The 119,680-nt window shown below is 52.2% G+C and overlaps 8 protein-coding genes and 1 long non-coding RNA gene across 29 annotated transcripts; 4 read left to right on the top strand and 5 right to left on the bottom strand.

Annotated features, from left to right (window-relative positions):
- The first annotated feature begins 10,312 nt into the window (after positions 1-10,312).
- Positions 10,313-11,720, top strand: LOC105489545 (myomixer, myoblast fusion factor). Its single transcript, XM_024795341.2, has 2 exons — positions 10,313-10,460; positions 10,941-11,720. The coding sequence occupies exon 2, from the start codon at positions 10,963-10,965 to the stop codon at positions 11,215-11,217; it is 255 nt and encodes an 84-aa protein (XP_024651109.1). The 5' UTR covers positions 10,313-10,460; positions 10,941-10,962; the 3' UTR covers positions 11,218-11,720.
- A 1,385-nt stretch (positions 11,721-13,105) lies between these two features.
- LOC105489543 (solute carrier family 29 member 1 (Augustine blood group)) lies at positions 13,106-28,645 on the top strand. Of its 12 annotated transcripts, none has more exons than XM_011754389.3 (14): positions 13,106-13,263; positions 20,133-20,239; positions 21,332-21,414; positions 23,443-23,524; positions 23,642-23,844; positions 23,960-24,099; positions 24,400-24,534; positions 24,621-24,718; positions 24,850-24,928; positions 25,411-25,508; positions 26,056-26,164; positions 26,401-26,486; positions 26,863-27,062; positions 27,474-28,645. In XM_011754389.3, the coding sequence occupies exons 3-14, from the start codon at positions 21,386-21,388 to the stop codon at positions 27,583-27,585; spliced, it is 1,371 nt and encodes a 456-aa protein (XP_011752691.1). In that variant the 5' UTR covers positions 13,106-13,263; positions 20,133-20,239; positions 21,332-21,385; the 3' UTR covers positions 27,586-28,645. The 12 variants fall into 12 exon arrangements, with proteins under 12 accessions (XP_011752691.1, XP_011752690.1, XP_011752689.1 ...); XM_011754393.3 differs by lacking the exon at positions 13,106-13,263 and adding an exon at positions 14,944-15,235; XM_071096986.1 differs by lacking the exon at positions 13,106-13,263 and adding an exon at positions 17,461-17,690 and having other exon boundaries at positions 21,335-21,414.
- Positions 25,981-26,808, bottom strand: LOC139363399 (uncharacterized). Its single transcript, XR_011623694.1, has 2 exons — positions 26,669-26,808; positions 25,981-26,216 (listed from the first exon to the last, which is right to left on the bottom strand). It is a non-coding gene; the product is annotated as an uncharacterized lncRNA (long non-coding RNA).
- Positions 28,646-41,684: 13,039 nt separating the features above from the next.
- Positions 41,685-49,067, top strand: LOC105489542 (heat shock protein 90 alpha family class B member 1). 3 transcript variants are annotated; one of them, XM_011754383.2, is made up of 12 exons: positions 41,685-41,835; positions 44,093-44,239; positions 44,852-45,058; positions 45,162-45,321; positions 45,505-45,638; positions 45,772-46,080; positions 46,528-46,693; positions 46,897-47,087; positions 47,210-47,357; positions 47,473-47,741; positions 48,231-48,564; positions 48,675-49,067. In XM_011754383.2, exons 2-12 carry the CDS (start codon positions 44,093-44,095, stop codon positions 48,782-48,784), a joined length of 2,175 nt encoding a protein of 724 aa, XP_011752685.2. In that variant the 5' UTR covers positions 41,685-41,835; the 3' UTR covers positions 48,785-49,067. The 3 variants fall into 3 exon arrangements, with proteins under 3 accessions (XP_011752685.2, XP_011752683.2, XP_011752686.2); XM_011754381.3 differs by lacking the exon at positions 41,685-41,835 and adding an exon at positions 42,538-42,693; XM_011754384.2 differs by lacking the exon at positions 41,685-41,835 and adding an exon at positions 43,423-43,565.
- A 224-nt stretch (positions 49,068-49,291) lies between these two features.
- LOC105489541 (solute carrier family 35 member B2) lies at positions 49,292-52,752 on the bottom strand. The gene is made up of 4 exons (XM_011754379.3): positions 52,607-52,752; positions 51,837-52,030; positions 51,497-51,651; positions 49,292-50,818 (listed from the first exon to the last, which is right to left on the bottom strand). The coding sequence occupies exons 1-4, from the start codon at positions 52,615-52,617 to the stop codon at positions 49,880-49,882; spliced, it is 1,299 nt and encodes a 432-aa protein (XP_011752681.1). The 5' UTR covers positions 52,618-52,752; the 3' UTR covers positions 49,292-49,879.
- Positions 52,753-53,883: 1,131 nt separating this feature from the next.
- LOC105489540 (NFKB inhibitor epsilon) lies at positions 53,884-61,398 on the bottom strand. 2 transcript variants are annotated; one of them, XM_071096984.1, is made up of 7 exons: positions 59,973-60,773; positions 59,490-59,616; positions 58,357-58,459; positions 57,427-57,649; positions 55,666-55,754; positions 55,259-55,498; positions 53,884-54,498 (listed from the first exon to the last, which is right to left on the bottom strand). In XM_071096984.1, exons 1-7 carry the CDS (start codon positions 60,034-60,036, stop codon positions 54,433-54,435), a joined length of 912 nt encoding a protein of 303 aa, XP_070953085.1. In that variant the 5' UTR covers positions 60,037-60,773; the 3' UTR covers positions 53,884-54,432. The 2 variants fall into 2 exon arrangements, with proteins under 2 accessions (XP_070953085.1, XP_070953084.1); XM_071096983.1 differs by lacking the exons at positions 59,490-59,616; positions 59,973-60,773 and adding an exon at positions 60,784-61,398.
- Positions 61,399-66,229: 4,831 nt separating this feature from the next.
- Positions 66,230-74,857, top strand: LOC105489536 (transmembrane protein 151B). Of its 2 annotated transcripts, XM_071096981.1 has the most exons (3): positions 66,230-66,659; positions 68,832-69,272; positions 70,838-74,857. In XM_071096981.1, the coding sequence occupies exons 1-3, from the start codon at positions 66,525-66,527 to the stop codon at positions 71,960-71,962; spliced, it is 1,701 nt and encodes a 566-aa protein (XP_070953082.1). In that variant the 5' UTR covers positions 66,230-66,524; the 3' UTR covers positions 71,963-74,857. The 2 variants fall into 2 exon arrangements, with proteins under 2 accessions (XP_070953082.1, XP_011752673.1); XM_011754371.3 differs by lacking the exon at positions 66,230-66,659 and having other exon boundaries at positions 66,930-69,272.
- A 719-nt stretch (positions 74,858-75,576) lies between these two features.
- On the bottom strand, positions 75,577-93,749 carry LOC105489537 (t-complex-associated-testis-expressed 1). 5 transcript variants are annotated; one of them, XM_011754376.3, is made up of 6 exons: positions 92,300-92,624; positions 91,478-91,710; positions 83,265-83,634; positions 81,678-82,246; positions 77,515-77,964; positions 75,577-75,802 (listed from the first exon to the last, which is right to left on the bottom strand). In XM_011754376.3, the coding sequence occupies exons 3-6, from the start codon at positions 83,539-83,541 to the stop codon at positions 75,593-75,595; spliced, it is 1,506 nt and encodes a 501-aa protein (XP_011752678.1). In that variant the 5' UTR covers positions 83,542-83,634; positions 91,478-91,710; positions 92,300-92,624; the 3' UTR covers positions 75,577-75,592. The 5 variants fall into 5 exon arrangements, with proteins under 5 accessions (XP_011752678.1, XP_011752675.1, XP_070953083.1 ...); XM_011754373.3 differs by lacking the exons at positions 91,478-91,710; positions 92,300-92,624 and adding an exon at positions 92,817-93,749; XM_071096982.1 differs by lacking the exons at positions 91,478-91,710; positions 92,300-92,624 and adding an exon at positions 92,754-92,877 and having other exon boundaries at positions 77,776-77,964.
- Positions 93,750-93,900: 151 nt separating this feature from the next.
- LOC105489538 (alanyl-tRNA synthetase 2, mitochondrial) lies at positions 93,901-109,193 on the bottom strand. 2 transcript variants are annotated; one of them, XM_011754377.2, is made up of 22 exons: positions 108,926-109,193; positions 107,896-108,087; positions 107,215-107,360; positions 106,819-106,986; positions 106,121-106,265; positions 102,756-102,901; positions 102,428-102,536; positions 101,690-101,728; positions 101,476-101,587; positions 100,850-100,983; positions 100,262-100,406; positions 99,859-100,031; positions 99,634-99,747; positions 99,396-99,536; positions 98,487-98,624; positions 98,267-98,376; positions 98,001-98,109; positions 97,585-97,707; positions 97,244-97,354; positions 96,554-96,637; positions 96,329-96,439; positions 93,901-95,880 (listed from the first exon to the last, which is right to left on the bottom strand). In XM_011754377.2, the coding sequence occupies exons 1-22, from the start codon at positions 109,166-109,168 to the stop codon at positions 95,716-95,718; spliced, it is 2,958 nt and encodes a 985-aa protein (XP_011752679.1). In that variant the 5' UTR covers positions 109,169-109,193; the 3' UTR covers positions 93,901-95,715. The 2 variants fall into 2 exon arrangements, with proteins under 2 accessions (XP_011752679.1, XP_070953081.1); XM_071096980.1 differs by lacking the exons at positions 102,756-102,901; positions 106,121-106,265 and having other exon boundaries at positions 108,926-109,186.
- Positions 109,194-119,680: the final 10,487 nt, after the last annotated feature.

Raw genomic sequence — 119,680 nt, 5'->3', positions numbered from 1 at the left:
TACAGTGAGCTGAGATCACGCCACTGTACTCCAGCCTGGGTGACAGAGCGAGACTCCGTCTCAAAAAAAAAAAAAAAAAAAAAGAGATACAGAGTCTCGCTTTATTGCCCAGGCTGGAGTGCAGTGGTGCAATCTCGGTTCGCTGCAACCTCCGCCTCCCAGGTTCAAGTGATTCTCCTGTCTCAGCCTCCCCAGTAGCTGGGACTACAGGCACCCGCCACCACACCCGGCTAATGTTTGTATTTTTAGTAGAGACGGGGTTTCGCCATGTTGGCCAGGCTGGTCTCGAACTCCTGACCTCAGGTAATCCACACGCCTCAGCCTCCCAAAGTTCTGGGATTACAGGCATGAGCCACTGCGCCCGACTGGGAGAGACAAACTTTCAAATCCGACCTGCCTTTGGACAAAACTGGGGCTTTTATGACTAAGGTGGATTGTGGGCGGTGAGATTCCCCAGTGATCAAAGCTGCTAACAGCCCTAGGTCGATCAAACTTTCTGGATGCCATCAAGGAGGTCTGCATGACCTAGAGACCATTGTTCTTTGAAGAAAAAAAAAAAAATTCATTAGCCTTGTGGGCAACCCCCCAGGGTCAGGGTATGAAGTTAATCAATTATTAGTGACTAACCTCTACCAAAATGACTATGTATAAGCAATTATCCATTGGAAGAGGAAGAGGACACAGAAAAAGGCAAATAGCAGTGGTTCATAGCTATAATCCCAGCACTTTGGGAGGCTGAGGCTGGTGGATCGCTTGAACCGAAGAGTTTGAGACCAGCCTGGGCAACATGGAGAAACCCTATCTCTACCAAATAAATAAATAAATAAATTGGTGGCTGGGCGTGGTGGTTCATGCCTGTAATCACAGCACTTTGAGAGGCCAAGGTGGGCAGATCACGAGGTTAGGACTTCAAGACCAACATGGTGAAATCCCATCTCTACTAAAAATACAGAAATTAGCTGGGCATGGTGGCGAGCGCCAATAATCCCAGCTACTCGGGAGGCTGAGGCAGGAGAATTGCTTAAACCCAGGAGGCGGAGGTTGCAGTGAGCCGAGATCATGCCACTGCACTCCAGCCTGGGCAACAGAGCAAGACTTCTTCTCAAAGAAAAAAAAGAAAAGAAAAAATTTAGCCAGGTGTACTGGTGCATTCCTGTAGTCTCAGCTACTTGGGAGGTTGAGGTGGGAGGATCACTTGAGCCTGGGAGGCAGAGGTTGCAATGAGCTAAGATCACACCACTGCACTCCAGCCTGAGAGACAGAGCCTCTCAAAAAAAAAAAAAAAGAATACCTCGTTTGTTGTTGTTGTTGTTGTTTCTTTTTTAGTAATATAGGCTCTGTTACAAAGGGACCTTACTGTCTGGGACCTGCTAGCTCCAATACTCCACAATGTAGGATTCCAGGTAAGATTCTTAGCATGTTAGGCTCCTAGATCTCTGCCTGCAGGATATGGTCAAAGTGAGAATGGTAAATGTCGCTTTGGTTTTGTTTCTTCTCTTTATTTATTTATGTTATATTTTATTTTATTTTTTGAGATCGAGTCTCACTGTGTCGCCCAGGCTAAAGTGCAGTGGCACGATCTTGGCTCACTGCAACCGCCACCTCCTGGGTTCAGGTGATTCTCATGTCTCAGCCTCAGGTAGCTGGGATTACAGGTGCCCGCCACAACATCCGGCTAATTTTTTTAGTAGAGACGGGGTTTTGCCATGTTGGCCAGGCTGGTCTAAAACTCCTGGCCTCAAATGATCCGCCTGCCTCAGCCTCCCAAAGTGTTGGGGTTATAGGCGTGAGCCACTGCGCCTGGCCTGTTTTTCCCCTTTCTGAATTTAGATTAGCAAGATAAAACATTTGTTTGTTCTTGTGTGGCACACTAGGGTCTGGGGTTTTTTGTTTTGTTTATTGGTCTAGTGCTTGTTTCTGATCCCTTCCCTCCCAGGGATAGTCATTTTTTGTTTGTTTTTTGCCTCTATCTTTTGTGTCCTTTGTCATAAGGAGGAGAATCATGGAATGAGGGTCTCCTTTTGTCTTGTTTCGTGTCTTGATGGCTTTTGTGACAGTGAGGTATTCTCTCTGGTCTCTGCCAGCCAGGGGTGCAAGTGCTGGCTTGCATCAGGCAGGCAGTCTAACAGGCTGGGAGCCCGAGACATGAAGTGACGAGCAGCATTCCCTCCGTGTGGCCTTGCCAGCTCTCGAGGTGTTTGTCTTAATAAGAGGTCCCAGTCTATAAGGGGTCTATGACTTCTCAACCTCCATTGCTTGGTTAGTGCTGGGAAAGTCCCCTCCAATTAATGCCTGCCCAGAGAGAGGACAACTGCTGTCACAGATGAGCAGATTAGCAGGTTTATGACTAGATGACTAGAGCTGTCCCACATTCCTTGGCAAACCAAGATTTCATTTTCACAAACACTATGCTTAACTGCCTGTGACAGGGAAGGTCTTTGCTTTCTTTTTTTTTTTTTTTGAGACGGAGTCTCGCTCTGCCGCCCAGGCTGGAGTGCAGTGGCCAGATCTCGGCTCACTGCAAGCTCTGCCTCCCGGGTTCACGCCATTCTCCTGCCTCAGCCTCCTGAGTAGCTGGGACTACAGGCGCCCACCACCTCGCCCGGCTAGTTTTTTTTTTGTATTTTTTTAGTAGAGACGGGGTTTCACCGTGTCAGCCAGGATGGTCTCGATCTCCTGACCTCGTGATCCGCCCGTCTCGGCCTCCCAAAGTGCTGGGATTACAGGCTTGAGCCACCGCGCCCGGCCGGTCTTTGCTTTCTTAGGCTGTCTCTGGGAGTGAACTTTTTGGATTATGGGGCTACAACTTCTGCATCCACATTGGGAATGCCATTTGCACCCACAGCAAAGATTTTTTTTTTTTTTTTTGAGGAGTTTCGCTCTTGTTGCCCAGGCTGGAGTGCAATAGCACGATCTCGGCTTACTGTAACCTCCACCTCCCGGGTTCAAGCGATTCTCCTGCTTCAGCCCCCTGAGTACCTGGGATTACAGGCATGCACCACCACGCCCAGCTAATTTTGTATTTTTAGTAGAGATGAGGTTTCTCCATGTTGGTCAGGCTGGTCTCGAACTCCCGACCTCAGGTGATCTGCCCACCTCGGCCTCTCAAAGTGCTGGGATTACAGGCATGAGCCACTGCACCAGGCCAGTAAAGATTTATTCCAAGCCTGGAACGTTTCCTCCGGGGCTTTAAATGAAAAAGCTTATTGGTTTGAGTCACTTCTGGAATAAACAAATTGGTACTATTGAGAAAAATAAAACTGATCAAGCGCAGTGGCTCACACCTGTAATCCCAGCACTTTGGGAGGCTGAGGTAGGAGGATCGCTTGAGCCTGGGAGAATCGCTGGAGCCCAGGAGGTCGAGGCTGCAGTGAGCTTTGATCACACCACTGCATGTCAGCTTGGGCGACAGAGTGAGATCTTGTCTCAAAAAAAAGAAAAGAAAAAGAAAAAAAATTTACAGCTCTCCTCCTAAACAACTTATTAATTCCCATGGGAAGATCAAATTGAAAAGTGGTATAAAGGTTAACCTTGGGGACTCCCTTAATGAGATCATAAAACAAGAACACAGAAATCAGTTAGAACAAAATTGAAATCCAAATCCACCATAAATCCCCTTCTCTAGCTTCTAATACTCCTGTTTACCCCCAACTCCCTGGCCCTGGCCCTCCAGAAGATCTCTTGGATCTCTAGACCCCCTAAACTGCCCTCCTCAAAATCTGGCCTCACTTCCTCAGCAAATTCCTTAAACTCCCCAAGCTCCTCCAGCTTCCTCAGAAAATCCCTTAAACACTAGATGCCTGTTTTAACTTCTCTTTACCTGAAAGAATTACAGAGAGCACTGGTCTCCAGGCCTGGGACATATAGGTTGAGTTACTTTGGCAGAAGCACCTAGGATGGGTGGCAAGGATCACTTTGGTGTTCCTTCAGGCTCCCATTGCCAGGGCTCTGCAGTCAAGCTCTGCCTGCTTCAGAGGGCTCCCCACTCACCTTTATGCTCCCCACTCTGTGTCTGCCCTTTCACAAGTTCAGAAGACACAGTACCCTCTACACAGTGGCAGATCACCTAGGAATAGGCCCTATGAACTAATCCCTCTTCCCACTCAGTCACTAAACTTTAGGCTCTACTGCTCTCTCTCACTCTCTTTCTTTGAGACAGGGTCTCACTCTGTCGCCCAGGCAGGAGTGCAGTGGCATGATCTCAGCTCACTGCAACTTCCACCTCCAGGGCTCAGGTGATCCTCCTGTCTCAGCCTCCTGAGTAGTTGGGACTATAAGCGTATGCCGCCACACCCAGCTAATTTTTGTATTTTTGGTAGAGAGAGGGTTTGGTTATGTTGCTCAGGCTGGTCTTGAACTCCTGAGCTCAAGCCATCTTCCTGCCTCAGCCTCCCAAAGTGCTGGGATTATAGGTGTGAGCCACCGTGCCCGGCTTCCTGCTCTTAAGGGACTCAGGGACCTCCAGATAAGATTGATCCCTGATGACAGGCAAATAGTCCCCAGATTGATTTTCAGAGCCATGGATAGCTATTGATCCACTCGCCTCAGCCTCCCAAAGTGCTGGGATTACAGGCACCGCGCCCAGCCAAAATCCCATGTATTTAACTTGCAGGTTTTCGCTTTCATGATATTTGCTCAACATTCATGTGCCATAAAACAGTTATCAGGGAAATAACTTGATAATGGCTAGCTTTGTCTAATGTTTCATAAGATTTTCATGCATAATTGTTGCCCAAGCATAATTGTTAAGAACAAGTGACTTAAATATATGTAAATAGGATAAAAGTTTTAAAATATACCTTTTGGCAGGCTGAGGTGGCTCACGCCTGTAATCCCATCACTTTGGGAGGCCAAGGCAGGCGGATCACGAGGTCAAGAGATTGAGACCATCCTGGCCAACATGGTGAAACCCCGTCTCTACTAAAAATACAAAAACTAGCTTGGTGTGGTGGCAGGTGCCTGTAATCCCAGCTACTCAGGAGGCTGAGGCAGGAGAATTGCTTGAACCCGGGAGGTGGAGGGTGCAGTGAGCCAAGATCGTGCCATTGCACTCCAGCCTGGGTGACAGAGCAAGACTCTGTGTCAAAAAAAAAAAAGAAAATGTGTATATATATATATATATATATATATATATATTTTTTTTTTTTTTTTTTTTTTTTTGAGACAGAGTGTTGCTCTGTCGCCCAGGCTGGAGTGCAGTGGCGTGATCTCGGCTCACTGCAGGCTCCCCCTCCTGGGTTCATGCCATTCTCCTCACTCAGCCTCCTGAGCAGCTGGGACTACAGGCACCAGCCACCATGCTCGGCTAATTTTTTGTATTTTTAGTAGAGGCAGAGTTTCACCGTGTTAGCCAGGATGGTCTCGATCTCCTGACCTTGTGATCTGCCCACCTCGGCCTCCCGAAGGGCTGGGATTACAGGCGTGAGCTGCCATGTCCAGCAGATATATATACCTTTTAACAGTAATCATGTTTTGTTTTGTTTCATTTTGGAGACAGGATCTCCTCTAGCACCCACGCTGCAGTGCAGTGGCTTAATCATTGCTCACTGCAGTCTCGAACTTCCAGGCTGAAGCGATCCTCCTGTCTCAGCCTCCTGAGTAACAGATGTGCACCACCACTCCCGGCTGATGGTTTTATATTTATATTTATTTTTGTAGAGAGAGTCTCCCTATGTTGCCCAGGGTGGTCTCCAACTGCGGGCCTCAAGGGATCTTCCTACCTTGGCCTCCCAAAATGCTGGAATTACAGGTAAGCCACCATGCCTGGCCAATAATTACGTTTTATAATATGTCTGTTTAAAAACTGATTCCCAAATCTCTTCAGTAACTTACTCTCCTAAAGTTATACTACATTAAATTAAGTGATGGCTATTCATTGTATATCTAGATCATTTCCCAACAAGATAAAATACTGAAACATATAATTGCTGAACATAAGTTTACCTACTTTTGTCTTCTTATTACAAAGGAACTATAGATATCTGGGTCTGTTAGTAAATACATCCTTTGCCACTTCAAAATTGTACTCTGGGGCAGGGTACAGTGGCTCAGGCCTGCAATCCCAGCACTTTGGGAGACTGTAGCAGGAAGATCACTTGAGGCCAGGAGTTTGAGGCTCCAGTAAGCTATAATCATGTCACTGCACTCCAGCCTGGGTGACAGAGCAAGACCCCGTAGTATTGAGAGATGACAATGTGCTAGTAGCCCTCATTCTCAGCGCCTCCTCGGCCTCCGGCCTCAGCGTCCACTGTGGTGGCACTTGAGGAGCCCTTCAGCCCGCCACGGCACCGTGGGAGCCCCTCTCTGGGCTGGCTGAGGCCGGAGCCTCCTCTCTCTGCTTGCAGGGAGGTGTGGAGGGAGAGGCGCGGGCAGGAACCGGGACTGCGCTCGCGGGCCGGTGTGAGTTCCGGCAGGCGCGGGCTCGGGGAGCCCGGCACACGGAGCAGCCTGCCAGCACCGCCGGCCCAGGGCAGTGAGGGGCTTAGCACCCGGGCCAGCAGCTGCGAGGTAGAGCCGGGTCCCCCAGCAGTGCCAGGCCGCCGGCGCCGCACTCAAATTCTCGTAGGGCCTTAGCTGCCTCCCCGCGGGGCAGGGCTAGGACCTGCAGCCTGCCATGTCTGAGCTCCTCTCCCTGCGGTGGATTCCCGCGCGTGGCCTGAGCCTCCCCGACGGGCGCCGGCCCCTGCTCCGTGGCGCCCGGTCCCCTCGACAGCCCAAGGGCTGAGAAGTGCAGGCGCGGCTCGTGACTAGCAGGCAGCTCCGCCTGCAGCCCTAGTGCAGGATCACCACTGGGTGAAGCCAGTTGGACTCCTGAACTGGATGGGGACTTGGAGAACTTTTATATCTAGCCAGAGGATGGTATGTGCACCAATCAGCACTCTGTATCTAGCTAACCCAGTGGGGACTTGGAGAACTTTTCCGTCTAGCGCTCTGTGTCTAGCTCAAGGATTGTAAACGCACCAATCAGCACTCTGTGTCTACCTCAGGGTTTGTAAATACACCAATCAGTACTATGTGTTTAGCTCAAGGTTTGTAAATACACCAACTGGCATGCTGTATCTAGCTAACCTAGTGGAGACTTGGAGGGCTAGCTAGCACTCTGTGACTCTGTGTCTAGCTCAAGGAGCTAGATGTAAATGCACCAATCAGCACTCTGTGTCTAGCTCAGGGTTTGTGAATACACCAATTGGTACTCTGTATCTAGCTAACTCTGCATCTAGCTAACTAGCACTCTGTGACTCTGTGTCTAGCTCAAGGATTGTAAATGCACCAATCAGCACTCTGTCAAAACAGACCAATCAACTCTCTGTAAAGTGAACCAATGAGCTCTCGGTAAAATGGGCCAATCAGCAGGATGTGGGTGGGGCCAGGTAAGGGAATAAAAGCAGGTTACCCGCGCTAGCCTGCGGCAATGTGGTGGGATCTTTGTAGACGCCTTAGATTTCCACTTTTTACAGCAGATGTTGTTGGTCACTCTGGGTTCACACTGCGTTTATGAGCTGTAACGCTATCAAGGTTTCCAGCTTCACTTTTAAAGCCAACCACACCACCAACCCATTGGGAAGAATGAACAAACAACTCCAGTGGTTGGGTCTTTAAGAGCTATAACACTCACCACGAAGGTCTGCAGTTTTACTCCTGGTGAGAGCAGGCATCTGCCACGTCGAAGAAGCTCCAGACACATTTGAACGTCTGAAGGAACAAACTTGGGACACACCATCTTTAAGAACTTAACACTCACCAGGAGGGTCCACGGCTTCATTCTTGAAGTCAGTGAGACCAAGAACCCACCATTTCCAGACACAGTAGTACTAGTTACTGATGAGGTCAAGGTGGGGAGGATCACTTGGGCCTAGGAGTTTGAGATTGCAGTGAGCTATGATGGCTCCACTGGGCAGTACACCAAGACCCTGTCCAAATAAAATTACTGTGAGAAAGCACATATTTTCAGAAATAAAATGATGCATTTATAGATTTGTCAATCTGCAGAATGCTGCTGTAACAGTTTGTGACTGCTTACTTCCCATTTTTACTAGAAATTAAGGTTACTAAGGGTTAAGAATTTTAAGTATATGTAGTTAAAACTAGAAATTGTAAGAGAAACTTTGCATGCAAAATACAAAAGAAAAGTAACGCATACTTTTGGTTAAGAAACTTATAAAGTATAAGAATTTTTGGGGGGTAAAGGAAGATACTAATTTTGTCTAGTTTGGAGGTTATTTAAGGTTGCTTCAGAATGAAAGAAGGAAATGGGAGGTGCAAGAGGAAAGGGAAGGCATTGCTCAGTGAGAGCAAAGCTATACCTAGATAGGAGAAATAAGTTCTGGTGTTCTGCACATCAAGGTGACTATAGTTAATACAATGTATTATATATTTCAAGACAACTAAAAAACGCTTTTTTTTTTTTTGGACATGAAGTCTCACTCTGTTGACCAGGCTAGAGTGCAGTGGTGTGATCTGTGCTCACTGCAACTTCTGCCTCCCAGGTTCAAGCAATTTTTGTGTCTAAGCCTCCTGCATAGCTGGGATTTCAGGCACACGCCACCATGTCCAGGGAGGTAGGGGGGTGTGTGTGTGTGTGTGTGTGTGTGTGTGTGTGTAGTAGAGAAGGGGTTTTGCCATGTTAGCCAGACTGGTCTTGAACTCCTGACCTCAAGTGATCCAGCCCACCTCCTCCTCCCAAAGTACTGGGATTACCCATGCGAGCCATCGTGCCTACTCTAGAATTTCTTTTTAGAGACAGGGTTTTGCTATGTTGGTCGGGCTAGATTTGAACTTCTGGGTTTAGGCAATCCTCCTGCCTCAGTTTCCCAGGTAACTGAGACTATAGGCATGTAGCACTATTCCTGGCTAGAAGAGAGGATTTGAAATATCTACTGGGTATGGTGGATCATGCCTGTAATTCCAGCACTTTGAGAGGCCGAGGCGGGAGGATCACTTGGGCTCAGGAGTTCAAGACCAGCCTGGGTAACATGACCAAACATGTCTCTACTGAAAATACAAAAATTAGCTGGCGTAGTGGCATGCATCTGTAGTGGCTACTGGGGAGGCTGAGGTGGAAGGATCAGCTGAACCCAGGAGGCTGAGGCTGTAGTGAGCCATGATCATGCCACTGCACTCCAGCCTGGGTGACAGAGTGAGACCGTGTCTCAATAAATAAATAAATAAAAATTTTAAAAAGTAAATACTGTCACTACAAAAAAATAAATATTTGAGGAGATATATAAGCCAATTATTCTGATCCGATTATTCCATAATGTATACATGTTTTGAAGTATTACTTTGTATCCCATAAATATAAACAATTATCAATGAAAATTAAAAAACCTGAATGGATATAGAACATTGGGAGAAAGAATTTTGTATAGTCAAATTGACTAAAATTGAATGAATTTATTTAAAAGGTTTTACAAATTAGCCTTAATGTAAAAAAATACACTTATGCAAAACTAGAATTTGGGTTTGGTGGCTCATGCCTGTAATCTCATCCATTTGGGAAGCTGAGGCAGGAGGATCAACTGAGGCCAGAAGTTCCAGACCAGCCCTGAGCAACATAGTGAGAACTTGTCTCTACAAAAAAAAAAAAAAAAAAAAAATTGACTGGGCATGCATGCACCTGTAGTTCCAGCTACTGGGGAGACTGAAATGGGAGGATGGCTTGGGTCCTAGTCTCCCTGTCCCGGCCACTCTGAGCATGCCTGGTGTTCAGGTGTGTGTGTGGGCTGTAGACTTACTGCTTCTGAGGTTTAGGCAAGCGGGTCTCTCATATTGTCCTGTTCCAGTTACTCCTTCCAGTTACTCCCACTTACTGAGGCTACAGCGGAGAGGACTGGAGCACAAAAGAGTCAACATTCTTAAGGAAACACAATTAGAAAGTGCAGCCTGGGCTGGGCGTGGTGGCTCAGGCCTATAATCCCAGCACTTTGAGAGATCGAAGCAGGTGGATCACTTGAGCTCGGGTGTTCGAGACCAGCCTGACCAACATGGTGAAACTCCGTCTCTACTAAAAATACAAAAAAATTAGCCTGGCATGATGGCACACTCCTATAATCCCAGCTACTTGGGAGGCTGAGGTAGGAGAATGGCTTGAACCCAGGGGGCAGAGGTTGCAGTGAGCCGAGATCCCGCCATTGCACTCTAGCCTGAGCAAAAAGAGCAAAACTCCATCTCAAAAAAAAAAAAAAAAAGTGCAATCTGGGTTCCAACTCCGCAGGAAATCCTGCATATGTTCCCTGCCCTTTCCTCCCCCTAGACTGGAAGTGGGGGCCAGCCCAGCTGCCCGCTCCCCTCAATATACCAGGTGCTAGAACACAGCTGTTTCTTCCTCGTTCCCCAACCCAGGCAGGCTGTAATTGGTGGGGCAGAGCAGGGCGGGGCTACCCCCGTGTTGAATCCACTGGGGCTATCTCCACTCCAGGCAAATCCAGCCAGAGACTGATTCTGAGCAGCAGTTCTGCCTGGTGAGAGCTGCCATGGATTGGTGGGGATAGGGGACTGGGAGGTCAGGAAGTGTCAGGTCCGGGTGGATCAGGAGCCCCAAAAGAAAAATTAGAATTGCCTGGAGAAGAACTCCTGCTAGACTGAGGGAAAAGGGTTAGGGAATTCCAGGGGCATGGAGGCTGTGGAAGAGGAGGGGGTGACTAGAGGAAGGGAGAGGCCAGGGAGCAATAGGAATGCCTGGAGCTGGAAATGGCAAGCTGTACGTCTTGGTTTACTCTTTCCTTGGTGCAGTCTCCCTGTCTGTGCTATGGTGAGAACTTTCCTGCCTTTGCTGCCTTGCCAAGAGAAAGGGCTTCATGAAAGCAAAAACGACCTGCAAATTGAGGTCAGGAGCAGGAAGGTGTAAACTGAAGGGAGAGGGACCTCCTGCCCACCCCATGTCCTTGCCAGGTGAGGTGGAAGCAGGACATGCAAGCCTAAAGTCTGTGTTGTCTTCCCAGGCACTGATTCACTGGCCCTGCCATGCCCGCGCCACTGTTCCCACTGCTGCTTCGGTTGCTGCTGTCCCGTCTGCTGCTGCCTGTCGCCCGCCTGGCCCGCCAGTACCTCCTGCCCCTGCTGCGCCGATTGGCCCGCCGCCTGGGCTCCCAGGACATGCGAGAGGCTTTGCTGGGCTGTCTACTGTTCATTCTCAGCCAGCGACACTCGCCAGACGCTGGGGAGGCCTCAAGAGTGGACCGCCTGGAGAGGAGGGAGAGGTTAGGCCCCCAGAAGTGAGGCCACGAGTCCTGGCAGCAGCTGAATCCACAAAATGCTTTCTTCTGGAGTAGGATAATCCTGGCACCAGCACTGACCGAAGCCTGCCCAGTGGACAGAAGATATAGTGAGGGTTGTGCATGAGATGGATCTGCCACAGACATGCCTCTCCACTCCCAACAGAAATGTCTTTCTGGAAGAATGCCTTGCATCTAGCATGAAATCGATCATTGCCCCTCTGTCCTCCAGGAGTTCCTCCCAAAGACCACTCCTAATCACCTCTAGCCTCAGGTGGGAGGGGAACTAACACCCACCCACCCCTGCCGTCCCTGCAAATGAGAACATCAAGGTTCCCAATGCTTAACTGAGGGACAAGTGACAATTTAGCAGAGAGGAAAGATTTGAATCCAGACTGTCTTCCAGACTCAGGACCTACCTTAAAATAATATCTGAGTTCCTTATGGAGGCAGACCTGCCTGCACAGCCCAGCACTCAGCAAGTGCTCAATAAATATTTGATTTGAATTATTTCCATGCCTTTGAAAGTCTAATCACCCAGACTGTTGCCCTGCAAAACAGTTTAACCTGGCCTGGCAGCTGGTGGGGGTGGGGGAGAGGAGGGATGGACAATTGTACAAGGGTTTATTTTGCTACCTATTCCATTGTGGTTTCAGTCCTCACAGCCTGGACGTTGTTTCCCCCTGCTTAGTTTCGGTCAGTATGTCACACTGTGACCCAGAAATGGCTTGAGTCTAGGAGGAAGTTTGCTTGGCTAGCGAACAGTAGGGAGGAAAATGTCCTCCAACGAGTTTGAGGACTTCTCAGCTAGTGGTGGTGAGAAGAGGGGTGATACGTTTGCTAAGAGACTGGGTGGGAGGCCACCCAGGGAGGCAGTGCAGAAATCCATCCCCTTGAGGGTCATCCCACCCTTGAAGAGACTAGGGGTGGGTGACTGGCCTTAAGAACTGACTTCATCATTTCCTTCTCCCTAGTGGGAGGCCCCTGAGGGGTCAAATAAGAGTTAGACCCAGAAGAGTCAATCAACATGCTTAAGGAAACAGAAAGTACAGTCTGGGCTGGGCGCTGTGGCTCACGCCTGTAATCCCAGCACTTTGGGAGGCCTAGGCAGGCAGATCACCTGAGGTTGGGAGTTCGAGACCTGCCTGACCACCATGGAGAAACCCCGTCTCTAGTAAAAATACAAAATTAGCTGGGCGTAGTGGCGTATGCCTGTAATCCCAGCTCCTCCAGAGGCTGAGGCAGGAGAATCGCTTGAGTCTGGGAGGCGGAGGTTGCAGTGAGCCGAGATCGCCCCATTGCACTCCAGCCTGGACAAGAGCGAAACTCCGTCTTAAGGAAAAAAAAAAAAAAAAGATACATTTGCATCCCAGCCTCCGGATAATTTGTTTATTGTTTCCAGGCAATAATCCTCTCTCTGGGTGAATGTTGGGCTCTATCTAGGTTCAGAGGATAGTGAGGAGTACAGGACCCTGTCGGGATTCCAGTCGCCTCTCCACACCAGTCAGAAGGCTTGGTTGGGGAAGAAGTGAGCCCTGAGCTGTGTGCCCCACTCCCAGCCCTGCGGGGCTTTCTGCCAGCCGCACGCCGTCCCTCCCCACCACCCCATCGGCTTCCTTCGGGAGTCTTCAAAGCCAGTGCACGTGCTCCCAGGTCTCAGGGAGGCGACCTAGGGGGAGGGGTAGAGAGAAGGGAGTCCGAGACCCTGGGCCCCTAACCCCGTCCCTTTCCGAAGCCTCAGGTGCCCAAAGGCGCCGGCCGCCAGTCAGGCCCGACGGGCCCCTCCCACTGAGTCGGCTCTGCTTTCCCCGCCCCCGAGCCGTGAGGACTGGACAGAGCCGGCTGCGGAGCTCTGGGCGGGCGCTGGGGTCGCCTGTTGCAGCCTCTCTTCCGCCCGGCGGCCCGCACCGGTCAAGCCCGGCGCGGGCTGCGCTCTCCAGCCGTGGCTATGGCCCCAGCCCCGAGGTGAGGAGGGAGAGAACTAGGGGCCCGCAGGCCTGGGAATTTCCGTCCTCCGCAAGTCCGGATGCCCGCTCCACAGTCTCAGCAGGTGCGCTGGGCGGGGCCGGGGGATCTGGGGGTGGGAGCGAGGTCTGCGCTGTTCCCACGCTGCCCGGTGGGACAGGGGGCCAGTAGGGGAACCTGCTGGGCTACAGCGTCTTAGGGGAGTCTGAATATTTGGTTTCTGGATGCGGGGCCACTTTCTGGGACTTCAAAGGCCGTTATTAGATGACTGCCTCCCCAAACTCCCCAACCACTTACAGATGCCCCAGGAACATAGGGTAGGGGGAAGAGGTGTGGAAAATTAGGCTAGAAGACCAGCCCAGACCTAGCTGAACAAAGAATTAAGTCTTCTTGAACCCCGAGCCAGTACCCACACCTGTCTTTACTTAAAAATTTTTGATGTTTTATTCACCATGGAGTCTTTAAAAACAAAACAAAAACAAAAACCGAGTCTCGCTCTGTTGTTCAGGCTGGAGGGCAGTGGTGTGATCACAGCTTACTGCAGCCTCGACCTCATGGACTCAAGTCATCCTCCAGACATCCTCCCACCTCAGCCTCCCAAAGTGCGGGGACCACAGGCATGTGTCAACATGCTTGGCTAGTTTGTTTGTTTGTTTGTTTTTTTAAAGAGATAGAGTCTCCCTACTATGCCCAGGCTGGTCTTGAACTCCTAAGCTCAAGTGATTCTTCTACCTTGGCCTCCCAAAGTGCTGGGATGACAGTGTGAGCCACTGCACTTGGCATCATGGAATCTTGATTTGTAGACATTGCATTAAAACTTATTTTGGGGCCGGGCGCGGTGGCTCAAGCCTGTAATCCCAGCACTTTGGGAGGCCGAGGCCGGCGGATCACAAGGTCAGGAGATCGAGACCACAGTGAAACCCCGTCTCTACTAAAAATACAAAAAATTAGCCGGGCGCGGTGGCGGGCGCCTGTAGTCCCAGCTACTCAGGAGGCTGAGGCAGGAGAATGGCGGGAACCCGGGAGGCGGAGCTTGCAGTGAGCCGAGATCGCGCCACTGCACTCCAGCCTGGGCAACAGCGTGAGACTCTGTCTCAAAAAAAAAAAAACAAAAAAAAAACAAACTTATTTTGGTAAGGGCCGGGCGTGGTGGCTCATGCCTGTAATCCCAGTGCTTTGGGAGGCTGAGGCGGGCGGATCACAAGGTCAGGAGTTCGAGACCAGCCTGATCAATGTGGTGAAACCCTGTCTCTACTTAAAAAAAAAAAAAACAAACAATTAGCTGGGCATGGTGGCACACGCCTGTAATCCCAGCTACTCAGGAGGCTGAGGCAGGAGAATCTTTTGAACCCAGGAGGTGGAGGTTGCAGTGAGCTGAGATCACACCACTGCACTCCAGCCTGGGTGACAGAGTGAGACTCTGTCTCAAAGGAAAAAAACAAAAAAAAACAACAAAAAAACTTATTTTGGTTACATTAAAATTTATCTTTTTTTTTTTTTTTTTTTTTGACAAGGTCTTGCTCTGTTGCCCAGGCTGGAGTGCAATGGCAGGATGATGGCTCACTGCAGCCTCGATCTCCTGGGCTCTAGTGAACCTCCCGCCTCAGCCTCTGGAGTAGCTGGAACCACAGGCTCGAGCCACCATGCCTGGCTAATTTATTTTAATTTTTTTGTAGAGATGGGGTCTCACTGTGTTGCCCAGGCTGGTCTTGAACTCCTGGGCTCAAATGATCCACCTCGGCCTCCCAGAGTGCTGAGATTTCAGGCATGAGCCACTGCTCTTGGCCTAAAATTTATCTTGATTAATGAGGTTTTTGGCTCCCCCTTACATTTTACACCCCTGGCAAGTGCCTTACTGGCCTCTCCCTAGTCCCAGCCCTGTCACAAGGCCATGGAGATATAGTCACAAACACAACTGAGAACATAGACAGTCATGAGACATGTGCTGGTTACCAACCCCCAGGCCAAACAAACACACTTTCAGCAAACACAGATGACTTGTTGGTGACAGCTGAGAGGACACAGGCCTGGGGAGAGAGAGGACTGTGTGTGAGGTGGTAAGTCATGCTTGGGGCCTGCCAAGTGGGAGAGGGAGTCTGGGGCAAGCCACCGTCCCATATAGGGTGGTGGATAAGGTGGAGAGTAGGGGTGCAGCAGGACCAACCCTTCCCACCCCACCCCTTCAACAGAGACCTGAGGGAGCTCAGGGAGGGAGAGAGGCCAGAAGACCAGGCAGAGACTGAAGAGAGCTGGCAAGGTTTGGCTAGAAAAACTCCAGGCAAGGCCTGTGTGAGTTGGGGCTCCCCAGGCTGTCCAGCAGGGGGCCCTGGCACCCAGCAACCTCCTCTGCTTGGGAGGTGGCTACAGAGGGGTGTGGGTGCTGGCTAGGGGCCCAGCAGGATGGATGCCAGATGGACTTCTCTCCAACAATAACAGCACTGGCTGTTGCCGTCCGCCTAGCCAGCAGGGCCCCAGCGCGGGTGGGGAGAGGAACCAGCCTTCCCCAGTCTGGCCTGAGACCCTCACCACTTCCCTCCAGTTTTCTTCCACCTCCAGTCCCCTTTGTACACAATTGCAGCCACTGGCCACCAGCCTTGCCATGCCTGGCAGATCTTCTGACCACTAGCCCTGCCACCCCCACAGACCCAGAGACCAGGAAAGGAGGGTGGGGAGCGAGGAAGGGGGCCAAGGCAGAGGGGAGAGGAGGGCTAGGAGAGGAAGAGAGAGAGACTGGACAAACATGAGGGTGGGAATTAGGGGGTTGTGGACAGACATGAAGCCACTCTCAAGTCACGGAGCAGTGCCTAGAAAAACACCACCCAAACCCATCTTCCTGCCCTCTGGTTAGGGCTGGCGGGGATGTGGGGGATGGGTGGGGTGGGTGAGGGTTGGGAAGGGATATGTGTGTCATCTCTGTGGGGCATGGAAACACAAGGCTGGGGACACCCATTCTGGAGTAGCTTGGGGAGAGCCACTGACCCTAAGTAGAAAAGCCACCTCTCTCCTTAGGGCTCTGTTTCTCTGGGGACAGGATAGGACTACCTTATCCCTATGATGTGAGGTACTGCCAATTGTTAATCAGTGTCTGTGGCTTCTCTAGGGGACAAGCCCTTCGGGTCAGTGGGCATGGGGTGAGCAGCGTGGGTTGGATTTTCTCCTCAGGACCTTTCCAGCCTTAGGATCACGCTCTAGCACTGAGTGCTGCTGGAAGGGCAGGGAGTGCACCCCACCCCACCCCATTTATTGCTCAACCAAAGAGAGGGCCTCCCTCCCCCTCCCTTGGAGGGACTTGCTGGACCACCCCTCAGCACGCCCACACCTTCCTCCTCAGCTAGTGGAGGACGTGATCAGCAAGGCTTCCGCCTCTCAGGACGGCTGGGACAATAGGATTCACTCAGGATGTCAGGCTGTTCCTGGCTTTTTCTCTTCCCATTCCCAGCTGTGCCTCAGTTTTCCAAAGTGCTGGATTTAGAAAGGGTGAATTATGAGGGAGTTGGAGGGTTGTGCCCCTGTCCCCCTCCGCGCGCACACACAAGCACAGGCAGAGGCACATACCCCCTCCAAGTCAAAGTTGTGGGTGGTGTGGTGTTTGCGTGTCTGTGGCTGGGACTGGATGTGTCAGGGATGGGGAAACCATCATGCTGGTCACAGAAAATGGGAGGTGGGGACAGAAGCAGTTTTGAAGGAAAATAAGAGGGGGACTGAAAGAAAGAAGGGGGCGTTGAAAGGGAGGGCGCTGGGAGGAAAAAGGTGCAGTGTGGAGGAAGCGCGGCGTGGGCGGGGCTGGGGAAGAGATAACGGAACATCTGAGGTGGAGTGGGCCGTAGGGCGTCGGGGCCGTTCTGAGTAGCGGGTGTGTAAATGGAACAGTCCCGAGATAGATTTTATGGGAGTCTGCTCAGGTCCTTAATGTGTGGCTGTACCCTCCAGCCCCATGTGCCCCACACGAAGGACAACCTTGGTGTGGCAGGGCCCAAAGAGTTCCTGTCTACCGAAATAACACCACCAGGCGGCCCTGGGGGCGCAGGGGCTTGGTGTGGGGACCGCAGAGCGCGCGGAGTCGCCGTGGGGTGGCGGGGCGGGCCGGGGGCGGGGCCGCGGGCTCGCGGGTGTAGGGAGGGAGGTGGCAGTGGGCTCAGGGCGGGGCGGGCCCAGCGGAGGGCGGGTTTGAATGTGCCCCGGCGGGCGCGGGAAGCTGCAGGAAGAGCGCGCGGTTCTCAGCGCGGTAGCACTGCTTCTCAGGCAGGTGCTGCCCGGGGCCGGGGACTGGGGACCGCCAGGGCAGAAGACGCCGCTGCCCGCTTGCCACGGAGGGCAGGGAGGCCGGGTCTGAAGGCTCCGCAACCCGGAGAAGGATCGCCGGGTGGGGCCCCAGTGCGGAGCGTGCGGAGACGCGCAGCACGTGGCGCGCACGGGCCAGGGAGCCAGAGGATCCTGCCGGGACCGGGACCCGAGCTGGGCTGGACAGCTTGTCTCCCGGGCCTGAAACAGACTGCGGTCACGTTGACCTCCGTAAGGGGCAGGCGAGTGGACGGGTGATCCCGATCGATCTGGTCGGTAACAGGGAGGGGCCGTGCCGCCGACTGCGCTGGCGGAGGGGAATGGGGATGGGGATGGAGGCTCGCGAGCGGAGGTGCGGGGCTGTCTCTTTAACCTGGGTCTTTTACTGGCTAAAGTCGTATCCCTGGCGTCTCCTTCCAGCGCACGTCCTCATTTACTGCTTTACTGTCAGAGTGTATGAGAGGGCGAAGACACACACTCCTCGGCTTTGCTTACCAGGAGAGAGCAGTCGTAGGTCAAGGCTGGCTCCAACCCTGCTCTCACACCTCTAGGGGTCTCTCTCCAGCCCCGTTGTCGTCCTTTTGCCTACTCCTCTCGGTGGCCTCCAGACCCTTCAACTTTCCTCCTGCTTGTGTTAGCTCCCCATGCCAGGATGTGTGTGATGGGGCGGGGCTGAGGTGCCTGACACTCAAGTCAGGCTGGGAATGATCTTGGTCTCCACCTCATTTTTCCCTTTAGTTGGATCAGAGTTCCCCCCCACCTCCCAGTCTACAGGGCTAGCTGAGAAGCAGCTTTTATACCTCTCTCCATTCCAAAAGGAGCTTGAACATTTAATTTGGATTCTAGCTCCTCCACTCACCAGCTCTGTGACCTCAGGCAAGTTACTCAACCTCTCTGAACTTCAGCTGGCCCAATCTATTCAGTGCTAGTACTAGCTTATGGGTGGTTGTGAGGAAAAGACGAGAGATCTGCAGATAGTGGCTGGCCGCATATGAGATCCTGGGAGTGGAGAATTGCAGGAGAGGTGTTGGGAGTCTGGAGGCAGGGAGGTACTCAATTTGGTGGCTGCTTTCAGGGGCCCACCTCAGCAGGCCAAGGCATAGTTGGAGGGACACCGGATGCTCTGAGCTGGTATCAGATCCCTGTTTGCTGCTGGGCAAAGGCAGACGAGCAAAACACGAAGGCTGGCCAGCTGAATGTTAGGATATGGGCAGGAGGAGAGGGCTGCCCGTGGTGGAGTTGAATTGTGCCCAAGACTGGAATGGGAACTCCTGAGAACAGAGAGAGCAGGGGTGTAGCTGGGGGATAGGGAAGAAATAAATACTTCTTCTCTAAGCCCAAGCCAGTTTTACCCAGGAGAACAGGAGCTATTCTCCCCACCCCAGGCCTCCATCTGCTTTGAAGTTGCACCTGCCCTTTACTTCCAGGAATCTTGCCTGTGGGGTGGAGTACAGGGTATGCGGGTATGAGGTAAGAACCTAAAGGAAGAGTCCTTACTACCGAATAGAAAACCTGAGACCTAGGCAGGGTGCGGTGGCTCATGCCTGTAATCCCAGCCACTTTGGGAAGCCAAGGTGGGTGAATCACCTGAGGTCGGGAGTTCCAAACCAGCCTGGTCAACATAGTGAAACCCCGTCTCTACTAAAAATACAGAAATCAGCCAGGCGTGGTGGCAGGAGCCTGTATTCCCAGCTACTCAGGAGGCTGAGGCAGGAGAATCACTTGAACCTGGGAGGCAGAATTTGCAGTGAGCCAAGATTGTGCCATTGCACTCCAACCTGGGCAACAGGAGCAAAAACTCCATCTCAAAAAAAGGAAAAAGAAAACCTGAGACCTGAGCCTTTCCCCCACCCCCACCCCCACCCCAGTAATGCCCTCTTGCCTTCATCTCCCTAGAAAATGTATTTTTTTTTTTTTTTTTTTGAGACAGAGTCTCGCTGTGTCTCCCAGGCTGGAGTGCAGTGGGTGATCTCGGCTCACTGCAAGCTCCGCCTCCCGGGTTCACGCCATTCTCCCGCCTCAGCCTCCCAAGTAGCTGAGACTACAGGCGCCCGCCACCACGCCCGGCTAGTTTTTTGTATTTTTAGTAGAGACGGGGTTTCACCATGTTAGCCAGGATAGTCTCGATCTCCTGACCTCGTGATCCACCCGCCTCGGCCTCCCAAAGTGCTGGGATTACAGGCTTGAGCCACCGCGCCCGGCCCCTAGAAAATGTAAATATGGTTATTCACCACTCTGGTGCCTAGGACAGTGCCTGGCTAGCATGCAGAGGTCCTCAGTAAATATTTGTTGAAGGGGTGATTGCAGGAATCCTTCTGCCTCCATCTGGAGGTGTGGGCTGAGGGGCCGAGGAGGACCTCGGAGAGCTTGGAGTTTCCCCAGCGAGGGTTGAGAGGAGCTACAGGGAACTGGGAGAGCCCATAGAATGTCTCATGGTGCCCAGCTGCTACTGTTTGTCTGAGTGGGCCCTGGAGCAATGCTGCACCTGTGAGAGCTCCCCTGCTGAGACTCCCTGTTCTCTTATCTCCCAAGCGACAGGGGTGGCTTTTTATCTCCTGGGTGTGCTTCTGCTTCTTTGCTTGCAAGCCTTCTCAGAATGGGGCCCCAGGAAGCCTGAGGGACTCTCTCCTGATATGCCCTGTGCCACCTTTTTCATTCTGGATCCGCACCCAGGAGCCCGTGGACAAGGCCCATTGCCTGAGCCTGAACTAGGAGCACCTCCTAGGGACTGCCCAGGCTCGCTCTGCTCTGACCCTTCCGCTGGCCAGTCTGGGCACCTGGTAAGTGCCCAGAAAGGGAGGGAGGGGAAGCTGTCCTTTCACCCCAAACAGCAAGGCCTGGGCCCAGCTAGGCCTGAGTGTGGGGGATGTGTCAGTGCACATCTGCCTGGCTTAACATGCCATCCAATGGGAAAAGTGTTGAATCGGGTGGTGCCGGGGGTCTTCCCCTACACAAATAGGGAGCAGGAGAGGGACGCTGAGGCAGAAGGATAGGAGCTTTGGGATCCACACCTCCAATCTTCTTTACAAGGTCACTCTCAGAAAGGGGAAGAGGACAGGAGCCTGTGACAGAGGAACTAAGGGAGGACTAGGTGACCCTAGGGTCAGGAGGTGGGAGGAGGAAGGGCTGTACCCCCACATCCATTATGAAATATTTTCCTGGAAAACCAGCCAGCAACTAGGAAGCTCCTGGGCAGTGGCTGGAAAGAAAGGTTAAGGTGCCAACAGCAGAGAAGCTGGAATCTGGGGTGCCTCCAGGAGAGGACAGCCCCACTCTGGCCATGAATCCAGGGGCTTCCCAGGGAGGGTGGAGAGACCAGACTTGTGGAGAGGGGCCTGGGGAGCCTCTGGTTTGGCCTCAGCCATCATCGCCGTTGTCTCAGCTGCTGCAGATCTGCCTGCTCTGTGTCCTTCCTCCTCCTCCTCCCCCGACCTCTTTGCTGTGTCTCCTCCATTTGTCTCCCTCCTTCCCTTGTCATCACTGTCCCTGACCCCTCTCGTCCTCTTCCCTGCCTTCTTTGACTGTCTTTCCCTCCCTCCCATCATCTTTCCTCCTCCTTCCCTCCTGCTCTCCACCCTCCTGTTTCCCAGCTTATAAACTGCTTCGGCTGCTGGATAAAAATAGCGGTGGCAGCGGCCAGGCCGGGAGCCAGGTAGAGTCTGAGCAGGCAGGGGGGCCGTGCAGGACTGGCCTGCTGGGCCAGGGGGCTGGGTGGGGGTCAAGTTGAGTGGTCCTGAGGGCAGGGTACAGAGGGGGTCTTAGTGGACCTCCTCGACTGGCCTGTTTTGTCAGCCCTGCCCCCTCTCCCCCTAAGAGCCTGAGGAGGCCTGTGGCAGGGCCAAGACAGGGCCTTACACTGTTCCTGCCCCCAGCAGGCCCCTGAGGGAGGGAGCTGTCAGCCAGGCAAAACCGAGAACATCATCGCCATGACAACCAGTCACCAGCCTCAGGACAGGTAAGGAGTAGGGGGCTGGGCTGTGGATCCAGGGAATGGGTTTTCAGGGATCTGGGTGCGGTGTCCTTTGGAATTGGGGGTTGCCACTGCTGGCTGGCCTTCTAGCCAGGTAGCTATGAGTCAGGTCTGCATCAGGGGCGGAGACCCCTTGTGCCTTGGCTGGGTGCTGGCTGGGGGGTCTGCGGGAAGGGCAGGGTGCGTGGGCAGCAGTCCCTCCCTGGCGTGTCTGTATTTCCACTGTTGCTTTCCAGTCAGCGGCTTCTGGCTCCTCCCGCCACCACTGTGGGGAGATACTTGCCTCACCCCTCCTTCCAATGCACATCTGGCAGAACTGCCCTTGGGCCTCTGCCTTAGATGACCTGGCCCACCCTGATTCTTGATCTGATCTTCTCAATTCCCCGCCTCTGGAGCCTGTGAATTCCCAATCAAGTTAGACTTGCAGTTATGACTGTGAATATGTATTTTGGAAGAAGAGGCTGTAGCTTAATTCAATTTCTTAAAGGGATCTGGGACCCAAGAAGGCTGAGGAAGTGATGCCTGAGATCCAAAGCTCCTTCAAAGCATCAGGCTCTGTCCTTCCCTCCAGCTGAGGCCCCAGAAACCCATCACGTCTGCCCTACCCATCTCATCTCCCTCCTGTGCCAAAGGCTATGAAACTAGGCCACTTGTGCCTGTGGGAGCTTTGAGCATGTAGCTTAATGTCTCTGGGACTGTTTTCCAACCTGTAAAATAGAACTAAAAGTATCTACTTCCCAGGAAGTGGATCTAGAAGTAAGGGAATTTAAGGAGGCATGGCAGTAAGTCCAGGCCCCAGGGTGCTTCCCTGCCTCCTGTGTTTCATTCCCAGGCTGCCTGCCCAGTCTATCCCCACCTCTGCTCTCCTGTGGGCAGTTCCCTGAAGCCCTCGCTGTCTCCATTTGCCTCATTGCACAGCTCAGTCATTTCACAGCGCCCCCTGCCCCGATCCTCTCTCCTTTGTGACTTCGGGAGTTTTTCCTTCCACTCTGGGCCTCCGAACCAAGCCTTTAGCTTCTCCAAGGGAAGCGTGTATATGAGGGGGTTGGGGGACTGCAGTTGCATTAACTTAGACGTGCTCACGTGGGGCACTCACCACTCCATCCCTGTGTGAGGCCTGCCAGCCGTCCAGGCTCCTGCACTCTGGCCAGGCCTGTCTTCTCACTGCCTTGGGCTTTATCCCTGCCATCTCTGAACAGAGCTGGTGTTGGCTCTGGGGAGGGTGTGCAGACCCAACGGGAGATCTGCATGGGCTGGGCTGGGGTTACTCAGCTTTCAGGCAAGGCCTACCTGGGAGAAGCTAGCCTGACCCGGAAGGGCCTTGAAGTATAGGGCCTGGGGCATTTCCCTGGCCAAAGGAGGGCAGCCCTTATTTATACCCTGAGGCCCAGATGATCTCCAGTGGCCCCATACCTCCTGGCCTGCCCTGGGTGGTATGAACTACAAAGTTCTGTTTGGCCAGGAAGAAAACAGCTCTAAGGCCCTCTCTTCACAGCGGCCCTGAGGCACCCCGCCCGCCTGCCCCTGTAGGTTCAGAATAGTATGGGAGTTTCTCAACCTCAGAATCCTCTCTGGGGAGCAACACAGTCCCTGACCAGACAGCATAATTACTTCCAGCCTGCCTGGTGGGGGTGGAAGACACTTGCTGCTTGCTTTCTCACTCATCCACCCGCCCTCAGCCCTTCGGCAGGATTTCTAAAACCATCTCCGGATGTGTGGGTCACACTGGTTCCCAGCCTGCAGAGTCCCCCAGGCCTTCCAGGACTGATAACTATGGTCCTGTCAGCCATGCCATTCAGTCCTATGACCCTGACCCCCTCCCCACCCCGAATTCCAACAAGCCGTGTACCCTTTTCTCCCCCCACACCCGTAAGAGGACACATGCAAATGGACACAAACACAGATGCCCTGGGACCTAGAGAGACTGAGGATGGACAGGGGCTTCCCTGGGGCTCATCGTGGAATGGGGCAGGATGGTGCGTCACTTGGCCCCTCTTTCCTCCTCCATTGCAGATACAAAGCTGTCTGGCTTATCTTCTTCATGCTGGGTCTGGGAACGCTGCTCCCATGGAATTTTTTCATGACGGCCACTCAGGTGAGGCCAGAGGGACTGGGCTCCATGGGGCATTGCCCACTGTGCCTGCAGGATGTGACTCTGTGCTGGTAGGCACAGGGAGAGAGATTTCAACACTCCTCTCTGCAACTTCTGCAGTATTTCACAAACCGCCTGGACATGTCCCAGAATGTGTCCTTGGTCACTGCTGAACTGAGCAAGGACGCCCAGGCGTCAGCCGCCCCTGCAGCACCCTTGCCTGAGCGGAACTCTCTCAGTGTCATCTTCAACAATGTCATGACCCTATGTGCCATGCTGCCCCTGCTGTTATTCACCTACCTCAACTCCTTCCTGCATCAGAGGTGAGTGCCCACCCCCTCCCCAGCCCCCAGCCTGACCCTCACTGTGTCTTGCACCCCCTTGGCTGAGCCCCAGCTTTGCCCACTTGTTTCTGCCACCCTTGGCCTCTCCCGGCAGGATCCCTCAGTCCATACGGATCCTGGGCAGCCTGGTGGCCATCCTGCTGGTGTTTCTGATCACTGCCATCCTGGTGAAGGTGCAGCTGGATGCTCTGCCCTTCTTTGTCATCACCATGATCAAGATCGTACTCATTAACTGTAAGCTGGGCCAGGAGGGGGCCTGTGGGAGGAGGCGTGCCCAACTACTCCCACTCTTTTTTCAGACCCACTGTTAGCCAGAGAGAAGCCCAGCCTCTGCCTGAAGGGAGTGGATGCTGTGAGCAGTTGGGATTCAGAGGCCTGAGTGGGCCTGGACCAGGGCTGGGAGGGGGCAGAGAGAAGGGCAGCTCAGCCTCAAGGCCCACCGAGAGTAAAGTAGGAATCACAGGGACCTGTCTTCTTGGGCACCCCCAACCGCCAACCCTAGCTCCCCTGCTCATGCCCACCCTGTTTCCCCAGCGTTTGGTGCCATCCTGCAGGGCAGCCTGTTTGGTCTGGCTGGCCTCCTGCCTGCCAGCTACACGGCCCCCATCATGAGTGGCCAGGGCCTAGCAGGCTTCTTTGCCTCCGTGGCCATGATCTGCGCTATTGCCAGTAAGTCCGGCTGTCTACCTGCCCAGTGCCCTGGTGTGGTGGGGAGAAGGGATGGGGCCTATCTCTGATCACTGACACCACCCCAGGTGGCTCGGAGCTATCAGAAAGTGCCTTTGGCTACTTTATCACGGCCTGTGCTGTTATCATTTTGACCATCATCTGTTACCTGGGCCTGCCCCGCCTGGTGAGTAAATGGAGGGAGCTGGGGTTTGGGGTATACAGGTCTGGGGTGTTCTAAGGACAAAACCTGAAGGAGGCTGGGATTCTGGAGATTCTGCCTGTGAATCCACCTCCCCCGTCTCCCTTACTTGATAGGAATTCTACCGCTACTACCAGCAGCTCAAGCTCGAAGGACCCGGGGAGCAGGAGACCAAGTTGGACCTCATTAGCAAAGGTCTGAAGAGCCTGAGGAAGCTGGGGTGGAGGATGGTATACCAGGCGGGGGAGAGCACGAGCAAAGAGAACAAAGATGAGTGCTGTGTTAGCTAGCAGCCCTGAGCCAGAGGAGGACCGAAGGACTGGGGTGGGGAGAGGAAGACAATAGGAAATAAGGGCCGGCAATGATAAAATGGGGGCAGATCCTGGATGACCTTGAACGCCTGAGGTGTTTGGACTAAAGGCAGTGGGAAGCAATTTCAGATTCCTCAGTGAGGAATAACATGACCTGAGGCTCCTGGGAGAGGCCAGGCCCCCGGGACTTGAGCTGTAGGGATTTGGAGGCGAGGTCTGGTTTAGGGTTAGGGTGCGGCTGGGACTGGTTTGGGACTGGTTAAGGAGGCGTCTACTTTCTAGTGATCCCAGCCCTTTTGGGGAATGTTTGTGTTGTCTTCTGTTGCTCTGTCCTCCCCACAACTTGGAGATTCTTCCACCCCGCAGGAGAGGAGCCAAGAGCAGGCAAAGAGGAGTCTGGAGTTTCAGTTTCCAACTCTCAGCCCACCAACGAAAGCCACTCTATCAAAGCCATCCTGAAAAATGTATGTAGGGAAGGTTATCCTACCTTCTACCTCTTGTCCTCTCTCTCCTCCTTTTGCTCCCTCCCTCTGCCACCCATCTCCTCCCTTTCTGACCTGAGAGTGGTCACTCCTGGATTCTTTTGTGTGTGCGTGTGTGCCCCCCATGTGTGCATGCCAGGGGTGGGGTTCGTGGTTCCTTTTTTTTTTTTTTTTTCTGAGACAGAGTTTCATTCTTGTTGCCCAGGCAGGAGTGCAATGGCACAATCTCCACTCACTGTAACCTCTATCTCCCGAGTTCAAGTGATTCTCCTGCCTCAGCCTCCCAAGTTGCTGAGATTACAGGCATATGCCACCATACGCAGCTAATTTTTTGTATTTAGTAGAGACGGGGTTTCACCAGGTCAAGCTGGTGTCAAACTCCTGACCTCAGGTGATCTACCCACCTTGGCCTCCCGAAGTGCTGGGATTACAGGCGTGAGCCACCGTGTCCGGCCTGGATCCGTGGTTCTTTAATGCACAGCCACCATGAAGACACAGGCACCTGGGTGACTCTACCCCTTCTATCTAGATCTCAGTCCTGGCTTTCTCTGTCTGCTTCATCTTCACTATCACCATTGGGATGTTTCCAGCCGTGACTGTTGAGGTCAAGTCCAGCATTGCAGGCAGCAGCACCTGGGGTGAGGAGGCCACAGGTTCCCAGGATGGGAACAGACAGGATCTTGAGCTGGGCTGGAAGTAGGGAAGAGAGGGAGCCTGGGTCACCTTCTCCCCATTTCCTGGGTCCATTTGCCCTTCCCTGGGCTGGAAGCATCTTCTCCATTTTACTGTTGGGGAAGCTGAGGCCCAGTGAAGGTTAGGCTTGCTATACCTGCCTCTGTGAGCCTGATAACCACCCATTCGTCTCCTCTTCCAGAACGTTACTTCATTCCTGTGTCCTGTTTCTTGACTTTCAATATCTTTGACTGGTTGGGCCGGAGCCTCACAGCTGTATTCATGTGGGTAAGTGGAGGAAGAGGGCCCCAGGCCCCTGTGGGAAGTAAGAGTCCAGCCTGGACCCAGAGAGGGAACCCAAGAAAGTATGGTAGTAAGGGGACCATTTGTTTTAAAGTCGAGGCATAATTTATGTATAGTTAAGTACAAGTCTTAAGTGTACAACTTAATGAATATATATATATGCATACCTGCCCAGATCGAGATATAGAATATTTCCAGCATTCCAGAAGGTTCCACCATGCCCCTTTCAAGAGTAACCCCCTAAGGCGAACCAGGCTTTGAGGTTTCAGTTCAGGTCCTGAGAGGCCCCAGATGGATCCTTGGGGGCCTGGTTGTGCCCTGGGGTGGTGGCCTGGGCTGAGGCCCTGCCTGGTGCCTACAGCCCGGGAAGGACAGCCGCTGGCTGCCAAGCCTGGTGCTGGCCCGGCTGGTGTTTGTGCCGCTGCTGCTGCTGTGCAACATCAAGCCCCGCCACTACCTGACTGTGGTCTTCGAGCACGATGCCTGGTTCATCTTCTTCATGGCCGCCTTTGCCTTCTCCAACGGCTACCTCGCCAGCCTCTGCATGTGCTTCGGGCCCAAGTGAGTAGGGCTGGCAGGGAACTTGCTGGCATCAGACAGGATCTAGAGTTCCAGTAGGGGACACTCAGTAGAGGGAGGGCAAAAGGAGAGTCCCTGCTCCCAGAGCTGAAAGGAGAGATGGCTCAGGAGGGGCTCCTAGGCTGAGGGGATAGTGACTGTAGTGGAGGTGGGTGTCCAGGCTTACTTGGGTGTAGGTGGAGACGGGCTCGCAGGAAAGAGTGAAAGACAACCCCACCATACACATTCCCTCAAGGAGGAGAAGCCAGGTTGGGGTTAGGCAGCTAGGATGGGTTGATCAGCAGAATGAGGTTCGACAGTCATGTCACCCCACCCCACCCCTCCTTCCAGCCAGAGGCTCTGGGCTGGGGTACAGCCATTATGAGGTAGCCGTGCCCTTCCTTCCCCACTTAGGAAAGTGAAGCCGGCTGAGGCGGAGACCGCAGGAGCCATCATGGCCTTCTTCCTGTGTCTGGGTCTGGCACTGGGGGCTGTTTTCTCCTTCCTGTTCCGGGCGATTGTGTGACAAAGGATGGATGGACAGAAGGACTGCCTGCCTCCCTCCCTGTCTGCCTTCTGCCCTTCCTTCTGCCAGGCGTGAGCCTCACTGGTCTGGAGGTTTTTCTTCTAACTGACTTCTGCTTTCCACGGCGTGTGCTGGGCCCAGATCTCCAGGCCCTGGAGAGGGAGCCTTTGGACAGACAGTGGGGACATTGTGGGCTTGGGGCTCAGAGTGGAGGGACGGGGTGTAGCCTCGGCATCTGCTTGAGTTTCTCCACTCTTGGCTCTGACTGATCCCTGCTCGTGCAGGCCAGCGGAGGCTCTTGGGCTTGGAGAACACGTGTGTGTCTGTGTGTGTGTCTGTGTGTCTGTGTGTCTGTGTGTGTGTCTGTGTGTGTGTCTGTGTGTGTCTCTGTGTGTGTCTCTGTGTGTGTGTCTGTGTGTCTGTGTGTGTGTCTGTGTGTGTGTCTGTGTGTGTGTCTCTGTGTGTGTGTCTGTGTGTGTCTCTGTGTGTGTGTCTGTGTGTGTCTCTGTGTGTGTCTCTGTGTGTGTGTCTGTGTGTGTCTGTGTGTCTGTGTGTGTGTCTGTGTGTGTGTCTGTGTGTGTGTCTGTGTGTGTCTCTGTGTGTGTGTCTGTGTGTGTCTCTGTGTGTGTCTCTGTGTGTGTGTCTGTGTGTGTCTCTGTGTGTGTCTCTGTGTGTGTGTCTGTGTGTGTGTCTGTGTGTCTGTGTGTGTGTCTGTGTGTGTGTCTGTGTGTGTCTCTGTGTGTGTGTCTGTGTGTGTGTCTGTGTGTGTGTCTGTGTGTCTGTGTCAGTGTCTGCCAGACTGTCCGCCTGTCCCGGGGTGGCTAGGAGCTGGGTCTGACCGTTGTATGGTTTGACCTGATATACCCCCTCCCTCCGTTCTCCCCTGCGCCGCCTCCTCTGTGTTCTCTCCATGTCCCCCTCCCAGCTCCCCATGCCCAGTTCCTACCCATCATGTACCCTGTACAGTTGCCACGTTACTGCCTTTTTTTAAAATATATTTGACAGAAACCAGGTGCCTTCAGAGGCTCTCTGATTCAAATAAAGCTTTCTTGTTTTTTTCTCCTTGGCTCCCTGTGTCCTCCAGCCGTGGCTTCATGCCCTGGAGTGGGTAGAGGGCTGGCAGCCTGAGTCCGGGAGATGAGCATGACCCAGCTGGGCCCTGGCCAGGACTGGACCTGGGTCCAAGGGCCCGAGGGTGGGGAGGGGGGGTGGGTAGTCCTCCTGGCCTCAGAGGGGCTGCAATGCCCCCTGCTGGGGCCATAGGGGAGGGACAGGCCTAGAACCAGAACACCAAGACTATTAGCCAAGACAGAGAGAACAGGTTTTTCTTTGCTTCATAGGACAGAGGATGGAGATAGCTCCCCATCTTTCCTTTGTCTTCACTGCCACCCCCTCCACTCTGTCCCCAGCCCCAGCAATGAACTCTACAAAACTGGCCAGCTCCTGGCCGCACTCCCACACCACCAGGCAGGAAGAGGCTGAGGCCTGAGGGTTCTCCCCTACCTGGCAACCAGCCCTGACATCAAAGCTCAGCCTGCCAGACTTCCTGGGGAACAAGGGGCCTGTGTGTCCACACAGTGAAACCAACCCTCCCCTTCTCAACCCAAACTCTGGCCTAGGGAGGAGTGGGTTGATATGGAACTATGAGAGTGTCTCAGTGGAGAGGGCCCTGCCACTGGGACTCCCATCTCAAGAATGACCTCCTGACTGGAAGTGGGACCAGAGCTCTGGCCACAGTGCAGCACCCCTGCAATTTGCACCCCCTACCCTCCCACGAGTCTCAGACTCCTCCCAGAAAGCAGGAGACATTCCTGAATTCTAAGTGCGGGCTGCTCACTCAGCCCCGGCCGGCGGATGGCTACAGAGTTGGCACCTTTGTCAGTCCTTCCTTTCTCACTGGAGTTTAATTTAATTGAGAACTTCAGGCCTCATTAAGGGCTGTTAGCGCATTTTTAAGGCTCTTTGATGAGCTCTGAAGCCCTAATGGAGTAGCTAAGTATACCAGGGCACTGGGAACTGAAGTTCATATGCTATTAATCATTTGTCAGACCAGAGTATTTATCTGAGGTGCTGGAAAACAAGGCATTCCTTTTGGATCAGGTTCAAAAGCTGAGGGGTTCCCTGAGTATCCTTCCCCCAGTCTGCAGTGCTGTTTGGCAGTAAGTCAAGCTGAACGTACAAACCTGAGCTCTTTCTTGTCCTCAGTCCTCTCATTGTACCCAAGCCCCAAAGAGCCCTATGGGTTTCCTTCCTCAGCACCAGCGGTGCCTCAGAATTCTGTATTTCTTCCTAAGGTTGCTTTACCACCTCCTGCCTGACCCATTGGGACTTCCAGGTCTCTTCCAGTCCATTCCACACATGGCCACAAGAATAATCTGAAAGCGAATCTAGCAGGTGCTGCTTGCTCTCTGGAGCATGCGTCTGTGTCCTGAGTGTTTTCTGATCCTCCACCACCGACAGCCAGTTTGTGCAATTTCTTTGCACCTCAGAGCTTTCATAATGTTGTGACTTCTATCTTGTTCTTATCTTACTCCAGCTACCACTGTCATGTTTTTGAGCTTAGGGTGTACTTTTTACTCCTATTTTGGCTTTTCAAACTATGTCATACCTGCCTCCCAGAGGTACTTGGAAAATGTTGGCTTGATGGCACGTGCCTTATCCCAAGGCAGAATTCATCTCCACAGTCCTCACATGCCCCACTCCAGCCATGTGGTAGCAGGCCTTGCTTGTGACCCTGGGATAGAGGTGGGGATGCTAAGTAGGTTCCTCTCAACCCCAGCACTGATTTGAAAGGAAAAACTAGGATACAGTTCCTTTCTCCCTTCCTGTACTTAAATTGATGTTGAAGGAAATTACTAGAGTATTTTCTCCCCAAAATTTTAAAACACAAATGCTAAAAAATGTCAGTCTCTTCCATTCTCCTGACCTCAGTGTTTTCACAGGTAAACCTGGAGAGGGTGAGGAGGTTAGGAAAAGCAGCTCCTAGGCCTCCTGCCCACTCAGCTGCAGGGATGGCTCCCGACCCCAAGTGGGTGCTCGCAGGCCCTACCCTTTGGGGAGCAGGGGTCTCTTCTGGGTCCTCCACCTTCCTGCTAGCACCTTGCTGCCTGTAAAGTAGAGAGGGCTGAGCATGAAAATCCACCAGATATCCCTGGCTGCCCTGACTTGCTGCTGGTCATCACCTTCCTTCCATGTCACATTTCTGCTCAAAACAGTCAATATTTCAACTGCTATCCCTGGAGTGGCTGCCATTGCAACACAGGAATGTCCCTCTTATTTAATCTTTTATGATGAAATGTTGGGGCTTTAAACAGTTGAAAAGCTAAGAGCCGTAGTAATCAACCATCCTGGAAAATAGAAATGAAGCCTTAGGTATAATCCATGAGTCAGAATGTATCTGTTTATCTATTCTTTGAGGTGAATATGGAAATACCATGGTGGAGGCAATATAAAGCCAGGGCTGGGAAAGTGTTTGACAAAAGAACCCCAGTTAAGTTTTTGTTTTTACTTTTTTTGGTGGTGGGGGGTGGGATGGCGTTTCACTCTTGTTGCCCAGACTGGAGTGCAATGGCACAATCTCAGCTCACCGCAACCTCCGCCTCCTAGGTTCAAGCAATTCTCCTGCCTCAGCCTCCCAAGTAGCTGGGATTACAGGCATGCCTCACCACGCCTGGCTAATTTTGTATTTTTAGTAGAGATGGGGTTGTACCATGTTGGTCAGCCTTGTCTCAAACTGCCGACCTCAGGTAATCCTCCTGCCTTGGCCTCCGAAAGTGCTGGGATTACAGGCGTGAGCCATCATGCCTGGCTAAAGTGTTTTTGGTTTTTTTTGAGATGGAGTATTGCTCTGTCACCCAGGCTGGAGTGCAGTAGCATGATCTTGTCCTTGCCAAGATATACTACAGGCTCCACCTCCTGAGTAGCTGTGATTACAGACACGTACCACCACGTCTGGCTATGTTTTGTATTTTTAGTAGACACGGGGTTTCACCATCTTGGCCAAGCTGGTCTCGAACTCCTGACCTCGTGATCTGCTCACCTCTGCCTCCCAAAGTGCTGGGATTACAGGTGTGACCGCACCCGGCCCCCAGTTAAAGTTTAACTAGAGTTAAACTATGACAGTAATTCAAAATGGATGTAAACAGAAAAATGCAGTCACCTTAAGGAAATAGGCCTGTTTGTCCAGCAAGCCCTGCCTGGAAGCCAAGTCTTCACACACAGGAAGAGTGGCAGTCCGCAGGTCAGCCAGCAGATCTGACTCAGAGGCCAGGTTGTTAGTATCCCCCCAAACCCTTGGGGACCAACTGTTTCCTGGGCAGGTTGGCACTAAGGGTGGAAATGGGCAGAGCCCAACTCCCCCTGGCCCCAACCTCATCAGTGGCCCTGTGTCCGGCCTGGACTCCTCTGGCTCATCTCAGTATGACCTGGCTTCCTGCGTAGATGCTCCCAGGGAGAGGACGTGCCCACTCAGAGTCTTCTGCATCCTTGGCAGTCCTGGTGCTCGCTGGAAGTGAGCAAGTTGGCGTTCTGGCACCAGACTGCAGGGTGACTGCTAAATGTGAGTCAGCAGGGCGCCACGAAGGCCTCTGTCCTCTCTCCTGGGCTTGCCCCGTACCAGCTGTGATCCCGGATTAGTCACTCCTCCCCTAGGCCCCGCCTCCTCGTCCTTACAAAGATATGACATATGTGTTGACTTAAGTAAATTAAGCGTGCGGGAGAGCACGGATGCAGGAGGCGAGGTCCCCAGAGCTACGTGGTGCCATCACTTATCAGGATGAGCCTCAGGACGGCCCTCCCCGCACCGCACGTTCCCCCACCTAGCCTATTCCAGGCTGCTTCCCACCTGCGTTCATTCCCCTCCCCCGTATCTCCAGTCCCCGGAAGCTTCGAGACCCAAGCCTCACTTCCCCTACTCCAGATATTTCCAGCGTGAACTACCACGCGGGTCCCTAAACCCCGCGGACAGCGGAGAACCATGGGGCTGGGGACGGCGAGAGGGGCGACGGGGACCAGGCCCCTGCCCCATCCCGCCGCGAGAAGCGGAGCCGGTGAGGTCACCCGGTCCGCGCGCCCCCTGGCGGGCGCACAGCCCCACTGCTCTGCGCTTCTGCGTCCTGGCGGGTGGGTGACCAGACTGCCTGTCAGACCCACGCCACTGCCCCGTGTCCGGGTGACCTTGAGCCAGGCTCGTTCCGTCGCAGCGCCACTCATCTGTAAGGCAGGGATAGTCACACTTGCCCTGACAACCGCGTGGGTCGTGAAACTTGTTATTCACTGAACTAGTGAATAACAACGTTACTTGGGCCAGCCACCCCTGTACTCACTGTCTTACATGGCCTTATCTGATTTGCCAATAACCCTGTAAAGTGATGACTATTGCTATGCTCATTTTACTCCAGAAAACTGAATCTGAAAGGTTAAAGGATGGAAAAATATTCTGTAAGCTGCAAAGCACTAGGTAAATATATTTCTCTCTCTTCTCTCTCTCTCTTCTCCCCTTACGAGAGTTCCCAGTCAGTGAAGGGAACAGAAAAATACAAGGCATCATGTGGCACCATAATGCAAATGTGGTCCACCTTCCTCCCTTATTTTGGACACAAGACAACTCTTGTCTTCTCTTCTCACGTCCTCGGGGAATCCCAAGAATCCTGGGACATTGACCTCTCATATAATCTCACCCAGGTGAAACCAGCAAAGTCCCTCCTGATGTCTAACCTCAGCCCCTCCTGGGTGTGAGCTCCTCTCCACCCAGCAGCACTATCACAGTCCTACCATTCCATCAGCTGGGTGGGGTGGCAGTGAGGCCAGTGAATGGCCCAGAAATCCAGCCCATTGAAACCTACATGCTGAAAAGGAATGACTTCATTTTGGGACAGGCCAGGTGGCAGGCAAAACAGTTAAGTAGATCAGGGTTGTTTGTGGTGCCACCTGCCCCCTGCACTTTCCACTGGCTATAATCTGCTCTGGGATGAACTGATTTGGGGTTAAGTTTTACCTTCTTAGTCAAAAGGGGCCTGGGACACTGAACAATGCCCAAGACAAAAAGGGATGCCTAGTGGGCATGATGACAGAAGGAGGACAGACATTTTGGAATAGGCTGACAATGGTAGCAAGGTAGGACTTAGTCACACCCCTTAGGCCACTGATAAATCCTTAAAAAGTGAGACATAGTCGTATGTGTATTAATAGAGCAGGTTACTAAATGTCTGATTTACCATTCAGGAGTGTCTTAGACCACAATTTCTGGCCCTTTTCTCACTGCACTCCCTTAAGTGATTTTTGTCCTTGCACATGATTTCACCCATCAGCATGATGCCTAGATCTAAGACTGCAACCCAGGCCTCTCCTACATACCCCTCTGCCTACTAGACATCTTTCCTTGGTGCCCTACAACATGCTTAAAGCAGACCTCCAACCTAGAGTGGTCCTCTATCCCTGCTTTCCCCCTAAGCCCCTATATTCTAGCATTCTTCCTCAGACAAGGCTTATACTCCTCCTCTTCCCCACCCCTGACTGGTCTAGAGAGACCTTCAGCCTCTCTCTTCTCCAAGCTATGTCCTGTGCAGCCTTCAAGTAGGTTATATTTTTCTTGAATAAAGGGCTGCACTCTAGCCTGGGCGACAGAGTGAGACACTGTCTCAAAAAAGGAAAGAGAAAAAAAGTCTCAAATACAAAAGCATGCAAGCAGTTTTTTATGTGTTTGTTTTGAACAACACAATTAACAGGTTTGATTTAATAGATTTAACCTGGCTGAGCACAGTGGCTCACGCCTGTAATCCCAGCACTTTGGGAGGCCGAGGCGGACGGATCACCTGAGGCCAGGAGTTTGAGACCAGCCTGACCAACATGGAGAAACCCTGTCTCTACTAAAAATACAAAATTAGCTGGGTGTGGTGGTGCATGGCTGTAATCCCAGCTACTCGGGAGGCTGAGGCAGGAGAATCGCTTGAACCTGGGAGGTGGAGGTTGTGGTGAGCTGAGATTGTGCTATTGCACTCCAGCCTGGGCAACAAGAGCAAAACTCCGTCTCGAAAAAAAAAAAAAGATTTAACCTAACAACTAGGTTTTTTTTGTTTGTTTGTTTTTTCTCAAGCACATATGGAGCATTTAGAGATATTAACCACCTTCTAAAGTTACAAACGAAGTCTCAAATACAGGCCCAGCACGGTGGCTCATGCCTGTGATCACAGCACTTTGGGAGGCCGACGCTGGCAGATCACTTGAACCCAGGCATTTGAGACCAGTCTAGACAACATGGCAAAATCCCATCGCTACAAAAAAATATTAAACAATCAGCCAGGGCCAGTGACACATGCCTGTAGTTCCAGCTACTTGGGAGGCTGAGGTGGGAGGATTGCTTGAGCCCAGGAGGTTGAGGCTGCAGTGGGCCATCAGCTGGCCACTGCACTCCAGCATGGGCGACAGAGTGAGACTCTGCCTCAAAAAAGAAAGAGAGAAAAAAAAAAAAAGTCTCAAATACAAAAGAGCCAGTAACATACATACCACATTGTATGTCTACAACATAATTAAAGGGTATATAAGAAATAATTGGGCCGGGCGCGGTGGCTCAAGCCTGTAATCCCAGCACTTTGGGAGGCCGAGACGGGTGGATCACGAGGTCAGGAGATCGAGACCATCCTGGTGAACATGGTGAAACCCCGTCTCTACTAAAAAAATACAAAAAACTAGCCGGGCGAGGTGGCGGCGCCTGTAGTCCCAGCTACTCGGGAGGCTGAGGCAGGAGAATGGCATGAACCCGGGAGGCGGAGCTTGCAGTGAGCTGAGATCCGGCCACTGCACTCCAGCCTGGGCGACAGAGCCAGACTCAGTCTCAAAAAAAAAAAAAAAAAAAAAAAAAAGAAATAATTGAAAATGCCGGGTGTGGTGGCTCACGCCTGTAATCCCAGCACTTTGGGAGGCCGAGGCGGGTGGATCACAAGGTCAGGAGATGGAGACCATCCTGGCTAACACGATGAAACCCCGTCTCTACTAAAAATGCAAAAAATTAGCCAGGCGTGGTGGCAGGCGCCTGTAGTCCCAGCCACTCGGGAGGCTGAGGCAGGAGAATGGCGTGAACCCGGGAGGCGGAGCTTGCAGTGAGCCGAGATCGTGCCATTGCACTCCAGCCCAGGCGACAAGAGCGAGACTCCGCCTCAAAAAAAAAAAAAAAAAAAAAAATTGAAAATGTAAAACACTTTTAAATTAGTTAAAGAAGATACCATAAGAAATCAGAAAATCCTTAAAATTGAATTGTAATAAAAATATTGAATATTATTTGAAATTTGTAATATATGGAAATTTGTGGACTATAGTAAACATAGTACATAAGGAGAAATTTGTAGCCTTAAATCCTTATGTTGGAAAAACAGAAAGGCTGAAATTAATGTGTTAAGTACTAAAGTTAAGAAAATAGAACAAGAACAACAGAACTAGGCAAGGCACTGTGGCTTACACTTATAATCCCAGCACTTTGGGAGGCTGAGGCAGGCGGATCACTTGAGGTCAGGAGTTCCAGACCCCACTGGCCAACATGGTGGAACCCTGTCTCTACTAAAAATACAAAAAAATTAGCCAGGCGTGGTGGCGTGCAGGCACACCTGTTGTCCCAGCTACTAGTGAGGCTGAGGCAGGAGAATCACTTGAACCTGGGAGACGGAGGTTGCAGTGAGCCGAGATCACATCACTGCACTCCAGCCTGGGTGACAGATCAAGACTCTGTCTAAAAAAAAAAAAATTAAACAGAAATTAAAAAAGTCGAAAACAAATATATAAATAAGACAAGCAAACCTTTGGTGAAATTGTACAAGAAAAAAGAGATAAGACATGAAAAACAATTTTAGAAATGAAGACATACTTTATTTTTAAATTTTATTTATTTATTTATTTAAGACAGAGTCTCACCCAGGCTGGAGTGCAGTGGCGTGATCTTGGCTCACTGCAAACTCCGCCTCCTGGGTTCAAGTGATTCTCCTGCCTCAGCCTCTTGAGTAGCTGGTATTACAGGTGCCTGCCACCATGCCTGGCTAATTTTTGTATTTTTAGTAGAGAAGGGGTTTCACCATTTTGGCCAGGCTTGCCTCAAACTCCTGGCCCCCGCTCACCTCGACCTCCCAAAGTGCTGGGATTACAGGTATGAGCCACCTCGCCTGGCAGAAGACATACTTTAGATAGAAGAGAAATTGAAAAGACAAAGTCTTTTGTCTTTTGGTGGCTCACGCCTGTAATTCCAGCACTTTGGGAACCCAAGGCAGAAGGACTGCTTCAGCCCAGGAGTTTGAGACCAGCTTGGGCAACAGCACAAGACTCGGTCTCTACAGATACTTTTAAAAATTAGCTGGGCATGGTGGTTTTATTATTATTATTTTTTTAATTTATAGCAAGTTAGGAATAGAAAGAGTAAATATGTTCAGCTGGGTGCAGGTGGCTCATGCCTGTAATCCCAGCACTTTGGGAGGCCAAGGTGGGAGGATCACTTGAGTCCAGGAGTTTGAGACCAGTCTGGGCAACATAGGGAGACCCCGTCTCTACAAAATAAAAAAATTAGCCAGGCATGGTGGTCCCAGTTACTTGGGGGGTTGAAGTGGCAGGATCGCCTGAGCCTGGGAAGTTGAGGCTGTAGTAAGCTATGTACCACTGTACTTCAGCCCCCACAACAGAGCAAGACCCTGGACCTTGTCTCAAAAAAAAAAAAAGTTCAATGGTGAAGTGTTAGAAGCTTTCATTTTCTGATTAGGAATCAGATGGGGATGCCCAGAATCACTATTTCCAGTCATCTTGTTCTGCAGGTCCTAGCTGGTGCATTAAAACAAGAAATAAGAGATACAAGAATCAGAAAAGGATAAACCAAACTGTCATTGTTTTCACATGATACGGTTGTACCTATATAATATATCAAAACATTTATAGACAAATTAAGAATTAACAAGCTAGCTTACCAACTTGCTGGATCAATAAACAAAAATTCAATTGCTCAATTGCTTTTTGAACTCTCTGGGAAACAGGAAATGAACAAAAATTTCCATTTTCTATGACATCAAAAAAATAACAATACTAACAATACAGTGAGCAAAAATTGTGCAAGAGACTTCTCTTGTGTTCTAGTGGAATGTGAAAATGGAGGCAAAGAGGTGGAGTCCACGCTGGCTGTGCAGACCTGCCCAATTGTCCAATGCATCTGAATGTCAGGTTCACTAGTATTGGAGGGTGTCAGTTCAGGGTATTCCCTCAGGAATTCAGAGAGCTAAGCCTCATGGAACTGGGAAGGCCCAGAAAGTAACGGGACACACCTGGCAGGCACTGAGCTTAAGAGGCTGCTTGTTGTAGGGGTTCAGGGTCCACAGCTACTCTCCATGCTCATATCTCTGATGTCCTGTTGCCCTGAGTTGTTTTATTCATCCACTGAGCTTTATCTAACTCCCCTCAGTGGCCTCTCTGAACCCCAGAGACTCTGTCCAGGCTGAATCTCTGTGCTCCCTGTAAGACTTTACTGAGCTTTATGGAGCTTAGGGGTCTGCAAACGTTTTCTGTAAAAGGCAAGAGAGTAAATGTTTTACGGTTTGCAAGCATTATGGTTTCTGTCACAACTATTGACTTTGACTTTATGGCACAGAAGCAGTCAAAGACAAGGGCTGTGTTTCAACAAAACTTCATTAAAATTGGCCAGGCGCGGTGGCTCATGCCTGTAATCTCAGCACTTTGGGAGGCTGAGGCAGGCAGATCACCTGAGGTCAGGAGTTCGAAACCAGCCTGGTCAACATGGTGAAACCCCGTCTCTACTAAAAATGCAAAAATTAGCCGGGTGTGGTGGTGGGCGCCTGTAATCCCAGCTACTTGGGAGGCTCAGGCAGGAGAATCGCTTGAACCTGGGAAGTGGAGGTCACAGTAAGCTGAGATCCTGCCACTGCACTCCAGCCTGAGTGATAAGAGTGAGACTCTGTCCCAAAAACCAAAAAACAACAATAAAAAAAAACTTCGTGAAAACAGAAATTCAAATTTCATATAATTTTCCCATGTCAAAATAATAACTTTCTTTTGATTTTTTTTTCAACCATTAAAAAGTGTAAAAACCAGCTGGGCGCAGTGGCTCACGCCTGTAATTCCAGCACTTTGGGAGGCCAAGACGGGTGGATCACGAGGTCAGGAGATTGAGACCATCCTGGCTAACATGGTGAAACCCCGTCTCTACTAAAAATACAAAAAAAAATTAGCTGGGCGAGGTGGCGGGCGCCTGTAGTCCCAGCTACTCGGGAGGCTGAGGCAGGAGAATGGCGTGAACCCGGGAGGCGGAGCTTGCAGTAAGCCGAGATCGCGCCACTGCACTCCAGCCTAGGCGACTGAGCAAGACTCCGTCTCAAAAAAAAAAAAAAAAAAAAGTGTAAAAACCATTCTTGGCCCACAGGCCATTCAAAAAACAAACAGCAGGCACACCAGCTGCAGGCCTTGGGTTGTTAATTCCTACTTTAGCTGGCCACCCTCCAACAGCAGAAGGTTGGGCTGGGCCTAGGAGGTTTCATGGAGGAATAAAAGGGATCTTGGGAACATTGGTGGTTCCAAGTGCTGCTGGGAATAAGGCTTCGGAAGACATAGTTGTTTTTTTTTGTTTTTTTTTTTTTTGAGACAGAGTCTCCCTCTTGTTGCCCAGGCTGGAGTGCAATGGCGCAATCATGGCTCACTGGAATCTCTGCCTCCTGGGTTCAAGCGATTCTCGTGCCTCAGCCTACTGAGTAGCTGGGATTACAGGCGTGTGCCACCATACCCGGCTAATTTTGTATTTTTAGTAGAGACGGGGTTTCTCCATGTTAGTCAGGCTGGTCTCAAACTATTGACCTCAGGTGATCCACCCACCTTGGCCTCCCAAAAGTCTGGGATTACAGGCATGAGCCACCTGTGCCCAGTCTGGAAGATGTAGTTTTAAGCCTGTCTTTAATAACCTTCACTTCTCTCACCCTTAAGGTCAGAACTTCTTATCAGTGGCATTTGCAGCCCTCTCCGACCTAACCCCCATCTGCAGGGCTACTTTCAACTCCTTGTGCTTCCCTTTGGGGTTCCTGAGCTATAGTTCCTCTAGTGGGGCTCTGTGCCTTTCCATGCTTTCCATGTCATGGCCTGGCTAGCCATGGTCCTAAGACTGCTCCCTTTCCCAAGCTGAGCTGAGGGCCTCTGCTGCTTCTCCCATCCTCCTATGGTTCACACTTGGCCTGCTGTAGCCTTCAGTGTGTTGAGGGCTCCCAGTCCTGTGTATGCACCTCTGCATCCCCAGGATCTCCAAGGATGGAGCTTGTGGACACAGGTAGGCGGTGTCCTGAAAGGCTTCCTGGAAGAGAAAGTGTAATTTCTTTTTTTTTTTTTTTTTGAGACGGAGTCTCACTGTGCCACCTAGGCTGGAGTGCAGCGGTGTGATCTCGGCTCACTGCAACCTCTGCTGCCCGGGTTCAAGCGATTCTCCTGCCTCAGCCTCCCAAGTAGCTGGGACTACAGGCGGGCGCTACCATGCCCGGCTAATTTTTGTATTTTTAGTAAAGACAGGTTTCACCATAGTGGCCAGGCTCGTCTTGAACTCCTGACCTCGTGATCCGCTGGCCTCGGCCTCCCAAAGTGCTGGAATTACAGGCATGAGCCACCGCACCCGGCCCTTTTTTTTTTTTTTTTTTTGAGACGGAGTTTCTCTTTTGTTGCCCAGGGTGGAGTGCAATGGCGTGGTCTTGGTTCACTGAAACCTCTGCCTCCCGAGTTCAAGCGATTTTCCTGCCTCAGCCTCCCAAGTAGCTGGGATTACAGGCAAGCGCCACCACGCCCAGCTAATTTTTAGTAGAGAGGAGGTTTCACCATGTTGGCCAAGCTGGTTGCGAACTACTGACCTCGGGTGACCCACCCACCTCAGCCTCCCAAAGTGTTGGGATTACAGGTATGAGCCACTGCGCCCAGCAGAGAAAGTGGAATTTCTATGCTGGTGTAAGATTTGAGATTTTCCCATTTAGAAAGTCTTCAGGAAGCAGCTGAGTCTTGACACTGAAAGGATCCAGCTCAGGGTAAGCCCATCCACAGGAGTGATTCCTGCTTTGGATTTGGGTCCTAGGGGTGAGATCACATCCCTGCTCCATTTCTGGAGCAGAAAGGGAGCCAGCGTAGCAAGGGCTCTGAGTAGAGGGACCCTGGGAGTCACTAAAGCCACTTCCCTGTTGATATAATGTACACACTGGCTTTCATCCGCTCACAGGACAGTGAGAGTTTGTGAATGCTCTCTGTGAACTGGGGAGCAGATTTTTAATGACGTAGGTCCCTCTGCTTAGAAGGAGAGGGTATGTTAAGGGATCACGCTCCCTCTGGTTTGCGGTTTTGGTCAGGAATAGAGCACCCAATGCCCCTTCTTATAGACTTCTCCCAGCCATAGGCTTTTTGCAGACCATAATGAAAGGGAGAAAGGATATAAAATCGGGATGATGATGGCAGGCATGGAGAAGTTGACAGGGACAAGGAAGAGGAAAGCAAGGGACGTCCTTTTTCTTTGGTATTCAACACATGAACAAAGCTTGTTAACGAATGTAGACTGGGTAACAACAGGGCTGGTGAGGGAGGACGACGTGGGTGGCTGTGGGGAAACTCTTCCCAAGCATCCTAGGGGTGGGCCAGGAAGGGGACTAGATGGACATCTACAGGGCACAGAGCAGGGAGCGGCTATTCTCTCCTGGAGGGGCTGTGGGTCCAGCAGGCTTTCGGATGACGCCTTGGAAAGGCAAGGACAGCTTGCCGACTGGAGGGCAGGCAAAAGGGCGGAGACAGGCCAGAGACGGCGGCCGCAGTTCACTGACCAGGGGTATGGCCTAGGGGTTCTGGTGCCAAGGCTGAAGGGGAACAACTTGGCCAGCCGCTCTCTGGCCGGCGTCTTCACGCGGCCTCCAAGAGCTCCTGTTGCCCTGCAGTGGCTCCTAGAGACTCCCTCCTTCCCACGTCCAAATAGCTGCAGGAGGGAAGTGGGAGAAAAAAAGCGAACCAGCTTGAGAAAGGGCTTGACGTGCCTGCGTAGGGAGGGCGCATGTCCCCGTGCTCCGTGTACGTGGCGGCCGCAGGGGCTGGAGGGGGTCCCTCCCGTAGCGACTCCAGTCTCAGAGTGCAAAACGGTACGCCCGCAGAGTCGCCCCAGGTGCTTGGGTGTTGTGTGATTGACGCGGGGAAGGAGGGGTCAGCCGATCCCTCCCCAACGCTCCATCCCATCCCTGAGGATTGGGCTAGTACTCGCGTCGTCTCCGACAGGTCAGAGCCGGTCCCCGGGTGGGGTCGCTGCAAAAACCCTGCTCTGGCCGCAGCCGGAGAGGCGGAGCCCCGCGGGGAGGGGGCGGGCGGGGGCGGGACCGCCGAGACAGGCCTGGAAACTGCTGGAAAGCCGCAGCGCCGCCGCGCCTTCCGCCGCATGCCGGCAAAGAGTCCCGCCGGCCCCGGCCGGCGCCCTCCCCCCACGCTGAGATACCCCACACTGCGAACCCTCCGCCCTTCCTCTGCTCCTGGGAGAGTCAGGATCTGGGGCTACCCAAGGTCGGGTCCCGAATGCCAGTCCCTCTGTCGGGATGCGAAATGTGTAGGGCATATGCTAGGAAGAAGATTGGGTATGGGAGCAGCGGTCGGAGTGGTTAGCTGCCTCGGCTCTTTTTAGGTGTTTCCCCCGGGCTCTGTCCTTGGGTGTGGGGACTCCTGCCTCACAGGTTTTTAGGGAGGTCAATGGATTCCTCGCCCGTAGAGACACCGTATATGCCAAATGAGCACTCCTTATCCCAGCTCTTGATAGGGTCAGGTCCTAGACATGAAGATATGGGGCTGTGATCACAAGCAAACGTGTGGGTGGATCCGTTGCTTGGGTTCTTCCCCGCCCCCTCCTTTTTTCGGACCATGACGTCAAGGTGGGCTGGTGGCGGCAGGTGCGGACTTGACAAGCATGCTCCTTTAAGGCGGAGGGATCCACGGGAGGGCGGCTGTTCTGTGCTTCGCCTTATATAGGGAGACTTGGGGCACGCAGTAGCTCTCTCTAGTCACTCCGGCGCAGCGTTTTGTGCCTGGTAGTCATCAGAAAGCAAGCCCACGTTCTTCTCTAATACGTGTAAGCCTTTTCTTTTCAAGGTAAGGCTGAATTCTTCGTTAGGCTTCTTTAGTGCTCTTTCGTGTTGCTCTTGTTTTTTTCTGTCCTTTAGGGAGCCTAGATACCGGGGTGGCTTGTGGATAACGCCCTGGATTTTTATAGGGTGAGGGTAGTGGTAGGTGAGGGCTCTTGAGTTTTCCTCGGTTTTCTCTAGTGTGCTTGGGCGGTGGGGCTTTCTCTTGGCTTCTCCTAGCCGTAGCGAGGTGGGCTGTGGGGCTGGGGCAGTGCGCGGCGGGCAGCTGCACGTGGTGGCCGCGCGGCCCGGGACGCTGCCATTTTTGCCCCTCCACTTCCGGACGCGGCTATAGGGCGTCGGAGGGGGACCGCAGGATGGCGGGGGTGCCTGCTCGGGTGACTCAGCACGGCCCTGTGGGACTGGCTTTGCCACCTCTCTTATCGGACGCGTTGTTAAAGCCGCCTTGGGTGCTTTGTTTCTGTGAGGGTTCATGGTGTGGGAGGAGCGCTTTCGGTCTCCAGCACCCCATACTCCCTCCTTCCAGATCTTTCTTGCAGTCCCGGTGGAGGAGGGTTGGGGAGGGGGGCAGGTTCTGGAAGATTCATGGGCTCCCTCCTCCGCCTGTCTTCTAGAGCTGAGATTGTTCTGGAAGCTTCTGGATTCTGGCGCCCCGCCCCAGTGCCCGGATGCTGAGGCGAAGGAGGGTGCACGGCGGCGCCCCCTCCTCGCGTGGTCCCTGCCGACGCATGTCCGGCAGTGACGAGTGTCGGCCTGGTGGTTACGGCCACCATCTTCCTTGTGTTGGGTTTGGGCCTGTTCTGTAATTTTGTCCTGTGAAGGGGTCGTAGTGGAGCTTTTGGCTTATCGATTCTTTGTCCGGATTTAATTGCCCCTCGGGTGGGTATCCTCTGGATCCCAGGTTATTCCTCCCTGCAGTGTGGGGTAGGAGTGTCCCGCCCTTGGGCTGGTCTTTGGAAGACATCTCAGGGGGAGCAGTTTAAAGTTAGTGCCAAACTAGTTACTTTGATCTCCAAATGAAGAACTGTAGGTAGCGATTTTCACATTTAAATTTGTGTAAGGATTATCTGGGATCTCTGGATACCTGGGTTGGACCAGCATTATGAGTTTCTGCCATACTACCGGATGACGCTGAGACTGCTGGTCACCACTCTAAGTAGCTGGGTTCTGTGACATTTGGTTGAAGAACATTCAGCTTATTTTCTTTTTCCTTCTGAATTTTCAGGCTTCCCACTTAGTGTGTAGCCTGAGATCTTTTAAGAGAATGCTTTTTCGGTCTTTTCGGAAGGGATAGTACTCAGGTCAAACCAGTCTCAACTCTTAAGGTCCTAACAAATGAGATGACCTTTAGGATTTTAAAATGTGAGGCCTTCATGTTTTGTAATTAATGATCATTTTTATTTTAGATGCCTGAGGAAGTGCACCATGGAGAGGAGGAGGTGGAGACTTTTGCCTTTCAGGCAGAAATTGCCCAACTCATGTCTCTCATCATCAATACCTTCTATTCCAACAAGGAGATTTTCCTTCGGGAGTTGATCTCTAATGCTTCTGATGTAAGTGCTGTGGTTTCTGTATTTGGTGTGTTTATTTTTTTGACACTCTTCGTAGAGAGGAAAGGAGTGGTTTGGCCTTTGTTGGGGACTACTATTGAAGGGGGTAAACTTGCAACTATTCCAAAAAGATTTGTCTTACCCTCTGGCCATCTTGAACTTGAAAGGGAAGTGACTATGTCCAGAAAAAGTGGGCTCATGTAACTAACTGTAGTTCTAAAGCCTCAAGATAAGGGGCAATCAGATTTGAGGCTGAGAGAGGTAAACCAAGATTTTCTTTGAAGACACGGGCTTTAAGAAAGCAAAAGTGACTGAGCGTGTTGACTCACACCTGTAACGCCAAGGCAGGAGGATCACTTGAGCCTAGGATTTCGAGGGCAGCCTGGGCAACAGCCAGACCTTGTCTCTGCAAAAAATTAAATATTAGTTGAGCACAGTGGCATGTGCCTGTAGTCCCAGCTACTTGGGAGGCTGGGGTGGAGGATGGCTTGAACCAGGGAGGTCAAGGCTGCAGTGAGCTGTCATCCTTGCTACTACTGCACTGTAGCTTGGGCAACAGAGCAATTGCCTGTCTCGGAGAGAGCAAAAGTAAGTTGCTGTTTGTATTCGTTTCAGGCCTTGGACAAGATTCGCTATGAGAGCTTAACAGACCCTTCGAAGTTGGACAGTGGTAAAGAGCTGAAAATTGACATCATCCCCAACCCTCAGGAACGTACCTTGACTTTGGTAGACACAGGCATTGGGATGACCAAAGCTGATCTCATAAATAATTTGGGAACCATTGCCAAGTCTGGTACTAAAGCATTCATGGAGGCTCTTCAGGTACTGCAGTTCTGTAGGCATACACCATTCATATTCATCAGTGTTCTTTATTTTTTTTGCTGCTTTAAATTTTGTGTTTGACTTTACAAAAACTTGTTGGCAGGCTGGTGCAGACATCTCCATGATTGGACAGTTTGGTGTTGGCTTTTATTCTGCCTACCTGGTGGCAGAGAAAGTGGTTGTGATCACAAAGCACAATGATGATGAACAGTATGCTTGGGAGTCTTCTGCTGGAGGTTCCTTCACTGTGCGGGCTGACCATGGTAAGTTAGCTTTTCTGTTACAAGGTAGCTGGGTTAGAGTTTTGTGGGCTCACCAGTAGCAGAAATTTTGAGCATCCTGTCAAGCAGTTCTTCATAGCAGTTCCGCTAATACTTGATTAATTTGGTGAAGTCTCAACTGCATATACTTTCGCCCTGTTACACGCTTATGATTGACTCTTCTAGGTGAGCCCATTGGCAGAGGTACCAAAGTGATCCTCCATCTTAAAGAAGATCAGACAGAGTACTTGGAAGAGAGGCGGGTCAAAGAAGTAGTGAAGAAGCACTCTCAGTTCATAGGCTATCCTATCACCCTTTATGTGAGTATGGACTTTTAAACCTTTTACAGTTAGCGTGCAGGATGTTTCCTGTTCTGGAGAATCTCGTGGTCCCTGGCTTCTGCTTTTCCTGGTGTTTTGTACTCCAAGGCTAATTTCTGTTTTTCTTACTTAGTTGGAGAAGGAGCGAGAGAAGGAAATTAGTGATGATGAGGCAGAGGAAGAGAAAGGTGAGAAAGAAGAGGAAGATAAAGATGATGAAGAAAAGCCCAAGATCGAAGATGTGGGTTCAGATGAGGAGGATGACAGTGGTAAGGATAAGAAGAAGAAAACTAAGAAGATCAAAGAGAAATACATTGATCAGGAAGAGCTAAACAAGACCAAGCCTATTTGGACCAGAAACCCTGATGACATCACCCAAGAGGAGTATGGAGAATTCTATAAGAGCCTCACCAATGACTGGGAAGACCACTTGGCAGTCAAGGTGAGAAGCCTTTGCATGTTGGGTCAACATGCAAATATGGAGAGGAATAAGTGGAAGAGTGTTGGCAGGTAATAGACACATGGAACGTGTCCAGCTGATAACAGAAATGTGAGAGCCATGTATTTTCACTTACTGATTACCCGGTCATAGTGAAGTGCCATCCTTCCTAATGACCTCACTTTCTCTAAAGGAAATCTGGGTAATGTCTATTGGCAGCCTTACACATCCAGGGTTCTGATCAGAGCCGACTGTTTTCTATATACAGCTAGTATTCGTCTAGATCGTTGAGGGTATTAAGGCTCAGTTTTCTCGGGAACTGCCTGTGTGTGCGCTCTATCCGTTAGGCTTATGGGGAGGATCATTATTCCATTTTTAGGTAATTTGGTGTTGGGGCTAAAAGGCCCTCTTTTGAAATGTATCACTTGCTTATTTTTTGTTTTTTTTCAGCATTTTTCTGTAGAAGGTCAGTTGGAATTCAGGGCATTGCTATTCATTCCTCGTCGGGCTCCCTTTGACCTTTTTGAGAACAAGAAGAAAAAGAACAACATCAAACTCTATGTCCGTCGTGTGTTCATCATGGACAGCTGTGATGAGTTAATACCAGAGTATCTCAGTGAGTATCTCCTTGGCCTAATTTAGTTGGGTAAAGTCTTGGGAGGTTTTCGGCATTCTGCCAGAATATCCTAGGTTAAGGATTTTCTGCAATGCATAGTAAGTATAAGGGTTCAGGAGGCTATTAGAGCCTTCTGTTTGAATCTGGGTACCAGCTCTGGTCTAGCTATTTTTACTGGGCTTTCTTATCCTGGTTGATGGCAGATTTTATTCGTGGTGTGGTTGACTCTGAGGATCTGCCCCTGAACATCTCCCGAGAAATGCTCCAGCAGAGCAAAATCTTGAAAGTCATTCGTAAAAACATTGTTAAGAAGTGTCTTGAGCTCTTCTCTGAGCTGGCAGAAGACAAGGAGAATTACAAGAAATTCTATGAGGCATTCTCTAAAAATCTCAAGGTAAAGAGGCAAATGCTTATTCCCTTTACCACTTTCTTAGTAATTACTAACAAATTTTTCCATTCACATAGAAAGTGAATTGTAGTTAAGTTGGATTGTTTTTTCTCTTCCCACCCTTCAAGCTTGGAATCCACGAGGACTCCACTAACCGCCGCCGCCTGTCTGAGCTGCTGCGCTATCACACCTCCCAGTCTGGAGATGAGATGACATCTCTGTCAGAGTATGTTTCTCGCATGAAGGAGACACAGAAGTCCATCTATTACATCACTGGTGCGTTGGTTCTGATGGAAGCCTTTTTGGAGGAGTGGGGAGCACATTTCAGGGCTACCTAGGAACTGGAAGTATGAGGCATTTTAGTCACTGAGTCCATTTATTTACCCTACAGGTGAGAGCAAAGAGCAGGTGGCCAACTCAGCTTTTGTGGAGCGAGTGCGGAAACGGGGCTTCGAGGTGGTATATATGACCGAGCCCATTGACGAGTACTGTGTGCAGCAGCTCAAGGAGTTTGATGGGAAGAGCCTGGTCTCAGTTACCAAGGAGGGTCTGGAGCTGCCTGAGGATGAGGAGGAGAAGAAGAAGATGGAAGAGAGCAAGGCAAAGTTTGAGAACCTTTGCAAGCTCATGAAAGAAATCTTAGATAAGAAGGTTGAGAAGGTAAGCCATTCTGGAGCTAGGATATATTTTGTAACATACCTTTGAGGTGGGCTCTCTCACAATCATGTTTCTACACAATTAGTGGCTTGAGGCACCCTATTTACTGTTTGGAGCCTTCTTGCCTCTTGTTCTCTTCCTTAGCCAGGTTTAAGGCTATTTTAGTAAAATTTGGCACAGATTAGGCATTGCTTCAGTTAACTTGTGAGAGTAGATAAAATATCATTTTCTTCTTTTTTTGACCTGATCTCAGTTCACTGCAAATTCAAGTCTCCTGAGTGGCTGGGATTACAGACATGTGCCACCACACCCGGTTGATTTTTTGTATATTTTGTAGAGAGAGGGTTTTGCCAGGTTGGTCTCAAACTCAAGTGATCGGCCCCACTTCCTCCTCCTCCCCCTGCTGGAATTACAGGCTTGACAGTGTCCGTTTTCTCTTTCAAAGTGGTCACTGATCTAATGCAAATCTAAGGCTTTTGTGATTGTCCACAGGTGACAATCTCCAATAGGCTTGTGTCTTCACCCTGCTGCATTGTGACCAGCACCTATGGCTGGACAGCCAATATGGAGCGGATCATGAAAGCCCAGGCACTTCGGGACAACTCCACCATGGGCTATATGATGGCCAAAAAGCACCTGGAGATCAACCCTGACCACCCCATTGTGGAGACTCTGCGGCAGAAGGCTGAGGCCGACAAGAATGATAAGGCAGTTAAGGACCTGGTGGTGCTGCTGTTTGAAACCGCCCTGCTCTCTTCAGGCTTTTCCCTTGAGGATCCCCAGACCCACTCCAACCGCATCTACCGCATGATCAAGCTAGGTCTAGGTAAGCAGCTTTGGTACTTGATGTGGCAAGGAGTTTGTGCAACTAGGCTCCTGTCTGAATTTGACTTAATGCTATTTAATCAAGTCTTACATGGCTTAATTTTACTTTAGGTATTGATGAAGATGAAGTGGCAGCAGAAGAACCCAGTGCTGCAGTTCCTGATGAGATTCCCCCTCTTGAGGGCGATGAGGATGCGTCTCGCATGGAAGAAGTCGATTAGGTTAGAAGTTCATAGTTGGAAAACTTGTGCCCTTGTATAGTGTCCCCGTGGCTCCCACTGCAGCCTCAAGTGCCCCTGTCCCACCTGGCTCCCCCTGCTGATGTCTAGTGTTGTTTTTCCTCTCCTGTCCTTGTGTTGAAGGCAGGAAACCAAGGGTGTCAAGCCCCATTCCCTCTCTACTCTGACAGCAGGATTGGATGTTGTGTGTTGTGGTTTATTTTATTTTCTTCATTTTGTTCTGAAATTAAAGTATGCAAAATAAAGAATATGCCGTTTTTATACACTTTTGCTCTCCCTTGTGAAGTGGATGTTAATTCTTCCCTAGCTTCTCTATCCCCCCAGCTCTTGCTGTTTTCATGAGCACAGCAAGTTAAGCTGGTTTTGTAGCTAAGATACAGAATACCAGTGAGTCTTAAGAGTACACACACTGAAGCTAAAGGCAGTTTTTCTGAAAAACTACCATATAATAATGCCTTTTCAGTCAACCAAAACACAGGACCAAGTCCATTACAGTAATTTAATTTAATAAAATAAAATTATAAGAGCAAAAAGTTACATTTCTGAAGTACCAAAACCTACAACAGGCTCATGGAGTAGAGCCTAGGGATCCAGGAGCATAGGAGGTGGTGGTGCTGGGCAGGGATCTGCATCCCCTTTCCACAACACAGCACCATCTTCACTTCACCCTCCTGGGAAAGCAGCATTGGAGCCTACACTGCTTGTGCTTTTCTCACCAGGGTAAGAAATGCAGGTATTTGCAGAGGGGAGTCTGGAAGGCAGCAGAGCACAGCTAGGCAAGACTTAAGGAAACTTCTGGGAGGGGGAACTGTGGAACCTACCTATGCCCTCTTGACCCCAAACTCCCCCTCACTGAGGACTATCTCTACCCTGGGGCTCAGAATAAACTGCCTGCTGGAAGATGGGTGACTTAAGGCAAAAGGGAAGGCTGCCTCCTGGGCTCCCCACCCCCTGCTGCAGAGTCTATGATACTGAGAAAACACCTGCATTTTGCCCTTTGAGCCAGCTCCCTCGGGTTACAGTAGGAGAAAATGGTGAGAAGACTATTTCACTTCACCCCTCAGGCCCTCTCCACCCTCAAACCTTCTGCACAGGAGACTCAACAGGCACAGCCTTCTTTCCCCGTTGCTTTAGACGGCCCCGTGCGTAGACTCTGAGTAGGAGGGCAGCAAAGACCACAGCCACTCCCAGCCCTCCCACCACAGTGACAGTGTGGCCATAGAGAAGGCAGGAAAGAAGGATGGCAAAGGCCTGGCGGAGGGTCATGATGATGGTGAAGACAGCAGCCCCGAACTGCCCAATGGTGTAAAAGATGAAGAGCTGGCCACATGCAGAGCAGATGGAGAGTAGCAGGGCATGGGCAGCAAACTCACTGTGTCGCCCCATGAAGCGGGTTCCCTCCAGGAGGGCCCCCTGTTCTAGCAGTGAGCCTACTGTGAAGAGGCAGGAGAAGAAATTGACCCCAAACATCATCTGCACCGATGACATCTTATAGGCAAATAGGGCATCCTGCCAGTTTGAAGTGAAGCTGTCAAAAGCAATATAACCTGCCAGTAAGATGAGGCCTGAGAGTGTGGTGGCCGGAGAGCTGCGGGGCTCTGGTCCGCTGGATAGCAGAAACATGCTGACCCCGATGGAGATGAGGGTGGCTGTCAGGTACTCCCAGTGTTCGTAGCTGCGCCGAGACACAAGCTTTCCCATCAGCATGACAGGGATCACCTTAGAGGCCTTGGCCAGCACCTGGGTGGGGAAGCTGACGAACTTAAGAGCTTCGTATTGGCACCAGCTGCTAAGCACATTGGACAGACTCGCAAAGGAGTACCGATACATGGGTGCCCCATGCCGCGGCTGCTTGCAGAGGACACAGGAGAGGCCAGCCACAATCAGTGCCAGCACTCGGTTCATTAGCACCAGGAACTGCGAGTCTGTAAAGCGCTCACCCGGTGATGTGGCTGTGGCCCCATAGCTACGGGTCATCACTCTTTCCTGCAGCACACCCCAAGTCAGGTAAGATACCTGTTGGGGAAGGTAGAGGCAAAGGAGACAATAAGCAAGATAATGAAAAGGTAGACAAAAATTGACTTCTCCCTCTTCTTCAGGATGATGCCTAAGTGATTCAAAGGAAAATATACACTTTTTGGTTCCTCTGTAGAAGTTTCTTCTCCCAAGTCTGGATTCACCTTGTAGGGAATCAACTGTGTGTGAAAAACCAATTCAGGGAGGCAAGAACTCTCAGAATTGGGTATCTGTAGTTCAACATGGTATTCAAGGTAGAACTAGTACCCACTGCAAAATGCCATGGGGCCGCATCTTAGCACTCTCTCACATGCAGTACTGGGGGAAGGCTGAATGGCTCCCCCACAATTTTATCAGTGGGTTTACAGTATGTGAGACACCAGTGCAGGAAGGAAGTATAATAACGGCACAGTAGAAATCACAGAGAATAGGGCAAGTCTTCTGCACCAGACATCTCGAAACAACAGTATGAACTTTCAGTACCAGTGCTGGAGAGAAGAGGAAAGAAAAGAGCATTTCCCCCAAACACCTCCAAGATGGAGGTGCAGTGTGCCTCTGGGAGCAGGACACAAAACACGCCAACTAGCAAAGCCCTGGGACTGGTAAAATGGAAACCTTCGCAGAATCCCTGCCCACCGGCATCCAACCCAGGAAGAGAGCCTGAGCCCACCTACCCACCTGGAGTCCTGTGGCACAGAAGAGCAGCTTCAGGGCCTGCCACATCGGGGTGGTCTCTGCCGCCTCTGTTCGGGGCGCCAGGGGAACCTCATCAGAGGCCTTGGGCTCATTGCCAAAGACGCAAGCTTTCACCAGGGGAAAGCAGAGGCCCCTACCTGAAGAAAGCACACAAAGTCAAGCCCCAAATCTCCGTGGCACTTCCTCTTCCCCAGAGCAGCCAGCCTGCCCTACTGTCCGGCCTACCGTCCTCCCGCCCTCTCCAAGTCATATCCCGTTTGGACTGCTGGCCAAATACCCTCCTTCCCGACCTAGCTCACTTCCCCGCCCTTTCTTCACACACCGGTCTCCAGGTAGTTCTTCCGCCTGAAGTACTGCACCAGGAGGTACCCAGGTACCATAAAGCTGGCATAGCCAGCAGCATTCACCAAAAATCGGAAGAACCATAGCTGGGTCCATGACTCCGGAGGGGCTTCGGGAGTCTCCCCACCCGCCCCTAGGGAGGGGAACGCAGCCAGCACCACCACTGCCCACCACCTGTAAGGAAAGCGGACATAAGCATTAGGGCGCAGTTATCCCCCCCGCTCTCCAGAGGGGACTACACTGGAGTAGTGCCCGGAGTCTCCCCGCCCCCTCCGCTGCAGCTCCGGCCCGGACAAAGAGTCTCTCTGTCTCTCTCTCTCTCTCTCTCTCTCTCTCGAGGGGGGGCGAGGGGACGCCGGCGCTGGCCCGGCAGGGCTTCCTCCCGAGGGGGGGCGAGGGGACGCCGGCGCTGGCCCGGCAGGGCTTCCTCCCTCCCCGGGGGCGGATCCGCCCCTCTAGCCACACAGGTCTCCTCTGTTCCCTCCAGCGCTAGCCCGCTGCTCAGGCCAGACGCAGCGCCCCTTCCCCCACCCTCCCCTCCACGTTCCCGGGGCGTCAGGGTACCCTGCCCCTCCGCCCGAAGCGCTCCCCAAGGAGCACAAAACCAAGCCGCACCCCCTATCCCCACTGGCTCCTATGCTGGCCGACGGCCGAGCAGCCGGGACCCCACCCGGCCCCCCGTGCAGATGTGCGGCAGTCACGTGGCCCGGGGGCTCGGTCACGTGAGCTCACCGCTGCCCTAGCCCCCACCTGGCGTCCATGGTCCAGGCCGCGTGGGGTGGAGGGGGACCGGGGAATGCGAGTCCCCGGGCCGCGCACCCCCTACGCTCCCTCCGCTCCCGCCGCCGCCTCCAGGAGCGGCCAGCGAGCCAGCGGCCAGCGGAAGTGCCGCGCTCTTCCCGCCTCCCTCCCCGCGGTCCCCTCCGCCCCTGCCGCGACCACGCAGCGCCCCGGGCCGCCGCCGGGCCACAGCGCCCCCGCGCGGCCCGGAGGCAGACGCGGCTCGGGTTCCGGGGAGCTGGGCTGCCCCTGGGCGCGGGGAGCGCCAGCCCTGAAGATGCGCCCGCCCGGCGCCTCCCCTGTGCTTCGTCATCGCCTTTGGCCTTCATAAGCGTCCCAGAGGTCATGGTGACCATTGCCATCTTGCAGACAGGACAGTGAAGCTCTGCATCCCAAGCCCCTCCTCTGTGTTGGTTTCCCCGTTTTCTGACAGAACGAAGGTGTCTCTTTCCTTTGTTGGCTGGGTAGTAATTCTGTCCCCCCACTTCCCATGACTTTCGAGGCTCTACATGGCCTCGCCAGCGTTCCTCGCCCACTCACTCACCCGCTGTGAAGCCCCGCTGGCTTGCTCTCATTTCCTCTAATTCACAGGCCTTCCCCCAAATGCTCTGCCCCCATCCCTTTACTCATCCTTACATCCCAGTTGAGATGATACTCCTCAGGCGGGGTTCCCGGACCACAAAAAGCATAACCCTCTACCGACTCCATCCTTTTCCTTCCCATTATTCTTTTCCCTTCATAGCACCCACTGCAACTTGTAAGGACATCTTTATTTGGATGTTTATGCTTTTAACGGCTGTCTCCCTCACTGGATGAGTGGTCAGCGACTGTGCTGGTTTATTGCCCCATGCTCTTCATGCCAGCATAGGGCTGACCTAGCAGGGCCCTCGAAGGTGAGGAATGGGAGGAAAAACGTGGACTCAGCTCCCTTGTGCCCAGCCTCCCTGGGTTACCCTTGTCGCCAGGCTCCTCCAGATGGCAGTCCCCAGGGCAGTGGTGAGGGCTCCAGGGCCTGTGTCCTCTCATTCTTCCTCCTCTCCTTCTATCCCTCATCATTTCCACAGCAAGGACAGGGTCTGTGCTGGACACAGAGAAAGGCCTGGGGACTACTGGCCTCTGACCCCACCCAGCAAGGTCCTACCGTGCTCAGGGCACAATTTCCTTCTCTCTACCTCCACGACAAAGCCACAGGGCAGGCCTGTCTAAAAAGCCCCAATGCACAGACATGCATGCGCGCAAAACAGCTCTAGAAGGGAAAAGCTTTTTTTAACATCTCTTGCCATTTTAGTGTCATGTTACTGAAAGTTCCTTCCCCAGTGGCTCAGTTCAGAACCTTCCCTGTGAAGTCTTTAAACAGCAGTGTTTAAGGGTCCTCAACAGCAATAAGATGGGACACCCCTCAGGGTTCTGCTTGCTCCTATTTCAGTCTCTTCTCACTCAGGAGAGTCCATGTTTCCCACTGGTTGGCAGTTTCAGCCTGACCCAACATGGGTACACACAAGAGCACCTGCCATTTTCAAGAGACGCAAACAGGCTTCACCCAGGATACCTGGGACTTTGGGGATCTTCCAAGAATCCCTGTCCACCTGGAAAGCTCTTCCTTCCAGACTGGCTGTCTCTCACTTGCAGTCCCTCCTCCTCAGCTCAGGACTGTACTGGCTGGCCCCAGGCTCTGGCCACAGCAGTCCCTAGGGCACCAGAAGAACACACAGCCTGGGCCCAAACTGCAGCAGTTATGACTCCGGCTTCCAAATGGAAAGAGATGGAGCCCCGAGGATCCCAGACTCTGCCTGGATTCAGTCGGTACACAGCAGCAGTTTCCCTGAGATCTTCAGGTCATCAAAGGGCAAAAGGACAAGGGACTGAGAAGGAGAATGGAGACAAGCAAGATCAGAGGACACGGGAAAAGGCAACTTGGGAAAGGGGACCCAGGGAAACCTGTTGGGCCACTCCCTCCCCACCAAATGACAGTTGAAGACCATCAGGGAACAAATCTTCATACAAATCCTCAAAATAGTGGCCCCTCTGGGCTTGGCAGAGCCCTGAGGACTTAGGCAAGCCTTCCTTTTCTAAGATAATGCCAGAATATCCAACTTAGGAGGGACCTTAGAGGTGATCCAGCCCATGGACCTGGAGTTGTTTGTTGTTGTTGGGGGGTGGTGGAGGGGGTGCTGGGTACTCATAGAACATTTAGGTTTCTTTTTTTACACTGCACATTTAAGAATAGGAAAGACTGTACAGAAAATCTGGGTTTCACCTCCCAAAAAATTCCAAGACCAGGAAAAACTGGCCCATACTCCTGCTCTGTAAGCCTGTGCTGAAGCTGAGTGCAGAGACCCTCAGGGATGGCTCTCTGGGTTCTTACAGGCCTCATTACACCATGGTCTCATACCTGGCCAACTTCACTGATTCACTTTAACTGCAGGCTCCCTGTAGGGGTCCAAATTTGGCTCCCTGGTCCTGACCAACTAAGGAAACAGGCTCAAGTTCCCATAGTTGGTCAGTGATAGAGTCCTGGTTATACCCCAGGACTCCTGGCTCCCTGGCCCTTTCAGCTAATGACAGAACCTCTCTCTGCTGTGGGTGTGTGAGGCCCTGGAGAGCAAAGCATATGCCTCTTACTTCCTCAGTGAGGTCCTGGGGCGTCTCATCCTCCACGTTCCGCAGCAGGGAGTCAGCACCCGCCTTGCACAGAGTGGATGAGATGCCCATGAGGCCCCGGCCAGCTGCCAGGTGCAGGGGTGTGCACCCGTTCAGCATGCGGGCATCTACCTGGGCACCAGCCTGGAGCAGGAACTGTACCAGGCCCCGCTCTTGGGTTTCCACAGCCAGGTGCAGCGCTGTCTTCCCACTGGTGCCCTCCTGGGAAGGAATAAGGATGTCAGCCAAGGCCCTCAGAGGCAGTGTGCTGGGCCTGGGCTCTGGATAAGGAGGTGAATGCCACCACTTCTGACTGCTGGGCAGGGGCTTGGGGCTGTGTCAGGTGGGGGCAGGCCCTGGGCTGGGCAGTGCTTTGCTGGCTGCCTCACCTGCACGTCAATGTCAGCTCCATTCTGAAGCAGCAGTTCCATGAGTGGTTGGTTCTTCTGAAGGGTGGCAATGTGGAGACAAGCCAGACCTGGGATGGGGTGAGGGTGAGGGCTGCTCATCTGCATCCACCAACTCCCTCTCTTCTGGGACCTCCCTATCACTCAGCCCCAAGGGACTCACTGCCCACTCAATGTCTCTAATCACAAGACTGTTAAAATGCAAACCCCAAAACCCCCTCAAAAGTCTAAGGGGAAAGGAACTCAAAGTTTCCACCTTTTCAGAGTCATGTTATTGAAACTTTCATGCTTCAGGGGTCAGGCTGCTGAGTGACACCCCCAAAGAACACCCTCCTCCTATACACATATCACAACACACACACACACACACACACACAACCTGCCTTCAAGCCCAGAAAGCCACCTTTTCTGAAAAGCCACCTAAGATCCTCATGACCCCAGCCCTTTCTCAGTGGCCACTTCCTTCTGTGCTCCCCTGGCCTTTTTGCTCTCCTTTCTGGTCTGGACACTCCTGACCCTTGCTTAGTAATAGAGATTTCGATTCAAATTTACATTCTTCACCTCCTTCAAGGCCCTATTCAGATGTCACTGGCTCCATGAGGCCTTCCCGGGCCACCCTATTTAACAATCATATCAACTCTCCTACTCCCCACATTCCTTCCTCTCACTCTGCTCTACTTTTTTTTTTTTTTTTTTTTTTTTTTTTTTTTTTTTTTTTGAGGCGGAGTCTCGCTCTGTCGCCCAGGCTGGAGTGCAGTGGCGCGATCTCGGCTCACTGCAAGCTCCGCCTCCCGGGTTCCCGCCATTCTCCTGCCTCAGCCTCCCGAGTAGCTGGGACTACAGGCGCCGCCACCACGCCCGGCTAATTTTTTTTTTTGTATTTTTAGTGGAGACGGGGTTTCATTGTGTTAGCCAGGATGGTCTCGATCTCCTGACCTCGTGATCCGCCCGTCTCGGCCTCCCAAAGTGCTGGGATTACAGGCTTGAGCCACCGCGCCCGGCCTTCTGCTCTACTTTTTACTACAGCACTTACTTCCTTTTATGATATTACACAGTTCACTTCTTATATTTATTGCTCATCTCAACCTTTCTCTATTTTGCACCCAGATGCAGGTGTAGCTCCCAAGATAAAGTCTGGCACATAGAAAACCCTCAGTACATTTCTGTTGAATGAATGAATCAGGTCATCTAATCTCTATTAAGCTAACTATCTTTTTTTTTTTTTTTTGAGATGGAGTCTCTCTCTGTCGCCCAGGCTGCAGTGCAGTGGCCCAATCTTGGCTCACTGCAAGCTCCGCCTCCCGGGTTCACGCCATTCTCCTGCCTCAGCCTCCCGAGTAGCTGGGACTACAGGTGCCCATCACCACATCCGGCTAATTTTTTGTATTATTAGTAGAGACGGGGTTTCACCATGTTAGCTGGGATGGTCTCGATCTCCTGACCTCGTGATCCACCTGCCTTGGCTTCCCAAAGTGCTGGGATTACAGGCGTGAGACACCGTACCCGGCCCTTAAACTAAGTATCTTAAGGGCAAGATTTAGTTTTCTGCTCAGCACACAGTAGGTACTGGGTAAATTCAAAATCAAATCATCCATTCATTCATTTAGCAAAGATGTACGGAATATCTATGTGCTTAGAGTGGGAGGGGCACCAATGGACAAGCTGGGACCCTCCCTTCCCCAAGAGTGGGGTCCCTATCTCCTATGCCCTCCTCATCCCACAGGCCCTTAAGACTGTCCACACCTTGCCAGTTTTGCAGCTGGAGGTCCAGAGAGTGAGATGTTCCTCTGCCTGGCTCTGGCCGCCCCTCCAGCAGGCAGCGGGCACAGGCCAGGTGCTGGCGCTGGCAGGCCACATGAAGGGCTGTGTCACCATGCCGGTCCTGTAGTGCCCGGCTGGCCCCCTTTAGCACCAGTGCCCGAACTGCACCCGGTTGGTCCAGATGTACAGCCAGATGGAGTGCTGTCTGGAGGCACAAACAGAGGGTCATGGGGCCACTGCAGCATGCTCCCACCTCTGGGAACATGCTTGGGCTCAAGAATCACCAGCTGCCAGCATCTTCTTTGAAAGTAGCTTATTGAGGCCATAGCCTGTTCTTCCAAGGAAATACTACCAAGCCCTTCTCCTGTCACCCCCTCCCCCACTAAGCTCTTGTGACCCCAATTCTGGAAGAAAGGTGAAGAAAGTAGCTCCCTGCTTTTCTTGTAAGTCACCTTAGGCCCTGGAGAAAGGACATGTGGGGGCAGAGTCTAGCCCCTCACCCCATGGGGAGACCTCTGTTACCCCCAGAGGGTAGGCTGCAGGAGGAAAGAGAGGCACCAGGCAGTCTCTCCCTGGCAAAACTCTCTGTTAAGGCTCCATTCAGATGTCATCTCCTCTGTAAGCCTTCCCTGGCTGCTGCACACAAACCCTGGACCCTATAGCAGCTGGTATGTGTCTCTATCACAACTCTTGTCACCAGGCTGTGTATTTAGCTGGTGATATGAGTCCCCCAGCCCAGGCTGCAAGCACCTCAGCGCAGAGGCCATGTCTTACTTGTGTCTGTCTCCTCAGTTTCTAGCTGTGTCTGGCATTTGGTTTCCTAAGTGAGCAGCCTTTGGACTGGTGTGCCTGCTGGGGATGGCTGCCAGGGCACAAACAGGTATCTAGGCACAACCCTCTCTCGCCACCAACCTGGTAAAGGTTATTTTGAATGTCCAGGACCTCCTGGGGCAGCAAAGCCAGGCAACAGAGCAGCACCGCTGGGGCCTCGTGAATCACTGCCAGGTGGACCAGCCTAGGGGAGCAGAGGCGGGGCTTAGCGTTAGGGCCCAGGCCAGAGGGAGTGGGTTGGGGTCTTGGGGTTAGAAGGAACACATCAAACTTTAACTAGCTACCCATAGGGTAGGTTCAGGAAGTGAGAGTGTGGGCCAGGAAGTGAGGGTTGGTGTGGGAAGCCAGGATCCTAGGGGTTGGAGCTCCAAGTTCCCACTGCTGGCCTTCAGGAGGGCCTTGGCTGGGTGGGCATGTGGGCAGGGTGCTGAGAGGACAAGGGCCTTCCTGTCCAGCCTGCCCACACCCACTCCTCTTTGCCCTCAGGGCTCTGCCCGGCCAGCTGCAGCTCAAAGCCAAATTGAAAGCTGCCGAAGTAGTCCAGAGGGGGTTTCCAGGCCGAGCACCCCACTACCTCAGCTCACAGGAAAGGAGACAGATGCAGGGTCACCCCATACCCCCAAGCAACTCAATGTTAACACATTCCAAGGGAGAGACACAGAAACTCTTGGAAGAGGAGCAAGGAGACAGTGCAGCATCCTGTCCTGCTGCCCTTCCCTGGGAGTCAAGAGACACCTCTCAGATAGCACAGACCAGGTCGGGCCTAACAGAGGCCATCCATTCCTGTGTGCACCTCCAAGAGGAGGTCTTTGTAGTGCAGAAAATGTATTTGTTGAGGGGGCCAAGAACCTTAATCTAGGGGTAATGGGGGCAGTTGGGAGGGGAAGTTCCAGTCTCGGGGTTTCCCCACGTCAGGTGGGGAAAATGAAAGCCAGTGCTGGAGGGTCTAGGCCGGGACAGCTGCCTTGGGGCATGAGTGAGGGGGGTAGCTTGGCTAAAAGGCCCGTCTGGACTGGGGAGGGGACTGCTTGGGCAGGAGGGCGGCAGGCTTCGGTGGCAGGCAGCAGGAGAGGCCCAGGAGAGTGACGGAGGGAGGGAGGAACTGCTCTGGAAATCCCCTCGGCCAGGGCCTGCTCTCTGGGTCACATTCTTGCAGCCACCTCCCTCTCTTCCCCAGTATCCCCTCCTCCCACTTCCTCTTCCCACTTCCATACCTCCCACAGCCCAGACACCTCCAACGGAGGGAGGAAAGTGCCCCTCCTCTCTGGGGACTCGCTGGGAAGCCCGGACACTTCTCCCCTCCACACACACACCCAGTCTGGACACAACACCTGCTTCTAACTAGAGATGGAAAAGGCTGGGGCTGAGAGGCTAACAAAAGACGGCAGTGTCAAAAGTTCCCTCTCCTTGGATCAAAGGTCATCAGAGGTATCTTGCATGCAGCCCCCAAAACCTTGGGGTTCTGGACCTGAGGGCTGGTGATCCAGGCAGAGTACAGAAAGGACTGGGTCACTCCTCTCCCACCCACTGTGTGCACCAGCTATCTTTATCAATGGCCACCCAGGATTGGGACCCTGCATCTCCAAAAAGCAGGTTAGGACAGCCACCTCCTGCCTCCCCTACTCCTATTTATATGAGCACCCTTGATCAGGGATTCTAGCCCTCCCCAACTCTATTTCTCATCCCCAGATCCCAACCTTTCCCTCCTGTGTCAATGTTTTCTTCTTCCTGGGGGGCTAAATCCTCAGTTGGCCAACCCATCACACACAACTGCCTTTTACTTCAACTGCCCTCTGGCCCACTCCCACAAAACTCCACCTGGGTCTGAAGGAGGAAGGGTTAAGTGAGGGAGTAAGACACAACAGTTAGTGGGACTTGGGGTCTCTGGAGGTAGAGGATATCAGGGACGCTGACTCTAGCCCTCACTTCCCCTTTCTTAGCAGAGGAGGAAGTAAGCTGGGGCAGCCAGCCGCCTATCTGTCTGCTGGGGCAAGAGTGCCCCAGCCTGGCTCACCCCCTCCTCCTGAGGACCAGCCCCAATCCTACACCCTGGTGGCACCCCCACGCCTAGCTTCCTGGCCCCTACTGGCAACCGGTAACTGGCACCTGTTGCTCCTGGAGACAGAGCATTCTGAGGTCAGGAACTGGGAATCCCAGATATTGAGCAAATAAGGATGTCCCCTTCCCCAGCAAGAAGAAACAAAAAAACTGGACTCGGTCAGGGGAATTTTCTCTTCCTAAGGGTGGATTATTGGTAGATTTCCAAGATGCTGGCTGGGGTCCCTGAGTTAAGGGTCCTGCCAGCTCTGCCCACCCCGAAATGGGAGAACAGAGATGATGCCATGGCCTGGCTGGACCTCAAAAGTTGGCTGAGAGTTAAGTCTGGAGTTTGGAACAGTGAATGGGGACTTGAAGGATCCTCACGGGGGAGTAGGGGTGCCCGGCCTGTTGCGGCTCTTGGGCAGGCCCAGAGTTAGCATCCCGCTTCAGCCTAGCCCCCATACTCACGTGTCTCCGTCCTCGGAGATGTAAGTGAGTGCTTCCAGCTGCTGAGGGCTCAGCGCCCCCACGTGGGGGAGTGGCGGGCGTGGGGCCGGGTCCTCAGCCTCGGGACCCCCCAGCAAGGACAGGCTCTCGGTGAGCGAGGAGGAGCCATAGGTGGAATCAGCCCGCTCCCCATCCGCGTCTTCCTTCTGCTGTGGTTCCTTGGCGGGCCCCGGAGGGTGGGTGCAGGGCTGGGGGCTGCCGTCCGAGGGCCCGGAGGCGGGAGCCGAGGTCGGCTCGGGTAGGGAGCGCAGAGAGCGCAGAGACTCAATGCCAGAGTCGTACTGGCTCTCGTCCGCCTCGTCCGGCCCCTTCCGCGCCTCCGACATGCCCGCGGCGCTGGCCCGCGGGGGCCCGGTCTAAGCAGGATCCGGCTACGGGCTCTGCCGCGCCGCCTTTCCGGGTTGCGGGTCCGCTTGGCAGAGCGGGCGCCCGGCCCGCGGAGGCCTCCTTCCCGGGCTGTGGGGCTCCGAGGGGCCGGCGCACAACGAGGACAAGGTTCGGAGCGCTGGCCGGGTCCACCCAGCGGTTACTGTGGGCAGCCGAACCGCCCAAGCGGGTCCTCCTCCTCGCCCCGCCCCTCCGGACCAACAGGGTCGCTGCAAGCCGGGTGGCCCCGCCCCCTCCCCGCCCCCGGCGGGCGCTTCCGGAAAGAGGCCCCGCCCCTCCGGAATCCCCCTTCCCGGGCTGTGCGTAGGCTTGGAGTCTGTGGTTCCCGGGCCTTGACGCACTCCTTCGTTGATTCATTCACTCATTCATTCATTCACCGTTTCCCCCTTCCTCCTTCACTCATTAGTTCCACGCATGTACTGTTTCCGTCACTTCTATTTCTTAATTCATTTGTTTTATTTTTATTTTTTATTTTTTTGAGACCAAGTCTTGATCTGTTGCCCAGGCTGGAGTGCAGTGATGCGATCTCGGCTCACTGCAACCTCCGCCTCCTGGGTTCAAGCGGTTCTCCTGCCTCAGCCTCCCGGGTAACTAGGACTACAAGTAGAGACGGGGGTCTTGCCACGTTGCCCAGGCTGGTCCCGAACTCCTGGGTTCAAGCAATCTGCCTGCCTCAGACTCCCAAAGTGCTAGGATTACAGGCTGCGAGCCACTAGGCCCGGACCATTCATTTGTTTTAAAAGAAATATCTATTAACTGTCTGTACAAGCTGGCATCTTTGAGGGAGGGCATGTAGGTGATGGGTTGCGGAAGCACTGCTTCCTATCCCTTGCCCATTTATCTCAATTTCTCTTGCTTTCTCATCTTTCCCTATCAGTGCCCAGGAGTATTGGTAGGGAAAGGGGACTCCCATTATCTTTAAAGGAGCAGTTCTTCTGGGTCCTCGAAGACAGTCTCCTGTGTCAACGTCCTACATCACATGGAATTGGGCATGAAAAATTTTTTTGGAAAGAGCGTCTTCTCATGGAGACTGTTGTCTAAAAAGCAAAGTGGTTATGGGGTTTCTTCTTCCTCAAAGGGTGAAATCCTGGCCTTGGGTAGTTACAGTTTCTGGTCAACCCCAGCAGTCAAGGAAGTGGGGTCAGACTGGGGAGGCCCCAGATATGCTGGTTGCACTCTGCTCAGGTCCCTAACACAGCCCCAATCTTAGTACGAAAACCGCTGTCCCTGGGCTTAGGAAGGCCGTGGGAGAACCCCACTACAAGTGAGCCCTAAGCCCATGCCCCATGATTTATTCCCTTGTTCCTCCCCACTACTCCAAGTGCTATCAGCCTAGCGCCAGCAATGCCCTTACAGGGTTATCCCCAAGGAAACATGTAGCATTTCCATCTCCAGCATTGGGGAAAGGAAGGTGGATGAGTGTAGATAGCAACGTTTTGCAGGGGAGAGGCCAGTTTTCCCACTGCCCTTCCCCTGCAACCTCATTTTATTAATCCATCATGCACCCACTTGTTAAACATGTATGGAAGGTCTCCTGTAATGTCTGGCTTTGTTCTTTCTATTGGAAGCAAAACTGACTATCACAGTAATAACCCATAACCACCCCCCTATGACCAACAAAAAAAATCCCATGGTCCTAAAAAAGCTCCTTGGCAATTACAGCTCAGAGTGGTTGGGATAAGACAGAACTGAGAACAGGGTGTTGTGGGGGCACACAGTGGGGCCAGCTACTCAGTGGGGTGAGAGGTAAAGAAGGTTCCCTTTGAACTGAGAATGGGAAGGGAAGAGAGATACGGAGAGGAGGACCTAGTCTCTGGGGGGTGATTGGAGACAGAAGAGTTGGGGGAGGGCTGAGGGGAGAATATGGCCCACTGTTCTTCAACCCCATGTAGGACCAGAGTGGGAAGGATGTGATGAGCATGAAGCCCAGTGAGGAGCTGCGAGGGGAAAGGCCCGGGAAATTGAAGCATCTCCTTCCCTTGGGTCAGCATGATTTCAGATGTTCTCAATCTCCTCCCCTGACATGTTCCTCTCCAGTCCTCAAAGGCTGCAGCAAAAGTATAGTAATAAACTCCAGACCCAGACCAACTGGGTTCAAAATTTGGCTGAGCACAGTGGCTCATGCCTGTATTCACACCTATAAACTTTGGAAGGCTGAGGTAGGTGGATCATTTGAGGTCAGGAGTTCGAGACTGGCCTGGCCAACATGGCAAAACCTTGTCTCTACCAAAAATACAAAAATTAGCTGGGCCTGGTGGCACATGCCTGCAATTAATCCCAGCTACTTGGGAGGCTGAGGTAGGAGAATCACTTCAACCTGGGAGGTGGAGGTTGCAGTGAGCTGAGATCGTGCCACTGCTCTCCAGCCTGGACAACAGAGTGAGACTCAGTCGAAAAACAAAAACAAAACCAAAAAAACCCATACAAAATCTGACACTATCATCCACATTTTAATGTTGGGAAACTGAGGCCCAGAGAGGTGAGTTGACTTGCTCAAGGTAAAATAGAAAGTGCAGAGATGGCTTCTGATGTAATCCAAAACTTTTATATATTTTTTAGTGAAACCTTCTTTTCTTTATCAAGATGTAAACCACATAGGGTGGGAGTGTTTGAGCCCTCTGCAAGGACGTAAGAATTCAGGAGTGTGCAAGGACCTCCTTTTTAGTCATACGGAGTCTGAATTTAAGGAAAAACCCACTCAACTCAGCCAGGTGTTTGGCCCTGAGCCATAACAGGCGTGTGGCAGTCCCTTTTATGGCCACATGAGGTCAGCATTGAGTCACCCACTGGCCCCAGTACCAGAGCTTGCACTCTTGACAGGAATCCTTTCCAACACTCCAGAAATGGGGAGAGGGACCATTGCAGTGTTATCTGAAAGGGTGACTTGGGGACTTTGACTTAGGCCACAGCATAGTTAGGGGCCTGACCTCGCCTCTTCAGCTCCAGTCTTCTCTGAGGCTGGGCCTCTGGTCTTTCTCTCTGTTGTTTTCTGGTTCCCTTTGTGCCCCCACTCCCCACCTCCACCCACCCCAGCTAGGCTCATCTTCAGGAAACAGGCCTGGTTTCCATGGTGACCAGCCGGTCAGCTGGCTCCTTCCACCGCCCCCTCCTTCACCCCCCTTTCCTGTAGCTTCCAGGGAAGGGTACTGTGTGTGAATGGAGAAGGCAGGGGTAGCCTTTTGTCTCTTTGGAGCTCTAGGGCTGGCCAAAAGAGCTAAACTGTCCCTCCTCCAAAGCCCTTTGAAGTGGAGACAGAAAGGCAGTGGGGGTGAGTGTCAAGAGGAAGATTATAGTGCCTAAATGGGGAGCACGAGAGGATCCTCCGTAGGTTTGGAAAGGCCAAGGTTAGGGGCTCTGCTCTCTGTGGGCAGTGAGGACTGAATTGCGTGGAAGGGGCTGAAACTGGAACAAGAAGGGCTGGAGTTAGCTGTGAGGCCAGCTTCCCAAAAAGCATGGGCGGGATATGCTGGAATGAGTCACCAAGTGAGATTCTGCCTCTGCCAAGGGAGTGAACAAGACCACCGCCTCTTCTGGACAGCCGCCTTCCTCTGGGCAGGGAGAATGGGCCCATCAACCTGGAGAGGGCCATGCAGGCTGGATAGCTCTAAGCAATAGGTGGACAGAGAGCCACCTTCACCTGCCTGGAAAGGGAAGAGTACTAAAACGAAGACAGGGCCAGGAGTGTACTAGAGGGGTGGGAACAGTGGCTGTTCCCAATAAGGGGAAGGAACATCCTGGGCAGATCAGTGTGCTTGTACCCTATCCCCCAAAATCAGACATCAAGGCTTTGCCTCAAACTAACTTCCTACCCACAAATATTCCCCATAGACTTTTGAGTGGGAAAGATCTGAATTCTAGGACTAGCTCTGTGAGTGCTAGCAGGTGACCTTGAGTAAGCCATTCACTCTCCCTCTGCCTTGGTTCCCTATGAGTAATTGGCGAGAACAGTTACTGTATGTCAAAGACTCTAATGACACATAGTAGGATTCCACAGTAACTGTGTATGCACAAGATTGATCATGCATGGCTTTTATTACATCCTTCATAATGGTTGGTTTTCCTGTTCTTTTCTCCCCATTAGACTTTGTGCTCCTTGAGGGAAGGAAACTGTGTTTCACTTCTGTACTGGTTACACAATAGGTACCCAACACCTGTTTACTGAATGGAGACATCCAGGAATGAATGAATGAATGTCAGGGTCCTTCCTGCTGTGCCAGGGAATGCAGGCAAGAGCAGTGTGGGATGGCCTGAAAGGATAGCCTGCTTGCAATGGCTCAACCTGGCCTGCTTCCTACACCCACAAGTCGGAGCCTTAGAAATTGTCCAGTCAATTTCCTCACTGCACAGATGAAGAAATTAAGGCTCAGAGAGAGGAAGGCACTTGCCCAAGGTCACATAACTCCTTAATGACAGAGACAGGATTGAGAATTAGAACTCAGGTTTTCTGCCCTCCAGCGTAGGGCATTGCACACACTTCACTGCTTCTCTGGAGCTGCTCTTTTAGGGAAGGAAGATGGTTCAGTGAAGGCCGGTTCCAATGTCCTCCCTCTGCCCTCTGTTAGTCCTTTCCCACCTCTAGCTTCAGTCTCTTCCCTTTCACCCTATTCCATTCCTCTGGAAGTCTAGCTTCTGCTTTAACCCTTCACCATGCAACTGGGAGTAAGGATCTTCCCTAGGGTTTCAAGGATCAAGTTCCTCTCCCCACTCCTGTGCCCCAGGAACTTGGGGGAACCAGAGATGTGTGCGTGTGTGGCGGGGTGCTGTTAGTTGAACCTCGGGGACCCAGTCCACGGAGAACAGATGGAGAGGAGTTGCGGCATAGATTCTCCCAAGATGGGAGTGCGGGAGGGAGGTGCAGTGAGCAGGGCTGGGAGCGGGGAAGGGGTGTGGGGAGTCCCTGTTGCTTTACCCCTTCGGGGGGTGGTTATTAGGTAGGCTTGGGAAGGCGGAGTTTGGGGGGCTGGGGGCGGGGCTCGGCTGCGCTGGGAGGAAGGGGGGGCGCGCTGGCTCCAGCTCGGCTCAGACAAAAGGCGGCGGCGGGAGCGGGCGGGAGGCGGAGCGGCGCCGCGAGGGCCTCAAGGTGACACCCGCCCCCGGCCCCGGCCCCCCCGGCCCGGCCCCCCTAGCCTGCCTCCCACCCCCAACCCCCAGCCCCTTACTCCCGGTGCCCTTTCCGGGCCCCCTCCCCCCGGCGGGGGGTGGGGAGCAGCGAGGGCCCCGCCCCCTCCCGTCCTCTCCCCAGGGCCCGCGCAGGATGCCCCCGGCCCCTGGCAGCCCCCCGGGAGGTCCTGAGCTCGACGCGCCCCCTCTACGCCATGTCCCCCCCTGGCTCGGCTGCGGGAGAGAGCGCCGCCGGCGGCGGCGGCGGCGGTGGCGGCCCCGGAGTCCCGGAGGAGCTCACGGCGGCGGCGGCAGCGGCGGCGGCGGACGAGGGCCCCGCCCGAGAGGAGGTGAGAGTCGAGGGCGCCCCTTCCCCGAGCGCGGCCGCAGCCTGGCCCCCCATCCCCCATCGCACGCGGCCCCCGCCGGTTCCGCCGCAGCGCGGCCGGCGCCCCGCACCCCGAGCCGGCAGCTGCAGCCGCAGTCCGCGCCGCCGCCCCCACCCGGCGGCGGTCCGCGGTGCCGGGGAAGGGGCAGCGCCGGGGGCGGGGCTCAGGGGTCCCGGGCAGGGGGAGGGGCCTAGGGGTGGAGCCTCGCGGACCCTGGGCTTATGAGAGAGGGGGCTAGGCTCTACCGGGGTGGGGACGGTGGCAGGGATCCTGTCTCACAGAGGGGGATGCTACCCTGAAGGCCAGGAAGGGAGACTTGTAGGGGCTACAGAACGAGGAGGGTACCATGGGGAAGTGGTGGTGTTACCTGATCTAGGACCCTAAGGAGGTCAGATGTGTACAGGGGGATCCCCCCTGTGGTCATTGGGAGTGTGTGTGTGGGAGGGGGGGTGTGCACCTCTCACGAGGCTCCTGCTGCTTCCTCATATCCCTAGTTGGGGTCACTAGTCCTCAGTCCTCTGAACCTGAAGACAAAGAGACGGAGGAAAGTACCAAGAGCACCCCCACTCCAGCCTCCCATGCACACTTGTGCACACGCATGCACCCTGCACTAGGGCAGAGGCACACAAGAGGGGATAGGCCTGCAGGTAAAGCCCCTTTCAGAGGTACCCACATGGGGACAAGCGCACAACCAGGTAGGCACACGAAGGGGCCCATGTGTTCATACCTCCTAAGGACAAGGCTCCCCGAAAGGCACATGTACCCTAACCTCCTTGTCCACATGTACTGTGTGCTATTTCCTAGCTCGCCTAACTATCCATACTTCTAGATCCAGGGCTCGATGCCTATTATTGTACCTTCTTTTCCACTCTTTTCCTCTCTTCCCTCTCTTCCCTGGCTGGCCTCTAGGTCAGGCTTGAGGAATTGAGGGGTAAGTCAGGATCCCAGCAGGCAGCTGTGTGTGTGTGTGTGTGGTGGGGGGATGGGTTCCTAAAGCTAGAAAGCAGAGAGGAGGGGTGGGAAAACAGGCCACTACAATAAATCAAACTCAACACTCAATTAGGATGTGGCTGCTGGGGGCCAGCACCACGGTAGGCACCTAGGATGCAAAGAGAATGAAGTGTGGGTCCTCAGGAGTACCCAATCTAGTGGGGAGCCCGACATGTAAACAAATCCTGGGCCAACCCTGGGACAGAATGTGCCAAGTGCTTTAAAAGACAGGCTCCAAGAGAGTACCAAAAATCATTTTCTCTTGACAAATTGCTGGGCTTCAAACGTTGTCCTCGCTACCCTGGTCCCACATCCCCTATGCCTGTCTTCTCCTCAGCCACATGCCTCTGCCCATCTGGATACCTCCTCCTGGACTGCCTGCCGCTCAGGGACCCCAGCCCCCTTCCTCCCATCCTAGGACAAAGGGAAGGATGTCAGGGCACAGGAGGAAGACTCACAGGGGAACCAGGGTCCAGAACATGGGGAATGAGACAGGGCCTGGGGTTCTCTGGAGGCCCTTCTCCAAAGGAGGTGTTAGGCTAATTGTGAGGGTTAGGGAGGTGGATGGGTCGGAGGGGAGCAGCTCCTCTAGAACCTAGGACTGAAACAAATCTGGAAGTGAGGGCCCCACTTGTTAAGTGGGGAGGTGATGTCAGTGGGTCCCTCCCCCTTTTCTAGAGGACCTGGAAGGGGTCTGGGCTGGGGACCTGCCTTCGCTGATGCCTGTCTGTCTGTCCTCCCCTGTCTTCCCTGTCCACACCTTCTCCTGTTTCATTGCCCTCTTTATGTCTGTCTCTGGACACTCTCTGGGTACCATCCTATCCATCTGTGTTTGCTGCCTGGGCCTCCATCTCTGGCTCTGATCTTTCTCTGCCTCTTGGGGTGTCTCTCTCTGCACTTACCTGTACTGGCATTCTGGTCCCCTTTCCTATCCTCATGGCTCACTCTGTGTCACTGCCATTTCTACCTCTGGCCCCTGACTTCCATCTTGGTCTCACCTTTTCTTTCCATATCCTTGTTCTCTTTGCTTGTTATTTCTGGTGCTGGCCTCTGCCCCTCCATCCCTGCATCCATCTCTGTGCTGGGTCCTGCCTGCTCTCACTTCCCACTCATCTCGGCCCCTCTCCCTGCCCACCTGAGCAGCAGCGTCCCATCCAGCCCTCTTTCACCAAGTCCCTCTGCCGTGAGTCCCACTGGAAGTGCCTCCTGCTCTCGCTGCTCATGTACGGCTGCCTGGGGGCAGTGGCCTGGTGCCACGTCACCACAGTGACGCGCCTCACCTTCAGCAGCGCCTACCAGGGCAACAGCCTCATGTACCATGACAGCCCCTGCTCCAACGGCTATGTCTACATCCCCCTGGCCTTCCTGCTCATGTTGTACGCCGTCTACCTGGTGGAGTGTTGGCACTGCCAAGCCCGCCATGAGCTGCAGCACCGTGTTGATGTGAGCAGTGTGCGGGAGCGTGTGGGCCGCATGCAGCAAGCCACACCCTGCATCTGGTGGAAGGCCATCAGCTACCACTATGTCCGCCGCACCCGCCAGGTCACCAGATACCGCAACGGAGACGCCTATACCACCACCCAGGTGAGGAGCTGGTGGGGAGTGCAAGACATTCAACATGGGAGGTGGCACTTGGCCCTGCTTTACTCCCTCCCCACCTCCCTGGGGGGAAGGTGGGAGGAGCACAGGGCAGCAGTGAGCTCCCATGAGCATTGCAACAGCAGGGCAATAGCAACAACCATAGTCGTAACAGCAAACAACGACCAGGAGCCAGGCTCTGCTCTAAGTATTTTACACACATCAAATCATTTATTTAACCCTCATAATAACCCTATGAGGTAGGCAGGTATTCCCATTTTGCAGATGAGGAAACTGAGGCCTGGAGAGTTTAAGTAACATGTCTAAGGTCAAATAGGCAGTATGTGGTGGAGATGAGACTCGAGCTCAAGGAATCTGGCTCCAGGATCTGTATACTGTTTAGTGCTTAATGGGTCTATTTGGTGATTAATGGCACAGTGTGGTGGCTCAGGCCTGTAACCTCAGCACTTTGGTGAGGCAGGAAGATCTCTTGAGCCAGGAGTTTGAGACCAGCCTGCCTCGTGGCAACATAGTAACACCCCATCTGTAGAAATAATAAAAAGAAGTAGCTGGTGTGGTGGTATGCACCTGTAGTCCCAGCTACTCAGGAAACTGAGGTGGGAAAATCATTTGAGGCTGGGCAGTTGAGGCTGTAGTGAGCTGTGATCACCACAGTGCAAGACCCCATCTCAAAAAAAAGAAAAAAGAAAAAAAAATTAGTGCTTAATGGTTGGAGATGGCTTCACATGCCCAATATCATAGCATGCTCTACCTATTCAGTGAGGTGACTGCTACCGAGTTCTCTTTCACAGGTATGGACACGTAAACTCAGTGACTTGTCTAAAGTCTGCTGCTCTTAAGTGGTAGTGCTAGGCTCAATCCCAGCTTCCTGGATCTCAAGTTCAAGGGTCTAAGAAGAGGTGGGCGTAGGAAGTCTCACTGGGGGGTGGGCAGGTCAATCAGCACTTTGTGGACTCGCCAGGATGAGACATATTGGAGTCCTGGAGGAGACGTTCCCAGATGTAGGCCATCTGTCTTAGTATAAGGATCAACAGACAGAAGCCTGGGGCCGGTGAGAAGCAGGAAGGAGGCTGAGTGATAGCTAAAGCCTGAACAGGAAGACTAGAGACAGAGGGGTTCTTTAGGGAGTGCTTCTGGGGAACCCATTTGGAAACACAATTGTAAAAGGGAAGAAAGAAGAAGAGAAGGCTGTTTGTGGTGATGCGGGAGCACTTTGGAAAACAGAGGCAGTGGCAAATGGATCAGGCAAGCCAGAGGGGCAGTTCGTGGCCAGGGCCTGACCCCTAGAGGACGCAGGGTTTAGTTAGAATTTAAATACGCACAGGTGGGGCTGGTTCTAGTCCGGTCCTCACGTCTGATTATGCAGAGGGCGTCAGTTGCTCTGCAACTCGGAAAGATCCTAACCAGCTCCAGCCGGCACCTAAACCAAGACAGACTTAGGGTCCGACCAGGCAACCAGAGCAGCGATGGGGCGGGCGAGGGTGAGTGGGCAGAAGCGGGCACCGCTGACCGGCTCCTCGCGACCCAGCCGCCTGCCCCCCGCGCCGCAGGTCTACCACGAACGCGTCAATACGCACGTGGCGGAGGCCGAGTTCGACTACGCGCGCTGTGGCGTCCGCGACGTGTCCAAGACGCTGGTGGGGCTGGAGGGCGCGCCGGCCACGAGGCTGCGCTTCACCAAGTGCTTCAGTTTCGCCAGCGTGGAGGCCGAGAACGCGTACCTGTGCCAGCGCGCGCGCTTCTTCGCAGAGAACGAGGGCCTGGACGACTACATGGAGGCACGCGAGGGCATGCACCTCAAGAACGTGGACTTCCGTGAGTTCATGGTGGCCTTCCCGGACCCGGCCCGGCCGCCCTGGTACGCCTGCTCCTCGGCCTTCTGGGCCGCGGCGCTGCTTACGCTGTCGTGGCCGCTGCGAGTGCTGGCAGAGTACCGCACGGCTTACGCACACTACCACGTGGAGAAGCTCTTTGGCCTGGAGGGCCCGGGGTCGGCCAGTAGCGCGGGCGGCGGCCTCAGCCCCAGCGACGAGCTGCTGCCCCCGCTCACCCACCGCCTGCCGCGGGTCAACACGGTGGACAGCACGGAGCTCGAGTGGCACATCCGCTCCAACCAGCAGCTGGTGCCCAGCTACTCTGAGGCGGTGCTCATGGACCTGGCGGGGCTCGGGACGCGCTGCGGCGGGGCGAGCGGCGGCTACGCGCCCTCGTGCCGCTACGGCGGGGTAGGCGGCCCAGGCGCGGCAGGCGTGGCTCCCTACCGGCGCAGCTGCGAGCACTGCCAGCGCGCCGTCAGCAGCTCGTCCATCTTCTCGCGCAGTGCCCTGAGCATCTGCGCCAGCCCGCGGGCCGGCCCGGGCCCCGGTGGGGGCGCGGGCTGCGGGGGCAGCCGCTTCTCGCTCGGCCGTCTCTACGGCTCCCGACGCAGCTGCCTGTGGCGCAGCCGCAGCGGGAGCGTCAACGAGGCCAGCTGCCCCACGGAGCAGACGCGGCTGTCCAGCCAGGCCAGCATGGGGGACGACGAGGACGACGACGAGGAGGAGGCCGGGCCTCCGCCGCCCTACCACGACGCCCTCTACTTTCCGGTCCTCATCGTCCACCGGCAGGAGGGGTGTCTGGGCCACAGCCACCGGCCGCTGCACCGCCACGGCTCCTGCGTAGAGACCTCACTGTGACCTGCGTCCCCGGCGTGGCCCGCGCCGCCCTCCCGCCTGCCCCTCGCCGGACTGTGCTCCCTGTGCGACGCAGGGCGAGTCATCACGGTGACTGAGGCCGCGCGGGGGGCAGGGAAAGGGAGGTGAGGGCCGCAAGACAGACCCGGATGGGGCCGAGACCCCTGTCGTCCCTGTACATAAAGAGACCGATGGGTGGGAGGGGGTCGGCTGCTCCCCGAGATCCCCCTGGCAGAGTCATTCTTCCAGCCCCACCCCTGAGTTCCTAAAGGGACACCTCCCTCCTGTCCAGCCCTTCAACAGATCTTCTGACTGTTAGATGACAACCGTACCGTGGGCCCCGCGTTGGGCCTTGTCTGAAGGGAGAGGCCCTGGCGTGCGGCTGGGAGATTTAGAGGCTGTGGAGAAGGGAACTTGGGGTTTTCCTTCTTCCGTGGCCTCACTCCCCTGGGGCCTCTCTCTATGGAGGGAGCAGTGGTTTGGTGACCAGCAGGCTGGATTCCAACTAGCTAATGCATTTAGCGGGTCTGAGGCTGGGGCCAGGTGTCAGCCCCAAGCCTCCATCCAACACCGTGGAAATGTTGCTGCCCTCTTCTTGGCGCTGACCCCAAGATTGGGGTTTCCCTTCTGCCGCTCCTTCCGCTGTTGTTTATCTAACTGGGCCCCCACTCCAGGTCCAGAGGAACTGTGCTCACCGCACGGACGGCACTCATCTCCCGCTCCCTGGTCCTGCAGAGCTGTTGCCAGGGTGCAGTGGGGAGGAGAGTGAAATGTGGAGGGCTGTGTACCTCAGTCCTTTCTCTAAACTCTGCAGCCTCCCGGCAGGGGCCTCCTCACCTGGGTTCTGGGTGTGTACTCCCTTTAGAGAGTGTGAGATACACCCGGGCGGCACTTGTTAAAGCTGGTCAGGGCGAGTGACTAAGGGGAGAGAGCATGACATAGACCTGGGTGACAACGGGGACCTCTGGAAGCAGGTGGGAGTAAGAGAGAAGAGGGTAGTGGAGAGTAGAGGAAAGGACTTCCAAAGGTGGGGTGTCTGCGGGGGCGGTCTTTGCCTCCCTAAACCTGTGCAGAGGAGTGGAGCGTGCTTTTCCCTCAAACACATCTCGGGGGGCTGAGGACGTTGTCACAAGTCCCAACTGGAGAAATAATTCCAATGGCAGGGTCAGAGGCAAGCATTCTCTAAATCTTGCCCAACCCTTCCATCCTCCCCTATCCTATGAGCTGAAGCCCTGCTGTGTGTCCCAGGGTCTTCAGAGGGGCATCCTGCCACCACCCCAGGGTGCTGGCCCCACATCCTGTTCCCCTAAAGCTCTGACACCGCCTTCTCTCCCTGTGCGCACCCCACCACCTCCACCCCAGTGTGCTTCAGTGTGCATGTCTGTGAACAGCCCTCCTGCCCTCCCAACTCCCCTGGCTAAAGTCTCCCCAGCAGATTTAGTGCCCAGGGCTTGAGCTCACATTTCAGGCTAGAGAGGATAACCCTTGGGCCACCCACATCTCTCCCCCCTGATGCTGCTTACATTCGCCTGAGCCATCAGAACTCCTCCTTCCCCTCCTTCAGCCCCTGTCATCTTCCTCCAGCCCAGCCAGGCCTGCACCACCAACTGTGTGGCCTCCACCTATGCAACATCACCTCTGGCTCCCCTTCCCTTCTTCCTAGGGAGAGGGGCCCAAATTGTGGGGATACCATGGCCCATGGCTTCTAAAGGGTTTAGCTTTACTTTCAGGTAGAGATGGCTGAGTGAGGAGGGAGAAGAGACTAGAGAGAGAGAGGCTTGGGCAGGGGAAACGGCTGCCCACCAGGTTTCCCTGGCAGTAGTGCCCACCTGCCTATCAGCACTGAACCTGCCTGGATCCCGAGTCTGTGCTCCTTGGGGGCCTGGCATTTGGAGCACCCTTCTTTCCTCTGATGGACATCTGTGAGGTACAGGTGGTGAGCTGTGGCCTCAGGCTCCATTTCTTAGCCAGCTGGCACCCGGATGTCATGCTCTGTGTGGGGACAGCCTGGCCACCTCAGGGCTCCAGGGGAGGAGGAACATGGCTCCTCCTCCCTCAGGCCTGTTCCTGAGACAGAGCCTGGTCTCAGAAGAGGGGAAGGGGGACCTCTATTATTATTTTTGCCTGTATTGACCATTTCTGCCTAGGTCGTCTCAGACAGCCTCATCTCCCACACACGCACAGACTTAGAGAGAAACCAATTCTTTGGTCTCTTTTCTTGGTAGCTTTATTGATTGCCAGGGAAAACAAAAACCAGAAAATTAATCTCTAAAATTAAACTTTACACTGAATGTTCTTGTTTCTCTAATTAGAACCTCTGCTAGCAGCTGTGGCTATACACACACACACCCTCACACCTACACGTTTGCACTCCGGAACTGTCAGAGGGTGTCAGGCACAGACAGACTCTAGGTTGCCTAGACAGGCATACACATGCAGTCACTCCCAAGCCCCCTTTGGTGCTCTGCTTAGCGTCTGCTTAGTGGAAGGAGTCCCTGGAGAGCAGGCACTCCTGGATTGGGGTTGTAGCCCATGACCTGCCCTTTGGGGACACAGTTCTGGAGGCTCTGGGCCAATCAATCAGCCTGAGGAGGATGGGGAATGGCGCTCAGCCTGAATCAGTCAGCTAGGTCTCTTGTGGCCCTGGGGGCTGATGTGATTCCTGTAGGTGTGGCCCCAGGGTGGACAGCTACAGAGTGATGGGGACTCATGGAGGGCACCTAGAAGGCTCCATGTGGCCTGGGGACAAGGGCTTGTGGGGTGGGCTGGGCCTGGCTGGGGAGAAGACAGGTCTCTGTCAATTGGGTGCATCACACTGTGGCCTTTTTGTCGTGGATTTAAGCGCAAAGATTGTACAAATCAAACTGGTGGATAATAAAGTTGTGGATGACTCACTGACTTCCTGTCCCAGTGTGGCACTTCTTTCCCTCCCTCCCAGGGAAGCTCTCTGGGGTGGGTGGCAGGAATCGTGTCATCCTTCCCTGGAAGTCGTCATCTACAGCTGCCTCCCCAGAGGAGGCCACTGGGTCTGAGTCCCTGGTGTCATTTCGTTGTCCCCGTCCCAGGTTGGGGGTTGGGGAAATAGGGGATAGAGTGGCCTATAGAACTGGATCACCTAAAGCAGAGTCAAGCAACAGGGAAATGCATCTACAGGGCTGAGGGTGGCAAAGAGAGCCAGACATAGCTCTGCTGTAGCCAGAGCGCGCGCGCGCGCGCGTGTGTGTGTGTGTGTGTGTGTGCGTGTTTGAAGATCAAGGATCTGTTTGGTAGAGAAGAAAATGGTGGGGAGGGGAGTCAGGGAGGCAGGCAGCCCCCGTGGGAGAATCTGGCAGGCACAGTCCCTCACACACCTCTCTGACTTCCCTATTCCTGGAAGAAGTTGGTCATTTGTGGGGGTTCAGTAATATCCTTTCCCTGGGCACAGGGGCTGGGTTCCTACTGCATACCCTTTCTTCCCCCATGCCAGTCTCCCTTTCCTGCCTCATGTCTCCATCCATACAACCCTTGATCACTCCAAGGATATTCACGGTCCCCCTCCCTGCTCCCTCTGAACCAGAGTGATAGTCTGCAGCAGGCATGGCAGGGGTATGAAATGAGGGACAGGGCTGGGGCCATGATCCAAGTCAGGTCATTTTATCCCACAGAGTTCTCAGGGCCATTGGCAGTGATGGTTGACATGAAGTGGCTGGGATTCAAGGCCCGCTGGCGGGCTGCTTCTCGGTTTGCATAGAGGGCCTGGCCAATGAGGTACTCGCTTTCCTGGGCCACATCTGACAGGCGCAAGTCAAATTCCAGGAGGGTCTTGTTGTCCGACATGCCTTCCAGGAGCTGCTTCCCACCGTCCTGGGAGAAGGGTGCAAAGGAAGGGGTCATATACATCACTACCCAGGATCTGACATACATAACTACACATTTTCATGTAGATGTGACTAAAACATAAAGTTTCACAAAATAATACTTAACCTTTTTGTGACGCATGTTGACATATTCTATTCTTTTCCATTTGAAAAATGGTAGCCAATACCCACTAAATTGATTTCTCAACCCTACTAGCTTGAAAAACATGAATCTCTGGCAATGATGAGAATTCCATTCCTTTGGTTCAGCCATGGGCATGTGGGACAACTCTAATGAGATGCGAGGGGGAAGCTGAGAGGGGGTGGCGTCTGGGAAGGTTCTCCTCACTCCAAAAAGAGAAGAAAAGGGAGCAGGTGTTCTCCTGTTTTCTGCCTCTGGGCATGTCCCTATGTGAGATGTCAGAACTGTGGCAGCCATCTTGGGACCGAGAGAAGCACTAGAGAGGCCTTAGCCACGAGGCTGGGGTGGGCAGAGCAGAGGGTGGCACTGAACCCAGGGGTTTACCAACCCTACAACCCTCAAATTCTGGTTGTGGGAGACACTGAATATTCCTCCTGCTTAAGGCCATTTCTGGTTAAGCTTTTTATTACTTGCAGTCAACAGCACCCCCTCTAGAAAATGTGTGTGTGTGTGCATGCACATGTGTGTATGTGCCTGTGTAGGTGAGCAAGGTTCTCATGGGGAGGTTTAGCAGAGGGTTCAGTGACCTAACGGAGGGCCCCGCTCAATGGTCATCACAGCTCCAACCCCTGCTGGGTTGGGTGGGCTAGCCCCAATGTGAAAGAATTTCATGTTGGGAGGTAGAATGCCACCATTCTGTGGTTGTGACCCAGCAGTGTGTTGCAAAGTCAATTTAATGGGTCACAGAAGCATTTAAAAATACAATAGAGTAGAATGTAAAGGAAAATATCAGCATATATCACAAGTCATAAATTTCAAAATTATGTTTATGTTGGTGTTCATGTAAATTGCATTTTTTTTTTTTTTGAGATGGAGTCTTGCACTGTCACCCAAGCTGGAGTGCAGGGGCATGATCTTAGCTCACTGCAATCTCTGCCTCCTGGGTTCAAGCAGTTCTCCTGCCTCAGCCTCCCGAGTAGCTGGGGTTACAGGTGCATGCCACCACACTGGGCTAATTGTTGTATTTTTAGTAGAGATGGGGTTTCACCATGTTGGCCAGGCTGGTCTCAAACTCCTGGCCTCATGTGATCCACCCACCTCAGCCTCCCAAAGGGTTGAGATTATACGCGTGAGCCACTGTGCCTGGTCATAAGTTGCATTTCTTACTCTCAGACTTGGTTAAGAAAGTTTGAGAGATACAGTCTATTAGAAAGGACTCAGGCTTTCAATCAATCTTGGATTTGAACCACAGCCTTGCCACTTTCTACTGACTTGATGCCCTTGGGCAATTCATAATCCTCTCTGAGACTTAGTGTTCCATCTAGAAAGTAGGGTTAAATATACTTAGTTATATACTTAAATATATTTAGTGTTAAATACGCTTAGGGTTAATATACAGTTACTTAGGTAACTGTAAGGATTAAAGGAAAAATAATAATCACTGGGATACACAGTATGTGTGCATACTCGACGCAGTATGTAGTATGTAAGGTCTGTGATCTTCACAATTATCCCACAAGTACTCCTGGCAGTCGGATTCCACACCCACCCTCACAAGCCCAGAGTAGGTGGCTCACCAGCCCGATGTGGTTGCAGGACAGGTTGATGCTGGTGAGTGTGGTGTTGATGGCGAGCACCTGCGACAGGAGTGTGGCGGTGGGTTCAGACAGCTCATTGCCACCGAGGTGCAGTGTGGTGAGGCACTTGTTGGTCTGCAAGGCATGGGCAAGAGCCTGGCCACCCTCATCCTCGATGCAGTTGAGACGTAGGTTGAGGGAAATGAGGTTGGTGTTGTGTGCCAGAGCATGAGCCAGCGACTGGGCACCAGGCGCACGCACCTGGTTGTTGGCCAGGTTGAGCACACGCAGGCGGCTGTGGCTCAGCAGCTTGGCAGCACCTCGTGCACCACGGTCCCCAATGAGGTTGTGTGACAAGTCCAGCTCCTCAAGGACTGGGTGGTCCAGAAGACTTCGAATTATGATGCGTGCTTTGTCATCATCCACCTTGCTTCGGGTCAGCTTGAAGATCTGTGGGCAGGCAGAGGGTCTATGGCACCAGGGATAATCAGCCTGTCCACCTAGATCTTTGGCAAACTTGGCTCACCTAGTGTTGGCCACCTGGCTAGGTCATGGAGGGGGCCAGGCCTACCAGCATGGCAGAGTAGTGTAGAATTGGTGGCAGGTAGCAGGGAGGAAAGATCACTGTTTATTGAGCAATTACTACATGCTTGGCTCTTTCTTTTTTCTTTCTTTCTTCCTTTTTTTTTTTTTTTTTGATGGAGTCTCGCTCTGTCACCTAGGCTGGAGTGCAGTGGCACGATCTCGGCTCACTGCAAGCTCCGCCTTGCGGGTTCACACCATTCTCCTGCCTCAGCCTCCCGAGTAGCTGGGACTACAGGCGCCCGCCACCACACCTGGCTAATTTTTTGTATTTTTAGTAGAGACGGGGTTTTACCGTGTTAGCCAGGATGGTCTTGATCTCCTGACCTCGTGATCCACCTGCCTCGGCCTCCCACAACGCTGGGATTACAGGCACGAGCCACTATGCCTGGCCGCTTGGGTCTTTCATAACCATTATCTCTAACCTTCAGCATCTCAGTGAAGAAGAGAAAGTTCTCTCCATTTTGCAGATAGAAAATGGAGGTTTACATATATTTCCCCAGAGTAATACAGTGATTGAAGCAGTGGAGACAGGTTTGGAATCCAAGCCTGCCTGAGGCCTCAGCCGCTCACTGCATCCTCCTCTGCCAGCCAAGATCCACCAGGGCAAGGAGAGGACCTCTTTGAAGGAGGTTGCCAGGGCAAGAACCAGGGAGAAAGTGGGGAGGTGGAGAAGCAGGAAAAGGATGAGATAAAGGAATGAAGGAAAGGGGATGGGGCTGGCAGTATGAATATTATCCATGGGATCCTCTCCCCCTCACCTTCCTGCTGGCTTGTCCCGCTCCTCTCTCTCCCTTGAGACCTCTGAGTGTCTGACCTCTCTCTCCCTACCCTTCAGTTCACTCCTCTTTATGCTCCTCTTACGCAGCTGAGTCTTTTGTGTCTCTTCTCTTTTCATTGCATCTCTCTGGCAAAGCCCTACCCTGGATCAGCCCCACTCTCTATTTTCTGCATGCCTGTGCGCAAGCAACTGACAAAATAGAAAACATCAGCTGACGGGACTGGTTGCTATCACTGGAACCACCAATAGGCTTGTAATGCTGCATGCCAATCTAACTATATTTCTCTGGCCAAAATACCTGCCTATAATCTACAACAACTATTTCAGCTTTTTGCAGCCTCCTCATAATTCAGGGGCCTCCTTGCTGAGCTCCCTCTTTCAGCAGGTGAACTCTCCTCTTGCCTTCCCAGCCATTGAATGGGAACCTGTCATTTTCCTGATACCAAGCACTGACTTATTGGTCTATGAACCCGTGCCTCTCTTCTACATTCATCCCCTTTCTTGCAACTGGATGGAACCTTACACTGGTTTTAAACATGTGTGAGTTATTCTGAAGGAACCCAAAGCTCTCATCTGTTATGGCTGTACCTTTCCCCCTTCACAGCCAAGTTCTTGAAAGAGCTGATCACAGCCACCCATTCCTCACTTCCCACTCTCCCCAGACACCACTGCTATCTGGCCTCTGTTCCTGCCACTCCACTGAAATAGCTCCCCCTCGGTGACCTCCACGTTCACTAAATCCAGTCCTCAGCTCTATTCCACCCCGTTGCTCACTCCCTCTACTTGAAACATACCCCTCCCTTGCTCTGTGACACAATGCCATGTCCCCCATTTCCTCCTCCCTCTGGCTTCCTGGCAAGCTCTTCTTCCACTAAGACCACATGCCAGGCCTCTCCTTGTCTTGCTTTTGGCTCTCCCCTGTGAGACTCCATCCAAATCCAGGGCTGCAACTGCCACCTTCATGAAGACGGCATACATTTCCACATTCAACTCAGACCTCTCATCTGAGCTTCGGACCCTCTACCCGACTAACAAAATGACCCCTTCTTTGAGATGCCTCTAACTGAAACTTACACTCTTCCCCCTCAAAACCGATCCTCTTCCCACATTCCCTGTCTCTGCAAATGGCCCCTCCAGCCATCCAGCCTCACAAGCCAGACGTCTTGCACCTCACCTCCTTCTCCTTCCTTCTCCTTCAGATCCTCCCTATGCCAGTGTGGCCCATGCATGCCAGACACATGTCTGCCTAAATATGTCTTGACTCTCTCCACTCCTCTGAGACTCCACAGACACTACCCTCGCTGAAATGACCCTCACCCTCACCTGGATTTGGCAATGATCTCCTAGGTAATCTGCACGTCCACTGCTACCCTGCCCAGGCCATCATCCCTCACAGACGGAGTGACCTTTTCACGTGTGAAATCCAGTAATGGTACCTACCTTTTTGCCTAAAACACTTGGATGGTGTCCCAGAGCTCCTAAGGATAAAGACAGCCTCCTGGACAAGGCTTCCTTTACCCAGCAAGGCTGACCACCTCATACTCTGTGCCAGCCACACAGTCTTCTCTTTCTCTTTGAGCTGGCCATGTTCACTCTGCCCATAGAGCCTGTATGCACTGCTTCCTCTGCCTGGAATGTTCCTCCCTCTGAGACTATAACTCCTACTCCTCCTTCTAATCTCTATGTAAGTGACATTTGTTCAGGGAAGCCTTCCCCTGTAAGGTCAAATGCTCCTTTATAATCTCTCATAAGAGTATCTCTTCTTTGTGGCATTCATCACAATTCAGGGGTACCAGAAAAAAGTACAGGATGCCCAGTTAAATATAAATTTCAGATAAATAAGAATGCCCCATGGAATATTCAGGACATATACTAAAAATTATTTGCTCTTTATCTGAAATTCAAATTTTTTGGAGATGGTCTCATTTTGTAATCCAGGCTGGAGTGCAGTGGTGTGATTGCAGGTCACTGCAGGCTTGAACTCCTAGGCTCAAGGCATTCTCCTACCTCAGCCTCCTCAGTCGCTGGAAGACTACAGGTGTGAGCCACCGTGCCTGGACCTGAAATTCACATTTAACTGGATGTCCTGTATTTCCATTTGCTAAATCTGGCAACCCTATTCTAGTATCAATTTTATGTTTATATGATTGATAATTAGTGCCTTTATCCCATCAAGAGAGTTAGCTACAGAGGGCACAAATGGCACAATCTTGCTCATCCTTGAATCTTCAGCACCTAGGACAGGGCCTGGAGTGCATATGTTTGTTCAATGAAACAAACTGGTGAACTGGAAGAGCAGCACCTTGTTCATCTCTACACCCCAGAACTGTGTATCTTGGTGCAGGGTGCAGGCGCGGTGGCTCAAGCCTGTAATCCCAGCACTTTGGGAGGCCGAGACGGGAGGATCACGAGGTCAGGAGATAGAGACCATCCTGGCTAACCCGGTGAAACTCCGTCTCTACTAAAAAATACAAAAAAAACTAGCCGGGCGAGGTGGCGGGCGCCTGTAGTCCCAGCTACTCGGGAGGCTGAGGCAGGAGAATGGCGTGGACCCGGGAGGCGGAGCTTGCAGTGAGCTGAGATCCGGCCACTGCACTCCAGCCTGGGCGACAGAGCGAGATTCCGTCTCAAAAAACAAACAAACAAACAAACAAACAAAAAAAAACAAAAAACAAAAAACACTTGGCCAATGAAAGAGAAGGAAATGGGAAGAAGGTAACAATAGAGGAGGAAGAGGAGGGGAGAGGGAATCTGAGAGATGCGGAGGAGGGGTGGGGGGAAGGCTGGGAGCAGACAGTACCTTGAGGGTGTGGCATGCCTTGATGGCAGCTGCCAAGGAGTGGCAGTCGCGGTAGGTGAAGAGGAAGAGATTCCACTCGAAATTCATGCCGCAGTCCTTGACATCGTACACCAGGTCCAGCTCCTCCAGGTGGCTCAGGCCAGCTACCAGATCGCCCAGTTGATAGTGGTCAACGGTGGGCTCCTCCATCTCTCCCTCGCTGCCTGAGTCCGACTGGTCGCCTGGCCGGAGCTGGGCCGGGATCTGCACCGGCGGAAGGAACTGATCGACGTGGACCCTGCGCACATAATTCCTGCAGAGGGGCAGCAGGTCGAGGATCACCGCGGGGTCCGTGGTGCCTGGGATAAAGTGCTTTAGCAGGTTCTCCAGGTGCCGCTCGAAGAACATGCGTTTCCAGCTGCCGCCATGGTGGGCCACGTGGCACACGGGCCAGCGCTGCATGCAGCAGCGGAGCCAGTAGTTCTCATTGTCTATCAGGTTGGCGGTCACAGCCAGTGGTAGGTCAGGGGACAGGTGGTTCAGGACCTTCTGCTGGTGTTCTGGGAGCATCTGCTTCAGGATAGGGTTATCTTTGGGAACAGAGGAAGGAAAGCATGGGGTCACAGTGTTGGGGGACACCTCAACATGATGCCTCAGGCTGGGCCTGCCTGGGAGCACCAGGCAAAGGGAAGACCCTTCCCTGCTTAGGGGATAGACAGCCTCTCCACTCAGGGGAGATCAGGGGGAGGGTGGGACACCAGCCTTTAGCTTTGGGATGTTCCCTGCCTGAAGGGGGACATCTCAGCATCTGTTCTCAGGGAGCTCCCAGACTGAGGAAGACTCTCAGGTCCAACTCTCAATTATCACCTGGTCTGATGGGGAATACAATTCCTGAGGTCAGAGGCTTCCAATCTTATTTGATTCATCCATTTCAAAACAAGAAATTTTTTGAGCACCCACTATGTGCCAGAAACTGGAGGTACCACTATGAGAGACTACTATGTCCCACGTGCTGGAGATATAAGAGTAAGCAAAACAGGGCTCTTCCCTTTTGGAGTTTACATCCAGTGAGGGGAGGCTGACAATAAACAAGTAAAATGAGTGAGACTGGGTGACAATAGTTGCTGGAAATGAAATAATGGCCCTGTCCTCAGACAGCGCTCCATCTGGTAGGAGAGGCTGGCAACCCATCTTTGGAAAGGATCCATATTACAGAGCACAAAATATGGAACAAACCAAGAGACCTTACATGGCATGGAAGACTCCATCAGAGTGGAGGGTGGTTCACTTGGGAAGGCTTTCTGGAGAAGGAAGTAGATATGGCTCAGGCTGAGTTTTGTTGGAGAGAGTGGAAAAGGCAAGGAGAGGGCAGAGGCATGGAGGGTGCAGTGTGGGTGGGAGCCTGGTGGGATCTGCCAGTGGGAACAGAAGGAGAAACTGCCTTGGCCCTGGGTGGAAGGGAAGTGTTGAGTAGGTATGAGGATGCCATACGGGAGAGCAGGGGCTGCCCCAGGACCCAGGTTCTGCAGTCTTGGCTCCAGAGAGTCCCCACCCACCTTGCCCCACTCTTGGCCTTCTTCTTCCCACCCAAAGCAGGGACAGACTCACTCTGGAAGTTCCTGATGATGTGCTGAATGCAGAGCTCTGTGAGGAGGGGCACGATGGCCAGTGACCACTCAGGATCCTCAGCAATGATCCGGCGCATCCGATGGAAATTGGCCCCAGGATGTGGGTTTCTGGACTTTGCAGAGACTGGTGTGATTGAAGGCTTTGAGGGCTGTGGGCCTGTGCTTGAAGTGTGTCCGCCAGTGGAGGACTTGTCCTGGGTGGAGACTGAGGAGTGGCTGGGGTCCAACAATGCTGATGTTGTTACGGTCTCCTGCATGCTGGAGGCTGGTAATGTAGGGGCGGGTGGCCCCTGGATGGCCTTATGACAAGAAACTTCTCAGACTGGCAGGTCCTTGATACAGGTAGGGATCTGGAGCAAAAGGAAGAGGTAGTGGTGTTACTTTGGAGGGTCTTGGTGGGCATTTACTAAGAGAGGTGGTACAGAATAGTGCTTAAGGATCAGTCCCTGGAGTGAAGCAGATCCAGGTACACATCCACTGGTTATCTGTGTGACCTCGGGCAAGTTACTGAACCTCTCTGAATTTCAGATGCTGCCTCTTAGAAATGAAGGTCGCAGTTCCAGTAGGATTATTTGGAGGAGTGGATAAAATAATGCATCCAAAGGGCATAATATATTATCTGACACATGAAACTAGCAAGGAGCAGCCCAAAATTTTAGATAATAGCTCTATAGCAATTACAGTAATTGCTCTGTGCCAGACAATCTTTTTAGTTCTTTATGCCTATTAATTCATGTGTCCTCAGAAAAACCTTTTTCAGAAAAGCCTTTTTCAGATAGGCACTTGTATTATTCCCATTTTTCTGCTGGGAAACTAAAGCACAGAGAGGCGAATTGACTTGCCCAATGTCATGCAGCTTAGAAATATTACGGGTGGGTTTAAATTCAGTCTGTCAAATTCATGCTCTGAACCCTACATTGGACTGGCCCTCTGAGGGTGAGGGGTGTATATTGCCAAAATACAGGTATAATAAAGAGCCATTCAACTCAAAACAGGACCCTGCACTAAGTATTTTATAGAACAGCAACTGCCTGATCCGTAGGATGGGGTTGAGAACAGCTCTGGCCAACAGAAATATAATGCAAGCCAAAATGCAAGCCACATATGCTATTTTAATTTCTTTAGTGCCCACATTTTAAAAAGTAAGGAGAAACAAGGCTGGGCGTGGTGGCTCATGCCTGTAATCCCAGCACGTTGGGAGGCCAAGGTGGGTGGGTCACTTGAGGTCAGGAATTCGAGACCAGCCTGGCCAAACATGGTGAAATCCCATCTCTACTAAAAATACACAAATTAGCCGGGCATGGTGGTAGGTGCCTGTAGTCCCAGCTACTCGGAAGGCTGAGGCATGAGAATCACTTAAACCTGGAGGGCAGAGGTTGCAGTGAGCCAAGACTGCGCTACTGCACTCCAGCCTGGGTGATAGAGCAAAACTCTGTCTCAAAAAAAAAAAAAAAAAAGTAAAGAGAAACAGGTGACATTAGTAGTTTGTTTTTTTTTTTTTTTTTTTTTTTTTTTTTCTGTCTTGCTCTTGTTGCCTACGCTGGAATGCAATGGTGTGATTTTGGCTCACTGCAACCTCCACCTCTTGGGTTCAAGTGATTCTCCTGCCTCAGCCTCCCAGGTAGCTGGGATTACAGGTGCCCGCCACCACACCCAGCTAATTTTTGTATTGTTTTTTTTTTTTGAGATGGAGTCTCGCTCTGTTGCCTAGGCTGGAGTGCAGTGGCCAGATCTCAGCTCACTGCAAGCTCCGCCTCCCGGGTTCACGCCATTCTCCCACCTCACCCTCCTGAGTAGCTGGGACTACAGGCGCCCGCCACCTCGCCCGGCTAGTTTTTTGTTTTTTTGTTTTTTTGTTTTTTGTTTTTTGAGACGGAGTCTCGCGCTGTGTCACCCAGGCTGGAGTGCAGTGGCGTGATCTCGGCTCACTGCAAGCTCCGCCTCCCGGGTTCACGCCATTCTCCTGCCTCAGCCTCCGAGTAGCTGGGACTACAGGCGCCCGCCACCACGCCCGGCTAGTTTTTTGTATTTTTAGTAGAGACGGGGTTTCACCATGTTAGCCAGGATGGTCTCGATCTCCTGACCTCGTGATCCACCCGCCTCGGCCTCCCAAAGTGCTGGGATTACAGGCTTGAGCCACCGCGCCCGGCCAGTTTTTTGTATTTTTTAGTAGAGACGGGGTTTCACCGTGTTCGCCAGGATGGTCTCGATCTCCTGACCTCGTGATCCGCCCATCTCGGCCTCCCAAAGTGCTGGGATTACAGGCTTGAGCCACCGCGCCCGGCCCAATTTTTGTATTTTTAGTAGAGATTGGGTTTCACCATGTTGGCCAGGCTGGTCTCGAACTCCTGACCTCAAGTGATCCACCCGCCTCAGCCTCCCAAAGTACTGGGATTACAGGCGTGAACCACAGTGCCTGACCATGAAATTAATTTTATATTTAACCCAGTATGTCTAAAATGTTATTTATCATATAATCAATATAAAATTATTAATGAGATATTTTATATACTATGTTTTCATATGAAGTCTTCAAAATCTGATGGCTCAATGGGCACATTAAGCCTGTGGCTACCGTTTTGGAAAGTGCAGGTTGAGAGAGAAAGGAGAGGGGAAAGAGACCCATGCCCTGACGAGGGTGCCCGCAGCCTCCTCTCCTCCTTCCCACTGAGAGCTCAAGCTCCAGGTCCCTTCCCTTCCATCTCCCCATCCAGTCTGCCTCTAGCTCTTCCAGCCTCCCAGCATTCCAGACAGCAGCGGGCAGGCGTGGGAGGCGAGAAGGTAGCTAAATCTGGGGCTGAAGACAGAAGACAGAGGATGTGTCTTGGTCCGGGGACCCTCCCCCATTTGCCCATTCCTGTACCCTTGCACTCCTGCCCTGAGATCTGCAGGAGGAAATGGGGCTGCTGGCACTTAGCTCCTCCTCCAGGCAGTTTCCCATCAGATGTGCACCCTGACGACTCAGTGCACTGGGTAGTGGCCGGTGGGAGGGAACACTCTGAACCAGCAAAGGCGTCCTTGGCAGAGGGAGGGACCAGATGGTGCTCCCCAGCCTGCCAGGCATCTCAAGGAGGAAAAGCCTGGTTGAGAGGCAGGTGGCGGGGAGAGGGATAGTGCAGGAAAGATATCTAGGTATTGTGACATCCCTTATGCAAATCAAATGCAAATTCACACACAGATTGTGTCCAGAATTGTGGAATAACCAGATCGTGCTTTTTGACTAATGGCCTCTCAGAGTGTAGGGCTGGAGGGGGTTGTTGCTTAGCGGTACCTGCTGACTTTGCATTTCTGACTTTGCCAGTTATGTGCTTTGTGACCTTGGCCAAGTTACTTAACCTATCTGAGCTTCAGTTTCTTATCTGTGAAACTGGATAATAATATCTTCCTACATGGGCTGTAGTGGAGATCCCCCTGAGATAATGGTCGGTTAATATTGATCATTGTAAAGAATATAGGAGGGGTATGTGGATAATGAAGGTACTATGAGGGGCAGGGGTCTGAGGCTGGAGAGAACACATCCTGGAGACCCGCTTCTTGAATGCTGACCTGAGATGGTATCTTTGGATGAGTGCAGTGTTTCTGAGGTCCTTCCCTATTTCCAGGATCGATGTGAAGGGCAAGGAGGCAGGGTGGTGTTGAGGGCTCATAGACAGCACGACAGAGACAATGGAGGAAGGTCAGAGGCAACAGACTAGACCAACTCCTGCTTGGTTTTGGCCTAAAACATTCTATAATTTCCCTTGGTCCCAGATATGTCCCTGGACACCCATGGGCCACACCCAGGGAGCAGGACCAGGCTTGGCAGGGGGAGCCCCAGGTTGCTGGTATGCATTGCCCTGGAGTTGGCTCTTTAGTCATTCCTCACAGCACCATCCAGCCTCAGCATCCTGGCAGGCAGTCCCTTCTCCTTCTTCTTCTGGGGAGCCACACCTGGGAAACCCCACCCGGGGCCAGGCGGGATGCCTCTGCAATGAGGTCACTCTAGTCCCACCGCCTAGCACCTCACTTTCAGGACCTGGAGTTCTTCCTGCCATCTGGTCCTAATTGCTCTTGCTGCTGTTTCGTGCCTGCAGCCCGCCTCTGGGCATGACACAGCAGGACCCATCGGGGCATGTTCCAGGGCCCTGAATCAACTTCTCAGAAGGAAGGGGCAGGGCCTCGCTCCAAATCACATGGCTGCCGTGTGCATGGCTGGTATAAAAATGAGCCCCTGCCACCTTCAGCGTTTACAGGATCATCCATACCACAAGGCAGGCAAATGCTGAAAAAATTAACTGCGTAAGATCAGAGTGGATAATTTTCATTTAATCATCTCTTGATTTTTAAAAAATGGATATCGCAAAAATATTTTGGCAGGCAAATTATTACCAGACACAGAAGATTCTTCTAAGGAGTGTTCTAAAAAACACGTAGTTCTAAGTGTTTTTTAAAAATCTACTTTTAAAACTAACAAAATAGAAAACACAGTATATTTAAAAGGATAACGAGCAAAACGAACTCCTTGCTGCCCCGCTATCACTGTTATGAGGAGGATATGCAGTGTGGCTCCTCCCTCGGCAGGCCACGTTCTGACCCCTGCCCTTGGGGGCCACCCTTTGGTGTGCCACTCTCTTGGCTCTCCTCCTACTTTCCGACCATTCTTTTTCCAAAAGTCTTCACCACAGACTTCTCTCCCTCTGCCCATCCCCCATGTGCCAAGGTCCCTCAGAATTCTGCCCTGGTCATCCACTCATTCCTGCTGATGGACTCTAGCTTTCACCTCTTCCAGGTGGGGTTTCCTAACTGTGACGTCCCAGAGAAGCAGAGGGTACTGCTTACCAGGATGGTGAGGCTGCGGGGTGGTGGTGTGAGTAATGCCAGACTCTCCTACATCTGCATTCCAGACTCAAGTCCACTGGGATGCTGCCTAGGTCCCTCAAACTCAATCCATCCAGATGCTGGCACCAGAAGCCAGGGAGTCACTTCTCTTCCAGCCCTCCCACCCCACCCCACCATCTAGTTACTGATTCAGTTCTGCCTCCCACCCAGGCAGCCTCTCCTTTCCTGCTGCCGCCTTAGCTCAGGGCCTCAGTGTCTGTCTGGATCACAGCATCAGCTGTTGGGCATGTAGTCTCTGGCATCCAGTCTGGTTCTCTCACATCCAGCCTTCACACAGCCGCTGTGGCAGGCTCCTTGTAAGCCCTCTAGCGGCTCATCACTGCTTACGGTAAAATCCAGCCTCCTCACCTTGGTGTGTGAGGCCCTCCGTGGCTGGACACCTTGTTAGAAATAAGCTCCTCTTTGCATCTGGGACATTGCAGCCCAGTTCATGCTGCCAAGCCCTTGCTCAAATTGTTCCCTCTGAAATGCTTTTCCCACCATCTCAGCCAGAGAAAGGGACAATCACTGGTCTTCTGAGTCTGAGCTCAAGCACCACTTCCTCTCTGAAGGCGAGGTGCTTCTTTGTCCCTGATGCCACAAAACAACCCCTCCCATTGTCAGACCCCATCTTTCCAGTACCTGCATCACTCCAGTGACCTGACTGCCCACCCTCTCACCACACCCACACTAGACTGTGAGCTGCTCGAGGTGTAGGGGCTGTCTCCTCCTCAGTTTTGTTTCCAATTCCTAGCCCAGTGGTAGGTCTGCTTTAGGCGAGGTAGCTGGTGTTTGGGGCTGCTCCACTGGCTTCTGATAATAGATTCTGGCCAACAGGAGTATCCTGTTGGTCAGGGCAACTTGTTTGGGGGTGGCTATCTGATATAAGCCAATCAGAGTCCTTCTTGAGATTTGTCCAAGTGGAGGGAGACAGAAGGACATGTGTCCTTGAAGGATCTGGATCTCCTGCTGCTGGAAGTCATTTCTCTCCACACTTACAAGGTCTGTTTGCAGCAGGAGGGAATCAAGCCTGGGGGAGAGTAGCAGAAACGAAAGACCCAGACAGCATCCTGGTATCTTCGATCCCCATGCCTAGTCCCGGAGGCTCCCAGAGCTGTCTGGCTCCTTGGCAGTGCCTTCAGCTCTGAGAGCTAAGTTGGCAGCCTTCTAATAAGTCCCTTTGCCAAAGCTAAGAGTTGGGTTTCTACTCCTTCTGACCAAAAGGTCCTGCCCCATTTTGACCAAAAGGCTCACTGTTTGGTGAGTGAAATTATGGGAAAAATCCTAAATCAGTAGATGAAAGAGTTCAAAGGGATAGCTGAGAAGGGCCAAAGGCCCCCAGGTTATTACTCACAGGACCTGATTCACTCCTGTGGCCTCTTCCTCTCCTGACTACATTGAGCCTCTAGTCTCACATTCCATGTCTCCAGGGCTGGGACAGTATCAGCACCTTACAACTGTCCAGCACTTAACAGTTGCAAGGTCCTTTCAAGGTCCTTTCAGAACTATCCTCTCAGGAAAAAAAAAAAAAAAAAAAAAAAAAGGCTGGGTGTGGTGGCTCACACCTGTAATCCTAGCACTTTGGGAGGCCAAGGCAGGAGGATTGCTTGGGGCCAAGAATTCAAGACCAACCTGGCCAACATAGCGAGATGCCATCTCTAAAAAAGAAAAAAAATCTCATGTGACTCTTCAACCACCCTATAATGGAGCTAGGATGGGCTTCCTTATCCCTATTTTACAGATGAAGAAACAAGGAAACAGGAAATGACTGGCCCTAAAACACCTATGAGAGCCGGGCCCAGCATCTGAGGGCAGGTCTCCTCCTCTAGTCACAATACACTACCCCTCCACAGTCACTCAGTATGTCCCCTTCCCCTGGCTGTTCCTGCCCTCCACTAGGAAAGAAGAAAGAATATTCTTGCTCCTTGGAAAGTGGGGAGGGCGTCCCTGGGCTGAGAGCGCGCCCAGGCCTTTGGTACTTTACTATGGGAATTTCAGGGCCCTAATGTACAGTTTTCATCCCTGTTAGGGTAAATGCATTTTCCCCCTAAATGAAACAAAATTTAATATTTTCATCAGGGCAGTCCTGGAGGTGGCTGAAGGGTCACCTTCCTCTCTGGAGCTTTCCTTCCCTGGGGAACCTGTTGGGTCAGTCAGAGAATCCCAGAGTTTGAAGACTAGGAGCACGTTCAAGACGCCAGTCTTGAACATGGGCAGGGCAGGAATCCTGACATTCCAGAGAGGTCAGGGCCACCAGGAGTGGGTATGTCTTGTGCCACCACCTGGTGTCCCCATCCAAGGATGTGCTGTGCTCTCAGAGGGGGAAAGTGGGGACACATGCAGTGGACTTTCACTTCTCTGGGGCCTGCCTTTACCAGCTTGTTTGGCTTCACATGGCTGTGTCTCTAACCTGGTACCACAGTCCCTAGGGAAGGGACAATCCTCCTCCCCTGGGCCCCTACTGTGCATCCTCAGGACCAGGGTCCAGGGTCCTGAAATCACACACAGGGAACAACATCCATACCAGGCCATTAACTCAAAGGACCGGGTGTGAAGGACTGCTCTTTCCATGCCCAAGCACGTGTAATAGAAAGTGACAAGATGCTCCAGTTTGGCCAGAGTTGTCCTCATTTCTGATGGCTTGAATCTGGTGGACAGGTGTTCTGGGAACGATACCCTTGGCTATATATAGCTATGATTTATTGAGAGCTCTAGGCCTTCAATGGCATGTACATAGCAGGAGGCAGGACAGCAGCTGGCTAAGTACTCAGGAGTTGAGCTGCTGCCTCAAGTCAAATCTCCACAGTGCCCCCCACTATCTGTGCAACCTTGGGCAGGTCCCCGCTTGCCTCAGTTTCTTCATCTATAATGTGAGGACAGTACTTAATAGTACCTATTTCATAGGATTACCCAGAAGATTAAGGTGTTAATGTGTGTGAGACATTTCATATAGTGCTGGGCCCAGAGCCAGCACTCAAGATGTGTGTTAGATATAGTGAAGATGCTAGATGGCTTACTTACATAATTTCATTAAATTCTGAAATTAATTATTGAGGATTATTATTTAACACTATTGTCCCTGTTTCACAAATGAAGAAACTGAAACTTAGAAAGCTTAAGTAACTTACTAAATGTCACTAGCTAGTAAGTGGAGAAGCTGAGGTTTTAGTTTGTGTCTGTCTAATGCTCTTACTTCCATGAGATGCTGGGGTTGCTTATAAATTGCTCCCAACTCAGTCATTCACAGCACTTTTCCAGTGAGTCTCCCACTTTCTCCAGCTCATGAGCTCTCTTGTTCACCAACACGGAGCCCAGGGTTATCCCCTTGGTGCTGACCTAAATAGTCCAGGCTCCCTCTTCCAGTTCACTGCTGGGCACAGAAGCCTTCTGCAAGGCTGGACCACTGCCTGCATCCTTTGGAGGGCCGGAGGAGCCCAACGGAGTGCTGCAGAGTAGTGCTCTCCTGCCCCTGGCACATTCCCTCCACAGGAAGTCTCCGGTCTTCTCCATCCTTCCTCAGGTCCCCAGCTAAATCTAACCATTCTGGGCAGGAGCTCCTTCCACCTGCCCTAATGGGAACACGAGGAAGATGCTGTAGGGGAGCATTCTCACCTTCTTGTGCATCACAGTCCTGGTCCTCAACTGTCCTTACCTCCCTTCCTCTTAGCCGAGAAGTGGAGACACCCAGTTCTCTTTGGGCAGACAGCACCTCTGTGCCTGGGACACTTCCCCAGGAGCTGGCTCTGCACCCACTGCTCTGACTGCCTTCTTAGCCACTCCCATCCCAGATCCCCTCAGGAGAGCCCTCGTCTGTCCTCAGGACTCTCGGCTTTTGTCTACACCCACCTCCATTTCTTTCATGCCCACCATGTCTTACTTTGGGGTAAGTCACTCCCAAGTTGGGAATTCCATTTATGGAAGGGCAAAAAACTTTCTCCAACCGGGCCTCGGCCCGCGTACTTGGACTTGGGCTGGGTGAAACCGCCAGTTCACTTACCACAGCCCCCGGGCTGGCCTCCTCCCAACTCCTGACCACTCAGGTCTGTTGTCTCAAAAGGGACTCCAGCGGTTCTGCTCCCACCCCTCCTTACCTTCAGCTCAGACACCCTAGCAGGGAAGCTCAGCTGCAAAGGCCACGGGGTCCCTCCCCCATCCTACCTGGGGTGTAGAGGCGCTGGTTTCTCCTTGGTAACCCAGGAAAACCGGCAGTGCAGTGGGAGGGAGGGAGATGCGGAAGCAAGCTTCTGGACACGCGGGAGGGATTACAGCCCTCGGGTGCTGGGAACAGGGACGGCCTTTCGCAGAAGGCTGGGGCCCCAGGGCTTGGGACCGCTCTCCTCCACGCCCTACGGATGCCCCATTTTCCCCCTCTTCTTCCCATAGTTCCTCCGCTCGCCTCACTCGGATACCCAGCCCCGGGCCAGACGGTCTGCAGACAGTGACTGTGGTGGGGAGGAGGCGCGGGGCGTCCTCGCATGGAGGGCGTGGGGTCTCCTGTGGGTACGGACCGGCGCTTCCCCGCCACAGAAAACGGAACCCAGGCAATGGCCGCCTGTGGGCTTCTGGCCGGTGTGGGCAGAAGACGCTAGAGGGGCTCCCGGGCCCAGCTGACCTGAGCGGGCCCCGATAAGGGAGACCGGGGCTGTGTGTCCCCACTCCCCCGAGGTCGCCTCACCCGCTTCGGGAGCCTCGGCGCTCGCCTCACACAGAGTCCCGCGCGCCGGCGCCGGTCATTGTCGTTGGGGACGCCCCGTGTTGCTAGGAGCGGGCCGGGCCGGGAGGACCAGTGCGCCGCGGTTCAGAGGAGGGGGCGCTGCTGCTTCCTTGGCTGCAGCTGCGCGCCGGCAAGCGGCTCACTCGCGCGCAGGGTGGCGAGGCCAGCCCTTCGGACGGTTCCGTGGAAGCGGCCGCTTTGGGGGTAGTGGGACCGTGGCCTTGAGCTATGCCCTGTGCTTCCGTGGGACGTGTCTAGGAACGGGTGGGCTTTCTGCGGGAGGCGGAGGTCGGGCAGGCTGCTGGTCTGGAGTCCTTGTGCTCTATTGCTAGCTTTTGTGTGGCCATGGATAGGGAGCTGGTCCAGGAAAAGCGTCTGTGGAAGATGAGGGTGGACGGACCTTCTCCAGGGCACTTGTATAAGTCACTGAACTCCCCTGAGGTCTCCTGTTGACCTTAGGCCCTGCGGGAGGGCACCGTCCACCTTTTCCCCGGCTGAAAATCTGGCACCAGACGCAGGAAGGTTCCAGGTCAACAGAGTGCTCTTTCACACAGCCCATGCCCTGTGCCAAACACCCTTCCAGCCCTGGCGCCACAAGATGTGGTTGGGGCCCCTGATCTCCTGGAGGGTGAGAGGGACAGACTTCAGAGGGACGGCTAGTAAAAAAAGAAAGTGGCCTTCAGGAAGGGAGAGACAGCCAGGGTGGTGGAGGTTTCAAAGGGTAGCTTTGATTTCAGCTCTGCCGAGGACTACTAGTTGGTTACCCTGGATGTACATCTCGAAGCTCTGTTAACTCATCAATAAATCGGGGTGCCACAACTCATCTTGGCGCCCGCGGAGGAACTTGGACCAGGGCCTGTGGTGAGCACTGCTGAACAGTGGCTACTGCTCCAGTGGCCAGGATGCTGAGGCAAAGCTTTGCAAGCAGCGAGGGGCCAGGCACCAGGGATTGGGTCCGTTCAAGCCCTCACCAGTGCCTCACCAGCAAATCATCTATGCCTTAATTAGAATGAGAAACTGTGCAGAAAATGATGTCAGGCAGGCCCACGCTGCTAGAATTTTTACTACACAGAACTTGGTACCCAGGGAGCCCTTGATTTGAACATGGGTCCCCTGGGGCCCTTTCCTTCATCTAGCAACAGAGATCTAGGAACAGAGGCAGAGGTCCAACATCTGGCTGTCTGAGGTGGACTCATTCTAGTAGGGAAGGAGGGCTTTCCTCCATCTCTTGGCTTCCACCTGCTTTGAGGTGTCAATTTTCAGCTTTAGCTCAGGCTTGAGGCAGGTGCTGTACAACTTGTTTTAAGAAGTGTAGTTTGTCTGACCCCGCTCTCCAACCTCATCACCTGCCCCTATAGCAGCTCACTGCTCAGTGGCACTGGCCACCTCACAGCATCTGCATTGGCTGTTCCCTCAGCCTGGAATGCTTTTCCCTCAGATTTCCACATGGGTCACACCTTCACCTCCCAGCTGCCTGCTCACATGCCACCTCTTGGTGAGGGAATACCACCATCCACACTCCTAATCCCCATTATCTATTTTTCCCCCCAGACCTCATCACCATCTGACACTTTCTCCCTTCTAAGACAGGGCCTCACTCTGTTGCCTGGAGTGCAGTGGTGCAATTATAGCTCACTGTGGCCTTGAATTCTTGGGCTAAAGTGATTTTCCCACCTCAGCCTCCCAAGTAGCTGGGACCAAAGTGTGGGTAGTCTCAGCTACTTGGGAGGCTGAGGCAGGAAGATCATTTTTTTTTTTTTTTTTGTAGACAGGGTCTTGCTGTTTGCGCAGGCTGGTCTTGCACTTCTGGCCTCAAGCAATCCTCCAACCTCAGCCTCGTAAAATGCCAGGATTATAGGCATGAGCCACCAAGCCTGACCCTCTTCTTTTGCTTTACTGCCTGTTTCCTCCACAAGAAGCAGGCTCCATGAAGGAAGGAATCGTGTTTGGTGCCCGCCACGTTCTCAGTTGCTCATCGACAAACCAGCAGGGCCTAATTTAATTTAGAGGTCATTGCTAATGAAAGAAGTGATAGCAAAGGTCTCCACTGCTGAAATGATTTTCACAGGATGGTTCCGTGTTGTCCCAGTAGCCAAGGAGCCCTTTGTCAGGGCCCACTGTTGCCTGGCACGCAGAGCCTGTCTGAACACTCATGGCAATGAAGATGGCCTGATTTGGATCCTGGGTGGCCTTTCAGACAGTGTGAGTTCAGACTGGTGTTAGGGCACCCATACCAGGTTGCTGGGAGGGGCAAAACTACTCTTTTTTAAAGTAACAGAACCTCTGCAGCTTCCTGTCCTCTGTGAAATTATTTACTTGAGACAGAGTCTCGTTCTGTCACCCAGGTTGGAGTGCAGTGGTGCGATCTCAGCCCACTGCAACCTCCGCCTCCCAGGTTCAAGCGATTCTTCTGCTTCAGCCTCCCGAGTAGCTGGGACTACAGGCGTGTGCCACCACGCCTAATTTTTTGAATTTTTAGCAGAGATGGGGTTTCACCGTGTTAGCCAGGATGGTTTTGATCTCTTGACCTCATGATCCTGCCTCGGCCTCCCAAAGTGCTGGGATTACAGGCGTGAACCACCATACCCGGCCAGTGAAATAATTTCTAATGTGCAGTCACAGCCATAATTGCCCATGTCTTCTCATTCAGCAAGGGGGTGTGTGTCTTTGGGCCCACTTCTGCCTTCCCTAGCCCATGTCTCCTTGTGTCAGGTAGGGCCTGGCCCAGGTGATCCTCTTTGGTTCAGTTGCTTGGCCTCCAGCCTCTAGTCCTTGCTTCAGCCAGTGGGAAGATTCTGCTGGCTCCTTCAGGGCTCCTGGCATTGCCTTTAGTCCATGTGGGTCCCCGGGTGGGCCTGGGTCAGAGCTGGCTGAGGGCATAGGCTCGGGCTGTACTGAGGGCAGCTTCCAGGTCAGTAGTGCTTCCGGTGCCTTGGGCCACCACTCGCGAGCCCCAGGCCTTGCCCCCCATGTGGCTGCACACTGCCAGTGCCCAGGCCTCTGCTGTGAAAGTGGGCATGGCACCCTAGGAACAGAATCAGAAGGGGAAGCGATGCAGAGTGGCCCTCCCTGCCAGCATCCACCCAAGGTACCCTCAAGAGTGGAGTTGAAGGTGATCAGCGCCCGCTTCCCAGCTGGGCACATGGTGGGGCAGTCGGGTGACAAGTCGGAGAAGGTTTGGGATGGAAATGTGTGTGGGGAGGTTTATGAATGTGAACATCTGCTACTTGTTTACAAGGGATGTGAGGCCTGGGAGGGGCTGGTAATTAAGGAATCTCTGGTGCTTTCTGGAGTAGGGAGGGGCTGTTTTTAGGAACAAGGAGATTCCCCTATCCCTGTCCTGGAGTATTCTCATAGATACCTCCACCCAGCCTTGGCCCCTTTGTCTGGGAAGAATTAAAGGTGTAGGATCAGACAGCTGGACCAGGATGGGTATTAATGGGGGTGGTGGGCTGCTCTCCCACTTCCCTCACCTGGGCCACCTGACAGGCACACAGCACCTTCCCCATGGACTGGGGGCTGAGTAGGAGCACAGATGTGCTGGGGGCCTGCTCACACAGCTGCCGTACCACCTTCACCAGCACCTGGACCATGAAAGACAGATGGTGAGCCCATAGCTTCCCAGACCCCTAGCTACCTCCTGGTCAGGACTTTGCCCTCCTCAGACCCTGGGGCAGCCCCGCTTGGCCAGCACTCACTGAGAGAGACTCAGCAGAGACCGTGTCCACAATCAGAGGCCCCTTCGAGTGCCGCTCCAGCAGCTCCTGAGTTTTCTTTGCAGCCTATGGGGCAGGAAGGATGAGCAGAGGGGTCAGGCTGAGAGGCAAGTTTCCAATTAGCCCCCACCTCTGAACTGAGACCCAGCTAAGCAATCCCCTGCTTCCCCCACCCACCCCAAAGGTCATCAGCTCTAGGCAGAGGGGGCAGGGACTCTGCCTAGGGTGGCCTCCTTTTTGGGTCCCACATGTGTCCTTCCTCATCTCCCTTGCCACTTTCATCATAGCTTCAGGCCCCTACAAATAGGTCGCTGAAGGTGAAAGGAGGAAGGTCAGAGCACAGATGGACCAGGAGTGGGCGGGAGAAAGGGGATCCACAGTGGAGGTGTAATCAGGGCTGAATGGCACTAATCAAGTCAGCAGGCTTCCGGGGTTGGGGGGCCTGAGCCAGACTTGGGAGTTGGGGGAGAAACACAGTTTGAAAGAGAGAGAAGTGGGGGAATGGCCTGGGTGATGGTTCTCAGCTGGCGGGAGAAGGAAGAAGCTGCCACCACCCCGTCCCCATGTCCTTGCACAGCCTCAGACTCACCCCCACGCCCCAGCCCTTGAGACTTCTCAGTATATGTGCTGGAGTGTCTCTGGGCACATGGGTGCAGCCAAACCTCCTCTCACCTGCCCCATCTGCAGCTTACGGATGGCAGTGTTGGCACGCCGCTGCAGCATCTTCAGTGTGGCCAGCAGCTCCCGCCGCTGCCACTGGGGCATCACAGAAGTTTCCACAGCCTATGGCCAGAAGCAGTGCATCACCCCTGCCCTTCCCTGAGCCATAGTCTCTGAGGTAGGGACCAGCAGGGCCAGGGAAGACACCCACCCTGTAGACAAACATCTGGGCCAGCTGGAGCCCAACCCGATTGGAGTGCTAGGGAGAGTCTAGAGGGGTCCAGGGAGGAATAGGGGAGGGAATAGGGCCAGGAGAGGGTGGCGAACAGCTCCACAGTAGGCGTGGCCCTCACTTCAATGAGTCGTCCTATGTCCTTGGACAGCCTCAGTGCCTCTGCCACATCCCGGCTCCCCTGACTCAGTCGCTCAGTGGCTGCTTTCACTTCCTGAGCCAGGTTCTGGCCTAGCTCTCGGGCCTGCAGGGAGGGGACAGGAGGGTCAGGGCCGCCAGGCTTACATTCATCTCCCCAGGACAAGGCCTCTCAACTCATTACTGGTCAGGGACAAATAAGATATAACAATCAAGACCAGTCAAGGCACCAGCACCAAATAAAACACATGCCAGCTGCCAACAGCTGCTATGGCCACATTGGTGTGCAAGTATTAATGCTGGCTCTTCTGCTGGGCACCCCTGAGCCCGAGCATGTCACCTGCGTGTGTCCCATGCACCCACTCAACCCAGAAGTCCCAGGCCTACTGGCAAGCTGACCTGTTGGGCCTGCTCCCCAGTGATGGCCAGCAGGCGGGTAGTGCCCTTGGAAAGCTGGCGGTCCCCGATGATAACCAGGTCCCCTACAGCCCCTGTACGTAACAGGTGCCTGTGGGAGGAAGGAGGGAACAGAATGTCAGGGCGCACGACAGGAGACAAGGGAGAAGCCAGAGTGCATCTCCCATCAAGGGCTGATGGCTCCAAAGACCAAGGGAAGGGCGAGGATCTGGGGCCCCTGGGCCAGGCAGCACAAAGGAGTGACTCACGTCCCACAGCACAGCTCCACAGAGGTCTGCAGTGCGGCTTGGGAGGCTGGGTCCAATGCATGGGCCACGGGTACCCCCACTGACACCACCCGTACAGGGTCTGGGTAAACCTGAGGTCAAGAGGGGACAGGCCCGTTAACCGCCAAAGGAGAAGGATAAAGCCTCCAGGTATGCCTGAAGGAGGCCCCCGATCTCTACCAAAAGGGCTTCCCCAACTCACTTCATCCAGACAGCGCAGGCCAGGGACCTGGGCAGTGAGCGCCAGGGGCACCTCCTCCATGTACACAGGCTTATCCTGCTGCACGGCCTCCTGCACAGTGTTCTCCACTGCCCGGAGCTGCTCTGGGGTCAATGCGGTCTGGAGGGGTGGGGAGGAAATGGAAAGACCAACATGCAGTCAGCCCCACACCTGTAACTGATGCACTGAAACATGGTCAATGTTCACTGAGCTATCCCCATCACTGAGCTATCCCCAGGTTCTAGAATAGTGGCTAGCACATGATAGGTGCTCAATAAACACTAGCTGAGCAGACAATTCTTTTCCTTAGAAAGCTATCTGGGAGTTGGGCTTACTGGAAGCTCCAGGCCTTTCACTAGGCACCAAAAGTTGAAGAAACAGAAAAAGGAGGCTGTACCCACATGGAGCTTACAAGGGGCAGCCCAATGGAAGAGAGAACTACAGGATGGGGGGATGCAGGGGCAGGGAATAAGCAGGTGGGATGGGGATTAGCCAGCAAGTACTTCCTGGAGAAAGGATTTGAGCCAGATGTGTAAGAAGGGCAGGGAGACAGGGTGGCAGCAGAGGGAGAGGGCAGCCCAGTTTGAGCAAGAATGTCTCGGGTGGCAGTAGAAACAAGGAAGGAGTGGCTGGAGGTGAAGGGAGGGCCCCTGCTGGAGGGCCTTCAGGATCCCACATCAGAGCTGGGTGAGGCCCTAGCTACTCTGTAGCCTGATTCCTCACTGGTGCACGAGGAGCCCAAGGGGAAAGGACTTGCCCAGGGTCCCATAGTGATTGGGTGGCTGTGCTGGGCCTAGAGCCCAGGCCTCTAAGGGCAACCCGCTCACAGCAGGCTGTCTCTCTTTAAGCCTGTCACCTCACATGAAGCCTGTCTTTCTGTGCCGGGCTCACCTGGGTGGTCACATCCAAGCGCAGCTGCTCAGGATTGAGATGGGAGCCCTGCTGCTCTGTGCCAGGGCCCAGGGTCTGCCGCAGTGCCCAGTTCAGCAGGTGGGTGGCCGTGTGCTTCGCCATGCAGGCTAGACGCCAGGCCTGAAATACTTTTGTCACCCAGGGTCCTGGGTGCGGGCAGGGGGTGGGGAGAGTGAAGGGCTGCAGGGTATTGGGAACAGTTAGGGAGGATCCTTACCTTATCCACATGCAGCTGCACCTGGTCCCCGATCTGTAGGCACTCAGGGGCTACTGACTCATGCAGGATGAAACCCCCACAGACCTGGGCCCGGGCTACTGGGAACAGCACGTCCTGGGGAAGGGTAGGGGTCAAAGTGCCTGTAGCCTTTCCCTCCCCTTGGCTCCCACCCAGGCTTGGGTCTGCCACCCACAGAAATCAGCCTGGGCTGTGGTGGAGACTCACCTCTTGCCCTACCCGCACCAGGTAGCCACGGTCTGAAGCCTGGCCCCCCTGTTCTGCGTAGAAGTTGGTCTTGTCCAAGAGGAGGCCACAACGCTGGCCTTTCCCCACAGAGGCCACTGCTGTCCCGTCCTCTGTATACAGTTGCAACACCTGGGCCTCACAGGTGCCGAACTCTGCCAGGGAACAGAATGGTTATTAGTGGTGGGCAGGGGCTGGGGACGTGAAGGTGGGTCTGTGCCTTGGGGCTAACAGGCACCCCGCAGGGCACTTCCAGCTGGGGGCCACAGAGACCCCTGGTGGCCATCCTGGGGAATACACAGGGGCCAGCAGCAACCATCTTGGACATTCGTCTTAGTCATGGTCAGGCAAGCTTGTGGTGGCAGACCTCGGTCCAGGCTCTCACCATAACTTCCGTTGGGTCGCAGGGAGTAGTTGTACTTGGGGCTGCTGTCAGTTGGGGGCACTCCTTGGCGCTGCAGCTCCCCCAGTGCATGGACATCAAGCCACAATCCCTGCTTCTGAACTGGCTCAGCCTGCCGTGCCTGGTGCTGCAGGATGGGCATGGAAGAAGTACATGGAGAATGAAAGTGGGACTTCAGCCTCGCAGGGCCCTGTCCCTGCCACACAGCTGTGGACTCTGCAGCCCTTCTGGAATAAGAATTCAGGGCTTGGCTGCCTGCTAGAGCCCCTGGGCGGGTTGGTGAACCATCCATCATGTGGGATCCTCGGGATTAGGCCTTCTTGCCCACCGCTGCCCCTGGAAGGCCCCTCTCCAGGAAGCTGTGCTGGCTTCTGCTCTTGTGTTTAGCCCATTGGCTAGTGATGCTTTCTACAAGTCGTGGCCTGAGGTTTTAGAAACCTCCCAGGTGAGGGGACAGATCCTATCTCAGACTCTTGATTTCTCTCAATATCCACAGCTCTTCCCCCAGGAGCTCAGGGCTGGGGAAGGGGTGTCCCAACAGAACCAGCATGGGGGTGCCACAGCTTGTACCTGGGCCGCCTCCTGGGCCAACCGCTCCAGTCCAGTGGAGTCCAGCTGGACCCCTTTCTCCTCCAGCATCAGCTCTACCATGTCCAAGGGGAGCCCCAGGTCTCCAGACAGTGACAAGGACCAGGCCACTTCAGCTTTAAGAAAGGAAGACAAAGAGTGTTGACAAGGGAGGGATTAGACAAAGAAGGGGAGAAAAATAAGGTCCAGGGCCCTTCTAACCACGCAGAAGCCACCAGATGCCAAACACAAATACCCCCTCCATACTGGGTAGCCTCAGGAGAGGGGTCACATTCAGGCTTCATGCCTCAAGGCCAGAGCTGGGGGTAGTCCAGGGTACTCCCTGGGCACAGGTCATTTCAAGGGAGGAGGGAAGCTCAGTCTATGCATGAAGCCAACCTAGGAAAGCAGGAGGCAGGGCTAGCCGGGCAGTGTGGACATAGGGAGAGGCAGGGTGGTGTTCCTGCTGCAGAGGGGTCTGGGTATGGAAGGAGAGTCCAGGGAGAGAGGAACATTGGGCAGAGGTTGGGGGTGGACATGAGGCAGGGGGCTGGCCCAGAGCTCCCTCCTCTGCCCACCCTGGCAAGTCTCAGCAAGTCCCTTGTGCATGGGCTAGGTATCCCACTGACCAGGGAACATATCTGAAGGCCCCAGGGTCCTCAGAGTCCGATCAATGATCCGCCGACCCCGCTCCAGGGAGGCCAGGAAGGCTGCCTCGTCCTCTAACACCAGGTTGGAGATCTGAACCAGACAGAGCAGAAGTGGAGCTAGGTCTCCTTGAAAGGAGGGTCTCTCTCCACAACTCTCCCATCAACCCCTTTCTCTCCCACCGGAATCCAGTACCTGGGCTGAGTTCCTTTGCAGTTCTGGATAAGCATCTCCCTGGGGGAGGTGGAGAGGGCTGAGGAGGTGTGAAAGGCAACCAACCCACCCCCACCTCCCCAACCTGGGCCTCCCTGAGGACACTTGCCCTGGAGGCTCAGACACATTGAGGGGCTGGGAGAGGGACTCAAATGGGGAACTGGTTTCCCTGTAGGGTGGCAGAAGGGGGTCATGAGGTCAAAGGCTCAGCGGTTTGGGCAAGGAGCCTCAAGTTTTCCTGCTTCTTTTTTTTTTTTTTGAGACGGAGTCTCGCTCTGTCGCCCAGGCTGGAGTGCAGTGGCCAGATCTCAGCTCACTGCAAGCTCTGCCTCCCGGGTTTACGCCATTCTCCTGCCTCAGCCTCCCGAGTAGCTGGGACTACAGGCGCCCGCCACCTCGCCCGGCTAGTTTTTTTTGTATTTTTTTAGTAGAGACGGGGTTTCACCGGGTTAGCCAGGATGGTCTCGATCTCCTGACCTCGTGATCCGCCTGTCTCGGCCTCCCAAAGTGCTGGGATTACAGGCTTGAGCCACCGCGCCCGGCCGTTTTCCTGCTTCTTGTAAGCAAGGACAGCTTTCTTAGCTTGCTGATAGGATGCTGGGCTGGACATTTAGGGTGGGGACCTCTGGGCACCCAGGCTGGGGGCACTGTCTAGGCTCAGTGGTAGGCTCCCCAAAGTGCCCAGGGAGGCCCACAGTGGAGAAGAAGCTCTGTCCTTACCAATGTCTCCACCACTACAGGCACCAGGCTGCCTAGGAAGCCAGGTGGTGCCTTTAAGATCTCCATGGAGAAACGTACAGCTCGACGGAGGATCCGACGAAGAACCAGCCTAAAGGGGTTCAGAGCCCAGACATGAACCCCTAGCAGCTCATGGTCAGCAATATGGGGAGTGGGAAGGACAAGATCCACAGTGTGCGCTCCCACCCCAAAGCTCTCCCTCTCCCCATTCCTCCTACTGGCTCAACCAGACCCACCTCTCCTCTTCCTTCCCTCCTCCACCTGCGACCCCCAGCAGCCCCTGTCCTCTCTGTAGCCCTTCCAGACTCACGGGGGACCTGACATCCCAGGGAAGACGCCATCAGAGATGCAGACACTGAGTGTGCGGATGTGGTCAGCCACCACGCGGTACGCTGTGTCTGTGCGCCCCTCGTCTGCCACCCCTACCCGGCCCAAGTAAGGGGGTGCCCTGCAGCCCTGGGAAGCAGGAGAGAAAGAGTCAGCCAGTGGCCCTGCCTGAACTGGCCCAGGTAGGTGCTCTTTATCGCCTCTAGAGCATCTGAACTCAGCCCTAAAGCCAACCACATCCAGAATGGCCTTGCCAGTCCAGTCCTGGGCTGAGAAGCCTCATGGATGAGCAGGAGCCAGCCCCTGCCCTCATGGGGCTCATATTTGGTGCTACAAGTGAACATATCTGTGATCATTTACTGAATTTCTACTATCAGAACTGGGTGAGAACTTGAACAACATGAACTCTAATCCCCAAAACAGCCCATTCCAGGAGGTATTAGTATCCTTGCTTTAAAGAGGAGGAAGCTGAGGCTCAGAGGAACTCAGTGACACAAAGCTACCCAGCTCTCAAGGAGCAGATCTGAGATCTCAGCCGGGCCTGTTGGACTCCAGATGCTCTCCACTGCCTGTTCTTGCCTCTCCCATCTTTTGTAGGGGTGGGCAGGGAGGGAGAGTGTAAGCTACATACATGGAAATGCTCCAAAGCAGGGAGCTTGATTCACCTAGCTCCAAACCTCTCTCTTCCCCAAACTTCTTCATCTAACAGTCATGCCATTCACTGTGTTGCTCAATCGTCTGGGAGCCATCTTTGAATTCTTTCCCCTACCCATCGTAATCCATCAGTGGGTCCTTTTGCTTCTACCTCCATGAGATCTCTCAGATCAATCTACTTGTCTCTACTTCCACTGCTGTTAGCCGAAGTCATGCCCTGTGGTTCTTGCTTGGATCGATAATAGCTTCCCAATTGATTCCTAAGTTTCTGCTCTCATCTCCCTCCAGTTCATCCTCCACACAGCAACAGAAGTAGGCTTTTAAAAGTGTACATCATGCTGGGCGTGGTGGCTCACACCTGTAATCACAACACTTTGGGAGGCTGAGGCGGGTGATCACCCGAGGTCAGGAGTTTCAAACCAGCCTGGCCAACTTGGTGAAACCCCATCTGTACTAAAAATATACAGATTTTTTGTGTGACGGCAGGTGGCTGTAATCCCAGCTACTCTAGAGGCTGAGGCATGAGAATTGCTTGAGCCCAAGAGGCAGAGGTTGCAGTGAGCTGAGATCATGCCACTGCACTCCAGCCTGGGTGACAGAGCAAGACTCTGTCTCAAAAAAAAAAAAAAAAAAGTGTTATCAGTGGAGAGTGACATGATCTGATGTACATTTTTATTTATTTATGTTTTTTGAGATGAAGTCTCACTCTGTTGCCCAGGTTGAAGTGCAGTAGCACGATCTCAGTTTATTGCAACCTCCACCTCCTGGGTTCAAGTGATTCTCCTGTCTCAGCCTCCTAAGTGGCTGGGACTACAGGTATGTGCCAGCATGCCTTGCTGATTTTTCTATTTTTTAGTAGACAGGGTTTTGCCATGTTGGCCAGGCTGGTCTCCAACTCCCGACCTCAAGCAAACCGCCTCCCTCTGCCTCCCCAAGTGCTAGGATTATAGGCATGAACCACCGTGCCCAGCCCTTAGAACCCTTCTTGCCACTCTGAGAATCAAAGCCCCACTTTGGACTTCAAGGCCCCCAAGACTGAACTCTGCCCTCTTGTCTGTGGTAGACTGTTCACAAAAATGGCCCTTTCCTATGCATACGCCACTTTAAAAATGGGACTTTACAGGCCGGGCGCGGTGGCTCAAGCCTGTAATCCCAGCACTTTGGGAGGCCGAGACGGGCGGATCACGAGGTCAGGATATCGAGACCATCCTGGCTAACACAGTGAAACCCCGTCTCTATTAAAAATACAAAAAACTAGCCGGGCGTGGTGGCGGGCGCTTGTAGTCCCAGCTACTCCGGAGGCTGAGGCAGGAGAATGGCGTGAACCCGGGAGGCGGAGCTTGCAGTGAGCTGAGATCCGGCCACTGCACTCCAGCCTGGGCCACAGAGCAAGACTCCGTCTCAAAAAAAAAAAAAAAAAAAAAAAAAAATGGGACTTTACAGCTGTTTCCCATCAAGGGATAGACTCTGTTTCTCTATCCCCTGAATCTGTGCTGGCTTTGTGACTTGCTTTGACCCACAGAATATACTGGAAACAACACTGTTCTAAGCCTATGTGTCTGCTCTCTGTCTTGGAACCTTGCTGAGCTGTGATGTGGACAAGCCCAGACCAGCCAGCTAGGTGATGACAGACACATGGCCCAGTCACCCCTACTGCCTCCAAACTGACAGCCAGCCAAGCCCCAGAGGAGGAGCTGCCTCTCAGCTGACCACAGATGGATGAGTGAGCTCACACAAGACCAAAGTATGAGCCAGCTAAGCCCAGCCTAAACTCTAGCTCACAGACTCAGGGGGCAAATACATGGTTGGTGATTAAGCCACAGAGCATTAGGGTGGTTTGTTATACAGCAAAAGCTAACTGACACATGTTCCTATTATATCCCATGGGATTCTCCTTTAGCTGGCTGGCCACCTTTTTGTTTCTGGCACATGTCAAGCCCTTTCTTGGGGGGCAACGGGGAGGGTATAAGCTATACACACATGGAAATGCTCCAAAGCAGAGAGCTTGATTCACCTAGCTCCAAAGCTCTCTCTTCCCCAGGCTTCTTCATCTCAGTAAACAGTCATGCCATTCACTGTGTTGCTCAAGCCAATAGCCTGGGAGCCATCTTTGATGTCTCTCTCCCCTCCCCATCTAATCCATCAGTACCAAGGTCCTTGGTACCTGCTGTCCCCTCTGCCTGGAAAGAGCTTCTTGTGGCTGACTCCTCCTTCTTCGGGGCTCAGCTCAAAGGTCATCTTCTTGGTGAGCCTTCCCCAAGTACCTTATCTAAGATTCCTCTGTACCCCTCCTTCTTCCTAGTTACTTTCATCCATGTTTACTGCCTGTTCACAATCTGTAAGCTATTACTTTGTTCTTTAACACATTTATTGTCTATCTCTCATGCTAGCATATAATCTCCATGATCTCTTTCCTGCTTTCTGCTGTGTCTTCTGTACCAAACACAAAGGACTTAACATAAAGCAAGCACTCAACAAGTATTTTCTGAATAAATGAAAGAGGTAAGGAGTTAGGAGGAACAGCAGGTAATAAGTAATGAATCCTAGTGTCTTGCTTGACGTCTTGGAATTCTTGGTTGGTTATTGCCCTCAGATGCTGAGAACACTCTCAGTTCTCAACAAAGATGGAATGCAATGGGGCTGAGGGCTATGATGAGCAAGTTGGAGGGCTTCTGGAAGGGAAGAGGCACTCACCTGCTGTATGGCGTGGAGCAGCGGGGAAAAGAGGTCAGTGTCATAGGTGGAGTGTTTGCCTTGCAGCACAGCCACCAGCCTTTCCAGGCCCATTCCTGTGTCCACATGCCACTGGGGCAAGGGCTGCAGGCTTCCATCTGCCTCTCTGTCCAGGGAAGGTGTGCAAGGTGAGGCCCCACCCAGGATTACAGGTGTGAGATGCCCAAGTGGAGTAATGTTGGGTGGCGGGGAGCCTAAGGGGGCTGACAATGGGAGGAACCAGACAATCAGTATCTTCCCCTGCCACCCTGCAGTAGCAGATGATGATGGCCTTGGGGTCCTGTCCTTTCTCATATAGGGCTATCTCCACTCTCACCCCTGCTTGGGCCCTTGCCTGGGCAGCAGACATCCCATCTTGGGACAGAATTCTTTGCCCCTAGAAAGACATGTCAAGGCTAGAAGAAAATCTGAGATCATCAAGTTCAACTCAACTTGTTGATCATCAAGTTCAACAGAGAATAGCAGTGACTTGTTTAAGCTGTCACAGGCAAAGACTACAATTAAATCAGTTATTATCTACAAGGTGATGAGAATTGTGCCTGGCACATGGTAAGCATCATTTACGTGTTTGTTTTTATACGAAACAGATCAAAGTCTTCTAATTGCCACCTTTTCCACTTCTAGCCAGGGATTCTCGTCCTGCTTCCGCACCCCCTTACCTGTTGTGTTGCATGAAGACCAGGTTCCAAAGTTCTACCAGCTGGGGGGCTCCCACCCCACCAGCAAGGTCATAGTGGATCTCGGTACAGGGTCCACAAGGGCCGGTATTCCCCATCTCCCAGAAGTTCTCTTGTGGTCCAAAAGAAAGCACACGAGTAGCAGGCACCCTGAGGAGAAAGGCAGGCGAGTGGTGAGAGATAGACAGACCCAGAAGCTGGGACCCTCTCTGCCACGAGAGCCCCTCCCTCAAGTCGAAGCTCAGCAAGAGGAAGAACAGGGCTAAGTCCACAGTATCCTGGAATGAAATGCTGAGACTCTGAGGATTGGTGCTGGTGGTCTCCATTATCCAGTCCTTCTGCCCTCCAGGAATGAACATAAGTAGGGGGTTGACTTACCCTAAGCTCAGCCAAATGTCCCTGGTCTCCAAGTCTGGCTCCAACCCTGCCTTAGGGTCACCATCAAAGTAGGAGACCCAGAGCCTTTCCGTAGGGATCCCATAGACCTGAGTCAGCAGTTCCCAGGCCATGCTACATGCCTCCTCCTGCAGCAGAAACCAGCATGGGGTCGGGGGAGGAAGATGGGTGAGACGGAGACCCCACTGAAGTAATCAAGCCACATGAGTTTAGCCCCCCACTTAAGACAAAAGCATTTCTGCGGCCATCTTGTTCCCAGAATAAGCCATGAACCATTACTGCCTCTGAGTGTTTACTGCCCAGAAAGCTTCCCCTTCTTCTAAATCCTATCTTCTTTCAAGCCCCAGAACAAGTCCCACTTTCACATGAAATTCTCTGCCTACTCTAGCCTGGAGTGATCTTTAACTTTAGTAAGTACCTTAGCATTGCTATTTGACCATTTGCTCAAACAACAATTTTTGAGTAGTCATTAGGCAGGAAGCACAGTCTCTGCCCTTGAGGGACTTACAATCCAATCAGGGAAGCAAGGTAATTCCTGTTACACCTGCTCAACTAGCACTTTGCCTCCACATCTGGTATTAGGCCCTGCCTAAGCAGACAGTACAATGGAAACAGGACAAACTGACTCCCTTCTTGGCTGATCAATGCTCTCCAGAGACTCACCTTAAAATATTCACCCCCAAAGGCCCAATTGCCAAGCATTTCAAAGAAGGTATGATGGGAAAGGTCTCGACCCACATCTTCCAGGTCGTTATGGCGTCCTCCAGCTCTCACACATTTCTGGCTGTTGGCCACACGTCGGAAGCCTGCCATTTCGCTTCGTGGATCCACGGTGCCCAGAAAGATTGGCTTGAACTGGAAGCACATAGAGTGGGGAGGAGGAGAGGGATATCGCAATTTCTCAGTAGAAGGGAAATGTGGGGAGTGGGTTTAGGGATGGCTGTTCAGACCGAAGGCTGACAGTGCCCCTGAGAGTGCACTGTAATCTTGGTCTAGGAGGACAACCTGGGAGCCTGGAGACAGCCATCTCTGGTATGTGGGGAGCACAGAAGAGGTAAATAAATCATGAACCGGAGACCCTCTGCTAGTAAAATGGGCAAGGTAAAAGGAGGAATGTGTTGGGAGCTGGAAACAGGGCACTGAAATGTGGCATCCTCCGTCTCAGCTTCTTCAACCACACCCAATAACTTCAGGGTACAAAACTAAGACTTATTTAGTAGGGATCCCAGACGGCCTCTAAGATTAACTTACGCCGCCCCTATTTTACAGATGAGGACAATGAAGTCTAGAAAAGGTAAGTGGCTGATAAAAATCAAAAGCTTAGAGAATAGTACTCAGCACACAACAGGTGATCAATAAACATTTAATGAAAGCGTTATCTTTATTTAAAGAGCGAATAAATGAAATGGGATTTCCCCCACCAGTCTGCCCCCACGGGATTCCACTCCAGCCATTTCTGGACCAAATACTCAATTCCAATTCAGAAGTTCCCAGTTCAAGCCCTCCCCAAGCCCTCCCGAAGCCCTCCCTATACTCTGAGCGCCGTACCCCCATCACTTTACCCAACCAAGCACCGCCCTCTTTCCCCAAAAGCTACGAACTCCGCCTCTCGCTTCTTTTGCCCATCCTGCAGCGTCTTTCTCACCGGAAAACTCACAAACTCCGCTCCCTATCAGTATGGTTCGGCCCTCACCTGGTTCATGCCCGCGTTGACAAAAAGCAAACTGGGGTCGCCGCGGGGCCGCACGGAGGCGGAGGGCACCAGCCGGTGGCCATGGCGGTCCCGAAAGAAGTTCAGAAAGGCGGCCCTCACGGCCGAGGCCTTGGCTGCAGGGGGCTCCGATGAGAGCAGCCGATGGCTGGGGCCCCGCCATGCGAGCGACCTTCGAATGGCCCGCCGCAGCCGCCGGGCTGCAGCTGCCACCGACGCTGCCATCTTAGCTCCGGGCAGTGACTTTACGGGGTCAAAGAGTGACGAGGGAAGGAAGCCAGGCGTTTCCTACAGCGGCCCCTGGCTGTAGGAGGACTCAGGGGGCGGCTCTGCCGCCGGTGTGGAAGTAATCGATTGGGTCGCTGGCAGAAGTCGATCTAGCACAGCGCCTGGCACGTAGTAGGTTTTTAATTCATTCGGCATTAAACACATATTGAGAGCCTACTATGTGCTAGGCATTGTTTTGGGCGTTTAGGGTACAAAATTAACAAAATGCCCTGCCCATTGAAATCTGTATTCTAGCAGTAATTGCTGTTGTGCTTATTAGTTATGCAAAGTTACAGATGGGGTTGCAATAAACAAGTGTGGATTCAACTTCGTGTGTGTGTGTATGTGTGTGTGTGTGTTTGTGTCGGTGTTTCCAGGCTGAGGGAAGAAGGCAGAGAGTGACAGGGGAGTATCAGCATTCCTTCAAGAGATATTCAACAAATAGTTTTTGAAGACCTAGTATGTGCTAGGCAACGTTCTAGTCATTTGCCAGTTCCCTTGGACCTTGGCATCAGACACCGCCATTTTGCCCTTGAAGCAGGAGTCTATAGGAGAACACAGAAACCAAACAGCATCTGCTATATTATTAATTGCCTAACATTTGGTCTTGTCATTTGCCTGGGGATCAGAGAGAATCCAGGTCCTCAAGGCAGGAGGAAGCTGTTGGCTGATAGCTGCAGAGATTTCACTCTCTAAGCCTTCTAATGCACTGAGGTTTTGTGTGTTTTCGTTTAAGGTAAGAGATATACCCGTCCTACCTCTCCCTTCTGTCTTTCCATAGTAGCAGCTGTGACCCTGAAGCCAACAGGTCCTTGTGGATGCAATCAGGGTGCTCATGGGGTTTCTCATGATGCCCTTGGCTTGGAAAATTAAACAGATTGGGAAGAGAGAAGAGAATCTGCCAAGCTAAAACTCAATAGAGGTTCCAGCGCTGAGGTCAGTGTAATAATGGAGAAGGCCTTAACCATCCAGGTGGTCTGTTTTAGCCACCATTCTGTGTGTGTTAAGTTATTTGGAGTCTTTGGATGCATAGTTTCTTTGGGGAATCGACATTGGACTTGAATTTTTATAGTGATAGTAAATTCTCAACTTTGTATTCTGACAGCACCTATAACTCCTATTCCATGATCCCCTTTTTCTCCCTTTGCCTACATAGATTAAAGGTATTGTTTTGAAAGTGTGTTTGGCCTATTTTGGTTTTTCCAGTGTTTCTGGAACAGGAAGCTAAAATCAGCTGGGGATTTCTGTGAGATTGATGATTTTTGTTTTGTTTTGTTTTTTAGATGGAGTTTCGCTCTTGTTGCCCAGGCTGGAATACAATAGCGCAATCTTGGCTCACAGCAACCTCCGCCTCCTGGGTTCAAGCAATTCTCCTGCCTTAGCCTCCTGAGTAGCTGGGATTACAGGCATGCACCACCATGCCTGGCTAATTTTGTATTTTTAGTAGAGATGGGGTTTCTCCATGTTGGTCAGGCTGGTCTTGAACTCCCGACCTCAGGCGATCTGCCTGCCTCGGCCTCCCGAAGTGCTGGGAATACGGGCACGAGCCACAGCGCCCAGCTGAGATTGATGATCTTTAGACAAGACTGTGAAATTATTTCCCAAACTGAGATGGGAGTGTTTTGCCATACAAACCTGGTGGGGCCTCTACTCAGTACTGACATCACCTTTTTTTTTTTCAGATTTTGCCCAGAAAGTCGTTGTGTTATATTAGAAACTCCAAACTTGGATCTAGTATGGAGCCATATAATTTTTTAAAACAGCTTTATTGAAATATAATTTACATACTATACAATTCACCCATTTAAATAAAGTATACAGTTCAATGCCTTTTAGTATATTTACATAGAATTGCCCAACCATCACCACAATCCCTTCTAGAACATTTTCATTACTTCCAAATGAAACCCCAAATCCTTTAGCCATTAACCCCCAATTGTCTCATCCCTCCTAGCCCTTGGCAACCACTAATCTACCTTCTGTCTCTACAGACTTGTATATTCTGGACATTTCATGTAAATGGAATCATATAATATGTAGTTCTTTGTAACCGGCTTCTTTCACATAAAATAATGTTTTCAAGGTTCATCTGTGTTGTAGCATGTACCTTGGATTTTTAGAAAAATGTTTTTAGTTGTTTTCTGTTTGAAATAGGTTTTTCTCTCATCTTATTTTGTCTTTGCCACTAAAAATGATAATTTTCTTTTCTTTAAATGTGGTGCTCTTTGGTGAATCATTAGGTTCTTTTTAATATTTCCCAGTGAAGCAAAGTGGTTCATGTAGGATTGGGATGTGTCTGTTCTGGTTTGCAACTGTCATCTGATGAGGAAGTTAAACTGAAGGCCTGCAGCTTCCCAAGATAGATGGAGGTGGAGAAAACTCATCAGACAGGGAAGTTACCAACCCTGGGAACTTCTCTGAAGGGTACTGATCCACTGTCTCAGTATTTGTGGGAATTTCATTTTGAGGTTTAACATGCAAATAGGGTCTGCTTTTTGGGAGTTACTCAGCTGGGTTTTGTGAGCAACGTTTGGGGTGCTCCTTTCATTGTTTAAGACAGTGGTGTTTTATCTTCCCTGGAGTTGGGATTTTCCCTTATGTTGCCATTTGACCTACTTATCTTGGTACGTTCAAGGCATTCAGCCATTCTTTGTGCTCTCCCTTTCACTTGTTTAAAAGATGTAACACTCTTATTCTAGGAGTAGAAAGTGTCCTTTCTGATTTCCCCATTGGCTTTGAGAGCAAGACCCCAAGATCGGTGAGACATTCTGTGCTGGATTGATGGTCAGAGAAGATAGGAGGGAATTTTCATTCTTACTGAGCATGGGGAACTCAACTTTGGGAATTTCCTCTTATAAATCATAAAAGCAGTCTTTTAGCGTCTAGGTTAAAAAGTCAACCTACGAGAGGTGTTTCTGGTTTGATGTGTTTATTTATGGCATCGGCTTATCTGGATTGTGAAAGCAACCAACACTTGTCAAACATTAATATGCATATGGATCTCCTGCTAGCTTGTTAAATGTGCAGACTATGATCCGGTAGGTCTGGAGTGGGTGAAATTCTGCATTTCTAGCAGGCTCCCCGGTGATGCTGCTGCTGTTGCTAGTCTACTAGACCACACCTTGAGTGACAAGGACGTAGTCAAGGACTCGTGAGGGGAGTCTGGACACAGGCTTTAGGAAACGTTCTTTTGTCTGGTCCTGGGGCCTAAGACTTAGGTGCCCTTAGGTTCTCCCTTTCTCCTAGGAGGGGTGCTCACCCAGAGTTGGTGGGTGTAGCTGGGAGCTCATTGTGCGCAAGAACGCTCGCCCCCTTCCCTCCCCCAGCTTCTTAGGGAAGTGAGGTTGGTGACTGCGTCCGCCTGTGGCTTAGAGACATGGAGGTTAATGTGGACCAGGGTGGAAGGGGAGCGGTTACCATGGGAATCTGGCAAAGTCATCAGGGCACACCAGTGGCTGTTGGAGCCCCTCGATCAGAAATTCAAGTATTGGTGGACCCTTGAGGGTCTCAATTCTAGAGGTTTATCCTTATGCATTAAAAAAAATACTGTAGTTACATTTTATTTATTTTTATTTTATTTTATTTTTATTATTTTTGAAAGAGATGGGGTTTCGCTATGTTGCCCAGGCCAGTTTTGAACTCCTGGTGTCAAGCGTTCCTCACGCCTCGGCCTCCAAGGTAAACGTTTTAAATGGTTATAGAAATACCTACATAACAACTTCGATTTTGCCTCTTGGCCTGGAAAGCCTAAAATATTTAATATGTGGCCCTTTTTATAAAAAGTTTGCCAGACACTACAACAGAGATTTTTTAAAAATCACACCATAAAACATAGATGCAGAAAATCAACCAAAAGAAATGTTGACTTGTTTCAATGTTGTTAATTCAAAGGCAGACATCTTTGTATCCACCACCCAGGTCTTGAAATAGAACTTTGCAGCCACCCCGCGGCCCCTCCATGGATTCTGCCCTGCCCCCAACCATCTTCCTTCTCCCAAAGGTGACCATTACCCTGACTTTCATAGTAATCACTGCATTTTTTTTTTTTTGAAATGGAGTTTCATTCTTGTTGCCCAGGCTGGAGTGCAATGGTGCGATCTTGGCTCTCTGCAACCTCCGCCTCCCAGGTTCAAGCAATTCTCCTGCCTCAGCCTCCGAGTAGCTGAGATACTGGCACCCACCACCATGCTTGGCTAATTTTTGTATTTTTAGTAGAGACGGGGTTTCACCATGTTGGCCAGGCTAGTCTCGAACTCCTGACCTCAGGTGATCCACTGACCTCTGCTTCCCAAAGTGCTGAGATTACAGGTGTGAGCCACCAAGTTCGGCCTGCATTGCATTTCTTTACAGTTTATCACCCAAATGTACATCCTTAGACGTCACAGGCTTGCATGTGTTTTAAAAAAGCATATCGACTTGATATTTTACATCCTTTTATCGATAGGCTGCATCTCCATCCTTTTCCTTACAGTATATCTATTGCATAGCTAGGGAGATTTGATCTGTGGTTTCCCACAGTCTAGGTTTTTGCTGACTGCATATTCGACATTCAACTCACATTCAACATGTTCCTCTATCTTCTCTATTTCATGCAAATTAGCACCTGGATGTAGAGATTTGATTAGACACAATTTTGAATCCCTTTGGCAAGACCATAGATGCTCCTTCACCAGAGGGTACATCGATGTTTGGTTGTCTGTATTTCTGTGATCTTAGCAGGCCCTGATAACATAATGCCTATATCTGTTAACTCACTGGAAGGTGCAACATGGTGATATGTTAATTCTATCATCTCTTTTTCATTTATTAATCGGAGTCTTTTCATGAAGAGATGCTTCACCTAATCAATTATTTGTTAACCAGTGGTATAGTTAATGTAGAAAAGGCTACATGCTTGATTTTTCCCCCTTTGATTATCAGTGTTCAAGATAATGAATTTGTTCCTATCACTCTCCAAAAGTGAGCTATTATTATACTTTCAGCATCATTGTGAACTCATGGATTTTGGCCTATTTGACAGTTTCAATCCATTTCAATTACAGTGCTGTGTCCATTAAAGCTAAAAGTGTCCCATCTTTGGTTAGTGGGAACTTTTTTGATTTGGCTTCTGAATCCCTCTGACATGACTCTCGTAATCTTTGATAGATTCCTTGCTTTCTGTTATGGCAAGATGTTTCTGGCTTATTTTGTCCATTTTTTGCCCCAGACCTGGAATCAGCCATTTACAAAAGTCCCAGCTACTTTTAATGTGAGAAAGTAATTCAACACTACAATCTAGGTGCTAGGGATACTTATTGCTACTGGGTCAGTCATTGTTTCCAGATTTTTATAGAGGACAGAGACAGGAGGAATACATATTTACAGATAAAATGGTTCATTAGAAGTTTTTAAGCAGGGGAGCGACATGATCTGATTTATGCCTTTGAAAGATCCTTCCACTGAGGGAGAGTTGACTATGGGGGTCATTGCAAAAGCAGCAATGCCTTTAAGGATGTTGCTGACATTGTCTAGGAGAGAGGTGATGGACAGGATTGCAGCTGTGAAGATGAGAAATGGTTAGATTCAGGCTGCATGTGAGGGTAGGGCTATATTTGCCAATGGATGGGATGCAGAGAAAGGGAGAGAAGATTCATTTCTAAGTTTATGACCCGAATAACAGGGTGGGTGGTGGTGCCATTCACTGAGACAGGAAAGCTGGAGAATGAGCGGGTCTGTGGAAGGGAAATAAAAAGTCTGCTTTGGTCATGTTAAGCTTGAAATTAGACATCTACACGGAGAGGTCATTCAGTGTTCGATATGAAAGTCCGGAGTGCAGAGGCAAGATCTAGCTGCAGCTGTAGATTTGGGGGGTTACTAGCACATTGGTGGTCCTGGATGAGATGAGATCATCTAGTGGAAGATCAGGATGGAAAAAAAGAGAGGAAGGTGAGATCTTGGGTGCTTCCTGGGGAGCTGGAACAGGAGATGCCTGCAGGAGAGGCTGAGAGGGCAGTCAGGGTCAGGAGGAAAACTGGAAAGAGTGTGGTTGCACCAAGGTCTCCAGATGACCGTATTCAAGAAGAAGGGAGTGGCCAGTGTGCCAGGTGCTGTGCGGGGTTAAGCAGAAAAAGAGCGGAGACCTAACCAATGGATCAGGCAAGATGGGAGCAGTTTCAGTGGGATGATGGGAAGGAAAGCCCAACTGGAGTGGGAGAGGAGGGGAGACAAGAAGGTGGAGACAGGAAGCATAGGCAACTCCGGAGGAATTTTTCAGGAAAGAGAAGTAGGAAAAAAAAAAAAACAAAAAAAAACACAAACAGTAGAGGCTGGACGGGACTGTGGGCTTTAGGGAGTATGTTTATTTATTTGTGTAAGTCTACTTTGGTCATGTTAAGTTTCAAATTAGACATCTACATGGAGAGGTCATTCAGTGTTCGATATGAAAGTCCAGGCTAGGGTGCAGTGGCATGATCTTGGCTCACTGCAACCTCTGCCTCCCAGGTTCAAGTTATTCTCCTGCCTCAGCCTCCAAAGTAACTGGGATTACAGGTGCCTACCATCACGCCCAGCTAATTTTTGTGTTTTTAGTAGAGATGGGGTTTCTCCATGTTGGCTAGGCTGGTCTTGAACTCCTGACCTCAGGTGATCCACCCACCTCGGCCTCCCAAAGTGCTGGGATTACAGGCGTGAATCACTGTGCATGGCTTGTTTATTTATTTTTAAGAACAGCAACATTTGGCTTATTTGTATGCAGATAGAAGTGATTTGGTACAGAGAAGAAGCTGATAAAGCAAGAAAATGAAAGGATTATTGCAGGAACAAAGTTTTAAAGTATTTGAAAAGATAAAATTCAGTACAAAATAGAGGGATAGGCCATTGCCATGTGCAGGGACAGCTGTTCCATTATAATAAGAGAAGGATGTAATTCCAGCACTTTGGGAGGTCGAGGCTGGCAGATCACCTGATGTCAGGAGTTCAAAACCAGCCTGACCAATATGGCAAAGCCCCATCTCTACTAAAAATACAAAAATTAGCCAGGCGCGGTGGTGGGTGCCTGTAATCCCAGCTACTTGGGAGGCTGAGGCAGGAGAATTGCTTGAACCCGGCAGGTGGAGGTTGCAGTGAGCCAAGATCGCACCATTGCACTCTAGCATGGGCAACAGAGCAAGACTCCATCTGGGAAAAAAAAAAAAAGAGAAGGAGATGGAGGATACTAATTCTAGTAGGTCAGTGGCTGCAGGGCTGAGGAACAAGCAAGGGAGTACTCATTCTCATGCACCTATTTACTTAGTGAAGATGCAGTGAAGTGTAGAGATGAAACTGCTGTCTTGAAAGAGAGAAGGTGATTTGCTAGGGATTAACTGACACTGTTGGCTGCTCACTTAAGATTTGAGGTCGTCGATTTAAACTGAGACTGATTAGCACAGTGGGCTTTTCTCCGTCCACGCCCAGCTACTGTTTGCAGGTTCAGAGCAGGCAGATAGTTAGGCGTAATCAGGCTTCGGTCCTGCCATCTGAGTGATGGGGGTCAGGCAGGCATGAAGACGGGTGCTTGCAGGGAAATGGTTAAAGTTCTGAAACTTGTTCAATATTTGAGTTGTAAACACTACTCACCTTGGGGCTCATTTCATCTAATAGCCTTAGTATCCTGTTTCAAACCTTAAAACACACCTTTAAAAACATAATGATATATATGATATGTGACTTCTCCCTCCTGCCTTTGGAAGCTGTTTTTTTTTTTTTTTTTTTTTTTTTTTAAGATGGAGGAAAGAGACAAGAGACTGTTAGTGTGTAACATGTAAATATTATGTTAAAGAGGTAGTCACTAGTTTAGCAAGAGAAAATTTTATCTTTAAGCTGACTTTACATCAGAAAGAGGAGTCCAAAAGACAGTGGTAAGGCTTCTTTAAAGCACTGAAAGAAAAAACTCGTAAACACAAAATTCTATATCCAGCAAAAATATCATTAAAGAAGACAGAATAAAATTTTCAGATAAAAACTAAATTTTCAGAGTTTATCACCAGCAGACTGCACCATAAGAGAATTCTCCAGGCTAAAGGGAAACATGGCTAGATAGGAGGTTGAACCTTTAGGAAGGAATGAAGAGTGCTCAAAATGTTAAGTTGTATGTAGATAAATATAAAATGCTATTTTTTCCTCAATTAAAAAAATATATTTAACTGTTTAAAGCAAAAGAATTTGGCCGAGTGTGGTTGTTCATGCCTGTAATCCCAGCACTTTGGGAAGCTGAGGTGGGTGGCTCTCCTGAGCGTAGGAGTTTGAGACCAGGCTGGTAACATGGCAAAACCCCATCTCTACAAAAAACACAAAAATTAGCCGGGCATGGTGGCATGTGCCCTGTAGCCCCAGCTACTCGGGAGGCTAAGGTGGGAGGATTGCTTGTGTCTGGGAGGTCGAGGCTGCAGTGAGCTGAGATCGCATCACTGCACTCCAGCCTGGGCAACAGAGGGAGACTTCTGTCTCAAAAAACAACAAAAAAATTGCAATTGTTAGTTCTGTTTATTGCTCCTCTCCTTCAGGACATGTAGTATGACTACAACATACAAAATGGGAATGGTAAGTTGAACCATACAGTTGCAAGTGGTTACATTTTACATGAAGTGGTATAATATTAACTCTAGGTAGACTCTGAAAAGTGAAAGATGTATTTTGTAATCCTTTGAGCGGCGGTTTTCAGAGTGTGGTACAGGAACCTTGGGGGTCCCCAAAACCCATTTAGGACTTCTTTGAGGTCTTCCCATTTTCAGCCATGTGTCTGTGTGAGGCTGGATTTTCTTCATAGAAGTCAACCAAAACAACGTATCTACAACAGATTAAGAAGCAGATATTAGAATTCATCTTTCATGGCCAGGTGTGGTGGCTCGTGCCTGTAATCCCAGCACTTTGGGAGGCTGAGGTGGATCATTTGAGGTCAGGAGTTGGAGACCAGCGTGGCCAACATGGTGAAACCCCGTCTCTACTAAAAATACAAAAATTAGCCAGGCGTGGTGGTGCATGCCTGTAATCCCAGCTACTCGGGAGGCTGAGGAAGGAGAATCACTTGAATTCGGAAGGTGGAGGTTGCAGTGAGCCAAGAGCGCCACTGCACTGCAGCCTGCACCACGGGAGTGAGACTCCATCTCAAAAAAAAAAAAAAAGAATTCATCTTTCATGAAGCCAGAAATTGAAGACATTTACAAAAATGTAAAACAGTGTCACTCTCCTAACTATTTTGGGGAGAAAGTATATTATTTTTAATAAAACTTATTATTTATGTTAACATATAATGGATTTATTCTTTTAATTAAATATTAATATTTTTAAGATTCCCAGTTTAATTTTAAATTTTCTTTTTTTTTTCTTTTTGAGACAGAGCCTCGCTGTGTCACCCAGGCTGGAATGCAGTGGTGCACTCTCAGCTCACTGCAACCTCTGCCTCCCGGGTTCAATTGATTCTCATGCCTGAGCCTCCTGAACAGCTGGGATTACAGGTGCATGCCACCACGCCTGGCTAATTTTTGTGTTTTTAGTAGAGACAAGGTTTCGCCATTGGTTAGGCTGGTCTCAAACTCCTGACCTCAAGTGATCTGCCTGCCTCGGCCTCCCAAAGTGCTGGGATTACAGGCATGAGCCACTGCGCCCGGCCTCCCTGTTTAATTTCTAATACATATTACCCACATAGAAGCTCTTTGGGCGTTTTCAATACCTTTTAGGAGTGCAACCTGAAACTAAACATTTGAAAATTTCTGCTTTACAGCAACCACTAAAAAATCATGCAATGAGCAGCACTATTCATTGTGGGGGAAACAATCCAAATGTCCATCAGTGGATGAATGGATAGATGAAAAGTGGTATGTGCATACAATGGAATACTAGTCAATCATAGAAAGAAATGAAATCCTGATACGTGCTACAATGGGGATGGACCTTGAAAACATTACTCTGAATGAAAGAAGCCAGACATAAAAGGGCACATATTGTATGATTTCACTTATATGAAATGTCCAGGATAGATAAATTCACCAAGACAGCAGATCAGTGGTTTCCAGGTGCTGAGGAAGAGGAGAATGGGAAGTGTGGCTTCATGGATACAGAGTTTTATTTTGGGATGATGAAAATATTTTAGCTCTAGATAGAGGTGGTGGTTGCAGAACATTGTGAATGTACTAGATGCCTCTGAATTGTATACTTTAAAATGAGTTTTTTTGTGTTATGTAAATTTTACCTCAATTAAAAAAATAGTGCAACAAAATATCATTACAAATTTAATTTTTAATTTTATTTATTTATTTTTGAGACAAGGTCTTGCTCTGTTACCCATGCTGGAGTACAGTGGTACACTCACAGCTCACTGTAGCCTTGACCCCCCAGGCTCAAGCAATCCTCCCACTTCAGCCTCCCTAGTAGCTGGGACTACAGGTATGTGCCATCACGCCCAGGTAATTTTTGTGTTCTTGGTAAAGACAGGATTTCACCATGTTGCCTAGGCTG

This window comes from Macaca nemestrina, chromosome 5 (genome assembly GCF_043159975.1).
Source record: "Macaca nemestrina isolate mMacNem1 chromosome 5, mMacNem.hap1, whole genome shotgun sequence".
NCBI lineage: Eukaryota > Metazoa > Chordata > Mammalia > Primates > Cercopithecidae > Macaca > Macaca nemestrina.
Note: the sequence above shows the minus strand (reverse complement) of the source record. Positions and strands in the feature narration are given on the sequence as shown.

Coding starts and splice junctions, on each gene's coding strand:
- LOC105489545 (XM_024795341.2), top strand. CDS start 10,963: ATGCCCGCGCCACTGTTCCCACTGCTGCTTCGGTTGCTGCTGTCCCGT.
- LOC105489543 (XM_011754387.2), top strand. CDS start 13,240: ATGCCCGCTCCACAGTCTCAGCAG. Junction 23,845..23,959: donor AACTCCTTCCTGCATCAGAG/GTGAGTGCCCAC, acceptor CTCTCCCGGCAG/GATCCCTCAGTCCATACGGA. Junction 27,063..27,473: donor TGCATGTGCTTCGGGCCCAA/GTGAGTAGGGCT, acceptor TTCCCCACTTAG/GAAAGTGAAGCCGGCTGAGG.
- LOC105489542 (XM_011754383.2), top strand. CDS start 44,093: ATGCCTGAGGAAGTGCACCATGGAGAGGAGGAGGTGGAGACTTTTGCC. Junction 45,322..45,504: donor CACTGTGCGGGCTGACCATG/GTAAGTTAGCTT, acceptor TGACTCTTCTAG/GTGAGCCCATTGGCAGAGGT. Junction 47,358..47,472: donor GTCCATCTATTACATCACTG/GTGCGTTGGTTC, acceptor TTTACCCTACAG/GTGAGAGCAAAGAGCAGGTG.
- LOC105489541 (XM_011754379.3), bottom strand. Junction 51,652..51,836: donor GAAGAACTACCTGGAGACCG/GTGTGTGAAGAA, acceptor TGCTTTCTTCAG/GTAGGGGCCTCTGCTTTCCC. Junction 50,819..51,496: donor TCTGTGCCACAGGACTCCAG/GTGGGTAGGTGG, acceptor CTTCCCCAACAG/GTATCTTACCTGACTTGGGG.
- LOC105489540 (XM_071096983.1), bottom strand. CDS start 61,148: ATGTCGGAGGCGCGGAAGGGGCCGGACGAGGCGGACGAGAGCCAGTAC. Junction 57,650..58,356: donor TTCAAAATAACCTTTACCAG/GTTGGTGGCGAG, acceptor TTGTGCCTCCAG/ACAGCACTCCATCTGGCTGT. Junction 55,499..55,665: donor GAGCTGACATTGACGTGCAG/GTGAGGCAGCCA, acceptor ATTCCTTCCCAG/GAGGGCACCAGTGGGAAGAC.
- LOC105489536 (XM_011754371.3), top strand. CDS start 68,625: ATGGCTCACTCTGTGTCACTGCCATTTCTACCTCTGGCCCCTGACTTC. Junction 69,273..70,837: donor ACGCCTATACCACCACCCAG/GTGAGGAGCTGG, acceptor CCCGCGCCGCAG/GTCTACCACGAACGCGTCAA.
- LOC105489537 (XM_011754373.3), bottom strand. CDS start 83,541: ATGCAGGAGACCGTAACAACATCAGCATTGTTGGACCCCAGCCACTCC. Junction 77,965..81,677: donor AGGCATGCCACACCCTCAAG/GTACTGTCTGCT, acceptor GCCTGCCCACAG/ATCTTCAAGCTGACCCGAAG. Junction 75,803..77,514: donor CCTGCAACCACATCGGGCTG/GTGAGCCACCTA, acceptor CCCTTCTCCCAG/GACGGTGGGAAGCAGCTCCT.
- LOC105489538 (XM_011754377.2), bottom strand. CDS start 109,168: ATGGCAGCGTCGGTGGCAGCTGCAGCCCGGCGGCTGCGGCGGGCCATT. Junction 106,987..107,214: donor GACATTTGGCTGAGCTTAGG/GTAAGTCAACCC, acceptor CTTTCTCCTCAG/GGTGCCTGCTACTCGTGTGC. Junction 102,537..102,755: donor CCTGGGATGTCAGGTCCCCC/GTGAGTCTGGAA, acceptor GAACCCCTTTAG/GCTGGTTCTTCGTCGGATCC.